General features: G+C 40.8%; 1 protein-coding gene across 2 annotated transcripts; it reads right to left on the bottom strand.

The window, feature by feature from the left end:
- Positions 1–7,455: 7,455 nt before the first annotated feature.
- Positions 7,456–120,612, bottom strand: LOC126480726 (NF-X1-type zinc finger protein NFXL1). 2 transcript variants are annotated; one of them, XM_050103994.1, is made up of 14 exons: positions 119,962–120,612; positions 113,333–113,472; positions 93,307–93,434; positions 82,421–82,599; positions 75,608–75,870; positions 55,225–55,455; positions 49,214–49,345; positions 48,805–49,016; positions 46,000–46,234; positions 44,023–44,115; positions 39,773–39,940; positions 35,159–35,395; positions 26,360–26,557; positions 7,456–7,998 (listed from the first exon to the last, which is right to left on the bottom strand). In XM_050103994.1, exons 1-14 carry the CDS (start codon positions 120,206–120,208, stop codon positions 7,774–7,776), a joined length of 2,688 nt encoding a protein of 895 aa, XP_049959951.1. In that variant the 5' UTR covers positions 120,209–120,612; the 3' UTR covers positions 7,456–7,773. The 2 variants fall into 2 exon arrangements, with proteins under 2 accessions (XP_049959951.1, XP_049959952.1); XM_050103995.1 differs by lacking the exon at positions 44,023–44,115.
- Between the last annotated feature and the right edge of the window lie 2,917 nt (positions 120,613–123,529).

Raw genomic sequence — 123,529 nt, 5'->3', positions numbered from 1 at the left:
AGTGTTCATTGGAGGTGAGGGTATCATCTGGAGTGCCCCAGGGAAGTGTGGTAGGTCCGCTGTTGTTTTCTATCTACATAAATGATCTTTTGGATAGGGTGGATAGCAATGTGCGGCTGTTTGCTGATGATGCTGTGGTGTACGGGAAGGTGTTGTCGTTGAGTGACTGTTGGAGGATACGAGATGACTTGGACAGGATTTGTGATTGGTGTAAAGAATGGCAGCTAACTCTAAATATAGAATAAATGTAAATTAATGCAGATGACTAGGAAAAAGAATCCTGTAATGTTTGAATACCCCATTAGTAGCGTAGTGCTTGGCACAGTCACGTCGATTAAATATTTGGGCGTAACATTGCAGAGCGATATGAAGTGGGACAAGCGTGTAATGGCAGTTGTGGGGAAGGTGGATAGTCGTCTTCGGTTCATTGGTAGAATTTTGGGAAGATGTGGTTCATCTGTAAAGGAGACAGCTTAAAAAACACTAATACGACCTATTCTTGAGTACTGCTCGAGTGTTTGGGATCCCTATCAGATTGGATTGAGGGAGGATATAGAAGGAATTCAGAGGCGGGCTGCTAGATTTGTTACTGGTAGGTTTGATCGTCACGCGAGTGTTATGGAAATGCTTCAGGAACTCGGGTGGGAGTCTCTAGAGGATAGGAGGCATTCTTTTTGCGAATCGCTACTGAGGAAATTTAGAGAACCAGCATTTGAGGCTGACTGCAGTACAATTTTACTGCCGCCAACTTTCATTTCGCAGAAAGACCACAAAGATAAGATAAGAGAGATTAGGGCTCGTACAGAGGCATATAGGCAGTCATTTTTCCCTCGTTCTGTTTGGGAGTGGAACAGGGAGAGAAGATGCTAGTTGTGGTATGAGGTACCCTCCGCCACACACCGTATGGTGGATTGCGAAGTATGTATGTAGATGTAGATGTACAGTTTTGTGAATAACATCTTCACGATTTACTCTGAAGTCAGTGAAGTGCCTTCAAGCCAAGGTACCACCACCACAAGACCCTCGCTGGTCACTTCTGCCGGAGGTAAAGCTTAGACAGCCATGCTTTCAAGACCCACTTTGCAGGTTGCTCTATCACGAGTGACACAACACAATCTGGAATTGTTGTCAGCCACCTGGAGCCGAGCACGGCTGTCCAAGTCCAGGATGTTACTTCACCTCCCCCAACGAGAGCTACACTAACCTAAGTGAACGCTTCGTATCCAGCTTTGCACCTTCAGAGCTGCAGTGGCATTTAAGTTGTTATCTTCTGAGCAGTACGACGACACGCATGCCTCCCGGTTGCTGGATTTCATCCGAGCACTCACCAAACTGCACGTACTCCCCCCCCCCCCAAAGGCCTGCTCCTAAACTGCTTGCTCATGTGCCTTCCTGCCCTAATTCAGGCTGCCCTGGCCTCCCATGCCCATTTATCATTAGGTGACACAACGGTCTTCAAATTCTGAACTCCTTCCTTGCCGCGGCTGCACTGTGGAACGCCGGCTACCACCTTGCAGCTCTGGGGCCTATTGACCCACCTGTCCAAAAGCCACCTGCCACAAATACCCTCTGCCCCAAATGCAGGCCCCCGATCTGTGCCAGATTCTGATGCACCTGAGCTCCGAGATGACAGCACTTAAGGCCAGCGTTGCCCGCCTATACCTCACACACCTGCCACCAGGGGCTGACTGCCCTGAATCACATGATGCTGACCCAGGAAAATACGGCCACCCCTGTCGGCATGGTTCTGACCGCCCCCTGACAACAACAACCACTGCAAAGTAGCCACAGCTTGTTGGTACCACTAGAGGTTTGGTGAGAACATGACCAACTGCAGATCTCTGTGCTCCTGGTTCCCAAACCCCGGAAGCTGCTGGCAGTAGGCATGTTCAGTAGCAGTACTACTTCATAGCACCTCTTCGTACAGGATTTGAATGACAATAGTCCTTGTGTCCACTATCTTGTCGATATGCTCCAGCTTTTCCCCCCGAAACTACTCCTAAATCTCAGCCCTCCCCCCTCCCCTCTTCATCACCACCACCACCAACTCAGTCATCCCTACTTATGTGGTGCATACTTGCTCGCTCGATGCAGGATTCCAGTGAAAACCGCAGGACCTTCAGGTCGCGGACATTACTGACCCCATTCTGAGCACAGACTTCCTCGGTCATTACAACCTACTGGCTGATGTAGTGAAGTGTTCTGTAGTTGACGGCACCTCTGGTAGGACCATCCGCTGCAGCTTCTGCCCCGCAATGTTTTTCACCATGAAACAGCTAACGGTATCAGGCCCATATGCTCAGCTCCTTGCAAATTTCCCCCTCCTCGTCCAGCCACCCAGTGCGCCTGAAACGTTCAGCATGACACTGTGCGTTACATCCCCACTACCCCTGGCTCCCCAGTTATCTGCCATGTGCACCCCCTTCTCCGTCACAAGTACAAAATCCCAGCAGGCCATTTGGAAGAATAACATGTGAAGGCAGCTTTAAGTGTGCAGTGAAGTCACACCACCACGCCGTTAGCTGCAGGGTGTTAGCCGGTTGCATGGTGGAAATTGGAGCTGCAGGTGACTGTCAGAGATGAGAAAAGGGCCAAGGTGAATTGGCACCTGCAATCTGCGGTGATGTCATGTGGCCATCCGAAGTGGGACACCCAGGTCCAAACAAAGGCTGCAGCTACAGTTTCAGCCAAAATGTCAGAGATAGGGGTGGCCTCTGGCCAGTGAGAAAATCTGTCAATAATTGTCAGCAAATGTCAGGAGTACGAAGGGCTGTTAGACGCAAGCATAGTTCACCTTTCCAAAAATGGCTGGGGTTCAGCTCTTCACTTCACCCCCCATAAAGGACAGTTCTTGGCACCCTTCTAGTGATTACCATAAACTCAATGCCCGCCCCATCCCTGACTGGTATCCTGTTCCACTCCTCCGCACCTACAACGATGCCATCTTGGGAGCTACTACCTTCAATAAAATAGATTGCACTAAAATCTACACACAAATCCCAGAGGACATTGAGAGAACAGCCATAATCACACCTTTCAGCCTGTTCGAGAGTGCATTCATGACATTCGGCCTCCCCAATGCCACATAAACACAGCAGCGGTTTTTGGACAACATCCACCATCCACTGTGATGTTTTGCCGGTCTAGATGATATATTCATCTGCTCCAGGAATCCTACTATACACTGCCAACATTATGTGAAATTTTATCTCGCCTACAGGAAGCAGGAGTGATCCTAAACATGGCAAAATGCATTTTTGGAGCAAGCGAGGTCAAATACCTTGGACACAGTCTCTGCTGTCAGCTCTCACCCCCTCCCTGAGACAGTACAGGCATAACAGACTTTCCACACCATACTACCTTCAAAGACCTCCAGCATTTCATTGGAAAGGTCAACTTTTTCCATCACCATCGTAAGGACGCCGCTGCCACACAAGAGCCCCCTACTACAGCATTCTGTGGAAAACAAAGGCAACAAGCTGGTCCCTTGGACTCAGGCCCTGATGAAGAGCTTCAAAAGAAAAACAGCATGGGACCTCGCCAATGCAGCCGTTTCAAGCCCATCCCCACCATCTTGCCCCCCTCGCTATAGAGGCGGAAGTGACCCAGATGGCTATCAGGGCCTTCCTACAACAATACGTGGAAAATGTCTGGCTATCACTCACCTTCTTTTTATCCAAGCTCTCTGATGCACAACGCTGCTTGGGTGCATACGACTGTGAGCTGCTCGTATTCCATGAAGCCGTCTGCTATTTCCGATCTTTAGTTGAGAGATGTGTCTTTATGATTTTGACAGACCACCGCCTCCTCGCCTCTGGATTTTGCAGGAAAGACATAGACCAGATCTCACCTCAACAGTTTAGGCCACATGAGTACATCTCACAGTTCACTATCGCCACCTGGCATGTTGCTGGCATTGATATTGTGGCAGATTGCCTCAGCTGCTCCTGCGCCATGTGGGTGACTACAGTGCCCTGGCCACTGCTCAAGAGGGTGTCCGGACCTACCCCATGCCATTCAGAATACAGACTCTGGCTTCAACCTCCATACCTGACTCCAAGAAGTGGTGTGACATCCTCATGGATCTTTCACAACCTGTCTGTTCCAACAGTCGCCTCCCCCACATCCTCACTCCTGCCTTCCGAAAACCAGCATTTGACCATGTCTATGGCCTCGCACACCCAGGCACCCTCATGAAACAATGCTTCGTCTGGCTGGGCCCAGATTACAGTAACTGCGCCCAGTCTTGTGTTCCATGCCAACACACCAAGTTCAGACAGTATGTTCACTCCCATGCGGCCTCCTTTTCCACACTACACCTGTTCACCTCGATACTGGTGGCCGTCTACCTTCTCCGATGGATATCAATATTTGCTAACAATTATCGACAGATTTACTAGCTGGCCGGAGGCCACTCCTACCCTGATGTTTCAGCCGAAACTGTGGCTGCAGCCTTTGTTCGGACCTGGGTGTCCTACTTCAGATAGCCACATGACATCACTGTAGATTGCAGGCGCCAATTCACCTTGGCCCTCTTCTCATCTCCGACAGTCACCTGAGGTTCCAATTTCCACCATGCCACCAGTTACCACCCTGCAGTTAATGGCATGGTGGAGTGACTTCACTGCACACTTAAAGCTACCCTCATGTTATTCTTCCAAATGGCCTGCTGCCCTACTACTGGTACTTCTAGGCTTGCAGATCGCACACAAAACCTACCTGCGAACTTCTGTCACTGAGATGGTAAGTGGATGGGCACTCACCATTTCTGGCGATTTTTTGGTAGTGACCATTCTCCCTCCTGGAAGCACCATCCCAGGTTTCATGCAGCAGCTCCATGGCTTCACAGCCCAGCCATGAACTCACAGCATGCACACACGTCATGCTTCAGGTGGATGCATACCAGCTGCCACTCCACCCTCAGTATTTGGGCCCACACTTTGTGTTGCGACGCGGGGACAAGACATTTTCCACTGATCTGTACACAGCTGTAATAACTGTCTCCTATGTCCTAGAGCCCCCTCCAGCCAACAAGCACAGCACAATCGGGGTGGAGTTGCCCCACCTGCCACCGGCCCCAGTTCTAGCACCACCAACTTGTCCTCCCCAATACGAGGCATGCCAACACCAACCCAAATGCTGTTCTTGATGTTTCACCAGCCGACGCCGCCCCTGATGCCGTGTCCAACACACCGCCAGCCGACACTGCCTCTGGTCGTCTGCCAACCGACTATATGACTGGGACCGTGATATCGCCATCCCACTACCCTTTCCACAACCTCCAGTCGATGCAGACAGCACCATGTCCCCACACATGCTGGCTATTCCCAACGCTAGTGCCTGCACCACTAGAACAGTGATGCTATTTCACAAGCTCCCAATGCCACACACAGGGAGCTGCCCATGCCCCTCCTCTCACCAGAAACTACAGCACAAGCACAGCAGCGACAACCTGTGGATGTCCTCCAGCCAGCATCCTGTCAGCTCCAAACACTCTCTCTGCAGTTGGCACCAGTCTTTTCCTCTCAAAAGGAAGGACTTGTGTGGCTACTCCTTCCATCGCCTCCACTTGAAGCAGCAGATGACATGCTGCACAGTCTGAAATCCAACGATCAGCAACATGCCTACCAGCCGAGGTACCATTGCATCTTCCCAGCACTGTCGCTGGTCACTTTTGCTGGATGTAGAGCTTTTGTGGCCATGCTTTCCAGACGCCACGCATGCCAAACCATCGCTTGGCTAGTCTCTTCTTCTATTTCGATGAGGAAACATCTCCTGTCCATGCTCTCGGCAGCTCGCATTGTCATCTGCTGCGCTTCGCCGGGGTATGTGCAAACGGCAGAATTCTTACCCCGCGTCAATATCAGTGTTTTGTTGTGGTTTGTTTATCAAGAGGAGTGCTACCGTGTTTTCCACACTGCCTTCCCAAGCCGCATCCCCTCAAGGTGCTTCCATTGACTGCGGGTGTACAAAGCCTGATCCTGGCTTTGGAGTACTGCATGCAGCACTGTCCATTCTGCTGCAGCAATTTCCTCTCCAATCTCTCTCTTGAACTGAGTTATGGTGCTTGGATTAATCTTGGTACACAGCAATCTTCAGATGTTCCCATAAAAGAAGTTACATACTCAAAGATCTGGGGACCAGGGTGACCAAGTGTTGCTAGCATTCCTACGAATTACACCATACTGAAACTTCTTACTGTCTGGTACAACTCTGAGATATAGATAGGTCTTGATCACACAATTCTTTATTAATAAAGAACCGTGCAATCAAGACCTTTCTGTATTTCAAAGTTGTGCCAAATCTGAGTGATCACCTGCCTCTACCATGGATGGGATCTTACAGTCTGGAAGTATGCAAGTTAGCTCCATCTTGTTTAAACGATGTGTTGTGAATGTAAAGATTTGGAAATGTGTTAGTCTTGCAGCCAGAAATGTCTCTAACATGGTGGCATAAACGTTCAGACAGAACAACCTATAACCCTACGACAAGACATTGCACACCATATGGTAACATTGGTACTGTGTAATCGGCACAAAGATGAAGCTGAAGAGGATTTCTTTGAGCCCGGTAACAGAAGTTCTGTTTATTTACATAACCACTGAAGTGAAAATGGTCTTCATCTGACATCCAAAGATTGTGAATGAAGTTTGCATCCTCATCAACTTTAGCCATTAATTGTTCACCAATTTGTAGGCCCAGGATAGTCATTCGGATTCAGTTATTGCACAGTCTGGTGTTTGTATACATATTAAAATAAGAATGCTTGACAAGGAGCTGCAATGAGGAGGCAAGTTTTTGCATTAACTGACAAAGACTCATTTCAATGACATCTTGTTTTGTATCACAGTTGTCAGGTACCTTCAGACCATACTGCCCCACCAGACTTCTTCCTCAAAGCTAAAATAGTCTAATCAAAATTCTGAACCCATGTTGTGATTGCATGTACAGACAAAACTTGACTGCTATGTGGGATCTGATAGCAGCACTGAAACACTCGACACACAGCTGTCAGTCAGTTGTCCTTTCAGTAAGATGCACATACGGTGACAGTATGCCCTGCACCATCCCCATTGCTCTATGGTAACTAAGTACCCAATACTTGTACACGGTTTGAGGCCTTTTTCTGTTACTGTTGCAGGACTCCCAACATCAACTTTCTTGTTTCTTTGTGTCACCCTGTATATCTCCTAAATGGATCAGCAATAAATTATGATCAAGAGTAAAGCTAATTGACTTGCAAATTCTAAATAATACTAATTTTTAATGATTTCATTACTGTCTAGCTGTTAACAAGCACACTTGTTTGTTTTAGCTTACACTGCTTGCGAGTGGAACATGAAGGCATAATTATTTTGCTTTGTCCACAGCTAGTTATGAGACGGATGTTCTCAGGGAAGGATGAGGTTACAGTTGTTTCAACATATCAAAAAGCTCCTCAATTTTACAGTATATTCTTTTATTTATTGAGCATGACACCAAATCTCATTCATTCTTTTCCACTATCTGCACACATAGGAACTCTGATTAAAATTATCTGTGCTTGTGTATACAACAGTCTGTGACAGACATGAACAGCCTTTATTGTCACAGTGGGTAACAATATACCAAATTGTAGTACAACTACAAATAAACCACATATGCCATAGCATCAAACCAAAATAACATTTGATGCACACACCAATTGTTTCCTACAACTGTATTATCACAATTCAGGAACATAATCCATTAATGTGAAATGCTGCATAGACCTGACAACTCTCATGAGAGTTGTTATACCTGTGTAACCAAATAGAAGCTTACAATAACACCTACTATTCCACAGAGTGCAATAAACCAATAGCGAGACAGGAGAGACTGTGACTGGTCACCACCCTCTTGCTGGCGACGATCACGATGTTTTTTCCGCCCTTGAAATTTCTTTTGGAACCTTTCAAGTTCTTCCTGATTTTTACGATCCTCTTCCTTTTGCTTTTGCAGTTCCTCCAATTCACGAGCCTAAAGGACAACACACATCCATCATAACAAGAGCCATGCAGTAAGAACATGTAATGTAACATAGCTTTAGCCAAAAGACATATTGCACATTAAAGTCTATGTCCAAATGGAATTATTAATGTTTCTGTAATGTTCGGTGCCAAGAACATCCCTAGGACCTGACAAAATGAGGGTAAGTGTAACTGGTGTTAGTTTTGCACTTAATGTCAAAATAATTTTTTATTTTGACATTTCATGAAAAATAGCTCTGGAACATTTGCTTCTAGTCAGCATCCATGGGTATGCCCTCGTCCAGTACCATTAACAATCTTTAACAAGGTGAAATCAGTTTCCTAAAGCAGTATGATGGATTTATCAAAAATACTCGTCTCTCTCACGCTCTCTAATTTGAAGATTCCAAGCACTGTTAAATAAAAAAAATTTCAAATTAATGAATCGGATCACTTGTAACAGAGTCCATAGCATTTTAGTATCGTAACCATGAGGTTGCTGGTTTGATTCCCACTAGAAGCAGATTTTTTTTTATGTTTTATTTGTATTCATATATACTATGAAACTGAAATTTTAATCAACAAATATTGACTTGAATCTCAATTTTTAATCAAAGTAAAATTTTCATAAACATCATATTTTAGTTTCCTGTATCTAACACAAACATAATACTCAAAGGTATTTTACTTAATTACAAATACTTAATTTTTCATATGGTTAATACTTAAAACGGAAAATGTTATTTTGATTAAAAACCATGATTCACAGCAATATTTGTTCATTAACATTCCAATTTGATGACAAATATGAATTCAAATAAAAATTTAAAATGCCTTTAGTGGGAAACAAGACACCTCAAATATGAGTCTAGAATGCTACACATTAAGCTATGAACAATCCGATGTTATGAATTGAAATGTTTTGCATTTAATTATGCTTGCAAAACATAAAAGTTGATTATTACAAGTGTTTTTGAGAACTGTATTGAACTCCTGTAAACTGATGTCTGTGCACTAATCTGCAAGGTGCAAATTCTGCAGTGAAAATTTAAAAATTTTAGCCACGATTGAAGTGCTGTAATTCAGTTGTTAACTGTAGAAAAAGTGCAAAACTTGGCAGGATTGTAAACTATTCAATTTTGTTCACATTCTATAACTTTATGTCATTTGGCTCATTAGTCTCGCCTCAGGTGGCACTCAAAGTTGTCAACAAATTTTATGGTGACAAAATCGCTCCTTAGTTGAAGTTCTTTTTATGCAGATGCTTTACAAACATCTTCTTTTGTGATCTTATTGTCTAGTAGTTTGTCTGTAAAACCTGTATGTTTTATCACTTTTGGCTTCATAGTTTTGACAAATTGGGGTGAAGTTGCCAGAAAACAAATTTGTTGCCGAAGTAAGTGAATTTTGAATCCAAGTACCTCACAAGGAAACATCACAAACTTGACCTTATACTTTAATGACTTAAATCATGAGAAACTGCACGACTTACATACTTTTTCACACTTAACACAACATGTTTCAAGAATTTATTCTCATTTTCAAGTGATTTCTTTACAACTGCATTTGAGAATGACGATGAATTCTCAAGTGTGTTGTGCTAAGCATGACAAAATATGTAACTGGTGCAGTTTTTCATTATTTAAATCATGAATGACACAGTTATAGGCTTTCTGAAAACATCGGTTATGATGAATGAAATTAAATATTTTACAGAGGAAAAAGCACAATTGCCAGAGATCAGCCTCCACAAGCGATCACATGCAAAAATTTGGGCTATAATTGTGACAGTACACAGTCATGACCTTCTGTATGTACATCTTTTGAACTTCACTTCCAGTGGTTGTTCGTTTTTCACTTCACCTCACTGCAGCTGCTGAATGCCCAAGCCCAAAGTACTGTACAGCAGAGTGACAACCAGAGCCCTCCTATTCACCTGATGTTGATGGCAAGAGAAGCAGAGGGAGGTTGCTTATGACGAACATATTTTGAAGCCTTGTTTGAGAATACATTGTTTTACATGAAAATAATACCTAATATATTAACCTGTTGTACATGTGTCTTCAATGTTACTTATATACATGGGTGCATACATGCCTGAAAATCAAAATGAATAAACCTAAGCAACTTAAGAACTATTACGAAATGCAGGAATGATTTTTAATTTGCGATTTAATCATGAAATGAAATTCACTTTATCAGTGTCGGCTTTTCAATTCAAAGAAAATAACACTACACTATTTTTTCAGTGGTGCACTCATTCATTTAATTAATTTAGAGTGCATTTGTGAATCACAATATAAAAGTGTTCAAAGCAACGAGATCTCTGGCAACTACTACAGGATACAAACCACGTGCAATTGACATTATGAAGCTGCACCTCTCACTCACTCTGCTGTCCAGTACTTCACACTTGGGCTTTAGGCAGCTGCAGCAGGGTGGAGCGAGTGACAAAGAGCCAATGTGCATGGAGTTTAAAAGCTGTAAATTCCGATGATCGTAACTGTGTGCTTTCAGAATTATGAGCCAAATTTTCAAGCAGGATTAACTGCTGGTACTGATGCCTTACAAGTGTGCTTTTTTTTCCTTACAATATGAGGTCGAGTTGGTGATGCTTCCTAGTCAGAAGGAACACCTGATCTACACTAGCATCATCTAGCACTTGAAAGAGGATCTTTTTCTCTACAAAATATCAAAATTCCACAAATACTTTTTCCTGGAAGGTCTACAAATATCTCAGAAAGATTCTCAAGTGAATGAATATTTTGAAGTATCACAAAACTTAAGATTTAAAGTAACTGTCAGTCTCAATATAATAAAAAGTCTGTGTAGCCCAAGTTGCTGTCACTATCAGTTAGGAAAAAACTGGCATCCCTGCCAAGGGGGACTCCCAACATCCAGGCAAGTCCAGTGACAGGTAGGGGACTCCTTCAAGGTCCCTAAGCCTTGTGTGGATTTTAAACAAATTTCCAAGCAGATTTTCCCATGCAACATCCCAAGCTGACAAAGTTTAATCAAGAAACAGCATTAGTGCTGCAATGATAAATTTTTCATAAATATTTGTTCTGGAAAACTGTAATGCTGACCCACTGTTGTAGTTGGCACTGGCACTGGTAGATTCATCATTATGTGCTTATCAGGGATTCAAACTGGCCAGTGAAATAATCTCAAAGGGCCACAAGGATGCATGGATTGACCTGTATGTCATCTTCGTCAAATGAGGCTTCACAATATTATGGCAAGGATAGTTGCTTCAGCTGCCAGAGACTTTGGCCGTGTGTGTGTGTGTGTGTGTGTGTGTGTGTGTGTGTGTGTGTGTGTGTGGGGTCTATTTTCGATGAAGGCCTTATTGACCAAAAGCTCACGTTCCGACAGTCTTTTTGTTGTGCCTACCTGTGACTCAGCATCTCCTGAGGCAACATCATCAGTTAGTTTTGATATTTTGGCACCAAGTAACAAGAAGCTCCTTGACAACATTTTCACTTCAATTCAAATGAAATAAGCTAGTTATTTCTCTTGTTTAAGCAACTCCAGAAACCAAGGAAAACCTTTCTTCTTGAGTAGTTCTGGCTGATTCAATTTGGCCATTCTCAACAAAAATGAACTGAATTTTATTCAAGCTTTTCTCACAGAATGCATCTAAGTCAAAAGGTGTGAGGGTTTGGGTTTCCTTTGGGCACTTTAGGCTAGACTGCACAGCCAATCATTTTACAATGCCTCCAATTCCATGACGTGCAGATTTTAAATAACTTTTTACAAAAAGTTTCATTCAGCATTTGCACCAAGATCTTTGAGTAATGGCAGAGACTGGTGAAATTCTTGACATTTTTGTACAGGGCTTCAGACCCATTACTGAAGTGTATGATTTTATGCAAATTTGTCACTTTTTGTTTCAGTAAATCACATTTTGTCAGAAAGAAGTGGACTGTAACTTATATCATGTTTTAGGCTGTCATTAAATATGCAAAAACTTAGGCACTGTATTAATTCATTTTCAGTTAAAATGGTCAACAATTGTACGTAATTTTTATGTTACACATGGGACATCACATACTGGAAAACAGAAGAACCAAAAATAAATATAATCATACATGTGAGAAAACAATAAATGCTTTACATATTTTTTTCAACAGCTTGCATTTGATGAGCACTTCATCAGATTTCTTCACAAAAATGAAGGAGACCAAAAACATCACTACCAATACGCAAACATTTATATTTAATTTTCTGCTGAAATCTGTAGCTCATGTCACTAAAAACTACATTCCCAAGAATTCTCATTTCTGGGAGAAATTTAAAGCAAAATGATAAAATGTAGAACTTTGGTGTCGATTTGATGACAGAAATATTTTCATCTTTATGTCCTTATTTCTCTGAAATGACCTCAGTCATTTGTATGAGGAATTTTACTGGATATTCGTAGGTTTATAAAAATAAAAACATTTGAGGAAATTTGATATTACATAAAGAAATGCAGCTCTTTCAATTGTTATTTAATGCAAGTATGGATCAGGTGTCCCTTATGAGATACATAGGTTCAAAAATCATTTACTTTCGCAGAAAATTTGTTTTCAGGCAAAGAAAATTTGTTTTCAGGCAATTTCACCCCATCTGTAAAAAACTATGAACCCAAAAGCTATGAAACTTGCAGGTTTTATAAACAAGATACTAACCGTTAAGGTTACAAAAGGAGAGGTTCCTAAACCAGCTGCTTAAAGAGATCAAGTTACTTCAACTTGGGAGCAATTTATTACCAACTTTGAGCACAAATGAAAACCGTTCAACTATCTTGCCAAGTTATCTTGACTGAATTACAGCACACCATACACAACTGAAATTTTGGAAATGTCGCTGCGACATTTGCACATGCTTCACTTACGAGGCCACAACTCACAAAGGGCTGCCACAAATCAAAAAGAACTAGTATTAAAATTTGGGAACCGGTAATTTGTAACTATTTCTTTGATGACTTAGTAAATTTGCACACCAAATTTGAACAATATCTGATTTGGTTGAAGGGGGACCTCTTGACCACTTACAAGGAGACAGCACGATCGTGGGGTCGGGGATTTGTCCGAAGTTTTGTGTGGTGAAAGAGGACCCCAACACCTCACGTGGTTAAAATACTAGGACGCACTACTCAGAAAATGCCGAGAAAAATTGATCCAAAGTTTCGTAGGTGCCTTATGAGTATAAAATGTTAGTCCACTGCCGAGCCACCGTCTGGCCTAGATGGTTAGAGCTTGGACTCTTACGCTAGAGGTCTCGGGTTCGATTCCTCCTGCGGCACTTTTTTTTTGTATTCCATCAATCATTCAGAAAGTTTCCCACACCTACATTATCTTTAACACATTAGTCACATTATTGAATAAAAATTATTTTATTTTTTGCCAACAACACAATTCATAGCGGTGGGTTTTCCATTTTTCATTGTAAAGTACATGAGGAGAAACATTGGGTTTTTAATCAGAATAACAAAGTTGATTGAGAAACATTCAATTTTATACATATTGGTGGTTGGTGTGGTCTTCAGTCCTGAGACTGGTTTGATGCAGCTCTCCATGCTACTCTATCTTGTGCAAGCTTTTTCATCTCCCAGTACCTACTGCAACCTACATCCTTCTGAATCTGCTTAGTCTATTCATCTCTTGGTCTCCCTCTACGATTTTTACCCTCCACGCTGCCCTCCAATACTAAATTGGTGATCCCTTGATGCCTCTGAACATGTCCTACCAACCGATCCCTTCTTCTGGTCAAGTTGTGCCACAAACTTCTCTTCTCCCCAATCCTATTCAATACTTCCTCATTAGTTATGTGATCTACCCATCTAATCTTCAGCATTCTTCTGTAGCACCACATTTCGAAAGCTTCTATTCTCTTCTTGTCCAAACTATTTATTGTCCATGTTTCACTTCCATACATGGCTACACTCCATACAAATACTTTCAGAAATGACTTCCTGACACTTAAATCAATACTCGATGTTAACAAATTTCTCTTCTTCAGAAACGCTTTCCTTGCCATTGCCAGTCTACATTTTATATCCTCTCTACTTCGACCATCATCAGTTATTTTGCTCCCTAAATAGCAAAACTCCTTTACTACTTTAAGTGTGCATTTCCTAATCTAATTCTCTCAGCATCACCCGACTTAATTAGACTACATTCCATTATCCTTCTTTTGCTTTTGTTGATGTTCATCTTATATCCTCCTTTCAAGACACTGTCCATTCCATTTAACTGCTCTTCCAAGTCCTTTGCTGTCTCTGACAGAATTACAATGTCATCGGCAAACCTCAAAGTTTTTATTTCTTCTCCATGAATTTTTCTTTTGTTTCCTTTACTGCTTGCTCAATATACAGATTGAACAACATCGGGGAGAGGCTACAACCCTGTCTCACTCCCTTCCCAACCACTGCTTCCCTTTCGTGCCCCTCAACTCTTATAACTGCCATCTGGTTTCTGTACAAATTGTAAATAGCCTTTCGCTCCCTGTATTTTACCCCTGCCACCTTTAGAATTTGAAAGAGAGTATTCCAGTCAACATTGACAAAAGCTTTCTCTAAGTCTACAAATGCTAGAAACGTAGGTTTGCCTTTCCTTAATCTTTCTTCTAAGATAAGTCGTAAGGTCAGTACTGCCTCTTGTGTTCCAGTGTTTCTACGGAATCCAAACTGATCTTCCCCGAGGTTGGCTTCTACTAGTTTTTCCATTCGTCTGTAAAGAATTCGTGTTAGTATTTTGCAGCTGTGACTTATTAAACTGATAGTTCGGTAATTTTCACATCTGTCAACACCTGCTTTCTTTGGGATTGGAATTATTATATTCTTCTTGAAGTCTGAGGGTATTTCACCTGTTTCATACATCTTGCTCACCAGATGGTAGAGTTTTGTCAGGACTGGCTCTCCCAAGGCCGTCAGTAGTTCCAATGGAATGTTGTCTACTCCGGGGGCCTTGTTTCGACTCAGGTCTTTCAGTGCACTGTCAAACTCTTCACACAGTATCATATCTCCCATTTCATCTTCATCTACATCCTCTTCCATTTCCATAATATTGTCCTCAAGTACATCGCCCTTGTATAGACCCTCTATATACTCCTTCCACATAATAATTATAAACAAGACCAGCAGTGGTAATTATCGTAAAAACAAACAAAGCAATAATTTTTGCGACATCTTGCACAACACATAAAAGCGGATTTTTTACAATCACAGGGCGTTTGCAATAAATCTGTACAAAAACATGCCCCATTAACATTTACAAAAATGTTTCGAGTTTCTGATAATTTTGAGGCAAACCAGGCATATTGAATCGTGTCTTGGAATATTGGTGACGATAATTGGTGAATTATAGAATGAATTTTTATACAATCTTCCCACGAATTAATTTCACGATTCTCCTGTAATGATGCGCTGCAATTTTGCAAGCACTTTATGAAATTTTTAACTTACCTTTAAAACTAAACATCACAAGGGTGTACCAAAGAAGTGCATTTTGGAGGTATGACTTTTACAGACCAAGTTGGCATATTTTCGCCATCTTGAAAAATTGCATAATATATCTCTGGATTCATTTGACCTTCCCAAGAGTCAATGAGAAGTAAATATTTATTCTCCCCGACATCAGATTTTAAACATTTCCGGAGAAAATCCATGTATAAAACTGTTGTTAATTTTCTGGACTTCGACGATGTTACGATGAAGTTCGTATAACTATTGGCATAGCCATCTATTAAGTTGTGAATACGAGGTCCGAAATGACCGGTCACTTCTTGTAAGCATATGAAGACATGTGGGAGCAGTTTTCCAGATAATGTTATTGAATACTGGGCGGTGTACGAATGCGTCACTTTATTCAAATCAGACTTTTTCACGAAAACTTTTTTACTCCTTTTTTCAGTGAGAGTCCTGTTGAAAACAGATTGATATTGGCATTCTGAAACAATAGTATTTTTAATATTAAACAATATTCGAATGTGTATGTAAATATCTTTTTCTGTAATTAAATTTAAATCGATATATTTTACATCGGTAAAAACATTTTGTACGCAGAAAACATGTATTTACCTGTTTGGTCAGTATTTATCACATAATCCTCATGGTATTGAGGGATTAAACGGCACATCTGCCGATGAAAGATCTCCGCAGGCGCCTGGATGTCCTCCACTGATGCCACTTCTTTTTTCAAAACCAGTTTCGTGATCTTGCGTTGTGAAATTCTGTGCCTCTGTTTAAATGTCGTGACCCATCGATCAGACGCCTTGAATTTTAAATCGACGAATTGTGAAGCCACAGCCAATGCCCATTGTTGTAAATTTCTTGTCGCCTCAAATTTATCCATTCGCGTACCACCACTTTTAATATCTTTCTCCCATTGTGAAAGATATTCTTTTCTCTTCAATTGGTGGCATCCTTTTTTTTTTTGCAATGTCGTCAAGGACCATGTGGGGTGCGCTTTAGCAATATTCACGACTTTGACTTTGTAGGCAATGGGAATTATGTCACTTTTAAATCTTTTCGGTGATGGTTTATATTCGTCTGGAGATGAATCACTTTGTGGCACTTCGAACTGTTCGTTGTTCTCCTCACATTCTTCGCAATCCTCATGAGCGTGAATTAATTCCTCTTCAGTTACGAATGTTTTTTCACCCAAAAGTTCCAGTGTATTATTATAAAGTCCTCCGGCCATTAGCATAGCATCGCGAGAGATTTCTTCTGAAGATATCGATGCAATTAAACTATTTTCTGTCAACAGCTTTTCATAACACACCACTGCGTCCTTTAATCATAATTTTGATAGATCACTATGAATGGATTCTTCGGGAATTTCTTCTCCTATTCCAGATGAGCCAGCAACTTCTTCAGTCAACATGTTTATCCTCAGATCGGAACAACATGTTGAAATATAAAACAGGCACGTCTGTTCATGACGAAATTGAAAACCAAACTACCGTTTACTTCTCACGGCTCGTGCACAGTCCTATGCGCAGATGACTGTTCTAATCCCAAGGGGACCCTTACGAAGCCCCTTGAAACCTTGAAACCCCATAAAAGGAAATAGAACAACGAGCATGTGAATGAAAAACTTCACGTTCCTGAGCTAAAATAATGTTTTAAAAATAATGTAGGTTTGAGAAACTTTTTGAATAATTGGTAGAATAACAAAAGAAAATGAAACAGAAGAAAAAAAAAGTGCTGGAGGAGGAATCGAACCCGAGACCTCTGGCGTAAGAGTCCGAGCCCTAACAATCTAGGCCAGATGGCGGCTCAGCAGTGGACTAACATTTTATACTCATTATGCACCTAAGAGACTTTGGATCGATTTTTCTCGGGATTTTCCGAGTAGTGCATCCTAATATTTTAACCACGCGAGGTGTTAGGGGTCCTCTTTCACCACACAAAATTTCAGACAAATTGCCGACCCCACGGCCGTGCCGTCCCCTTGTTAATGTGGAGTCATTATGGATGTGGAACACCATGACTGTGATGAATAAGGGTTTCAGAAATACCTGCAATGTTTGAGGCTTCAATTTTATTATACCATAACTGGTTTTAAGTTGCCTATTGACTCACTGTCAGATGCTACACTCTTAATGATTGATAGTAGCATTGTGGGGCTTGTTTAGCTGTGGCAATCTAGAAAAACTGATACAAGCACTGAGTGGATGAGATATCGAGACTTATTTACATGGTAAGAATGACTTTATGGCATTAGTTACACTTTTTAGTGCCCACGGGTTTGATCCCAGTGCATACAAACTCTGGAAAACACAATTTATATTTTATGTTACCCCGCCACATTCAGTGCTTACTTGTTTCTTTTTTTCCTATCTTGCCAAAGCCACACAACCCCCCACAATGCTACAAACAATCATTAAAAGTGTGTACTATCTGATGATAAGTCGCTAAGCAACTTGAAACCAGTCATGGTATAATAAAACTGAACCATCACAAAAGGCAACTGCTTGCAGTTACTTCTAAGAACCTCCACCCACCTATTTGTCACAACTCTTAATTTTACAAGACCTAAGTTTCATTTTCTGCTGTTACTATTTAAAAATGTTATTCATGCCTTCTAACATACTAGAAACAAAAAAATACAACCATTAATGACACGAAATGCATCTAGATCTTACAATATAAAACAAAGAAATTAAATCACATTCTACAACACATATATTACAGGTCTGGATTATACTGCCCCTCTTCAGTTGTCGCAATAGGGGGAGGGGAAAAAAAACCTACATTAATATCTAAAAACTGTAAAAATTTTCTAGTTCTACTTGTGGGATAAATTTACAATATGTCAATCATTGATATCCTTTGATGGAATGTAATTTTTTTCCCAAAAGGCATTAAGGATGAGATGAGACAATGATGGTTAGTATCTCACTACTACAGGTTAAATTTAAAGTTGCTCGCTACACTATATTGACAGTTGGGTAATGATTCATTACAGCAGAAGTCAAGATTCATCCAGTAATTCTCATGATATTTAAGAAAACAAAATCCATTTTCTCATTCAGTAGTAATCTTATATGGCTTTTTTTTTTTTTTTTTAAAAAAGTTGGCGCCTTGAAAGTATTTGTGCTGAGTGTTGCTCTTCAACATCTATGGAATATTTGCAGTTGGTTTCCAAACAATGCTGTGTAAAGGTGGGTTACGTTTTTTGTAATTTAGCCCAATGCACAGAAACCTCCATGTTTTTACGATGTAATACAAGCCACTCCCTTGTCAAGTGATTTTATGAGTATCAGTAATTTATTTGTCCAAGGATCACTTTACAATGTTTATAGGGCAATACACTCCACTTTTATTCAATGAGAGACTGTATGCCTTCGTAGTTGAAAGGAATTTTGCCTGTGCCTCCCTGATGTAGAAAGCCACTAACTGCTTACTGGCTTTATGCATTTCTATTGTCATTACACCCCCAGTTCACAAATTCCAAGATTCTCTCTTATCTCAGACAACACATACACATCAGTGCATGTCTATAGCCACACATATAGAAATGTATCCGTTAAGTTCATCTTCCAATTCTGAGAAATAATTGTGCACACTGAAATCTATAGAAAACTCTACCTATTACATTATTATTATGAGTTTCAAACAGATATACCAATGACCTGCATGTGATTTATCTTGCTAAAAAAGAATACAATTAAACTATATTTCTATGCTGTTATATTCTGTCTGGTTAATGTGATCTGGACTGTCATAGCAACACAAACACTCTGAGTGTTGAAGTTTCTATATCATTTCCTCAAAAGGCATTAAGTTCCAAAACATAGTATTACAATGACATTCGGGCAGCTCAGCAGTGAGTGCTTGTTGAATATTATCAATGAAATATCACTTGAAATGACAATATTGCCAATGGATCGAAAGTGTCATAACAGTAAAGGCTAAAGTTAATCTACCCTGCACTCAAACTGTGCAGTTGAGGCAAAGCAAGTTGTATCCAATCTCATTTGTTATGTTTTTCTGCCTCCCAAGATTTTGTACACTTTTTCCATGTTTTTCTGCCTCCCATGATTTTCTTAATTTTTTCCTAAACTATGATAATTACAATATTATAGTGTGCGTAGTACCCAGTGAGTGCATAGTAATTTACAATTCATAAATAAGCTCATTAATGAGCAATGAATGTCACTGATCATTACATACTGCTTGCTAATGTGGAGGCAATGATCTAATTAGTTAACTAAGAAACTATGTTAATCATGAAGTACTGTTAATTGAAAAGGTTCATACAGTACACCCTTACATATTTAGTGAACGGTAGGAAACATATTTCGGGATATTAACGCCTATCATTCGAAAGTATTTATCTCAAACTTTTCCATAAGGTATCTAAAATTGTCTGAAACTAATTATCTTCTGATTAGTTAACTTTGAAGTTTTAGACCATTGCTAACTAGATTCTGAACTTTGTCATTACAGTTCTGTTGATATATTTTTTATGTTACATTTAGCGTGAAACATTTGCTAACTAACTCATTAATTAGAAAGTTCAGTATTTTGAAGGTCATAAAATATTTTATTTAAGATGGCTGCCATCAATAATGAGTGGTGTGAAACATATTGTTCAGAGGCAAAAATATATATGGACCTAGCACATCTGAGGTCAGGCAGTCTGAGACAGAGAGTAAAGTGAGCAACACCTACATCTTTTGTAATGAGCAATGTGCAATAGTCCAGTAACTAACACTCTGAAATATTCGCATATATTGCGTACAGTTCACTTTCTTCACTAGTAGGTTTAATTCATGACTTCTATGATGGTAATTACCAATTAATTCTGAGTGAGAACTTATTAGAGGAACACTGTGATTACTGATTCCTATGAACAATGACTGGTTAGCAGGGCAGTGTTTATGGACTTACTGATTATTTTTGCACACTATCTTAATTGTTTTGAGTTCCTTAAATGTGCATGAGGTTAGTGATATGGTGAAATCATATGTTAAATTTTTGCCATAAGTGAATCGTTTTGAACCACTGGACTGTACTGTGTGCGCTAGGGAAATTTAACATCTATGAACTAGTGTAGTAGGTAACAATCTGCTTTCCTTTAACTATATGTAAGACCCAAAACTGGCCATATCAGTGACACTTCAACCACCACAATACTGCTATAGACTATAAGTAGAACTAACATGTTTCAGCCAGTTTTGGAGCCAGTGCAGCTACCAAGAACAGACGAAGCTCATGCAGAAAGAAGCAGGTCTGTTCCAGAGCCACATGATTGTTGTCAGTACAGTCAAAGTCTAATGAGTTACGGGAAACTTCAGTTACTGGTGATATAAAACATTTGTTTTGAAAGAAGGGAAGATGGCACCATAAAAGGCCTTTAAAACCTTTGAAAATTACAGTTTTTTAAGAGACGGCCCAAAACATTTGTCAATGTACAACCAATAAGATTCAGATTTTCCGCTTTGCCACGGGAAATGTTTTGAACATCTGCCTGATGGTAACATAAACCATCAGATATAAAGCATAAGGAGTATATGTACATGACCCAAAGAAAGAGAACTCCTTATCCAAGAATGAGCGCAATGAGATCAAGGGCCCAATGCAACCCCTGTCAGATTCTAAATGACTCTGAAGCTGAGTTAGCTCCTCTTTTAACCATAATACACCATGGACTGCTCAAACAAAAAAGCTAGTATGAATTTTAAAAAATAGAATGATACACTTTTTTAATGGCATCAGAAAGTGCTTGGTAAGACAAATACAGTGCTATAATCTTTGTTAACATTGTGGCTGAAACTCTTCACAAAAGAATCTGCAAAATACTCTAAAATTGAAAAGCAAGTCAGCCCGAAAGTGCTATTGCATTGCAAACATGCTCATGCCAGGCTCCGTCATTGTATCAAGCCTTTCGACTGTTTACTTGGCTGCACTCTAGAATTAACAGATCATTTCTGCTTCACCATTCCTTGCAAGTAGACATGCATGTGAATGAGAAGTTAGGCATGTTATTTTTACATCGTGAATGTCAAAGAAATGATGTTTAAATGCTATGACAGTGAATGGCTGTCTATCCTGATTATTGCTGTCTGTTGAGCCAGACAGTTGCATGGGTTATTAGGTCAAGAGTGCAGACAGCAACTGACAGAGCATATGAAGAAGCTATTCTGGTGACAATGCTTATCAATCCACATGGTGGCACAAGACATATTGCCAAGAAATGATGGATTAGCCAGAAGAGTGTCACTCATACCCTGCGTGTCACTCATATCCTGCATCGACATAAATCTATCTTTATCATCTGTCACTACGTCAGACACGCACAGGCAATGACTTTGAACACTGTATAAAATTTCGTCAGCTTGTTCTGCAGCACCTGGGAGATCACCCTATGTTTTTCCAACGTGAGCTTTTTATCAACGAAGCAACTTTTACGGACAACGATTATGTAAATTTAGGTATCGTGCACTACTGGGCAGTGGAAAATGCACTCTGCCTTCATGAGGTACAATACCAATGACCATGGAGGCTAAACGTAGTGTGTGTCATTGTACGAAATTCCATGGTGCAACCCCACTGCCTCCCAGGGGTGTTAAACTGAAATACATATGCCCACTTTCTTGTGAACTTTCTACCCATTCTTCTAGAAGAGGCACTACTGGACAAGTGACGATGTATGTGGTTTCCAAACAAAGGCAACTTAGCTTACTCCTCACATGTTGCAACGCAAATGCTAAATGAAACGTTTCCTACCCATTGGACAGGACATAATGCTGCAGAAAACTGGCCGGCAGGTTCCCTGATTTGACTCCTCTTGAAATCTTTCTATGATGAGCACTGAAAGATGCAGTCTATCATGAAGTCCGAACTAAGCCAAAGGATATGTGCACACGCTTAAGTAAAATGTAACACCATATTTTGTTAAGAAAAGTGTTTGTTTAGTGGGTGACATGTCATCAGTCATTCTGGTATAAACTGTTTAGTTTATTTAAATCTATTCCACCTAATTACAATTTCAAGTAGTATTTATAGGCACATTTGTATGACAGCAGTATTTAACCTTTAAGAAGCATTCAGACATCCCCAGGCAAAGACAGGTCAGGTATTATCTTTGTTTTTTGTCTCCCCCCCCCCCCCCCTCCCGCCCAAAATCAAAGAAAGTTAATATTTCTGTTTCGGCTTTTAAATGTAAGCAGCAATGGGGAGGGTTTAAATGGACAATTGCCTGACATAACTGTAGTTGTTTCTGCAAAAACCTGGGAACAAACACATCTGAAATAGTTTTCCTACGCCCCATCTGTTGTGCCAGAAATAGCATATGCTGTAGTTCCATATACAAAAATCATACAGTGAAACTCCTATTTTATGTTTTCATGGGCCCAGACTTAAAAACCACAAAACTGAGGAAAGTGCAGAATCGAGGAAAATGTTTAAATCCCCAAAATATGAGCAGAGGCATATGTAACTGGCATATATAATTAAAAATAGCAATTCTCACCAATATGCTGTATAAAACCTGTGTAAGTGAAGGATATTAAATGTGTATACGATAATCTGTGATAATGAATTTAATCAGTTCTTAAAAAATCACAGATGTGTAACAGTAAGTAAAAACTCCTCAAAAAATTGAAATAGTTAGCTGTGTACAAGTTAATCGAACTATTTTCCAACATGCTACAACCACAAATTGTATGTCAAAATATGCATTTTTGAGACATCATGCCTTTGTGTTCACCCAGAAAAAAGCAAAAACTGATGAACATGGTGACTTAAATCGAAAACTGTGAAGTACAGCGACAGACGTCGGAATTGTGTGTGTGTGTGTGTGTGTGTGTGTGTGTGTGTGTGTGTGTCAATACAGATCCAAAGAAATAATGTTTTAGGCCAGCAACCGCTTATCACCATTGCAAGGTGTAAGTGTATCTTTATATGTCTCAGTGTGTCCTCTGTTGTATCGAGTTGTTGGGCGATTTGTTTTCTCTTGCTGTATTAAGTTTTTCCGGGGAGGGGAGGGGGGAGGATTGGGGGGGAGGGGGATCTGCAGTGGACAAGACAGTCGAGTTGTTACCGTTGCACCAATCTGACGGCTGCTTGTGGAATATATGAAGCCAGCAGCACAAGAACAGCAATACCACAAGATGCTCTGCAGAAAACTGCTGCCATATTTGATAGAATACTGAGAAAGACTGCATTGAAAAGAAAGTAAGGTCTTTTGTCATAGCTTGCTTCGAAATGTGAAATAAATCCTCAAGGCTCTGGAATGAATCTTCTGTTGACAAACAGCTATGACTAACAGCATTGCTTTCCTGAAATTTGTTAACTGTTAGATGATATCCAAGTGAAATTCTGAAAACTAGAACTGTCTTCCATATTCAGTTCTCATACACAGCAAGTTTTTCCCACCAGTTGTTCTATAGTATATTTTCGCTCACTAAAGATGAGGACATTAAGCAAACCAATAAATCCATTTCATGCAACAACTAATTCCATTCCATCAACCATTACCAACTACTATATAAACTCTCCATCAAAATAATGTTGTAGTTTTAAAACCAATTACAAAATTTTTTGATAAACACAACCTTATTCTGTGAAACACAGTGATGCTTAAGGCCTTCAGGTCACAAGTCACAATAAATAAATAAAAAAAGAATGTATGATGATGACATCTTTCATTTTGTTTGCATGAAGCTTCAAGTATCAATAATGCAGCAGCATTTATTACAGTTTCCTTCTCTCTAGACATGACTTGGCAGATAAGATGAAAACAATACAACAAACAGCATTGCAGATGAAGCGAATACACTGAGAAATGTTTGCTGCTAGTGTGGATAGAATCAGAGACAAGAAACAAAGTTGGAAACAGATGGAACATACTGTACAAAATAATGTTTCCAACAGAAACATGTTCCCAGTTGCAGTGTGGACACGAACTCACACTCCTTTTGGCAGTGGTTACATCACTAGTGTGCTTTTGACTATCGACTTTTGCAAGCGCTTGTGAATATCCCCTGTGTGAACTGTGTGCATTTCAATTATCATTTCCATTCATTTAAGGCACCATATCACAAATATGTCACCCTTATCATTAAACGTCAATTAAAGCATCAATGTGTAAGGCTTCAAGAGATTTTATAATAATTAAGGCACTACACAAAATTTAAATGAGTAAGCTGTAGTGTGATGGATAATGTCATGGTTAGCTGAGTTAGAGGTTATTGGTCTGCAACTCACTGTGTGCCAATTCCTCCCCCCAACTGTTATCACATTCATTATGATCGTAATACAGTATGTTCTGCAATATTAAATGATGTTAAACATTTCTGTCTGGTTAGAGAATGATGAATGAAATAAATATTTGCCTGTTTATTTCCGAATGTGTGATTTCCAAGTGTGTAGTTAGGCAGAAACCTAAGAAGACAGCTTACATTCATGCGAGTGAAACGAGCAGCCATAGAATTCATATTGTTCCTCGTCAGAAATACTTCGCTGTTTATTTCTGAATATGTGGAGATTTCCGAGTGTGTGGTTAGGCAAGAACCTAAGAGGACAGTTTAAATTGCTGCAAGTGTAATGATTAGCAATAACATTAATATTCTTCCTTGTCACAAATATTTCACATTTTGCACAACCACAAATATATTCCCCTAAAGAGTTCTTACTACAACTGAGATTCTCCTATAAATAACACATCCATAAACATCAACTTGATGCTACAGCGATCGACAAATCGATAGCCTCGTTCCTGGTTGTCTTCACAGCACCATCACATAATGATTACATCAGTTCCTGCAAAAAGTAAAGAGAAACGTGCTCAACCCATCGTCACTGCACAGTGAAGCTAAATCTTGCGAGTTGTGTCGACAACACTGATCGTGGATTACGTCAGAATTTCCTCTCTCGCATCTCCTTCATCTGCAACAGCCTAAAATATTCCCGTAACTCCACCATGACCCATGGTACAAAACGTCTGTCTTTTGTGCCATTTATAACTCATTCAGTCACATCAAATGTCAATAGGAAGAAAAGGAGATGAGTCAAGCAAGACATTGAGTAAGAATGTAGAACTGAGTAAACATTATTAGGAAGAAACATAAAAACAGGGAATTTTTAGCACTGATCTGGGTTTTTCACACGGGCTACGAATTTATGGTGTAGAATCGCGAAAAATGTAAAATCGAATTTTCACTGTTGCTATGTCGTATAGCAAATGAAGCTTGATCTATGTAATGTAAGCCTGTCTTGCTGCATATAATGACAGAGTCTCGCATGAGAGCTCTGCTGGTTGTGTTTACACTGCAATAGCTGTCTCTTGCCACGTTGCTTCCCAATTTTAGTATGTTCGTGGATTGTTTTGTGAAAGGTTTCAACGTCAATATTAACTAGTGCTATACCTCTGCAACTGTCTTTCCAAGAGCTACTGAATGCAGTTATGGAAAGTATATGGTTCCAAAAAAACCTATACTTGCTTCAATATCTCAGTCGATACAAGAGTGAAGGCTCTTTATCACATACCAAAGTACATGCCCCTTAGCATGCTATCATTTGCCTAAAACGTCATTTCGATATCTGGAGCCTTCCACAAAATAAAAGGAGTGTTCCACCTTACACGGCTTATCCTGAATACCAAATGAATTAGTTTCATGAAATGAGATGGATGGAATCAAAGAAAATAAACTGTAGGAAATGCAATGACTTGAAATGGTATTGAGGCAGTGAATATGTCTTTACTAATGGGAGTTTGTGCCAGGTTGGGGGCTTGAACCTGAATTTCCTGCTTTTCGTGAGTATTCATCTTAACCAATGGGGTATCCAAGCATGCCTCGTTATGCTGCACAGTAAAATAAGAGACAACAAAACTCAAGAAATATACTACTGTAGATGCTGTATATTCAGATACCTTTGCTTCTTCCTCTTTCTTTTTCAAACATACTTCATCACATTCCACTTTTGCCTGTCCATTTCGAACAAGGTCACATGCAAAGTCTCGCTTTATACGCCGGCATGGACATGAAATTTTCACTTTCTTGCGGCACAGTGAAGAATCTGGACAATCACCTGGGTGGCAATCAGCTTGGCAACGGTGTCCACAGGCAAACTGGAACAAAAACATCTAAGAGTTACTCAACAACAATGTTTGTAAGTAAGTTAAAAGCTTGGAAAGAAGTTTCCTATGGTATCTCAGTGGCAATGAAACTATTAGTGATAGAGCACAAGCTGATTTGGAACTAGGGAGGGAGGAAATCAGCTATGGACTTCTCCAAGCAACTATCCTGGCATTAATTCAAAGTGATTAGCAAAAACTGTAGAAAGTGATTAGCAAAAACTGTAGAAAGCATAGGTCAGGATGGGTGAACAGGAGTTTGAATCATACTTCTACAAAATATGAGCTCAAAAATTTCAAAGACTTGATAACTTGTTCAGTAATATCAAAGACAATTGACAGAGGATTTCATTCTTTCTGGAAGACAATGGCTGGTGAGTTGCTCCAAGTGGCCCCAGTACTGTGTGTCATCACATCCCCATCCCCACAAGCAGGAGCGCTAGCTTTGTCCTATCCCTATGTTAGTAAGCCTTATATTTGCCACATTAGATGATTCTGTGGTACAGCAACTGGATATAATTTATAACTGTGCCCAAGTGCCTCAAGATGAAGCTATAATAGGCTTTGAAATCAACTGTAATTAAATGCCAACACAGAGGAATGGAAAACTACTGTGTGTGTGTGTGTGTGTGTGTGTGTGTGTGTGTGTGTGTGTGTGTGCGCGCGCGCGCGCGTGCGTGAATTTTTTCACATCATTTTATGTGGGCATGAGTACCAACCAACTGTCCTCTATCATCAATAAACATTGCCAAACTGCAACCAAAAGTAGAGGTAATCACCCAGTGGTGGAACACGCTGCTGAGCACAACACATTCAGTTTCTGCTTCACAACTCTTGCCACCTGGACCCTTCTGCCCAGCACAGTTTTTGTGAACTAGTAGACGGGAGCTATCCTTGCAACACATCCTTTGTTCTCATAGTCCTCCCAGCCTGTCTCTGATAACCTCATCTTCCCCTTTCTCTTCTGACACCTCCTCCCAATCCACTCCCCCACGTCAGGGTCATTGTGTGCTGCATGAACTCGCCAGCTCTGGCATTCAAAATTTTGTGTACCCATCCCTTCCACTTGCTGCCTCTGCCTCCCGCACTCTTATCTTGCATGCTTGCTGCATCCCTCGGAACTCTCAGCCACCCTCCACAGTCCCTCATCCGACACAATCCTCACTGCAGTGTATCTGCTGAACTACTGTCCTGGCATTGTGTATTCACGTGGCATCAATATATCAATGTGCACACACATCTCTCTCTCTCTCTCTCTCTCTCTCTCTCTCTCTCTCTCTGTGTGTGTGTGTCTGTATGTATGTGTTTTTGTAGCTCAAAAAAAGATCCATCCAAAAGCTAGTGTAGTTGCTATTCTCTTTTGTACATCTGTCAATGGCACCTTGCCGTTACTATCCGATGAGTTGTTATCTTTACTTATATATCAAAATGAGAACTGACTTGAGAAAACTGTCAAACTGCAAGGAGACAGAACTGGTGGCCAGTACTTACTTAACATGTTGTTGGTTTGAACAACTCCTCATTTCCAACCCTAACCATCTTTCCTTCCTGACAGAGAAATTTAATTCCAAATACTGAAACTTCCCCCCACCCCCCTCCCTCCTCCATGCACATGCACACATGCTTGTAATTTTACATTTTCTCAAATGAATTCTCTTTTTGATAACTGTAAAGAGAAAGTACCCTCAACAAAATTAATCTTCGATATTGTGGTGAGTTGTTCTACATGCACACAGTCTGGTGTGCTGGTGGTCACCAGTTCAAATACAATCATCAGCAGATATGTTATTAAGTATTTATCATTTCTAGAAGGTTCTTGAAAATTTTTATATTTGCAAGGTTTGCTTATATGTATTCAATGTTTGTATAAATCGCAGCACTCTCGATCCATGAGACAGTTCGGTTGTGTCTGTAATAAATGTGCTTTCAATGATAAGTGTTGTACTTCACTGATGACCCTATTACATGGTCTGGACTTGATAGTACTATGACATGATATTGGTGGAGATGCCATGGCTCCAATTAGGTAACACAAAAGCTGTCATCTATATGGACAGGTGCCAGAATACACGCAGTATATCATTCGAAACGTCTGTAAATTCAGGAGACCAATGGATTTCAAGCCAGAAGCAGGTCAACTACAAATGAGGCACCCCTCAGTGTTTTCCACAGATGCTGGCCATGACTCCAAGAAATTACTGAAACGATTCATCCAAGTTGACAAATAAAACAGGTGGGATGGCTTGATGTGTTTGGCAAAGGTATATTTTTTACTTGGATGGCACAGCCTATAAGTGGTTCAAGAGCACTGAAGAGAAGCTCAATAGCTGGGAAAAATTCCAGTGGCAAACAACAGCAAGTCTGCTTAGCTGAAGAACAGGGCCCAACATCATGGTTAAATGACACAGCCTTACATACAGAATGTTTTGCTCTATGGAACATTTTGAATCTGAAAATGACAGAATCTGACAAAATCTCTCATTTGATGAAAAGAGTCACAGAAGATATGTTTTAAATTCTTCTGGTAAAGAATGCCACAACAAAGGAAGAATTTATCATGAAGTGGTGCCCCTGCTTTAAAAAATACAAAAGGAAAAGAGTTGGTTCAAAAGACATGTCGACGAAGTCTTGAATGTGATCCCTATGGCAGTTGCAGAAGACCACCATACCCTCACCTCTCTCATTTGTTGGGTAGTAAGGGAAGAAATACAGCTGTTTATGACAGGCAGTGAAGTTGGAGCGAGTACTGAGTCATGGTGATAGCTCCTTATTGATTCTTCCCTGCCTTCCATAGTCGTGTGTTTATAGCATCACATTTCCCTCTATGTGTCAATTCTCCTTGTGAAGCAACATCTCTGGGGGTTCATTGAGGAGGCAATGGAACACGGAGGGAGCCAGTATGATGAAGGCATGTGAACAGCTGGGTATGGTGGACCATATGACTACCAGTGGCAGCTATATTTCTCAGGTGCTCGTTTTGGTCATAGCCTTATCGTTTCTCTTCTGCTGCAATTTTTGAGGGAGATAGCATCCGGTTGTATGATTTCCATTCGTCTTGATGTCTGTTGGCTTACGATTTAGGTGATTCAATGCTGTGTGTGACTGGATATTTAGTGCTGCCCTGACAATATTCAACTTGCCTTTCCCTTCTGCACCTTTCATGTACAGTGGTCTTACTAAAAGAGCGTTTGGCTTAGTCTGGTCTTCGAGGCTTTCTGGAGGGCTGAACTCAATGTGATTACTGATTTAGCCTCTTTCTTTGTTTATGGGTATTTTTTATTAATCGGGTATTTGTGCCTCTGAGTGCCTTTCTAAAGGTGATTTTCTGTGTTATTTTTTGAATGTGCAATTTGTCGTTATAGTGGCTGAAGGCAGTTATTTATCCTTTTATTGTATTGGTGATTACTTTGAAGGTTGCCCTGTTTTATTTAAATATTGGTGGCCATCCGTTTTTAATAAGTGTCTTCTTAATTGAAGTTTAGTCCTTTAGTATTCTATAAACAATTTTGTTGTGTAAGTGGCTCTGAGATTACTTATGGATGGCTACATGAAATTTTGATTGAACTGAAACGTTTAATTAGGCATATGAACACCTGAGGCTGAAGTCTATCAAATTTACTTGTATTTTCTGCTGCTGGTTATTTTAGCAGTTGCCTTTTTTACTATTTTTATTTGTGGGCAAGTGGATTTAAAACCTGTATGTCTAATGTGTATGCAAATTGTGTTATAGACTTCCTTGCTTAAGGTGCTGCGTGAGCAGCTAATGGGCATGAAAAACTGTTCAGTTTCAGTTCTGTGGAGGTAAGCTCATTCCTTCTTGCCTTATTTTAATATATGCTGTCAAAAGGCTTGGTGGCCTGACAATTATTGGCTGTATTTGTCACTGAGCCTCTAATTATAATTGTGAGTAATCAGTTCGTTAAAGCTTGAGCCTGTCTTAAACTCATATGTTCTCTTTTCTTGAATAGAGATCCTTGTTGCGACAGTTAAAGGTAAGTTGCTGCTCTTTGCTATGTTCATGTAAGGGCTTCATTTGTAATTATTAAAACTGCATCTTTGGCACTCACATATTTAGTGCCTTTTGTTAATAGCACTAACTTGCCTCAGCTTGCAGCTGACTTCTCTACGCCTCACAGGTGTGGGAACCTGTTAATGTTATGCACAGCCTTGGTGTTTGTTAACTTGTGTCGTGGCGCAGGGGATTGGCCTAAGCACGATAACTCAGGCCATCTGTTGGAACGAGCAACTTAAGTTCTCTTGTGTATTTTATGCCCTATATTCTCATTCAAAATTGTACCCTTTCCCTCACAACATCTTGTTTGTTAGAGTTTTAGAATTAAGTAATTGTACTGTGCCAGCTTTCTCTCAATGATTGGGAACTCAGGGTTTATTTGAAGGTGTTTCTTTTAATTGGCTATAGCCTGAGCTGCCAATGTACTGCTTTTACCTTGTATCCTGTACAGGCAATTTAGTGTTATTTATTTAAATTTTTTTATAGAAAAAGTGGTGAAATATGGAAAAAATCTGTTTTAGCAGTATATTCGCTTCTTTTTTGGTATAAGTAACTGTTAATGTTATTATGAAATAACTTGTTGTCTTTTAGAAATAACTGACTGATTATAAATTGTAGCAGTTTCTGTGATTAACACAGTTTGGTCGAGTGCGAACTGAATGAGGAAACAGGCCCCCAGGGCCTCATTTTTACCATTTTCTTAATGTGAAGTGCTACTGTTCTTTATTGTGTTTATATCTCTGTTATACATTTTGACATATTTGTCCTTTGGTGGTTGTTTGTTGAAAGGGAGTCTGATCACTACTTTATTTAATATTGTTTGTTGTTATTTGAGTAAATGTAATCAAACAACAAATGACATTATTACTCTGGATTGCCCCCTCATGCTTCCTTATCCTTATGGCAGCCAGTGAAGTTGGATCGAGTATACAAGGCATAGTGGCCATGAATGTCAATCCCATATGTCAGGAGGTAATAAGAGAATGTTGAAAAGGTGTATCAATCTTTAGCAAATGCAACGTAAAGAATGTATTTGGCCAACTCGAGACTTATGCCGTAGCTGTCAAATGACAATCCAGCATCTGACCACTGTAATGCCCTGCAGAAGAGCAGACATTTGGAGGACAACATGCCAGTCTGTTTTCGCCGTGGATACCCTGGACATATCATACACTACTGCAAAGAAAGAAAACGAGTGTTCGACAATTATTATGCTGCAAGAAGTCAACCATCACAGCAGTTCTATTCACACCAGACAACTATAGGCGATTATAGTCTACATGTGGGATGAAGGACTTTGCCATATTCTGGACGAGGTGGCTCCCTCCCATCACGCCTTAGCCATTTACCAAAGACATACAGAGGTACAGCCTGCTCTCGCCTAGCCACCAAATTCAGGAAAACTTATGGATGTGAGGCTGCCACAGATGAAAATCCTCCATGGGTAACAATCATCAAGATGGCAGCAAACCGCATCGACACTCACCCAGTCCAGGTCCATGTCGAATCAGGGGGCTTCTTTTTCTGTTATGTTGAATACTTATCATTGCCAGCTAATGAAGACTGTGTTTCAGGATATGAAAGCAAGTGTGCTTAACAGTTCAAATGCGAAAGACATCCAGCTGACAGGAGCACATATTGCTAGAATAATTGTAAAAGACAGAGCATAGCCCTTCAAATTTGTTTTTTTTAACACAATTTAGCCATTATGATTATTCTCAGATTAGACTTCTCGCCGGCATCACAAGCAGGCATAGCATGTGCAAGGTCAGAGATCCAAATTGATGACATTATTCCAATAAACACGCATAACAAAGATTATTCTGGGCGAATGTCTGCCACTTAAGACATCGTTAACTTGCCGTCATCAACAAGACTAGTCCCAGTCACCAATCAAGATGTTCAGTTAAACTGTGAAGCTTTTGTCAATTGCAAAATGCTACTCAGGCTCACAAAGGATATCCACATGCCAGTGACAATCACATGCATTGTAGGTGGTCAAGATCTTTGGATCACTAGCTGATAGAAGCAGCCACAACTCATCCCTAATTATGTGCGCATAGAAACAGCCAAGCCAGTCCTAGATGGGCAGCTCAAATCTACTGACAAAGAATTGTGCTTCACTGTCAATGTGCGCACAGAGAAGAATCTACATAGGTGTTACGAAGATTATAGCATCTACATTCATTCAGTTGGCCAAACAGCTTTGAAACCTCTATCAGGACCTGAAACGAGATCATGGATGCAGAATGGCAGAAATCAGTTATGATGCTACTGGGGTAAACTTGCTGTGGGTCCCTCGTCACACAGGTATTATTGGTAGTGAACAAGCTGATAGCCTAGCCGGAACAGTGGCAACGACCCCATTTGTTCGACTGCAACCTGTCCTATCACCAAGTTGATGATGAAATCTAAACATGTTGTTGCAGGATGTAAAATTTTCGATCATCTACAGAGACGTGGCAAAACCATATTTAAAGAGAAGTTCTGTGATCCTACACTTGAACAGGAGATAGATTAAATTCATGATAATTTTAATGACTGGTCATGGGAACTTCAAGAAATATCTATAAATAATGACAATGCAGAAGGCAGCTCCTAAATATAGACTACATGGTGAGAGGGATGAAACCACACTCTAATCTTCCAATGTGAAGCACTGGAGTGCATAAGACACAAAAAATTTGTGTCACTAATTGAAAGGGGCAAAGTACTTCTGAACTAAAGACACGCAAACAGGCTACTGACAAATTGAAGTTGATAGAGAAAAGAATGCCTTCATAACTCCCGATGGCCGATAACAGTTCAAACTTATTCTGCGTGGACTATGCAATGTTCCATCACCTTCAAGCACATGATGCTTTGACACATTAAATAGATGATGGATCTTTGCTATCTGGATGGCACTGTCATTATTTTAAAGACTTCTGAAGAACACACAACCTGCCCGACAACCGTGTTGAAATGTGTTGAGACTACAGGCCTCAACCTCAATCTGAACAGTGCCTCTTTGTTGCTCAAGCAATACAAACTTTGGGGCTAGTGATGGAGTCAGTGCTAAACAAGAGAAAATAAGTGCAGCCAAAGATTTTCCAGCTCTTCAACACATTCCTGATGTGAGAAGTTTTTGCAGAATGTGCTCATATTACAGGCTGTTCACAAATTATTTCTGTACCAAGGCATATCCCCTGCAAGAACTACTGCAGGATGACACCAAATTTTTCTGGAAGAGGTGCAAGAAAGATCTTTCCATGTTCTTAATAAGGCACTAACATCTTCTCCAGTCCTAGGTTAACAAGAATGTTGAGACAGAGTTTCACACCGACACTAGTAGGTACGGGATTGGTACATTTCTAGTAAAAATTCGGGAAGATGCTGAAAAGGTAATAGCTTTTGATTCCACAATACTAGTCAAATGTGAGATGAACTACTATACAAACAAGAATGAATGCCTTGCCGCTGTTTGGGCCAACAAGTTCCAACCATATTTATTTGGCAAACCACCACTTTCTATGCTGGCTAACTAGCCTGAAGGATCTGTTGAGTTGACTGGTGAGATGAGCACTGAGGCTTCAGAAATACATCACAGTAGTATACAGAAAGAGATGCAAACATGAGGATGCTAGTCAGCTTTCAAGGAATCCTTTGGTGGAACACAGCAGCATAAACAAAGTCTGTCATCAGTGCATTAAACGACACTGCTGCTGAAAAGAGGGAAGATCCAGTATTGCTGAAAACCATATAGTACTTGAAGGAACAGGAAATAGCCAAAAGTGAATTCCAATTAACATTGTGATCACAATGTGCACATCCTCTAGTGCACTCATACAGACTCTTAAAAAGATCTGGATCCAGGGTGCTGGAGTTGGCTCCAAGGAGACAGTGTGAAACAGTGGGCCACTATTTCTCCTGAAGGGGGAGCAATGCCAAGAGCTAGGCTGCATACCTTGTGGAGTAGTGGTTAGGGTCACTGGCTGGAGTGCTGCATGTCACCAGTTCAAACTACACCACCAGCAAATATTTGTTATTTAGTATTTGAGTGCTGTGTGTCACCAGTTCAAACCACACCACCAGCAAATATTCATTATTTAATATTTATCATTTCTCAGAAGTCCTCAAAATTTCTTCTGTTTATAACATTTGCATATTCTGGAATAACATGTTTGTATAAATAGCAGCAAATCTACCCAGGAGTTCAGTTATCTTCTGGCTATATGTTGGTGTTCATAATAAATACGCTTTCTCTGCTAGGTAGTGCACTTCATGAACAATCTTGTTTGTAGATTGGTAATTGATTGTGGTTACAATGTGACAGGGTGCGGTTTTCAGAAATACTTAGCTGACTCACAGTCAAACTAACTAAATCAGTAAGTGTTACCTCTTGATTGTCCATGGGTTCGTTAAAGACAAAAGGAAATCTGTTCATCACAAAACTGCATTTATATCACAGTTTTTTATTGCCACTGAGTACATGTGTGAATATATAAAAAATAAAAATGAGGGTTTTATATTAAGGAAAAAAGAGGCAGTATTTCATAGAAACTAGATAACATACACCAAGTCTCTCAGGAATAAATACTTACATTTTTTGGACAACGATTTTTGCAGGATTGAAGTATACTTCTGGAATCCTCACTGGCATTGATCCATTCACTGCAGTGTACAAAAAGTTGGTTGAGAGCACAGTGGCATCGGAGGCGTATCATTTGTGGGCAAGGTGCACAGGAGCCAGGATGGCATGGCTTTGGACAGATGTGTGAGCAGCCTTCAGGACGGGGTTTTGAGCATCCAGCTTCACACACTTCACATGTCTCCCCAGCCTATTGAATATCATTAAACAAATGAATAACATAGTATAGTTGTCAGAAGTTGTTTCTTACAATTACTTGTGTTTGGTGATACATAATAATAAACATAACAGTATGGAACAAAACAGTTGTCTAACAAAACAGTTGTCTTCTTGCCTCACCCTAACCTATAGGTCCACTATAAGAGATACAGAACAAATTGTAATATGAATTACAGCAGGGTTCAGCATATTGTTATATGCTGAAAGTTGCGCTAGGTGAAAGAACAGCAGGTTGGGCTATAACAAGAAGCATCACTGTCAGTTTCATTTTTTATCCCAGGTCAGGAGAAAAATACTATAAAACCTAAAAATCAATTGTACTTAATCTAACAGATTGTCAACTTTTACACTCATAAACATTAAGGATGACCAATATTCACCTGCCTGAAGAACTATGCACATTATACAATTTACTTTGTTTGACCCCACAGGAAACAACTTTTGATAATGATGCGTAAGTAGTTTTATCTAATAGTATGCATCACAACTTTTTAAGGAAGACTGAAAACTAAATTGTGCTTCAAATTCAGGCCAATCAGGAACAGCCCCCGCCCCCCCCCCCCTTTTTTTTTTTACACAGTTGGTTTCATGCAGCATTGGTTTCATTACTTTGAGCAATTGCGTGAAGTACAAAGGTGGATCACATAAAAAAGCCCTTTATAACAACAGTTTTCTCCATCTGAACGAACCTCAAAAGGCCAAACGGTTCGGATGGATTGCCATGTCATCCTCAGCTGATAGGCGTCACTGATGCAATATGACAGAGCATGTGGGCAGCACACTGCTCTCCTGGCTATTGTCTGTTTTTATGACGAGAGCAGCTATTTCTCAATTAAGTAGCTCCTCAATTGGTCTCACAAGAGCTGACTGCACCTTGCTTAGCAACATTGCTCAGCAGACCCTGACAGTCACCCAACCAACTGCTAGCCAGGCCCGACAGCACATAACTTTGGTGATCTAATGGGAACCAGTATTACCATTGCAGCAAGGTCATTGGCCTAACAACTGTTTTAGTTAAAAACAATTCTAATTTCTGTTTTGTTATCTTTGTACATGATAAGCCATCTTACTGATACTCTTACTCATCAACCAATTTACGACAGTTTCAAATAAAGTGTGAGGGCATGGCTGAAGTCAATTGCACATGAACTGTTGCACCTCTGTTTTGGCCACAAAGAGCTTTCCATCAATAACTTCCCTGAACAGCCCAATAGTGCATCAGTCACATAATGAGGCAATTGAATTATAGGACTGATGTTCCTCTACCAGCGGATAACTGCTTCTCGGATTTCGCCAAAAAAAGAAAATATGTAACCTCCCTTCTTATACCTTATGAGAAGCATGTTGGAACAGCAACTCATGCAGATTTGTGCTCTTCCTACAGCAACTTCGAAGCCCAACAAGCTGACACTTTTCAGAATACCAACTCATTCCTAGTGACAGCTGAATGCTTCCATAATTGACTTGAGGTTTCCAAGAGATTTCAAACACAACCACGTGCCAATCATTTCTGATACTTTCACATAGAATTTTGACATTTTGAACAGTGCTGTTGATTTTTTTTTAAGGCGCAAAACAATTGAGGTCTTAAGTCTCCACGTCATAACCTTTGAACACCAATAAGTAAGACAAGTTTAAAGTGACTATGTTAAGCCCAATCAATGGAAGGAAAAAGAGCTAAAAACAATGACTCCTCCATATTGCTACAATGGATAAAAAGTAAAATGCAATTGACAGCCCGCACGTCATTCTCTAAATTGGACGATAACATACACTGGAACGTAACGATTAAAAATAGGCCATTGGGTCAGGAAATGGCAGTGTGTCAAAGGTTGATGACAATGAGCATAAAATAGTGGGGGATTACTGTGTTAACGAATGGTGATCGCTATAACGACAGTGCCCAATTTGCAACCTAGCTAAAATGATCTCCTCGTGACAAGAGGATGAGAGGGGGTCAGCCAAGCCATTGGGAGAGGTTTAATTCCCTGGAGCTTGTTCCCATGAAGAGAAGACCAGTGTTGATGCCAAAATGACACCATCTGCAGACATACAGCAACACGATCATCTGAAGGAGTGGAAGAGCTAGCAGGTTGAGGTAGGAGAACTGCAGCCTTGGCAGCAGCATCAGCAGCCTCATTTCCCATCAGACTGACATGACCAGTAACCCACATGAACATCACAGTGGCTCCCTTTACAGTGAGTAAGTGGAAGCTTCCTTGGGCCCATTGCACTAAGGGAGAGACTGTGTAGAGCACAGAGAGGCTCTGAAGGGCAATGAGAGAATCAGAGCATTTGACAAAATTACAAAGCCTGTGTCACTGAATGCACTGGGTGGCCTTATAGAGGATGAGGAGCTCTGCTGAGAAAAATTGTGAAGTGTTTTGGAAGTCCATACCAAAAATGGCTGATGCCAAAGACAAAGGCACACCCGACACCATAGTTGGTCTTTGCTAAGTTGCATGTGAAGGTCAAGAAACTTATAGTGACAGATAGAATCCTAACTAGTGTTCTTGGGAAATGAAAGAAGTCCAAGATTAACACCAGCTGCCGCATGAAGCCAAAGTGCTGAAGGATTTACACCCATTGGGAATGTGGCAGGCAGCGTGAAGTTAAGCTGCCGGAACAGAAGCCAAAAGTGAATTTCAAGAGGTAACAGAGAAGAAGGGCGTCACCCATACTGGTGGTCAAGGGAGTCATCTAAAAAGAGGGCATATGATGGGAGGCCAGCCATGGAAGATAAAGGGCATGCATACCTGCTGAGGAGGATGTCGTGCCAGTATGGCAGTGGTAGTTTGGCAACTTCTGCATAGAGACCTTCAACCAGGCTAGTGTATAAGGCACCAGTGGTCAAACGTACTCCATGATGGTGGATAGTGTTAAGATGGCATAAGCTGGATGGACATGCAGAAGAATAAATGAAACACTCATAGACCAGTTTCAAACGAACAAGGGATCATAGAAACAGAGGAGGTGGTTTGATCTGCTCCACAGGAAGTAACGCTTAGGACACGCAGTGGTGCTGATGCAGGGTTGATGCAAGTGGACCCCCCCCCCCCCCCCCCCAAATATCTCCTCATTATATCTTGAACTCTTTACAGCTAAGCTCCATGCGGGTCCAGGAACTGTTACTTTTTCAGAACTGTGCATGTAAATAGCTATGAATTTTGTTCACGAAATGATGTGTTGTGCAACCCCTCCTCAAGGGAGCACAGAAGCTCACACGTCACACGTCTAGTGGGTGTGCAATTTAATGACGCTCATTTATATTTGATCCACCTTATCAATATGCACAACAACGGCCAATGGCAACTCCTAAAGATAACCAGGGACCACCATCACTCTACAAGGTATACTGCTTTAAACAGAAATTTACCCTTGCAAGTTACAGAGGAGTAAAGGGTGAGCACAAAGACATTTGTAAGGTCAGCCTGTGTTTGCCCTGTTTCTGTTCTTTCAATTACACATTCTTGTACTTGAAACAATGAAAACTCCAGGTTGTAATACCAACAATATAAGGAAAAAGATAAGATTGCTACCCACTGTAAAGATGACATGTTTTGTTGCAGACAGGTACAATACACAAGTAGTTTTGGCCAAAGCTTTCTTCAGAAAAGGAAATACATATACATTCATTCACACAAGCAAGCACACTGAGCACACCTGACCGCCATATCTGGCAGCTTGGACCAGAGACGCTGGAGATGGTGGTCATGTGTGAGAGGTAAGCTTACTTGTGCAAGTGTGTGATTTTGTGTGTGTGTGTGTGTGTGTGTGTGTGTGTGTGTGTGTGTGGGCGCGTGCGCACGTGTGCTTCTTCAGAGGAGGATTTGGCCAGAAGCTAAATGTGTAACCGTCTCTTCATTGTGCCTGTCTCCAACTCAACATGTCTTCTTTACAGTGAGTAGTAACCCATGTTTTTCCTTATATTGTTGACATTCTTGCACTCCACTAAACAGTATTCTGCATTAGCTATTCTGGCTGTATTTAGTCATTTTGCAGAGCTCAGGTGATCTATTCCACAGTTTCACATGGAGGAATAGTATTGGAACATTTATAGGGGGCAGTTGTGTTAAAGTTATGATAAGAATATCCTTGTAAACTTTTTAACAGTAATTTCATTGTAATTTATATAAGTCCCATAATTGCCCATTATCAATGTAATTGCAAAATAATAATTGATCAACAACAGGCCTACAAAAATAGCATAGACACAAAGATTCACAATAAAATGAAATGAGAACATGAATCATTTTAAAGGGAGTACTAGATTACAACAATTAATAAATAGATTTAGATGTGTGTCTAAATCTTTATTTATCAAAGTATTAACATGGGGATTGAATACCTCTGTCTCAGATTTTGCGCCTACAACTTCATGACATGGTAGCGTACATGTATGATTGCCACAAGCCAAGCGACGGCCACATGGACGTTGACATGAAGATGGCTTGGCTAGATAACATGGCCAGTCACTTGTTTCATGACCACCAAGACAAGTTACAGGCATCGGCACCTGTAGGAAAAAAGCATTTTTGACATATATGATGCATGCCCTAATTTTTTTTAATAAGACATAAATAACAACAATATGAGTTCCATTGGGATTTTCCATTGTTTAGCAAATGGATGGAAATGGCTTCTTCATATATATATAAACAAAGATGCTGTAACTTACCAAACGAGAAAGCATTGGTATATTGATAGACACAACAAAAAACACACAAACACACACACAAATTTCAAGCTTTCACAACCCAAGGTTGCGAAAGACTTCTTTCCACTCCCGAGATTGGAATGACTCCTTACCCTCTCCCTTAAAACCCACATCTTTTCATCTTTCCCACTCCTTCCCTCTTTCCTGATGAAGCAACCGTTGGTTGCGAAAGCTTAAATTTTGTGTGAAGCTTTCGCAACTAACGGTTGCTTCGTCAGGAAAGAGGGAAGGAGAGGGAAAGACGAAAGGATGTGGGTTTTAAGGGAGAGGGTAAGGAGTCATTCCAATCCCGTGAGCGGAAAGACTTACCTTAGGGGGGGGGGGGGGGGGGGGAAGGGTGTATGCAGACATTTGTAAAAGCAAAGAGTTTGGGGAGAGATGTCAGTCGAGGCAGAAGTACAGAGGCAAAGATGTTGTTGAATGACAGGTGAGGTATGAGCGGCGGCAACTCGAAATTAGCGGAGGTTGAGGCCTGGTGGGTAACGAGAAGAGAGGATATACTGGAGGGCAAGTTCCCATCTCCGGAGTTCTGACAGGTTGGTGTTGGTGGGAAGTATCCAGATAACCCGGACGGTGTAACACTGTGCCAAGATGTGCTGGCCCTGCACCAAGGCATGTTTAGCCACAGGGTGATCCTTATTACCAACAAACACTGTCTGCCTGTGTCCATTCATGCGAATGGACAGTTTGTTGCTGGTCATTCCCACATACAAAGCTTCACAGTGTAGGCAGGTCAGTTGGTAAATCACGTGGGTGCTTTCACACGTGGCTCTGCCTTTGATCGTGTACACCTTCCGGGTTACAGGACTGGAGTAGGTGGTGGTGGGAGGGTGCATGGGACAGGTTTTACACTGGGGGCGGTTACAAGGGTAGGAGCCAGAGGGTAGGGAAGGTGGTTTGGGGATTTCATAGGGATGAACCAAGAGGTTACGAAGGTTAGGTGGACGGCAGAAAGACACTCTTGGTGGAGTGGGGAGGATTTAATGAAGGATGGATCTCATTTCAGGGCAGGATTTGAGGAAGTCGTATCCCTGCTGGAGAGCCACATTCAGAGTCTGATCCAGTCCCGGAAAGTATCCTGTCACAAGTAGGGCACTTTTGGGGTTCTTCTGTGGGAGATTCTGGGTTTGAGCGGATGAGGAAGTGGCTCTGGTAGTTTGCTTCTGTACCAGGTCGGGAGGGTAGTTGCGGGATGCAAAAGCTGTTTTCAGGTTGTTCGTGTAATGGTTCAGGGATTCCGGACTGGAGCAGATTCGTTTGCCACGAAGACCTAGGCTGTAGGGAAGGGACCGTTTGATGTGGAATGGGTGGCAGCTGTCATAATGGAGGTACTGTTGCTTGTTGGTGGGTTTGACGTGGACGGACGTGTGAAGCTGGCCATTGGACAGATGGAGGTCAACGTGGCAGGGGATTTGGGGTAGGACCAGGTGAATCTGATGGAACCAAAGGAGTTGAGGTTGGAGAGGAAATTCTGGAGTTCTTCTTCACTGTGAGTCCAGATCATGAAGATGTCATCAATAAATCCGTACCAAACTGTGGGTTGGCAGGCCTCGGTAACCAAGAAGGCTTCCTCTAAGGCTGTTCCCTTTAATTGCTGGTATGTCTGGCCTTCGAAAGTGAATAAGTTGTGAGTCAGGATGAAGCTGGCTAAGGTAATGAGGAAAGAGGTTTTAGGTAGGGTGGCAGGTGATCGGCGTGAAAGGAAGTGCTCCATCGCAGCGAGGCCCTGGACATGTGGAATATTTGTGTATAAGGAAGTGGCATCAATTGTTACAAGGATGGTTTCCGGGGGTAACAGATTTGGTAAGGATTCCAGGCGTTCAAGAAAGTGTTTGGTGTCTTTGATGAAGGATGGGAGACTGCATGTAATGGGTTGAAGGTGTTGATCTACGTAGGCAGAGATAAATTCTGTGGGGGCTTATATAAACTGAAAGAGAGGAAACTTAGAACTATGGAATGATCAAAATTGAGGTAAATATGTGCTATAGAAACATGACACTATATAGTTCTGGACAGTATACAAATAATGAAAGGAGTAAAGATAGACAACTATTCACCACATAATTCAGGGTTTGAGTGGTGGACAGGAACATAAAAGACTAAAATTGTCACTAAACTTTTCGACAGTGTCTTTCCACACACATTCATATTACACTCTACCAGTTGACTACATTGTTTCAGTATTACAGCCCGACTGGCTTAAATGCTGGAGCAATGTGCTTAATAAGATATTTCCGTTTTGTTCAGTTTGCTCTGTGGAAGTACTATGCCTGAAAGCTTAGTAATAATTTCACTCTTATTTATGTACCTGTCAAACATTCAGTGCCTTAATGATATAATATGTAGTTAGTTACCTCCACTACTCCTATTATTACTATAAAACAAAATTTTATGAACTAAAACGAGTCCTGTCCAGCAGACATTCATTACATTCACTGATGTCCACGGGATATTTTCCACACAAACTGTTGGCATACAACATAGAGAACAAACAACAGAAATGATGTGATTTCTAAGGTTTTCTTGGTGTGACAAGATTGAGGGTATGTTTTTATGGTTTCTAGCTGAGTTGAGGATTCTGTTTTGATGACTGACCTCATCATCTTTCTCAGGTCCTCTGAGCAGTGCTCAATACCTGGACTCAAAGCAGACTGCTGTGAGACAATGTTTGTGTCACACCCAAATTTATAATCAAGGTCAATTAGACTGATATTATTTTAAGTTTGAACATTTCAACTATGTATCCAATAAGGGATCTCATCATACAGCAACATCAATGCCGGTGTACTCCAAGGTCAGAGCTGGAGTCAGTTTCCTACATTCTTTTCACAGCTGACATATCAGTCACGGGCTGCATTCTGCTGGTACTGTGGCAGGCCTCATTAAGCTTGTGTGCTTAGATGAGACATACCATTTGGATGGAGCAGAAGTAATTGGATGGTGCACAAACATCTGTTAAATTAATCAATTCCAAGATATGACAAATCACATAACCAACCTAACTCCGAAGTGCACCTAGCATTCAACACCAACAAAAGCAATGCCATTATCATCAGCCTTTCGGATAATACAGCCAACCTACAAACCATACACATTCACGGTAATACAGGGCAATGGAGCTCAATTGTGCATTCCCTTGGCATCACACTGAATACTCAGTTAATGTGAAGCCAGTATGTACTAGAACTGCAAGGGAAGGCATCTGTTCCTTCCAAATGCATTTCAGTTTCACTTTGAATAAGTTCCCTTTGTGGCACCTTATAGAGCTCGGTAATCTGTTGTACCATATTTGACCACTAATGCATGGACTATGGTCTGTTGTTTTCAATTTTGTTCTTTGTCTGTAGTAGCAGTCTTTATTTCTTGTATTATAGGCATGCATATCAGAGCACTTTCTTGCTTTGTTTTGATGTGTCACAAAAAATATAATTAATTTGTAACTATACAGTGAGTAGACTGTGAGGTATTTATGATGAACAAAGATTTCCCTGCATGAATCTCTATACCCTAATCCATGGATAATTCTGATTGCTCTTTTCTGTAGGGTTAATATTCTGTTCATATGTATGTCGGCAGCACAACCCCATATCTCTATCCCGTAATTAATCTGTGCAGAAATGGTTCCATAATAAATTGTTTTTAATGTCTGATGTGGAACTACTTTTGATAACTGGCTGATTAGATGTAATGAACTGCTGATTTTATTGCATAAAAATTTGATATGGTTTATCCATCTTAGATTTTCATCTAGGTGAATACCTAGAAATCTGCAGCCTTCTGTGTCCACTAGTTCAATTCCACCTATGTTACTGATAGAGATTTGGTGTGAGTTTGTAAGTTTAATGGCAATAACTGAGATTTACTGATATTAACTTTCAAACCTTGATCTTGGAAATGATGGTTTCATTTGGATACAACAGGCCATACTGCCACAGAATGCGAAATACACACAGTTTTGTAGAAGTCCAGATCATCTGTAAAATTACAAGACAGGCTTTCATCATTACTGACAGGCACAAAATACAATGGATGTCATATTTCCATATGAATCAACCAAATTTTCCAGAGCTTGAACTGGCACAGGACAGATAAGTGACCCTTGGAGCTGAACTTGGCTGTATTATACGCACACTATAGCTTAGCACTTCCTGACCCTGATGATGGGAGTGGGGAATTAGCAGAAGCCAGCCAGCATTTCCTTGTTTTCATTCAGTATCGACCATAGATGGTAAACAATATTATTTACAACAAAAAGAAATTCAGCTGGCCAGCATTGGCCTGTTTCCAGTCAGTATCAACCTCAGACAGCAAACAATACTATTTATAGCAAAAATACTTCAGTGTTGAGCATACAAAATCATTCAGGTGGTTGTTACATCCAGGTATCACATCTACTTTTGTAGAAAAACAAATGTTGTGTGCACAATCCCTCCCCCTCACAAGCATGCACATGCGCTTGCTCTCTCTCTCTCTCTCTCTCTCTCTCTCCCTCGCACACACACACACACACACACACACACACACACACACACACACACAGAGAGAGAGAGAGAGAGAGAGAGAGAGAGAGAGAGAGAGAGAGAGAGAGAGAGAGAAGGGGGGGGGGGTGTTTCTTTTTCAGTCACAGTTCACCACATCTGTGAAGGTTGTCATTTCATGTATAGATGTGCATGAAGTAGGGGTGACAAGTGTTTGCATGTTTACATTTTCCAGAAATGTAATATAACAATGTTTCATGTTCTAGTAAAGTAGGTGTTTATACTTCTTGTGCATAATGCCAGCTAATTGTAAGTTCAAGATATGTATGGTTTTATTTATTGTTTGTAATGTATCTGACATTTTGTATACTATTGTTTGAATAGTGAAAAGACAAAGAAACTAATGAATAAATAAATAAATAAATAAATAAGTGTCAAGTCACAGTGTGCATGTAGCAAATAACTGTCAAACCAAGAATATTACACAGCTAGGTTGAAGTCCAAGCAGGAATACATACAATTTTTTTAAAGAAGTAATTTTCCTGCATGACACTGTATTTATTCAAAATAAACCCTTTATTTCATTTTTGATTAACTAATTTTTCCTCTTTGGGCATTATCAAGCAACATTACACAAAAATTATGCTGTATGCTTTCAGACTGTCATGAGACACAAGCAATGTGGCAAGAATAATATGTACAGCATCACTAATAAGAATGCAACACCACCCTGCGTAAGCATGGGCACCAAAATTACAGATGTGAAGTTCTCTACCTGGAAATGAAAAGAGAACAACCTGTACAAGTGTTTACTCACTGTAACACCATGCACAATGCATTAAAATAGGGCAGAATGTCTTAAATAAAATCATACTGGTGTGGTCAACATCTTAAAATCAAATGGCAAGAATGTCTACAAACTCAGGAACAGAACCTTGTTATCAACTGTTCCATTATTATTAAGGCCTCTATTACATGCAGTTCTTTTCACACTGCTTTGTGCACCATGATGTGATGAAGGCATATAAAGTAACTTTTTGTGTAATGTCACTTGATAATAAGAGACTTCAAATATTACTCATACAATAAAGTGTATGCATCAATTAAAAAATAGCCTCACTCAAGAAAATTCCTTCATTCAAGAAATTTTATGTGACTGTGGAACCAAACATAAAAAAGTACACATCAGACAACAGCTTGCTGAAGAAAAGAAATAGGTCAGTATTCCAAATATTGTGCGCAAAAATTATTTGGCTATTAATCTGAAAGAAGTATTTTTTTACTTCTGTTTTGGTAAGTCATATTACAAAAGTAAATTTCTTTTGCTGTTTTGCTAAATGAGCTTTCTTAGTTTCCTAGATTTTCAACATGTTTACATACCACACAGTCTGGACAAGATAGGTCCCTTAGTTCAAAACGTGGCTCTACTTTTTCCCACGGCCCCGCAGGCTTCTTGTCAGTTTCAATCTTAACTAGGACGGCCGAGTGGCAGGGAGCAGGGCAGAGGTGACCACAGGCCTTGTGCTGACGTTCGCATTTCTGCTTGCACGGAGGACAGTCACCGAAGTGGCACTTGTGTGGTGACTGTACTGGGTGATGACACAGAGATTCCAACCTACACAGAGATAAATCCGTCATCTCACGCAATAAGTATACTTACATTCTTCGATTATATTCTTACAGACACAACCACCACTCATTTGTACTGGTACATCAGAAAGCCAAGTCTCACAAGTTATAATATGAATAGTGGATTATGTAAGCTTGTAGTTTAGCTTCAACAAACAGATCTAAATTTTTGCTTAATTTTCTTAACTTTGTGGCCTCTTTGCGACTGTTAATGTTGTATAATGGCAATTATCATTTGATAAGTCAGATCAAACAGAAGGAAAGGGCATTCCACATCCTGTACGAGCACATGCCTGCATTCTGCAGTGTTTGAACTAACATTCAGCTTGAGGACAGCTTTACTTTTGTTAATGACTCAGTTACACGTTTATAGAGCCATCCCTGTTTGATGAACTTACTGACTCTGGATACATAATGTCGCTAATTATTTTAACTATTGGCAAACAATGTAACGTAATACACTCTTGCAGGTTACCTTACTATATGCCTGCCTGCTGTTAATTATAAACATATGTATTTTATTGTACTAAAATCACACTAAGTGAGAACCTGCAAGTAAACCCTTACTAAAATATCTGATAAGTCAAGACTTATATTCTTTGGCTTGTTTTGACCAACACATTAGTGTGGTTAGTTTTGTATATTTAGATTTAATGTAGCCTGTATCGTTGAAAGTTTGTTTAAGTGCTGATTACTAGTGCAGTGAGAGAGTTAAGGTGAAAAATATATGATGTGTGTAGCATCTGAATAAGGAGTAGATGAAAGCAGACAGTACGGGGCAGTGCCACAAATGTAAGACACACGAATGTGTCCATCTGGAAACAATAAAGCCACACATTAACATGAATCCTAGGAGTAGGTTGTAAAGACAAACTTTTTCTGTGAAGTGTGCCTGGTATACGATAATTTCTGGATGAAAGACACAGCAATGATAGAATTTGTTCCAAGTTGCAGTTTACAGCAGTGTGGACTATAATTTATAGACTAATTTTTTAATACTTGCTCTGAGACACTTCTTTTGTGATGTTTTGAACTTACAACATGGACTGGGTGTAGGTACATTAAACTTTGATAAATATTTCAGTGACCCATGTGCGGGTTTACTGGCACCGAAAATTTGATCAGGCAGGACATTAACTTGAGACTTCTGAATTATTAAACCAATTTTGGGACATTACTAATGTGGTTCCATGCATTTGTGTTAAGTCATTGCATCCACTACTACATATGAAAAAATCAACTGCTCTGTTGAAGATTGGTTCACCATACCTCACCTACAATCAATTTTGCCATACTCTTGCATTTCTACAATTACATCACTATTTAAGTACCTGCAATATCAAATTTCAGGAAAACATTGTGGCCTTCATTGTCAATCCTTCACAGTCAGCAGCCATGGCTAATTTTATTCGTCATACATTATTCCTCGGATCTCTTGGTTAGCAGCTACACAACTGACTGATTACAGGATGTGAAATAATTTTTACCACAGGCTGGCAAATCACACGATTTGATGTTACTTAAATAAAAGAATATCCTACAAACAGCATTAAACAGTACACATACTAAATGCAACTAGTTAGATCAAATATCATCTAGTCCATATCCTCATCCTCAGCACCACTATCAGCCCTTTGGCATCCACCACTCGTCCATATTTTTCCATGCATTACAGTCTTCAGCCATACACACCTATGTTCCTCCTGCATGTTTTCTACTGTAATCATCTGCCTTCCATTTAATCATTTTCCTTGATCCATCTACCATTGATGGTTTGGCTATAATGACCAAATCATCTCAGTGTTATTTTCATTACTGTTACTATTACACATTCCATTCCAAGTCTGTTTCCCCATCCATTAATTATCTTTAATCTATACACTTTGTCTTCAGTTTGTTATAGCTTAAAAGCGACGTTGTCCTCAACCTGCCGAATTGTTTGAACTCCACAAATTTTGTTACACATGATCTTACTGGATGTGGTATGCTTTTGCCTTCCTCCAAATTGTTAACTGACTTAATCAGACAGTTGTAGGGGGGCCTTCAGTTTAATGTGAACCCCCAAACAACAGTACAATTTCTCATTTTTTGCCAAAAACAAAGTGTTACGAGAGCGAAGAAGAAGAAGAAGAAGAAGAAGAAGAAGAAGAAGAAGAAAGAAAGAAAGGCACTCCAGTAACAGCATGGCAGCTGGAAACTAAACCCCCACCTTTGGATTTGTAGTCTGACATTTATCAACCCAACCATAGAACACAAATATTCCACACATATAGCATGAACTTCAAATGTACCTATAGCAACCCACATTTTTGTCACCAGTTGGTATTAATCACATTTTACAAAGAAATTGTGAGATGAGGTATGGAGGCATACTGAAAACAAAATCCTGAGATACTATAAGTTAATACTTATTTGAAAATGAAATCTATTTCACAGTTCTGTTTTTCTTATATAAAATGATAAACATTAGTTAAAATGCAATTACTGCCATTATTTCCAAGATAACTGTAACAAGTAAAGAACATAAAGTAACATATTAATTTTTTTTTCAGGCACCTGCATAGTTTGAAGCACCGTGGTGGTTTTGTGTGTTTCTTCCTACCACAAGGGACTGTTACTGTAGTGCTTCCACAACGACATTTTACTTCAGCAGTTAAGGGACAGGGGTAGCACTGCCCCCTATGACAAATGGATGCACATTTATGGTTTCCACACGTCAGTGTACGTCCACAAGGCTTTTCGCAGGGCGGACAGTTACCGTCACAGCACTGCAGAATGAGAAACAATTACATTAAACACATGTTCAACGCATTTGACCTAAAAGACTGAGTTCATATGCACTTTCATATTGGAAGCTTTACAGTAAGGATAAATATAATTTTTCATATTTGATAAAATTTGAGACTGGTAAGTATAAATATTACAATTACTGACAGCTAAAGCTCCAGTAGATCATACACCATACCTTGCGGTTACAAGGATGGCGAAAGCAGTCCTTCACTCTCTTGCATTTTGTGTCACACAGAAATTCCTTTTTACATGGCTGTTCTTTAGTATGCAGTCCACACCGGCAGGATTTAGTAATCACTTCAAGGCACTATAAAAATATTATTACATCAGAAAAATCCTGAAACAGCTCTTATAAAGAAATGTAAATCATCATCTTCCTACACAGCAAACAACATAGGTGAGAGCAAATTTGTGCCAAGCACTCAATCAGATCACCATTTCCCAAATCTCAGATTGAATACCTTCTAGGTCAAAAATTATGTTTTTAATAATGTAGCAATGTAGGTACAACCTAAACCTAAAACACAAACATGTAAAAAAGTGTGTGTAAGGATGAGGTAACTAATTTTTCCAATTTTAGAAATCAGATACTTCACAAATCCCACTATTCAACTCGTGTAAATGGAGAAACATACATGTCACTGATGACAGCACTGTCATCTTCATTAATAAGTGAGGGGGAAAGAACTCCTTCCAATTAATTTTTGAGATGCCTTTGAGTCAAACAGGAAATTATGAAACTTCCTGGCAGATTAAAACTGTGTGCCCGACCGAGACTCGAACTCGGGAGTCTCGGTCGGGCACACAGTTTTAATCTGCCAGGAAGTTTCATATCAGCGCACACTCCGCTGCAGAGTGAAAATCTCATTCTGGAAACATCCCCCAGGCTGTGGCTAAGCCATGTCTCCGCAATATCCTTTTTTTCAGGAGAGCTAGTTCTGCAAGGTTCGCAAGAGAGCTTCTGTAAAGTTTGGAAGGTAGGAGACGAGGTACTGGCAGAAGTAAAGCTGTGGGTACCGGGCGTGAGTCGTGCTTCGGTAGCTCAGTTGGTAGAGCACTTGCCCGCGAAAGGCAAAGGTCCCGAGTTCGAGTCTCAGTCGGGCACACAGTTTTAATCTGCCAGGAAGTTTCATATCAGCGCACACTCCGCTGCAGAGTGAAAATCTCATTCAGGAAATTATGGATTCACTGTACAAAGTTCGCCTGTGGATGTCTTTGAACTGCAAGTTATTGTTCAACTTGGAGAGGGGGAGGGGGAGACAGACTATTTTAGTGAAAATGAGGAAATGATGTTTCTATGTAATGTAACCTCCCAGTATAAAATACAATTATTTAAAGAAAAGGATCTATTCACTCACGATAGACAATTATGTTTCTTGTAGGACAATGTTTGTTTACTGGTGACAGGAAAGAACTAGAGAAAATTTCCCAAAATGCTTTGCATAATGGCAAAGCTTGCTTAAATAATCAACATGACTGTAGCAGCTGTCTGTATGTTTAGTTTAGTCACTTTTTTTAAAAAAATCTCAGATTCCAAGATTTTATTGCTTTAGCAATCTCTACCCAAAATTTTTGAAAAATATTTCTTAACATTGAAATCACACCACAAACTTGACCTGGTGCTTTCCAAAACTGGCATAGCCTTCCCATACACTGGAGCACAAAAATATTGATTTCAGAGACTGCAAGAGAATATATGCTTATTTAATTTCTGTATTCTATCCATATTAAATTACAAATGATAGAATGCAGTGTGACATAGTACTTAGTTTCCTTTGACACACACACACACACACACACACACACACACACACACACACACACACACAAAAAAGAAAGAAAGAAACAGTCATTATGAATGCAGACAAGTTTTCACCAACTTCTTTAAAGCAATAAAAGAAAAATAAAGGCACAAAATATGACAATGTACCATTAACAATTACTTTTCAATTAAATAGAAATCAATGAAATCCAAAACCAAATTAAATTGTTTGCCATGAATTGCTAATGATCTGCAGAATGCAGTTAGTTTAATTTTCTTCATCTCTTCTAAAATGGAGAGTTGAGTCTGCAGCTGTAACCCTTGATATTGCTGTTAAAATTATCCTCACACATAACTGAGTGCTGAAATGTGGTTCAGTGTTGCTTTGGAAACATTTATTAACCCTCTAGATATTCGTAATATACGGCCAAGTCATATTGTGATGTTGCAAAAAAGCGCTGTAAGTGTAGGTGCAGGTGTAGGATGTTGTTGTGGTCTTCAGTCCTGAGACTGGTTTGATGCAGCTCTCCATGCTACTCTATCCTGTGCAAGCTTCTTCATCTCCCAGTACTTACTGCAACCTACGTCCTTCTGAATCTGTTTAGCGTATTCATCTCTTGGTCTCCCTCTATGATTTTTACCCTCCACACTACCCTCCAATGCTAAATTTGTGATCCCTTGATGCCTCAGAACATGTCCTACCAACCAGTCCCTTCTTCTTGTCAAGTTGTGCCACAAACTCGTCTTCTCCCCAATTCTATTCAATACCTCCTCATTAGTTATCTGATCTACCCATCTAATCTTCAGCATTCTCCTGTAGCACCAGGTGTAGGATATGTTCTGCTAATATGCTATCCGAACTGTTACAGACAGCTCACCCATTGATATACAACTCTCACAATTGGTAAAATGTACCAACATTTCTAAATTTTGCTGCGTGAGCTGGAAAACTAAAATCATTCTGTGAGTTTGCTGAGGTACAATACAAAAAAACTTTTAGGTCACAGTAAAACTAGATGGTTATTTCTTCCTCCAGCTGCTGAAAGAATTGCTCATGTCTTTCAACCATTAAATTCCTACTCCTGTCCCTTGACAAGTGTCCTATTCCCCTGAAGAATGTTTTCAAAAATCCACTTCTCTTCATCACCTTTCAGTTCCTTTCAACCTAGTTCAGTATTTTTGCTAAAAGTATTCCGTGCACTGAAAATGACAACACTACTATAATTGAAGTTGCTGACAAAATAAATATGTTGCACAATAAATTAACCCTTTAACTGCTCTGGAAGTGTTAACGTGCACGCCTTTGTACCTGTCCCTGTGTGCTCTGAACGTGTTTACGCCCACCACCAGTCGTCCTACCTGGTAGAAGGACCTGGTAGACAGGTACAAAGGGGTGAGCACTAACACGTCCAGAGCAGCTAAAGGGTTAAAAGCCAGGAAACCTGAGAGATTTTTGACATCTGCAGTAAAACAGCAGCATGAGTACAATCAGGACGACACGCATTTCATTTTTCGTACATCTAATCAGAACACCCGAGAACAGGATCATCAGGAGAATAATAGAAAAATTGTGGAATAGTAAGTGCAACATTAAGTGGATTACAGAAATCAAGGAAGATATGGATGAGTTACAGATTACATTGGAAGACCTAAGAAACAAAACTGACAAAATCAGGAAACTCACAGACAAATAAACCAGATTGCAAACAAGGATCAACAAACAGACAAGAAGAAGGGTGGTTTCCCATAAAGAAAGAAGGACGAGATCCGAGAGAATGAAGAAGTACTGGGCTGGAAGGAAACTGAAAAATTTCTTGTACAAAGTTGGCTAGAGTCGTCCAATGAAAGCCATAAAATGTAAATAAAATAAAATAAAACAGCAGTTACAAGTATGAGAAACTGAGGCATAGTGACACTTTATCAGTTTAACCATATCATGACAGCTTCCTATGATACTTGCATTTGACATATTAGTGAATGGTGTAAAGCAATTCTGAAACCCCTTCAGCCAATGGAGTGAATCAATCTAAATAAAACAATCAGCTGGATTAGTGTTCAAGAAATGTATCGTTTTGAGACATCTAGTGTCATGAACTTCACTGTAGAGGAGAGTGAGCTGTTTTACGAGTACTGTTGCGTAAGAAAACACTCTGAAGGTGCACAATTGAAAACAAAAGATCATTAATGGGCATAGTGGGTGTTGGGAGTCAAAGTCTGTCATAGAGTGTGAGACTAACGACAGTTCTTCGTCTCATGCTCAGGCACGAGTAAAGGTAACAGCACAGTTCACTGAACCCAAAAAAGACAGCTGGGTAGGGCACTGATAAATAGCAGATTTTTTTTTTAAAAAAAGAAAGCTGAACACCTAAACAGCACAAAATTACAGAATGAAAATATTGCGAGCAAGCGAGAGAGAAAAGAGAGAGAGAGAGAGAGAGAGAGAGAGAGAGAGAGAGAGAGAGAGAGAGAGAGAGAGAGAGAGAGGACTTCTAGCTGACTACATTGTTCAAACTATGCAGTCCAACTGGCAGGTACAATGGTATTGACCAGGGCAAGGTAGCCATACTTGCCTGTGTGTTTTTGCTACTTAGCTCTGAAGAAGAATGTTGTCTGAAAGCTCAGCAATGATTTCAGTATTGCTTATGTGCCAGTCAACCATTCAACAACTCACCTACACAATAAGTGGTTACCTATCCCTCTATCATTATTTGAAAATTCTAGCAAATAGATTACATGATATAGCTGATAAGAGTAAAGTAAATTCCCCATATTCAAAAATGTGATGGAATATACCATTATCTTGAAATACACTTTAATGTCCAGAGCAAAATTAATAAGTTCTTGACACAGCAAATTTCAGTGGCAAGTCAGACATGTGGCAGGTGCTGTTAATTTTCCAGTCACACATAATCACTTTACAAACTCCATTCAATTCTAACTAAACAAGGAATCACCGTCTGTAATAAAATATTATTATTGTCTACATCACAACAGATAATACTGATGAATTTAAATTAATATTGGATGTGACAAATTGTGTCAAGCAACAGGAAGTAATGACCATTTGGGTTTAGTAAATTCAACACAGTATTTCATTGACAAAAAACATGTCTTTTACAGAACTGAAACTACTTTATTTTTCTATGCAGTCATCTCCCTTATTTAATCATTTGCCGTACCTTTACACAAGTTTTATAATTCTCATGTTGCTGTCGGCTGCCACAGTCCATACAGTTATCCGTTTACTTCATCACTTTCAAAATGTTTCTGTGCTTCATGAAAAAGTGAAAATCACTAGGAGCAGTCCTGGAGTGTACAGTGCACGATCAAAAGTTTCTAATCCAAACTGATTCAACAAGTCTCTAGTTGCAACAGCACTTAGATGTGAAGAGCACAATATCATGAGAAAGCATTCTGCACCTATGATTTTGGATTTCTTGCTGTGGTTTTCTTATGGTATCACAATACCAATCTGCACAGATTGTAATGCCTTTTGGGATGGAAATCACCAAGAGAATAGCCTTACGAAACCAAGAATCCATTGTCACGAGTTTTCATTTTTACACTGTATTTTCGTGTGTTTTGGGTGATGTGAGATGATGCCATTCGAATGAGTGGCACATGGTCTCTGATATAAAGTTAGACACCCATGTCTCACCAAAAGTAACAATTTGATCAAGAGAAACTGATTTCCACCTGCAAGATACTGCAGCAAAAATGTCAGGCCTGCAGCCAGTCTGTGTGTTCTGTGTAGGTCATTCAGTTGCCAGGAGACATATTGAGCATAAATTTCTCTGTTGACAAAATGTCTGTCCAAAGTTCCACTATACAGGGAATGAAAAATGTATGTATCAGAAATACATAACTCATCTAGGGTTTCATGTCTGTCTTGCAAAATTTCATTCTTCAGTGGATTCTTTGATTCATCTGTGATGAGTGCACATGCACATCTGCTCATTCACTTTTGAACATTTCACACCACTTTATCACGTTTGCTTCATTCACTGCTGTATCACCCCATCCATTAATTTTATAGTAGATTTCTGCAGGTTTCAACTTCTGAGCATTCACAAACTGAATAGCATCTCAGACCTTACAGTTAGTCCCAATTTGTACAACACAGCTAATTTTAAACAATCATGGAATACACAATAATAACTTGTTTCTACTGACACTCGCACAACACTGAGATGAGAGGATGAGGAAACATTAAGACCTCAGACAGAAGCCTGATAAGAAACTGCACATCTGGGATTATGCAATAGGTCATTACTTCCTGAGTGACCCAAATATTAATGTAAAACAAGAACTCTGTTTTGCACTTCTTACCACACTTGACAACTCTTACATAGCATAACTATATCCACGGTACCACATAAACAGAACTACATCATTGACAATTGCTCACCACAGTCAATACGTACTGAACCACATTTGTCCCTATGGCACCGGCGAGGGCAGCGGTGGACCCCGCACTCGAGTGGACGGCCACATGTGTCGCCACAAACGGGTGTTTCTTCTGTGCACGGGAGAACAAATGAAGCCTTACCACAGGGGCAGGTGCGAGGCCCGGACAGGGGACAGTCACCACATGGTCCAGCATGACACACTTGTTCACAAGAGTGGTACCCACATGAAAGATTTTTACCACATACCTGCAAAATATTTGAAGAATGCTATAAATGTAGTATAAATAAATGAAAATATTTTTTACTTAGTCTTATTTCCATTTACAGCACATAACATATAGTACTGCATTTGGAAAGTACAACAAATTTATGGTAGTAACACATACATACTTCATTTAAATGTGGTTCCCAAAAGTATTTTTCATCAAGTAATTTCCCAATTCTGCTTGTGATTACTCATGTAATTAATCTAATGTAGACTTTGGAAATATGATTCTAGCTGTTGGATTTCATTTTGCACAATCAATTTTTGCTCCAGTATAAACACTCAAATGTTTTCTAAATATGCTTGGGCTGGCAGGTTCCACCTTTCTTTTGACAGTGTTGGTTAGTATGACTTTTGAACAGAGAAGAAGAAATATTAGAGTGAGCATGAAGTTATCCCTCTCCTTTATGTAACTGAAGCGAAATATCCACCATGCTGACTAAACTGGGAATGGGGACTACTGAATTCCAAAGGCAGTTCATGTAAATAAACTGACGAATGAAAAACTGATTTTTCATCAGGCTAGCAAAACTGATATAGGCCTTTAACAAGTATACACAATAGCAAAAAATGTTTCCCAAAATTTGGTTTTCACTTTCTGAAAATTGAGCCACATGGAAAGGTAGCAATGGAGCACGGCTGGTGTAAGTTACGAGCTCTTAAAAATTTGTAAGTTTTGGTATTTCTGATACAAGAATAGTGATGATAGTAATGGGAAACTTGTGTTTCAGTCTGCTGGGTCTCTTGAATGAAATTACTTGCTGACTGCCATACCTCTCACACTGACAGGAATGTGATTCAGATCACCTCCTGGTGATAAGGTCACCTAAACATGTTGGGCAGACATTCAACAGGACGGTCCCTTCCAACCTGAGACCTAAATTACCCCCCCCCCCCCCCCCACTTTCCTGCCTTCTTTGACCAAACCTCTTTCCTCCCTAACAACAGAACAAAACAAGCTTGGAAATTTTCACCTCCTAATCAGACATACTGTCTCCTTGTAATTTAAAAGTATCTTCCCAATTATTTAAATAACATTTCTGGTTTGTGTGAAAAGAAATGTTAAAGATTAGATTGCTTTGGAACATATAAAAGATGGATTTCAGGTACAAGGGCCAATGGGATTCACACATAATAGCAGACTACTACAGTCTTAAGCACGCGGCATTGCCCTGACAATTCTCTATTTCTGAAGTATTATAAATGTAGTGTGCTTTGATGTCAACTGACTGTGTAGTTTGTACCTTGAACTTATGTTTTTTTTTAACAAATAGGTTTTCAGGTTACGTACTTTTCTCTCTCATTTTTAATACGCTTTTATCATGCATATGGATGATTATTAAGGCACTACATTACTTTTTAAAAAATTGTTTCTTTTTTACATCTGCATTTACATCCATATTCTCTAGGCCACCACGTGACTATCACTTTGCTTCTCCCTCTTCCAGTTCCATTTATAAATTGTGTTTGGGAATAATAACTGTCAATATACCACCATATAACCTCTAATTTCTCTGATTTTCTCATTGTGGTCATTCTGCGAGGGATATGTGAGAGGGAGTAACATGCTGCTCAACTCTTCTTGGAAAATATGCTCTCAGAATATCAATAGCAAACCTCTCTTGTAGCATACGCTGCTAGAGTTTGTTGAGCACCTCCACAATGCTCTTGCACTTGCTGTACAAAATCCTGGGTGATACGAACTGCTCTTCATTGGATCTTCTCTCTCCTATGAATCCAGTCTGGTAAGGGTCCCAGACTGATGAGTAATACTCAAGATTTGACCTCTCAAGAGTTTTATAAACAACTTATTTCATGGATCAGTTATATTTTTTTTTAATTTTACATGTCTAATTCCATAGGATCAAATTAGGAGCAAATCTCCATGGTCATAGAACAAGTCAGTACATGAAATTAACATAATTTAAGATAAAATGTAGACAAATACTATGCAAATGACAATGTGGAAGTATATATTACCATAATCAACAATATAACACAGGAAATAGCTTAATTTTTACAGAAATTTTTTGCAAGACTAGTTGATACTATTCAGAACCAAATGTTATAAGCGTTCATAAATTCAGCCAGGCACACACGTGAAATGTCAATTCTGGTCTACTGTGATCAAAACATTTATTTGGAACAAACCACAGAAACTTATAAAGACTTGCTAAATAGTCGTCGTAATCTAAACATGAATTGAAACAAGCACAGATACAATTGTTACAGAAGTCCAAGCTCAAACAGTTGGTTGGTTGGCTAAAAGAGGAGTGGGGGGGGGGGGGGGGGGGGGGATAGGGGGGGGGGGAGGGGGGGAGGGAGGGGGGGGGGAGGGAAGGGACCAAATTACGAGGCCATCGGTCCCTTGTTCCCGGGGTAAAATAATTAGACAACGGAAAGAAGAAAAGAAAGGAGACATACAGCACAATAACACGAGAAAGGAAGAACCAGAAGAACGACAGAAGGACAACCAACACTAATATGGACAAAACAGTAAAAGAAAACCACAGAGAGAAGCAGGAAACAGGTAGAAGGGGTAAAAACACGAGAGCAGATAACCGTGGCTGGCCAACCACGAGAATAAAAAGGAAAAGCCAGCCACTCTGCGACACATTAAAACATCCACCCTAAAAGCATTAGAGTGCAGAACACAAAGGGACAAAGGATATGCACTGAAACTTATACAGCATGATAAAACCCACCGTCATGTATAAAATGTAAAACTAAATAAGCCGATGAGGTGTTGTCAGCTAAAATTAATGGCAACGAGTCCGTGAAAACACTGCAGCCATCGGGTAAGGAATGCTGTTCAATATGTCCTCCATGGACATATGCAAAGCCCATGTGAGTATCAGCCATCACGCCGTTGATGTAAACCACTTTGTGGCCTCGGTACATGTCAAGAATCGAGAGGAAGAGGCAGCAGAGAGCCGCGGGGTTAACGAGTCCTTAGGACCATGTGAAAGGTCCATGCAAAGTCATGGTCTAGGTGTACACCATGAAGGTGTACGTGAATGGACCTCAAGTATAGGCGGTAAAGGCAACAACGCCAGTTCGGAAAGATCAATCGCGAACTGTAATTGGAAGCCCTGACCTGGGCCACGGGAGATGAATCGCCGTGGGTAGGAAAAGGAGACGGTGATTTGGATGCGCAGGAGAACTATGAAAGTGTGCAACGTAACAGGCCAGCAGTTGTGCATGCCTAACCTGCAGTGGAGGGACTCCAGCCTCCACAAGGATGTTGGTCACCGGACTCATCCTAAAAGCTCCCGTTGCTAGGCGAACGCCACAGTGGTGCACTGGGTTGAGTAAATGCAATGCTGAGGGTGCCGCCAAACCATAAACAAGACTCCCATAGTCAAGGCAGGACTGAACAAGGGTTCTGTAGAACTGCAGTAGCATAGAGCGATCTGCACCCTAGTTGGTGTTGCTCAGGCAGCAGAGCGCATTGAGGTGCTGCCAGCACTTCCACTTCAGCTGATGAAAGTGAGGAAGCAAAGTCAATTGGGTGTCGAAAACCAGTCCTAAGAATCGATATGTCTCCACTACAGTGTGTGGATGGGCATAAAGGTAAAGTTTTGGTTCTGGATGAACGGTATGACGCCAACAGAAGTGCATAACACACGACTTTGTGGCTGAAAACTGGAAACCATGGGCTAGAGCCCATTACTGCACCTTGTTGATGGCTCCCTGTAGGCACCACTCAGCAACAACAGTACTGGTGGAGCATTACAAAATGCAGAAATCATCTGCATACTAAGAGGGTGAGACAGATGGCCCTACAGCTGCTGCTAGACCATTAATGGTGACTAAAAATAGAAAGACACTCAATAAAGAGCCCTGCGGGGCCCCATTCTCATGGATATGGAGGGGGGGAGGGGGGGGGGGGGGAACTACGGGAGGCAACAACTTAGACGTGGAAAGTATGAAGCAACACGAAATTTTGGATAAAAATCGGGAGTGGGCCTCGGAGACCCCACTCGTATAATGTGGCAAGGATATGATGTCCCCAGGTGGTGTCACGCTTTGCATAAAAAAAAAAAAAAAAGAAAGACGGCAACCAGGTGTTGGCGTCTGGAAAAGGCTGTTCGGATGGCAGACTTGAGGGACCCAAGATTATCAATGGTAGAGCGACCCTGGCGGAAGCCGCCCTGACATGGAGCCAGTAGGCCACATGACTCCAGGACCCAACCCAACTGCCGACACACCTTATTCTGACAGACACAGCTTCAAGATGGGTTTGAAGGGGCACAGTTTTACTACAGACTGAGTTTAGGACATAAACGCAAACTCCACGGGGCACTCAATTATAGTCACTACGATTCCCGTAGTATCCCTTATAGCCACAAAGGGCAGGGGTCCGCATTGCCGGGAACTAGGTTTCCTGGAGGGCAATGCAGAAAGCAGGTGTAAAGCTTAACAGCTGCCATAGCTCAAGCCAGGCAGTGGAAAAATCTGCCGCAATTCCACTGGAGGGTGACGTCATCGGGAGACTGGGAAGGCATGGAGATTCAATGAGGCAGTTTACGCGGCAAGATCTAGGTCCTCAGCGGACGCCAGAATCTCCAGCTTATCTGCAGACACAGAGCTTGTAGGTAGCGGTGGTGTGGGTGCCTCCGCAATCCCCTTGGTCTTGAGGACCTTCTTTTTGGATTTCTCTCGCTGCGCCTTGGGTTTCCCTGGCTGGGAGGACTTCACTGATTCAGTCTCTGGGACTGAGGATGAGCGTGAACCAACTGCTTTTGGGCTCTTCAGCCACTGGCGAGTGTCATCTTTCCCGCTAGCAGAACCCTGGGAAGGGAGTGGCCCAAGGGACCCCTTCCTAGTGAGAGGAGCCGAAGAAGACTTACGCTTCTCCGATTCAGAAGTGGGAACTGACATCCCCGATGGTCGGGGGGGGGGGGGGGGGGGTTGCTACCAAAATAGGTGGTGCGGGAGCAACAGGGGGGGAAGTGCCCTCACCATCACGGGGACAGGTGTAGTCTTCTGGTTATGAGAGGCGACATGAATGCGAGGAACTGATGGGGTGACAACTGTTCTCATAGCAGCGGCGTAAGGGGAGGCCATAGTCACAGCATGTAGGTGCTCAAATTTCCTCTTAGCCTCAGTGAAGGTCAGTCGGTCCAGTGTCTTATATTCCATGATTTTCCTCTCTTTCTGTAAAATCCTGCAGTCTGGCGAGCAAGGTGAATGATGCTTTCCGCAGTTGACTCACATAGGAGGCGGGGCACATGGAGTACTGGGATGTGATGGACGTCCAAAATCTCGACATGTGATGCTGGAAGTACAGCAGGAAGACATATGGCCAAATTTCCGGCACTTAAAGCACGCATCAGCAGACCATCACCTTGATCATCTTGGGCAATGTGTCACCCTCGAAGGCCAAGATGAAGGCACCAGTGGCAACCTGATTATCCCTCAGACCCCGATGGACATGCAGGATGAAATGAACACCTTGCTGCTCTGAATTGACGTGCAGCTCGTTGTCAGACTGCAAAAGAAGGTCTCTGTGGAATACAATACCCTGCACCATATTTAAGCTCTTGTGGTGCGTGATGGTAACAGAAACATACCCCAACTTGTCACAAGCTAGTAATGCCCATGACTGGGTAGAGGAAGCTGTTTTTATCAAGACTAACCCAGAGCGCACTTTGGACAAGCCCTCCACCTCCCCAAACTTGTCCTCCAAATGCTCCACAAAAAACTGAGGTTTCATGGACATGAAAGATTCCCCATCAACTCTCATACATACGATGTACCAGGGCAAGTAAGCTTCACTGCCATCCTTAGCCTGGCATTCCTCCCATGGTGTGACCAGAGAGGGGAATGATTTGAGGTCCTATTTCTTAGCATTGCAGATAGACTTTACCAGCTTAGAGACTGCTGGCGGCAGGCCACCAGCTAGAGATGACATATTATGCTTCATGGCATGTCATCTGCCCTGATGCCACCCACTCTCACCTGGAGGCCTCCCCACAGGCACCACCGAGCCTCAGCAAGGGCCACCTGGCACGATCACCATTGCCGGGAGTCCAGATGCCCCAGGGAGATGGGCATCTACTCCATGGCGTAAGTGGGGAGCTAACAGTGCAAGCATCAGCAGAGTGATTCCTGTATTGTCAGGGGGCTACAACCAACAGGGTACAAGGTGGCCCCACCACAACAAACTGGCTACCGTGCTGGATATGAGGTGCAAAGAATTCCATGGACCTCATCAGCACAGAAAACGACAGTGCTTAGTGGGTGGAGCATAATGCACCCACGAAGGTGTCCTCGCTCGAGAGATGGAGGACGAACAGGACTGCAAAGCCATGTCAGTAATGTGGGCTAAAGATGATAATATTCTTCTCGGGTGTGCAGCTGGATCATAACGTCATCTTGACACAATATTTCAGCGGTCCAACTGGCCGCCATCTTCAGGTGAGAGTGCTGGTACACGATCTTGCCGGAACTAGCTTCTCAGCGCAAGCGGAGGCCCCTATATAGGCCGCAGAAGGCCCACAACGTGTGCACGAGAAGGTGCTGTAACTGCCCTCTAGCGCAAGTAAACATACTGCGCCGCCAGTGGTGTAAACAGGCGAAGTTGAGATATCGCTGCCAAAAATTAAAAGTTATTCCAACGATCGAAACACAGACCGTTGCTTTTTAATGTCTGATAACACCAGGTTCCAAGTAACCCTTGTCTCTATTAATAAGATGATCAGATAAACAAATCTCTATGGATTCTTTTAAAACACAGTCCCAATAGTGAGATGCAGGGGCAACCATTTGTGTCTTGTCATACAGCATTCTATGTCCCTCGGTGAGACAGTGCTCTGCCACTGCAGATTTCTCAGGCTGAAGCAACCGTGTGTGCCGCTGGTGCTCAACACATCGGTCCTGAATGGTCTGGAGAGACCATGTACCAGCACTCTCACCTGAAGGTGGCAACCAGTTGGACCGCTGAAATATTGTGTCAAGATTACGTTATGATCTGGCTGCACACCTGAGAAGAATATTATCAATTATTATGGAGGCTGCAGCTGGTTACGTTGTGCATGTGTTTGTAGTAATTCAGGTAACATGAAGGCTGGCTTACTCCTATTGATTGGGACAGTGCTAGTTTGCTGTTAACCAAAATCTCTATGGTTCTTTCATCTCTGTGAATAACATGATGAGAGCCTGTGTGCAGAGGTATCAGTGGCGGTTTCACTCCATCTGTTCGTAGCATAATGTGTGTGCTTGATTGCAACTCATGGTGCACATAGGTGTGTGAAATTCAATGCCTTAACACTCACTGAGGACAGATGCGAGTCATCTGTTCTCTCTCAAGTGAGAAATGAGTTCTGCTTGATTGTGTCATTATCCTGACTGCACTTGGATCAAGAACTTGTCATAAAAGAGCTCAGCCAACAAGGATTCCAGATCAGGTTTGTAAGTGCTTTGCGGACTGAGCAAGGCCAGGAATACAGTTGTTGTCCAATTTTAATTGTAACAATCTTAATACAATTGGGTACGTCTATTATCGTGGAAATTTTCAACTCAAGAAGTCGACCCTAATTCCCCTGGTATCACAGGTTTATTCACATTGGGTGGATCATGTTGGGGTCACCACTGTCTCAAGACTAGATGACAGACTTCCGAACCGAATGTTATAAGCACTTATAAACTCAGCCATGAAAAGACACAAAATATCAATTTATTTAGAACAGACCACAGAAACTTGTACAGACTCATTAAATAGTCATGTTGAGCTGTAACCTGTGCATGAATTGAATCAAGGGCAGGTACAATCGCAACGGAAGTCCAAGTTCAAACAATAACTAACTAAAGTTCTATACTAGGAATCAACAGTCATGGAGCATCACACTGCGTCAGAGAGATTACAGTGTTCCTGGCAGCCAGCACGTGAACTCGTTTGATAGCTACAACAAACATTTCAGCTGACAGCTGGTTGATGATGTGTGTCGACATATGCCGCTACAGAGTAATCCAGTTTAGACTTGATTGTGCATGGATTACTGCTAAAATTCTTTACTTCCTGTGGTAGCCTAGTGAAAATTGATGCAGCGGAATACTGCACACCTTTCTGCACAAGAGTTTTTTTTTAAATATATTTCCCTAAGATTCTTCCAATGAATCTCAAACTGGCATCTGCTTTTCCTACTACAATTTCATTTATGTGCTCATTCAACTTTAGGTCTCTCTGGACAGTTATTCTTATGTATTTTATGGTTTCGCCATTTCCAGTGATTCATAGTAAAAGAGGACTGGAAAGCAATAGATCTCTTTCCCTATTTATGCACATTAAATTATATTTATGCATGTTAATTATATTTAATCATGTTCATGGTCAACTGCCAGCCCCAATAACTGGCCCTCTGCAGGTCCTCATCCATTTCACTACCACCTTCAGGTGTTGCAATCCTTCTATAGACAACACATCATCTGTGATTATCATCATGAGATTACTCACATTATCCACAAGATCATTTATGTATACTGTAAATAGAAACAATCCTATAACACTCCACAGGAGTGGTCTAGAAATCACCTTTAAGTCTGGCAAATTCACACTGTTAAAAACAATGTGTCCAAATTCTATATGCTTGAAAGTCCTGAATCCTGTCACAATTTCTGCCCGATACTTGTAAGTTAATATTTCGTTCGCTACACGACACGTGGAACTGTATCGAATGCCTTCTGCAAGGCGAAGAACACGACAGCAACATGGGCACCACTGTCTATGCTGCTCTGGCTCACATGGATGAACAGAACAAGCTGAGCTTTGAATAATCTCCCTTTCTAGAATCAATGCTGTTTATTATACAGGAGATTTTCGTACTCCACAGATGCCATAATGCCTAAGCATAGACGTTTCATAATTCTACCAGACTGATGTCAGCAATACAGGCCTATAATTATGTGCTTCTGCCAAATGACCTTTCTTGAAACAGAGACCTAAGCTTTTTTTTGTGATCACTCGGTACCCTTTACTGCTTCTACAACCTATGATAATATGCTGCTAGAATCCAGTGTCGTCAGCCAACAGCAACATCTCTAAAATTCCATCTTCACTGACAATAGGTTCCTCTTACTTCTTTCAGGTATTTCCCAGGTTTCTGCTCCATATGTATGCAGTAGTTTCAAGCATCCCAATCTTTGTTTATGATCTAATTTGTGTGTTATGTGAAACTTCGTTTAACTGTTTGCTTGCTTGTCTATGCAGTTCTTGATTTTGATTTAACTTGATCCATCACTGTTAATCATGACTCCCAAATATTTATAAGAGTCCACATAACTTACCACCCCAAAATCTAATCTCAAGTCATGACTCATTCATACTTAAATATAGTATTTTCTCTAAATTAATGGGTAACCCTCATTTCTCGTATTCACTGTGCAATTTTCTAAGCATGTAGTTTGTATCACACTCAGCCCTGCATACATGACGTAATGATCAGCAAAATGCAAACTGAAGAGCCTGTCATCATTTAACCACAAACCCATATGACAGGACTGTTTCTATAACCTTAAGACAAAATTTAAGTATATTTTAAATAATGTAATCATTATCATACACCCATGTCACAACCCTTTGGTCACTGGAACCTCTCCAAATGTTTTTGTACTACTGTAATTCCACAAGTTGTTTCATTATTTGAAGATCTAAAAACTTGAACTTATAAATGACTCACTCCATTCTCTATCACTGCAGTCCACAATTTATAGAGGTGAATGTTGTTATATGTTTTCTTATGACCAAATATAATCACATAGGCCTCTAATTTCTAGCTAGTCTTTTTTCCACATGCTGTAATAGGCAAACATATTGTCCGCTCATTATGATCTGGTATGGAACCCATTCTGTTCTTCGTTATTCACAATCTGTGATTTGATTCTCAGCTTCATAATTTCTGCATAAAATCTAGCAACTGAATTTGTCACACTTATTCCTCTATATCTGGGGCCCCTTTGCATACACTTTTTTTTAATATTTGTTGAGTATGTACATTGTTTCCCATTCCTCTGGCAATTGTTCCCTCCCTTCCCCCCTTAGGTCATCAATTCCAGAAGCTTATCTAGACCAGTTTTGAAGAATTCAATGGACCTGAAGCTTGTCCACTCTTCACAGTCATTATCACTTTTTCTTACTTCTGCAGGCATTATTATTTCATTCTATTAATAAAATGTATCCAGGATAAACAACTCATGGTTACTTTTTTACAAAAAATTCCTTACTACTTCTTCTAGTCCTCCAATGGAATTACAGCAACTGGAAACTTTTTTTATTTTCTTATATTGCACAGATTTCAGAGTTCTCACTGTTTTGCTCACCTCGAATACACTGATAAGTGTGTGTGTGTGTGTGTGTGTGTGTGTGTGTGTGTGTGTGTGTGTGTTTTATCCCATACTACATTCTTTGCACACCTGACTGCTTTCTTTTTTTACCTTTCTTCTCAACTTCACATTCTTTTTCCTATTTTATTTGTTCTTTTACATTAACCATGTATTGTATTCTCTCGTCTTTTCCTGTGCCAATTTATCAATATTGTCATTCCACCATTCATTTCTATTTTGAATTCCTGATTTGTCCTGCATTCATTACCCCTAAAGCTTCCTTAGCTGCTTCCACTACACATCTAAGGGTGTCTTGATTTGTAACAATACTGTGAAAAGGGTAGCTGCTACTCACCATATAGTAGAGACTTTTCTAATACTGTTATATTCCATCATGGATCTTCTATTGTTTAATATCTTGATGTATATTATTCCCAGAAGAATACATTATATTATTCATTTTCATATTCAATTTAAGCCTATATAGGAATACAGCTGATTCATCCTCTTGAGTTTTTAAGATTCTCCAAACTTTTTGCATACATCTTCATCACTGCATTCTACCAGATTTATAGAAGATTTTACTATTAGGGAAAATATTTTAGTTATCAGAAGTTAATGGTCAGTAACACATTGTGCATCTCTGTACACTCAAATGTCATGAAATTTTAAAAAGGTTTTCTGTCTATTTATAATGTAATCAATTAAAGATTTTCTTTGGAGTGTAGCCTATGTCCATGTAAATTGATGAATATATTTAAAATAACCATTTTGAATCCCCAGTGAATACTGCTGACATATGGCTATAAGTCCTTCGCCATTATCATTCACATCCTTTTCTCCATATGGCCCCACAACTGATCTGTTAACCTAGACCGAACATGGCTATCAAAACTTCCTAAAAGAATTCTCTCTTTGCTGCTTTTGATATACGACTTCATTTTTCAACACAGTCACCAACAAGTTGGAACATTTCACAAATCATTCAATTCCTCTTCAGCCTCGGAGCCATTTGAGAACTACTGTGCAAACGTCCTCATTGCTGGAAAATCTCTTCAGCCCCATACATTCTTTCATTTTGCCTGAGACAACAAAATTGCTTGGTGGAATATCTTTAACTCCTGATCAGCACTACCCATATCCGTGCAGCCTTGATCACTCTGCTGGCACCATTTCATCATGGCTGGACATGACACTGCATTTGGTCCACATACCGCCACAATTTCCAGGGGAATCTGAGTGCAACTGAGATGTTATTACCACAAGAATTGAACTGTCTCCGTACTTCAACTCTGGAGTATACTTGCAGTGGCCACACCACTTCAATCACACCCTGTAATACACCTGTTACCCATATCACAGCAGAACTGTCTGCAAGGAGCCCACAACACTGTATTCTCTTCTGACAATGTGCCACTCTTGTTGCACAATGGTCCTAGCATGGGATGACATGCAGGTCTCTGCCATTTCTCACAGTCCATGTCAGCACATACTGGTCTAATGCACATTGCACAATGCTTTTTAGGAATGAGTACAGTGGACTATGGTACATGACAAACATACTGTATCTAAAGGAACTGGATGTGACGGGATCATTATTTTTGAAATCAGTAGTTCAAAGACACCCAAACTGGTCTAATGTTTAGAGTATTTAATGTTTACTGGCCAGTAGAGTTGAACCAAATGCAGTGCTATGTTATCCATATGTAGACAATTAAGTCTCAGAAACAGAATATTTCTATAACATTATGTTAGCAATAAAGGAAGTGAGCAGCAATTTTCCTAGCAGAATCACAGTTTTTGCTGCAAGTCTTACAGAAAGATAGCTAAAAATCAAGAGAGAGTTGAACAAACTGTTCTCAGCAAAAACAAGTCTACTGAAACAGTTGTCTTAAATGTAGAAGAGAAGTTCTGGCAAAAACGTAAATGATTAAGGAGAAAAGAAGACCACTCAGAGAATAGAAGCAGCATTGAGTCATTGACAGGCACACACAAGAGAGAAAGGAAACTTGATAGCTTTTGGAATAGCTCCTTTGTTGAGGTAGAATACCGTGCTAACTAAAAGACAATGACAGGATTGCATTTTACATGTGGACTAGGATGGGGTGGAGATAGGGTGGGGTGGGGTTGGTAGAGTGGGAGAGAGGGTGCAGGCAACAACAGGGGTTCAGGGTGGGTAGCTAGTGGCTTGGAAACAGGCAGCAAATTTGTTGACTTGGAATGCGAGAGGGAGGGGTGGCAGGTGCACAGTCTAGGCATGTGATGGTTCACTGCTCCAGTCCAGCATGATATTCAGTGATGAGGGCAGCACTCCCTTTACAGCTTAATCCTGGGGGTGGTGGGAGGATTAGAAGTGTGTGGGAGACGGTACAGGAAATCTGTTTCCAGACTGGGTTGGGGGGGTATGAGGGTGAGAGGGGGGAGGTATGAGGGTGGGGTGGGGGGTGTAGTGACTGTCTGTGAAGGTCATGGTGAATAGTGAGACCTTCACCATACTGAGTAAGGGAGTTCTCGTCACTGCAGACACACTGTTCACTGGTGGCCAGACTGTAGCGAGCAATTTTTTGGTGTGAAAGGGATGACAGTTGTCGAAATGCAGATACTGCTGGTCGTTAGTGGGTTTAATATAGACATGTGTGGATGGAGCCATCAGAGTGGTGGAAGTTAATATCCAGGAATGTAGCATGTTGGATTGAGGAGGGCAGGTGAAGTGGACGGAGGAGAAGTTGAGGTTCTGGAGGAATGAGGACAGGGTGTCTTGGTCCTGTGCCCAGATCATGAAGATTTTATCACTGAAACTGAACCAGATGAGGAGTTTGGGTTTTGGGAGAATAGGAAGGTTTCCTCTAGATGGCCCATATAAAGGTTGGCATAAGACAGTGCCATGCATGTGCTCATGGCTGTACTGTGGATTTACTTACATATATTTCCCTTATAGGAGAAGTAGCTAGGAGCTACTCGCATGTGTCATGATACAGTTTGTAAGGTTTATGAGGAAAGAGGTAGTGGGTCTAGAGTCTGGAGGAACTGGAAGAGGTAGTGTTTGATAGTAGCTAGGCTGGGGGCATAGGGGATGTTGGTGTACAGGGAGGTGGCAACAACAGCAACAAGTAGGTATCCTGGAGGTGAATCGATGGGGATTGTAGAGTGTCGGTGAGATGCTAGGTTTTGGGCAATACTCCAGTTCAACAAAGAATTTATTTCAAAAGCTAGCAAGTTTTCTTTTTCTTTTGTGTGTGCCTGTCGATGACTCGACGCTTCTGCTATTCACTGAGTTGTCTCCTTTACTCATGAAACTGTTGTCTTTGATTTCTTGAAATCAGGCCTGAGTGCTACAGACCAAACTGAATTAAACTATGGACTGTTTCAAGGCCTATCTACAGCATTTGATCCGATCACTTACAATCGGCTGCTTTGTAAATTGTGCAAGTATGGTACCTATGGAGTTGCCTACAATTGGTTTAAATCATATCTTTGGGGCAGGCAATGCATGGCAGAAATATTACACAAAAATAAAAGTTAATTTTCAGGATACAGGGAACTTTGTTATGGTGTACCTCAAAGTTCTGTGTAAGGCCTCTGTTATTTTTGGTTATTACAAATGAGTTACAATATCACTTGTCAATAGCAGGGCCAATGTTGTCTGCAAATCATACTTTGCTTTTTTAAAATTAAAGTACACAATGAAGTAGATTCACACAAAATCTCTCTGTGAAAAGTGAATCAGCAGAAAGATGGTTCTGAGGTAGCTGCATGGAGGTAAATGAGAAGAAAACAGACTGGATGAGCTTCAGAGACATAATAACATAAGTATATAATCCAAGAATACGGGATTGTAGTACTGAACAAACACCTTACAAAACATTTCTAGGAGTTTGATTAGATGACAGTTTAACGCAGGAGAAACAAGCTGAACTACTGATTGAGGAAATACTGTCATGTTTTAAGAATACTTCATGATTACTGTGACACTAATATGGCACCATGTGCATACTATGCAAATGTGGACAGCCTCTTCTGATATGGTGTGATGTTCAACAGAAATGTGTTTCACAAATCGATCATTTAAAATTAAAAAACAAATGACAAGGATAATCAGAAAAATTACCAATGGGGAATCATTCAAGAACATTTTTAAAGAATTTAAAATATTGACTCTTTTGGTATCATATATATATATATGAGTGTATGTTATCTTCAATCATATTCAGAACTTTTAGCATTAAACAGTCAAGATCAAAACTGTGAAGTTAGATGTAAGAATAATTTTCATAGAGTAGAACATAGCAAGGTCCTGTATTAGCTAACTATCCTATAAACTCACAACAAACTTCAATCAGTGCAGATTACGAATGCCGTCTCACTACAGCTAGACAATTTACTAGAAACAAATGAAACTTTGGGCCTGAACAGGACTTAAACCTTGATTTCCCAATTTATGTGAGCTATCACCTTAACTGCTTCGGCTATGCAAGCATGCTCTGCTTCACCTAGTGCTTACACAATTATGTGCTTCTCGCACAGGGAGAGACTTATTTAGTTTTTTCATCAGATTGCCTTGAGTTTGGCATGAAGTACATCAGTGCAGTGTCCGTATTTGATAGTGTCTGTAAAGTTTGATGCAATGTTCCTTCAGATATGTGTGCACATCCAAAGGAACAGACACTGCCGATGATCCGTTGCCATATTAAATCATGAAATGTATTTGTAAATTGTGAACTGGGAAATATTTAAGTTTAGGTCTGCCTGTGAAGCGGACTAGGCTAGCCAAAGCAGTCACAGCAACTGCTTCTATAAAGCAGGAAATCCCAGTTTGAGTCCTCGTCCTGTACAAATTTTCATGTTTCCAGTAAATTGTGTAGCTGTTGTGGTACCATATTCACAATCTGTGAATACATTTCATGATTTATTAGGGCTATAAATCATCAGCAGTGTCTATTCCTTTGGAGGACATGCATGCAAGTCTAAAGAAACATTGCACCGAACTTTACAGACCCTCTCAAGTACAGACACTGCACTAATGTATTCAATGGATTGCTTGCAGAAACAAAGAACATAAAACATTAGGTAAATTATTTTTAATCTACAAATGTAGAAAAATAATATGCATACAATATTTACAGAATGATCACTGAAGTTGCTTTGTAAAGAAAAGCAGATGTGTCTGGTGTAAAACACTTAAACTGCAGTATGTTTAAGATGGAGAACTGTTCTTGTACGCAATTAAGACAAAAATTTGCTTCCATGTTATATTATAAGAGAGTAAAATTAAGGAACTGAAAGGAATGCTGATGTCAGATATGAGAAAAAATTGCCTCGGAGGTGCAAGCTTAAGGGATGGGACAGTCTGCAGGTCAGCAGGCAGACAGGAGTTGCAACGGCTCACCTGTGGTGAGCCACACCTGACTCCCACCAACCTGATGCAGTAACAAAATAAATAATAACTTCTAGCTGAGTGGAGAGGAGGCCTATAATACTATGAGTAGAAACACTAAGATGTAATGAACACAAGTAGACCCAACAATAGTATAACAAGGTGAGAGAAATTAACAGCTTCGCATGTGGGTGCAGCTCAGAGTCCCCTGGCACTCAGCATGTTGTAAGGGGCATTCCTCCCACAATTGCCCCATCTCCCGTCCCAAATAGTCGGTGTTGAAGACGGTAATAGAATCCACTCTCATGGAGCAAGCATATAAGCATATTCAATTATTCTTTCATCATCGGCTTGTACTGACAAGGAAGCCTTGCAGTCATTGGTGTGCTGTACGAAGGGGTACTCCTAAGAAAGTAAAGCAGCGTACCGCAGAAAAAGAACTAACCATATCATGAAAATAATTGAAAATAGAGTTATAGAGGTACGACCAGAGCTGCTGGTGGGGGATGCAGGGCCCAGAACCCCCTTGGCTCACCATGCAACAGGAGGTGCTCCATGCTCAACCCCACTCCGAAAGCAGTTAAAAATGTTACATTTGAGAATAAATACTTTCTTGGAAGAAACAAAGACTGTCTGCACATCAACCACCAATACTAGAGGTAAATACTCCAAACAACCATACTTGGCTTGGAGAGAGAGAAGGAGGTGATATTCCACCATGATGTGAGCTACTGTCTATACGGGTCTGTAACCACACTGTGCAGGTGGCTCACTATGTTAGATAAAATTATGTGTTAATGTGGTACGATCGATGTGGAGGTGACATAGGACAGTTGATTCCATCCAGTAGGAATGGAAGAAGGAATTCCATACAGCTATAGTTGATTAGAGGAGGCAGTAGCCCATCAGATGACATTCCATTTTGAAGTGAGTACAGGCCTATCTATTTCTGAAAATCTGCACTCAGGATTCCTTGACTTGTGCCATAAGGTGGTGGGTTTTCGGGTTCCTCTGGATAGGTCAGGAGTCCACTACACACAGCAGGCAGCTACACGGGTAGCAGGGCTTGTGTGGCATGGACTGAGCAGTTTTTTAGATTAGATGGCCTCAGGCAAGTACAGAAAGGGCAACAGCCTTAAAGGGTGCGGGGCAAAGTCAGGACATGCGGGGACCAAGCAGCAAACGGTATTGTAATTGTACACTGTTGAAGCTGCGTTGGTAAAGTACCGGAACTTCAAGTGCTGATAGATAGCACCGAAGCTGAAATCGTTATAGGTACGGAAAGCTGGCTGAAGCCAGAGATAAATTCTGCCAAAATTTTTACAAAGGCACAGACGGTGTTTAGAAAGAATAGATTGCATGCAACCGGTGGTGGCATGTTTGTCGCCGTTAGTAGTAGTTTATCCGGTAGTGAAATAGAAGCGGATAGTTCCTGTGAATTATTATGGGTGGAGGTTATACTCAACAACCGAGCTACGTTAATAATTGGCTCCTTTTACCGACCTCCTGACTCAGCAGCATCAGTGGCAGAACAACTGAAAGAAAGTCTGGAATACATTTCACATAAATTTCCTCAGCATGTTATAGTCTTAGGTGGAGATTTCAATTTACGGAAGATTCCAAATGATTGGAAAAGAGCACAGGTAGTTCCAGTTTTCAAGAAGGGTCGTCAAGCAGATGCACAAAACTATAGGCCTATATCTCTAACATTGATCTGTTGTAGAATTTTAGAACAGGTTTTTTTGCTCGTGTATCATGTCATTTCTGGAAACCCAGAATCTACTCTGTAGGAATCAACATGGATTCCGGAAACAGCAATCGTGTGAGACCCAACTCGCTTTATTTGTTCATGAGACCCAGAAAATATTAGATACAGGCTCCCAGGTAGATGCCATTTTCCTTGACTTCCGGAAGGCATTTGATACAGTTCCGCACTGTCGCCTGATAAACAAAGTAAGGGCCTACGGAATATCAGACCAGCTGTGTGGCTGGATTGAAGAGATTTAGCAAACAGAACACAGCATGTTGTTCTCAATGGAGAGACATCTACAGAGGTTGAAGTAACCTCTGGCGTGCCACAGGGGAGTGTTATGGGACCATTGCTTTTCACAATATATATAAATGACCTAGTAGATAGTGTCGGAAGTTCCATGCGGCTTTTCGCGGGTGATGCTGTAGTATACAGAGAAGTTGCAGCATTAGAAAATTGCGGCGAAATGCAGGAAGATCTGCAGCTGATAGGCACTTGGTGCAGGGAGTGGCAACTGACCCTTAACATAGACAAATGTAATGTATTGTGAATACATAGAAAGAAGGATTCTTTATTGTATGATAGCGGAACAAACACTGGTAGTAGTTACTTCTGTAAAATATCTGGAAGTATGCGTACGGAATGATTTGAAGTGGAACGATCATATAAAATTAATTGTTGGTAAGGCAGGTGCCATGTTGAGATTCATTGGGAGAGTCCTTAGAAAATGTAGTCCATCAACAAAGGAGGTGGCTTACAAAACACTCGTTCGGCCTATACTTGAGTATTTCTCATCAGTGTGGGATCCGTACCAGCTCAGGTTGACAGAGGAGATATAGAAGATCCAAAGAAGGGTGGCGCGTTTTGTCACAGGGTTATTTGGTAAGCATGATAGCATTACGGAGATGTTTAGCAAACTCAAGTGGCAGACTCTGCAAGAGAGGCGCTCTGCATCGCGGTGTAGCTTGTTGTCCAGGTTTTGAGAGGGTGCGTTTCTGGATGAGGTATTGAATATATTGCTTCCCCCTACTTATACCTCCCGCGGAGATCACGAATGTAAAATTAGAGAGATTCGAGCGCGCACAGAGGCTTTCCGGCACTTGTTCTTCCCATGAACCATACACGACTGGAACAAGGAAGGGAGGTAATAACAGTGGCACATAAAGTGCCCTCTGCCACACACCATTGGGTTGCTTGCAGAGTATAGATTTAGATGTAGATGTAGGATTGTCAAAGTGAAAGTTGGGTGAAATGGTCCCTTGGATTCCCATGTCAAGTGCGACCCAAAATAAGAAAATTCAGCAGGTAGTACAGCAGAGCAATCACTGTAAATGACAGGAGCACACGGATACACCAGAACCACCAAAAGTAGCAGATGATGAAGGGTCTTGGTGGTGACAAACATTAGGTCCTTGAAGTAGATTGGTCCTAATTCATGATTTACGTACCAACCAGGGAGGAGTACACAGGACCAGACAGGGAGCACACTGTAAGGAGATAGGCAGCGGTCGTGATGTGTTTTCAAACTGGGAAAACGACTCAAGGGTGGGGGTCAGCATGTCTTCATGTGTATAGCCTCAGTCTTAGTATGACACATTATATACTGAAATACTCCTTTCGTTTGTATTTCGCAGATTCTGTTGCATGGTGCAAAATCCCACTTGCAACTGCAACTGGAAGTCTGATGCCAAAACAAAGAAAATATTGTTACAAGTAATTCACAAAAAGCTTTTTCTTACTTCAACCTGTATGGTAAAGAGCTCGATGTGCTGACAAATGAGATCTGAACAGAAGTCTCAGAACATTCTCAAATTTGACAGATGCATACGATGAATATTTTCTCAAGAAAACATAGAAGTCTTTCAAAGCAAAAAATTAAATACTCTAATGGGCAGGGAGAATTATTTTACAATCAAATTAATTTTGGAAACATATGGCACATAATCATTATTCTATCACTCCACCTGGAAACATGATTTATGTGCAATATACTTCGTGCACAGCAGGGCACGTGCACTCACATTATGCCGGTTATGAAACATTTACGATAGTTTGCTTTTAGAACAGAAAGAAAAATCTAGAACTCAACATAGCGAAATTCTGTGAGTCAATGTGCAGGCAACTGCATTATCCTAGAAACAACACAAGGACAAAATATAAATGTGAAGGACAAATGTAGTTTCAGTGTATTAAGCTTGACTTAACAAACAGATCTATGCTATGCATAGACAGCTGCCCTTCAGTATCATTCACACTGAACTAAAAAGCAGAATGATTTCATGGAATAAACAGAAAATCAACATGCAAATTGTGTTTACTGACCAGCTGTTATTAGTTGTAGCAACACTGCATGATGAAGGATGAATTGGTTTGAGGCAGTGGAAACAGATATACATGACCTCAAGCTGCTTAGTATAACAAGGAAACAGAGGGAAGGAGATTAAGATTTTAACATCTTGTTGACAATGAGGTGATTTGAGACAGATCACAAGCTGACACTGGTGAAGAATGGGGAAGGGAACCGGGCCTGTGTTTTTCAGTGGAACCATCTCACAATTTGCCTCATGTGATTTAGAGAAACCACAAAAAATCTAAACCTGAATGTGAGTACAGTGTCTCACCACTGAGAACCTGTGCCTAGTTCCCTGACACCAACTAGACTAAGTATAACTATGTTACCACAAACCTTGTCACAGTGCCACACTGGATCAGCACACTGCCGTATCTGTGAGGCTGCCCCACACACGCAGTGCTGCTTGCTCGTGCGAGGACAGGGAGAGCAGTCCCCAGGGTGACACTGCTCTGGGCACTCATGCCGCCCGCAGCTTAACTTGCGTCCACACACACTGCCGCATGACCATTCCTTTTTGCAGCAACGCTGTGGCCGGGGTGGTTGTTTCCCGCAATAACAGGTGCTGCGTACCATTTTGGGACAAGGTGGACACGGTCCTGCAAATAATTTAACAAATATTTGAAGTTTCTCAGACACAAATTATATACCAATAATGGAAATGGCAATTGCTAGAATTATTACAATATGTAATATACAATATAAAAAGTGAGTTACTGGATAAGAGTAACGCTGGTAATCTTGCTAAAAAAATATATAAAACTCCCAAAAGAAGCAGTCAAGGTAACAAATGGGTAAAGAAGTAGATATTGAGTATTTTAAAACAAACAGATTTTAAGCAAGTGTACTGCAGTTTGTAAACAACTATCCTGACCTTCTTGCTAGGGAAATGTTGAGTCAAAGAATATTAAATCTTTCATTATATATTTAACAGAAGTTTTATTCAAAGAATTTTTCCTGCCTTAAAAGGAATATGATGCGAAGTGTGAAGCCCATATGTTAGTACACATGAAAAATCATCCCAAAAATGCCAACTATATAATTTTGCCATTGTCTTGTATGATTTGTTTGATTGCACACTGCTTTTGGAAGTCATTCTATTGTGCTTTTTCTTCAGTTAATCCTCAAATCAACCACTTAGTTTCCTAAATCAAAAAAGATAATTTAATTGAGAAAGCCAAAATTTATTACAAGGATATAATGGCTCGACAGAGCTTACCTTCAGGAGATGCAATTCCAAGTATAAACACGAATAAAAAGTTTTTATACAATTTTTCAATCTAATTTCACTCAAAGTAATACTATAAGTGCTTTCATTCTGAAGGTAGGTAGCATAATTTGATATGTTCCTAAAACTGTTTAACCCCTCATAAATGGTCAGCTCAGGATAGCAAGTGTCCCAATTCGTTAATGTGCCAATTACTCTTACCCAAGTTCCATGTAATGAAATCTGTCATACCAACATGCAGCTTCAATACGCAAAATTCTTAGCATGTTTTATAATTTAAAATTATTTAATTAATGGACTCCAGGAAAGTGTGCTACATATTTCTGGTGAAATTATTTGTCACATTAAAGGCCTTACCACTAGCTCACTACACTGACATAGACAGATTTCTTCTTCTTCTTCTTCTTCTTCTTCTTCTTCACTGCCTCATCAAGGACAACATGGTTAACTTGTTTTTTAGAGCAATTTCACTTAAGTATCTAGCGATTTGGTCCATATGAAGGTGTCGATACAGGAAAGTACTAACCTTCAGTTCGTAATGATTAGTCTGATAATCTAATCTGTTGTGTTTTTGTTGCACCACATGCCAGTAACAAGTACAATATTTATCCAAGTATAAGACAATCCTGAATATATGATGATATCGCATTTTCTAGGAGGCTCTTTAAGAAAAAATTATTTTTTAACAAATCTGACTAATCAAAATTACTAACTTTTATAGATGTAAGGTATTTGCCTAAAAGTTAACAATGCATTATTTGTGCCATTTATTTATTGTCTACATTCTGATAATATAAGGAGAAATAAAATCAACAAAAAGAAACGGTTTATAGTAATTTTTATCTTCACTTCATCTTTGTTTACTGTTGTCTGTCGTATCACAATTTTTAATCATCGTCGTCATCGTAACAACAGGAGAACTGTGAAACTTATATTTTCATTGTCACAAATATTTGGCTATATGTTGTGGTTTCTGAGGTAGTGGTTTTTTCTGAACACACAGTGGATTTCGCTTCCATATTGGCATAACAATGTTACAATTTCTTTTGATTCCAAAAATATCATCTGCCAGCCACTATATCACTGGCTTTGTAGAATCTGCAGCTGACACACTGCCTATCGTTCCCGTCATACCTCACAGTGAGTGTTGATAGCACTGCTGCACGAAATGCTTAAGTACACCATTGGCCCCAATTGAAACTTTTTAACATCTCCTACAGAAATGTATGCTGCTGTTGAATATTTGTCCAATTTTAAATTCAATTCAGAGTACAAATGGATTCAGGCAAACTGCAGTTTAAACATTTTAGGCGTTCATAAAAAGCCAAGGTACACTGTTTACATTCTCATGGTTAACAGCACAATAAAATTTGCTGCCCGCTCACCAGTCCCCTCACAGCACTCATCATAATACTCAACCAAGATGGCGCCACTGTTCCACCTCCAAACCTTCCACAATGCTGGGCCTGAGCAATAGTGAAACACACACGACAATACCTTCTAGGGTACACATCACGCACAACAACAGCAACTAATACCTAAATAAAAGATTGCAATCACAATTCGGTCCAATTCTGAAACTTTCACACATACCACAATTTAGGAACGTCCGCTGGTACAATCTCCACAATGGGCCTGTCCACTGCAGTTTATTCTTGCGATGACAACTGCAGTCGGTTTAATGTGATTTATTACGTTTGTTACAAGTTTTACTCCTGATTAATTTTCTTTCTTGTTTCATCTGAATATCACCATCTTGATCTTAAGCTGGTTAAAAGCTGGTGACATTTTCCCCCAGTATTCTAATACAGTTCGTGACAGTGGCCAAATTACCATTTGCAACTCACCTGGGAAATCATTACAGTGTTTTGTAACCAAAGAAATTGGTTCAGAATGCAGTAATGATTTTCGCACAAGATTTTTGCCTATGAATGTTAACCTTTACTTAAAAAGCAGCATAAATACTCTTACGAGAATTTTTACTGCACATTTAACTACAATAAATGTTTGTAAGTTGACAGGATTTAATGCTATTTGCTGCTTTGTTTCGCAAATTGTCAATTTTTAAACAGAGCATTCGAGTGTTATAGTTGTTACCTAATACCTTCTCGAATATCCCTTGCACTAGTGCACAAGTTAATTGTCCCATGATCATTTGAGTACGGTTGCTACTATAATGAGAACTTCATCGTATTGGGAAATCTCGAGCATATTCAAATGAATGCACTGCTAATTTGCTACAGACTATCCATCGGGATTCTTCAAAATAAATTTGTAAGAAACCTCAATAGCCAAAGCATCATTTGTAAATGTAAGACAACCTCTATACTAACTTACTAAATAATGTAAAAACATTGACCTCAGCAGCAATAGATTAATCCACAAATATAATATGACTACGCATTTCTGGAATGACGAATCTGGGAAAAAAACCATGTCTTATAATTGGGTAAATATGGTAATCCCCAATGTGCTGCTAAAAATCACTACCAACTATTTAAACTGCTTTATCTTATAATATTTATTTTCTTGTCTCTGAATTTAACCAAATATAAAACATGCAATAACGCAAAATACATTGTTGTGGGTTATCACTTTCTTCCACCAACTCCTTCATGTATGTAAAAGATAAAGAATTTTTTGTATTTTGTGCTGCACATTTGTTAGGCATTGTCTGAGCAACAACTGCAACCATCACTGCAGCAGCTGGAACTGTTTTTTATTTCCATGATTAGTTGCAACCTTGGATCACCATCTTGTTGTGATCATGAGACATTCCTCTTCCTGCCATGCTATCCCACATTACCTACCTTACTGTTTACAGGAAACAGTCTGGCTGTGTACTTGGTCCTATGTGGGCATGGTTTATTGACATCAAAACTGAGACTACATGGTGGCTTATCCCATGTAGTATAATTCATAACTGATTCTTCGTAATTCAGTCAAGCACTTATACCACCTCATTATTAACCAAGAAAGCAACTAGTTATGAAAATCAAATTCAGTTTCAGTAACAGTTCCATTGGTTGTAATTGTAACAAATAAAAGGAATACAAAAGCCACATAAACATGACTGAGGACATTCCAAGCTTTGGATGAATCCTTCTTCAGAGTAAGTTACACACACACACACACACACACACACACACACACACACCTATATGAATACATTGTCCTTGCCAACTACATTGAGCAGCACTGCAACTCGACTAAGGTTGGTCCATAGCTGTGTTGGGTGGAGCAGGTGAGGATAGAAAGTGGGTAGGGAGCTGGAGGGAGAAGTAGGGAAGCATGGTTGTCGGCCGGGAGGGAGAGGCAGCAGCTGCAAGAGATAGGAACGTGGCACCAGGGAGCTAGTTGTCGCCGCAGGCAAGGGTAGTTATGCAGAAGGCACAATGATGTGAATGAGCATACTAGGAGGGGTAAATATAACGGAAGAATAGGGACTCTGTGGAGAAGGGGGTGTGAAGGCATCACAGGTAAAGTTAGCATCTTAGGGCGGGGATGGATGTGGGTGTGGGGTGAGAGATAGAGGAGGATTAAGAGATCAAAGGATGTGTTACATGGACAACTCCCATCTAATAGTTCAGAGAAGCTGGTGTGAGGAAGGATCCAGACAACACTGGTTATAAAGCAGCTGCCTGAAGTCCAGATGTGGAAGAACTAGATGCGTAACCTTTTCAATTCACCAATCCAGTACATCCTATTCTAGTCCTGTCACAAGCTTATCCCCTCGTATCAGAGACAAGGCCCTCTATGATGCAGTCATATCCTATACCAGACCTGCTGCAATTTCTGCACAGCATTTATGTGGGCATGACAACCAAACAGAAGTTGACTCAGATAATAGATCACTGCCGAACTGTTGCCAAGATCATTGGTGTGGTGACAACCCAGTGGCAGATCCCAATTTCAATGGCTACTTCACAACCTGTGCTATCTGGTCCCTTCCTAACAACATCAGCTGCTCTGAATTACATACCTTGCAACACTACACTCATTCCAGTAGTCCCACCTAGCTTCATTCTCCGCTAGCCCTTGCCCCACACCCACTTCTATCCCTGCCCAAAAACCCTAAACTCAAATACTCTGTTCCATCTCTCCCTTCCAGTTTACGCTGTTACACTGCCCATGTCTTCCCATGCCTGCAGCCATAATGAGCACACCAGTTACACATTCCCATCCTTTGCACCTTCTGCCTCTCCCTCCCAGCTGTCAGCCACCCTTTTCCCAACCCTCCTCCCACTCTCTGTCCTGCCCCCCCCCCCCCCCCAACGTCTAGTTGATGTGACAAACCATCTCAGCCCAGTTGAGTTGCTGTGCTGCCATAATGTTGATGTACAGAGGTGTGTGTGTGTGTGTGTGTGTGTGTGTGTGTGTGTGTGTGTGTGTGTGTGTGTGTGTGTGTGAAAATTTATTGAGTTGTTACCTTTACTCGTTGAACTATCTATGTTTAGGCTTAATTAAACACAAATAAGTGGTATTCTACACTGGAATGTTTGTGGGTATGAGTGCCATAAGCTCTTTTTGTGAAAAAAGTATTTTATCGTTGCACAAAACTTCATTTTTTGTCAACAAAATAATTTAGTGAATTCAGATAACGGTGAAACAATAACATACTACTTGTCACAGACGATGTTTTAGGAGGCTTCTGAGCCAGACTCTAGCCATTTATTAAATTTCTAAAGTGTAAACATACTGTTCCCACATGTGTGATACATTGTTGTGAAATGAATTTAAGACTATGCACATTTGTTCATTAAAGGTGACACCAAGAATACATATATCTGTATATTCTTTACCTGACGTGCCAGCATCTACTTTCGAGTAAAAAAATAAATTATTTTATTTTTTACTCCCTTAAAAACAGAAGGAGAGGGTAGAGGGTACCGATCAAACGTATTTCCCTGCTTCAGTTGCTATCTGTCTTTCCTCTTTTTCTTCCTCTTCTTCCAGAGTGTCATTCCATTTGTAAATGCTCACAATCATCACTCATCAGTTCCTTATACGAGGAGAGACACCTAATTATTTCTGTACTTTCTGAAATTACATACAGCCTACCTACCAAGCATTTCTAGTTACTGTTTGCACAACTACAGAAGCACTACAGTTTTCTCTACAAGTCAATTTAAAACTAAGTAAGTTATGCTTTTTCAGGACCTGCAACTTACATCCACTGGAACATGCTTACTGTATTCAACCTTTTGCCTCACTCCACAATTTTTGCCCTCTGCACTTCCCTCCAATACCACATTAATGATTCTTTTGATGCCACAGGGTGTGTTCTATAGCCAATCCCTTCTTTTAGTTCAGTGGTAAATAAACACTCTTCTGTTTATTTTGATCCAGTACCTCTTCGTCAGCACCTCAATCTACTCATCTCATCTCCAGCATTTTTCTGTAGCACCAGATTTCAAAAGCTTCTATTCTCTTCTTGTTTGTAGTGTATATCTTGAATGTTTCACTTTCATATACGGCTCTACTTCAGACAAATACTTTCAGAAGAGACTTACTAACAATCAAATTTATATTCAACATTACCATTTTAATTTTGCTGTTGTAATTAACTGTGAAGGAATATCATCTACTTCACATGCCTTATTTTGACATAAGTCTGTCAATGTTTTGTCATATCCTTCCCACAGTACTGTACTGCTCATGAAAACATCCACTATCTCTTCTCTTTCCGCAATCCTCTCGTCACGTTTCTTTCTTTTATACAGGCCTAAACTCTGAAGGACTCATGTGAAATTGATACATTAAATAAAACTTCAACATTTTACAGAAAATGTTTAACTATTTAAATTAAAAAATATTTTATATGAGTACCAAAAGTAAATGACTGTCACTGTTATGAGTGACATAGTCAGATAACAGTGTACAAAAACAGAAACATGTTTATATACTTCAATCTTACTCACCAGGATGACAAAGCAACAAGCAGTCATGCCCACAAAGAGGCTCAAGGGGTCGTCCACAAGTTTCCCCACAAGAATGTGGAAGGAGCCATGGATGAAACGGAGGATCCAGAGTGCGCCCACAAAAACAGTAATACTTTTGCGGTATTGCTTTTTCTTCATACTCATGTCGGCATTTTGGACTGAAAGGAAAGAGACAAGTATTCATCTAGAGTTGTTTGTAAAGGAAGCTAGAAAATTGATTAGTCTGAAAGATTGTAGCGTATTCTCATTTGGGCTCATCGTACCTACCATCATGAAGCTGGTGTTCCCTTAAAGGGATCTACGAGTGTCTTAAAGTAGTCATGTGACAGTTTCATATTTCAACAGCAGTTGATGTGTGAAATCTTATGGGACTTAACTGCTAAGGTCATCAGTCCCTAAGCTTACACACTACTTAACCTAAATTATCCTAAGGACAAACACACACACACCCATGCCCGAGGGAGGACTCGAAACTCCGTCGTGACTAGCCGCACAGTCCATGACTGCAGCGCCTTAAACCACTCGGCTAATTTCGCGCGGCTCAACAGCAATTGATTAAGCAATGCGTATACATGTTCAGAAGTACATCAGATAGAAAGAAATTTAACTATTTGTGGGCTCAGGGCAAATGAAAATTGAAATCTCAAGTACAATATTTTACAACCCAATTAAGCTCATCACTGTATGAGAGATGTGAAAAATTAGGAACACACATGTCCAACACAAACAGATCTTCAAATAGCTCCAAAGTGTACTATTGACCTTACAGATGCACAGTTCAGTTGATCACGCTATGAGCCACACTATCTAGGTGTGTGTGTGTGTGTGTGTGTGAGAGAGAGAGAGAGAGAGAGAGAGAGAGAGAGAGAGAGAGAGAGAGAATATTTAACCAGAAAGGCAAGTGGTGCATCAACGAAAAACTGACGATACATAGATCTGTTGCAAGTATGTACTTGCCTTTCCTCATTTTGGTTTATTAACAGATCTGAAAATTTCCATTACTATAGCAAAAGTTAATCTTTCCATAAAAATCCAGGTTGCAACACAAAAACTTCAGGAATGAGATCACAGAGTCCAACAAATTTGAGCAGGTAACCTTTGATGAATCACCTTGTTTTCCTGATGACAATGTACTGTTTTGCATCCAATGCACATAAAACTACAGTGACTGATGGCAGAACTAAGTAGCCTATGTTTCACTGTAGGTCTGAAAAATACGTTAGATTAAACTAAAATAATGTATAATGAGCACAGTGAAAATAAAATAGTACAAATTAACAACAAAGTCTTAGAATTAGTTGTTATAGCATTTTAATACAACAACTATATGGACAACAAAAGAAATAAATGGCCTGGCGTTCTCTTCGTAAACTAAACAGTTTCCAAATGGAAGATTACAATGTTTCTGAAAAGGAAAATTCTGCAATCAGTGTGTACTGCCTATTTTGAATTAACAGGAGTGACATATGGACTTGTAATTTGAGAATCACTCAAACACTGAGGGTTGCAATGAAGAAGAGCATCTTAGGAGTGATTCGAGAAAAAAGAGAACTAGTAAAAGGATCAGGGGACAGACTGGTGTGGAAAATATACGAGGGGAATACCACAATTAATGCAACACATTTTTCTTTCACAGCCAATTTCAATTGAAAAAATGTGGAATTTGTTGTAGGACATCGCAGAATATTGCCACTTCACCCCCTTCAGTTTCATGAATTTCTGATAGGTGGTGGTGGTGGTATATGAAGCCTTTAAAATGGCATCTATAATGGATGTGAGTTCCAAGCAGAGAGCTATCATTGAGTTTCTTTTAGCAGAAAACCAGAGCATTGCAGACATTCGTAGGTGCTTGCAGAAAGTCTACAGAGATCTGGCAATGAACAAACGCATGCTGAGACATTGGTAGAGGAAGTCTGTCATCATCGCAGAATGGTCATGCAAACCTGCCCAATTTCCCGCTCACCAACCAGCCACACACAGCTGTAATCATTGCAATGTTGGAACATGCAGACACTCTTATTTGAGGTGATCGACGGATTACAATCGCCTTACTGCACAATTGTACATCTCTGTTGGTAGTGCTGACATTCTCATCCACCAGTTAGGGTACTCAAAAGAGTGTGCCCACTGGGTTCCTCGTTATCTAATAGAAGACCATAAAGAGCAAATATAGACTATCTGTGAGAAATTGTTTGCATGTTCTGAGGCTGATCATCATCTCAAACATCATCACAATGTTTCACCACTTCAAACCAGATACAAAATGGTAATCCATAGAGTGGCACCACACCACCTCTCCTCTGAAGAAAAAGTCCAAAGCTGCACCCTCAACCGATAAACTCATGGTGATGGTCTTCTGGGACTCTGAAGGAATTTTTCTGTTTGACTTCCTCTCTCATGGTGCAACTATCAACTTGGAAGTGTATTGTGCTACCCTTAGGAAATTAAAAAAATGACTTCAACGTGTTTATCGTCATAAAAATGCAAACTTCTCTTTCTCCATGACAACGTAATGCCTCATACAAGTCTGTGCACCTGAAAGCAGCTCATAAAACTGCACTGGACTGTTCTTCACCATCCACTCTACTGCCCAGATCTCAGGCGTTCCAAATTCGATCTGTTTGGCCCAAAGAAGGATGCATTCCACAGGAAGCAGTACATGGATTATAGGGAAGTTATTGATGCAGCAAAATGTTGGCTCCAACATCAACCACACAGTCATACAGGCCCTCCCAGTAAGGTGGTGTAAGGCTGTTGCACTGAACAGAGATTATGTTGAAAACTAGGATTTTGTAGCCAGACGAGTGGGGCATGATGTGGTGTATTGGAATTCTGGATAAAACCAATCTGTTTTCAGAAAATAAATGTGTTGCATTACTTATCGAACACCCTTCGTAATTACAGCAGTATAATGGAGGTGGACCAAGGAAGACCTTTGCTGGATTTCAAGACATACAGAAAGATCAAAACGATGACCTAATGTGAGGTGGTTGGATGATACAAGGGAACATTCAAGAGTGACATGGATAGCCAAAACCATAACCCATGTAGACATCTGGTGGAGGCCTATATCTGGCAATGGATGTTAAATCACTGGGGGTGATGAATCTCAGCTTAGAAAATCATATTCATAATTTTTACCTTAAGTGGCAGCCAATCAATGTGGAACATGTCAAAGGCAGTATTCATGAAAATTTGGATACAGTAATTTACTGAGGCGCCTGAAATTATTCAAGATGATGCGTCAGGGTTTTCTTCAATAATGTCAATTTTGTAGCAATGTTGGACACAGATAGTTTGATTATTTCACGGAAAAGTAATTTAGAAGTAAAGGTAACAACTCACTGAATAGTAGAGGTGTTCAGTCATCTACCTATACAGAAACAAGACTGAAACCTTCACTAGCTTTCAAACGAATCTTTTTTGTAGCTAGAGTAAGGTTGGCTGATGGCTAGGAGGAAGGCACCAGGTGTACAAAATAAGAATGTGGGAGGTAGAGCCAGAAGGTACAAAGGACAAGAATGTGACTCTCAGGCACCAGAAGCAGTGAGTTTATGCAATAAATGATGACAGTGATGCGGGGGAGTGGACTGAAAAGGGGTGACAAAACAGAGGACGGGGTGACTGTGGGGAAGAAGGTGTGGGTGCAGTGGGTTAGTGGTGATTGAGGCCAGGGTAATTTTGGTACTGAATGCCCTGCTAGAACAAACAACTCCCGTATACGTAGTTCGGAAAAGATGGTATTGGAGGGAAGGGTCAAGATGGCACAGGTTATGAAGCACCCCCAAAAATGAAGCATTATGTGCTCAGCAACGAGTTCCGCCAGTGGATGGTTGACTCTGCTTTTGCCCATAGTTTGATGGTGGCCATTCATTCCGGTGGTCTGGTGGATCGTGGTCTCACCCACAGAAAATGTGCATAAATTGCAGCAGAGCTGCTTTCACAGGTGGCCCTGCCTTTGATGGAAAAGGATAAGCCTAGGACAGGACAAAACCTGGATGTGCTGGGTGGGTAAATTGGACAGGTATTGCAGCTGTACCTTCCACAGTGATATGATCCCTATGCAAGGGCTAGGGAGTGGTATTGTCTTAGGGATAGTCCAGGATATTGATGGTCATTTCCCCCATCGAAGACCCAAAGTGCAAGATCTGTCTGGTTCACCAACCCAGCACATCCTCCTCCAGCCTCCATCAAGGGTCTATCCTATCACACTCAAGGCACGTCCACCTGTGAAAGCAGCCAGATCATATACCAGCTGTGTTGCCATATCTGCACAGCATTTTATGTGGGCACAAACGCCAAATGTGCAATCAAATGAATGGCCACCACCTGACTGTGGTCAAAAGCAAAGTTGACCATCCAGTGGCAGAGCAAGATGCTCAGCTCAAAATGATTGCTTTGAATGGCCGCTTCACAGCCTATGCAATCTGGATTCTTGCCCCAGCACCAGCCTTTATAAACTACACACAGGGTGGTTACAATTAAACTTTTGCTACTTGAGAGAGGCCCCATGAAACACAAGTGATTGTAGAACAATGAAAGACTGTGGAAACATTTGTAAGGTCACGCGGAAGAGAAAAAAACCCACTGAAAGAAACACATTTTAATTCCCACATGAGAGGGTAACATTTGATAATTGTGTTCCATATTTACATTCCAGGTCACAAATGTTGCTCACTGTGATGACCATCTGTATCAATGATAGCACCACAGATTGCTCTACTGCTGCCCAAAACATCTCAGGTGGGATGTTGGCTACCTCTCTCACTATGCTCATCTTCAACCTCCAACGTGTGTTAGTCTCCCATTGATAAACACTGTCCTTCAGGTACCGCCACTGCCAGAAATTACAAGGGTTCAAACATGGTGATCTAGTGGGCCACGCAGTTCGGAACGAATGATCAATCAACTGGTCTTCTCCAAATGTGTTATGGAATATCCAAGTGACCTGATGAATAATGTGAGGTGGAGCTCCATCATGTAGCAAAGCTGTTGAGTCTAAAGCTCCTCTCTCCTGTAGAGTGGGGATCATATGTTGGCAGGGTGCATGTCTGCATGTCCTTGGTCATTGGGGTTTGAGTTCTTCAAAGAAAAATGGGGCAATTATGAACTGTGTCATGAAGCCACACCACACAGTGATGCGTTTATTATGCAGGGGAACTTCTCAAATGTTCGTTGGCAGTTAATTTGAACATTTGAACGCCATTCTTCAACTACTGATGTGGAAAGAGGAACTCTCCATATGCCTTTAACCAATTGATATCTAAGAAGAGCAGCAGCACTACTGCTTGATGAGACAGCTTTGCAAGTAAATCCCTGCTCATGTTGTACAGACTCATATTGAGTGTCTGCAACTGTAACACAAGCTGATGTTTGTGTTTCAACCCTACATCGCCACACCCATACCAGTGCCTAAAGCAAGTCATGACACTAACACTACTAACAACACGAATCCTGCAGCATACAGTCTGAACATCATTTCTATAATGTGAAAACATTTGTAATGACAAGTGGAAGAGAAATAATGAATAAAGCAACACATTTTAATTTCTAAACAAGAGGGTAACATTTGTTAACTGCATACCATGTTTTTTGTCTACACTGGTTCAAGTAGTGAAAGTTTAATTGTAACCACCCCGTACATGACAGTTGTTTTTGTAAAATTTGCAACACATCATTGAACACCGTAAACATCTGGCCTCCATCACAGGTAACCTCCGCACCCTTACCTTCTTCCCCAAAGTCTCTCTTCCACTGTTCTGTCAACCCTTCCCATTCCATTCCCCCATGTCATTACCATCGTGCCTCATACAAACTCACCAGTTCCCGTGCCTGTGTGCCACATTCCTATCCTTGCATCTACAGGCTCTCCCTCCTGCAGTCCTATCTTGTGTCCCTGCTCCCATCCTCTGGTGCATCGGCCACCCTTTCACAATCCTCCCCCTTCTCCTCCTGGCCACTTTTCGTCTACATCTCAAATACATGGACCAAAACAAGAAAAAATGTAGAGTAAACGTGGGCTCTAAAGTGTGTACCTGAGGAGCTATGATCACTTGCCCATCTTTGCTACTGTGAACCACATCACATGTATTGAACAAGTGCTCACAGCTCTTAAGGTACGCATTTTAGAGCCCATGTTTACCAGACATTTTTTCTTGTTTTGGTCCATGCTATCACATCTGAAAGTTGTCTACCCTAAAACCTTAGCAACAACGGTACCAGTACATGTATTTCACTGTCAGAGGTATCAGAATGGTTTTCACTTATAATTGTTTCCGGTACAGGGACCCTTAACTCGTATTGATACATTCATCCTTCTCCATCAGCCTTGAAAGTTTTATCATCATCACCATGGAATCATCCTGTATATACATACATACATACATACATACACATGGGTGATGACCAAAAGATATCTTGAAGGCGAAGCTCTGTCTTGGGTAAATCTAAATTTAAGTCAGTGGAAACATATCAAAGTTTCGAAAAAAGTTTTTTTAAACAAATTTTGGTCAGAAGCTGAACAAGGGAGAATTAAAAGTGAATTTCTGAATGGACAAAATTATACGAATAGGGACGGTACATCGGTGTGGAAGCAGTTAAATTTTTAGGACATGTTATATCTGAAAAAGGAATTGCACCTGATAAAGAAAAACTTGATGATATTGCTAATTTTCCTACTCTGCATAACAAAAAACAGCTTAAATCATTTTTTGAATTGACTGGATTTAATAGAAAATTTTGTAGCAGCTATGCTTTGAATGCTCCATGCTCGCGCGAACGTTTGAAGGAGGATACCGTTTGGGATTGGAATCAGGAGTGTCAAGATGCTTTCAATGAGATCAAACAACAGTTGTGTCAGAGTCAGATATTGTTCAGACCAGATTTGTCTCTTCCTTTTAGTATTATGATAGACAGTAGTGATGTTGGATTGCGTGCTCATTTATTTCAGGAGGTTGAAGTTGATGGTGTTTTTGAACATAGATCTCTTGCATTTGCTAGCAGAATATTGCAGAAACATGAAAAGACGTACACTTTAACTGAGAAAAAACTTTTGGCTATACATTGGGTGTTCAACAAATCTGAAAATTACTTACTACAGCACAAAGTCATCATCTATACTGATCATAAAGCATTATGTTATCTTCAGGTGTGTAATCTGTACCATAACAAAATTACTCATTGGGCCTTATTTTTACAACAGTTTAATTATGAAATCAAATACATTAAGGGCACAGACAATGTAGTCGCTGATGCTTTGTCTCGGCTACCTTTGGGAGGTGAATTATCTAAAAACTCTGGAGAAGGAGAAAAAGAATTTAAAATTATGTACTTGAAAGGTGTAAAAGAGGAAAAAGAGATTTTGAAAATTTGCAAAGACATCTGTAGGTATCAAAATCATGATCAAAACTGGAAGTTGGTTAAGAGCATGCTGGGTAAGAAAGTAGGAGAAAAGACAGAACAGTATTATAAGGTACACAAGGGTATTTTATTCAGGAGACATTAGACTTACACAGAGGATTGGAAACTATGCTGGCCAGAACAATGCATTGATACTTTAATTACTTATCCAGATGAGAGTTTTTGTCATTGTGGATCAACCAAATGCACACAAAAGATTCAAGAAAACATCTGTTTTTATAACATAGGAAGAGGAGTCAATAAGAAGATTGCCAGCTGTGACAGATGTCAAAGAGTGAAGGTAAGTAACCAAACAAGTAGGAGCCAAATACAAAATATATTACCTAATAGTAACCTAGATCTCGTGTCTGTTGATGTTTATGGAGCCTTACGTAAGTCTAAGAATGGATTCTGTTATGTTTTTGTGGTGGTTGACGTATTTTCGAAGTTCATAAAGCTGTTTCCTCTTAAGAAAGGTACCAGTAAAGAAATTATCTCTGTAAGTTTGAAAACACACATTTTCATCATGTGGGTAACCTAAAACAATTTTATCTGATAATGGTTCTCAGTTTACATGACAAGCTTGGAAAGATTTTTTTTACCATGCAAAAATAAGGCATATTCTAACCTCGGTGTACCATTCTTTGAGTAACCCTGCAGAAAGACATATGGGAGAGATTGGAAGACTGTTTAGAACATATTGTAGTAAGAATTGTATCAGTTGGATAGAATATGTCAGTGATTTTGAGGGTATTATGAACAGCTTACAACATTCTTCACCAGGTTTTTCATCATCTGAAATCATTGTTCCATAAAAACACGGGAGAACTGCCGGATATCAGTAACGTCCTGCCATGATATTTCGGCGCAGTCTTCTGGCCATCTTGAGGTGAGTACCACTGATGGCCAGAAGACTCTGCGCCTAAATTTCGTGGCAGGACGTTACTGATATCCGGCAGTTCTCCCGTGTTTTTATGGAACAATCAGTATGCTGGGAAAGCTTTAAACATCACATCTGAAATCATGTTTAATCGCACACCAGCTAATTTTATTTCTGAAAATATTGAGTTTCCACCATGTAAAATTCTGTCACCACAAGAGAGGGAAAAGTGTGTTAGGCAGATTATGAAAATATGGGGGGATAGGAGAAAGCAGAGACATGATGGTAAAGGTAGATTTTCTAGTCTGAAGTGGGAGATCTATGTTGGTGAAAGCCAAAGAGAAGTCTAAAATGTTGACATCTGAGGTAAAGAAATTTTTCAATGTTTACATTGGACCATTTCCAAATCCTCATAAATACAGACTTGGGTGTCAAGAAAGTTTGTAAACTCTTTGGAATATTGTTAGTACCACAGAATGTAAGTAGTGATGGGAATGCCTCTGATGGAATCAGTGTGTCTCACTAATAATGTAATTTTTGGTGTGATAGAAGTGAAAATTCTAAAGTCGGCGTGATTTAGAAGAATGGGATAAAATAAAAGATATTCATAGCAACAGGCAAATCTTCATTAGTGATTTCAGTTCAACAAGAACCCACAATGTTATAAAAACCACAGCCTCAAGAATGTACCCGTAAACACAACAAGAATTAGAGCCAACAAGAAGAAAAGAAAATCAAGATAAGTAAAAAGTTCTTCTTTTGTATGTCTTACGCCTCTTGAAGCTTTTAAAAATAATGAAGAGACTACAAGAATTTTAATAGTGAAGTGTGTGAGGGTAAGATTACATGCTGTAAGCTTAAGAATGTGTGTACCGACAGGCTGTTCCCCAGTTTGCATCTGATATGCCCAACATCACTGGCTTTTGAAGGATCATGCACTGCTGGTAGCGTTCTTTTAAAAGCACGGTGACTGTGTGCCAGTACCCCTGTAGAAGTTCCAGACACTCAAGGGTATGAAAAATGGCACTGGTCTGATGTCTGCTAAGGGTCTGGAGAAAAGACTGCAAAATTTGAAAAGACAGGTTATTTTGAAGTGTAATGTGGCACAGGGAGGAAAGCAGTTGATCTGACGTCTGTCCAATATGAGGCCACAGCATTGCAGGGGGGGGGGGGGTCGAGCTGTGGCGAACAAACATACAGTGCAAGTGGAACTGCCCAAACATTGGACATGCTTGCGAGCACGTTGCATAAAATCCTACAAGACATTGTGCACTGCTATCCATACAAAATCACACAAACATGAGCTGCTCCCCGCCCCCCCCCCCCTCCCTCCCCCCATGTACTAGCAAGAATTTCTTGCTCACATTGAAGTGGAAAATGAATGGCCATGAAACATCTTGTGGACAGACGAGGCTGATTTCCATCTCCAAGGACATGTGAATACACAGAATTTCAGAATAATGACAATGAAAAACTGGCACACACATCAACCGGTATCCCTCCATTCTGTGAAGGTGACTGTGTGGTGCTTGTTGACAACACCATTTATCATAAGGCTGCATTTTTTTTGAGGAGATTAGTCCTGCGGGTCATGTTACCTGTGCCATCACTGGTAAATGGCATGGGAGTCTTTTGTGCACCAACGTCATTCCAACCCTTCAGCAATTTGGATGTGAGGATAGGATCACTTTTATGCAAGATGGTGCTCCTCCACACATTGCACAGCCAGTGAAGGAGCTGCTGCAGATGCATTTCAGAAATTCTAGAATTATCAGTCACCATTTCCCTATGTCCTGGCCATCCAGATCAACTGATGTGTTTAGCACTCTAATTATGAATGTAACTGAATTGAAGGCCCATACGCACAATGCATTCTGAATGTGACCCCAGGACACATTGATCTGTTGTGGAACATGCTGTTTCTCCATTTCAACTTGTGGCAGAAAACGGTGGACAGCATATTGAATGTGTCTTGTGCCCGTCTCATGACAATTAGAAACTGACATCCTTTGGCTTTTTATGCAGTTTTTGGTGTCATGATAATAAAAAATTGATTTTTCCTGTCTGATTTGGTACAACTTTGCCTTGGTGGATGGGATTATCTAACTAACAGTGCCACAACTGTCTACTGCTGAACGTGTGCAGTCAGGCACACTGAACAGTATGCATGGTGTATTGTGCAACTCAAACCATAGAAGCCATATTGCGATTCATCTGTCATTTGTAGCCAACCCCATTTACGGTAAGAAGCGTAAGTCCTCCCCCCTCCCCTCACACTCGTTAAAAAGGCAGAGACATCTCACTTTTACAACCACACAGTCTGTGTACAGGAAGAGAGGTAATACAGGAGACATAAGAGGAGGACAAAAAAACTGTGTGTTCTCATCTGTATTCCGGGAAAAGGAAGAGCTGGTTCTGCAAATTGCATTTCAATTTTTTAATTTTATGTTACATATAACTGAATGACACTGGTGCAAATTTGTAAATGGTGATGCAGATAGGGAGATTACTCATAATTAACTATGCTTAAAGTAAATTCAGTGGGTAATTAGTAACAATTTAAGACAACTATCAATGAATTGCATACCAGGTGAATTCGTATTTCAAGTGGCGAGTGTCTTCTTCTGCTTGTTTCTGATGCATGATACTGTCTTTTGCCCACCGCTGGATGCAAATTAAGTGGAAGAAACAATAACATTTTATGCAGCTCCATATCTGTAAAAGAAATTAAAAAATATTGCCACATGCCTCCTCTCATTATATGTTCTTCACACAAAGTGCATAGTGACTATAAGAACCAAGCAGTAGTTCTGAAACGATTATGGAGTATGATACTCAAAGAACCATTTTACTTAAAAAAGTAAGAAAAAATTATTTCTTTGTTTATTGGAAATATCTTCTCTTTCTGTAAATGGGACAACACTATTATTGGTAGAAAAAATGAATATATGTATATTTTCTTTTTTCCAGGCAAACAGGATTTCTGGCCAGAACTTCTCTTTAGGAAGCAAAATTTCAAGTACACGTACGTGTGTGTGTGTGTGTGTGTGTGTGTGTGTGTGTGTGTGTGTGTACATGTTTATCCATATGAGTACCTTCTATCCACACAAGTACACATTTTGTTTGTTTCTATTTATCTCTTTGCTTAGACAAGAACTACAGTTTAACTGCAAAGCACACATCTGACTTTTATGTTCTACTCTATGGTTTAGCAATATTATGAAAAGGATAGTTGCCACTCATCATATAGTGGAGATCCTGAGTCGCCTATCTGCGACTCAGTATCTCCACTATATGTAGAGTATCAACTGTCCTTTTATAATATTGTTACATTCCATCCTGGATTTCCCATTGTTTGTCTATGGTTTAGCATTGTATAAGAAGTGTACTAAGAAAATTGAGTAATACACACACATTCATGTCACATTTTCAAATGTACTGCCTCTAAACTCAAGGTATCTATTCATGAATACCAATTATCAAATAATTTTTCCAGATGTCTTCAGCGAACTGAAAACTTCCACTGTTCTATACCAAAGTTTTTTATCCTAAAAAAAATCTTATTTTTAGTAATCAGTCCTTACAGAAATGAAGCACTGTAAAATCATGGCAAAATTGTGGCTATAAGAAGCCAGCATGCAAACTCTACCGCCTACAACATTGAATAATACAATCAAATTCAGACCAAAGTGCTCAAATGTTGTGATGAAGAGAATTGTTTGTTATATCACACACTTGAGTACAAGATTACAATGTCTCAACAGTGGAGTCAGCATTGTTCCACATACACTTAAAATGATAGTTCCTTGAAGGACAAACTACACTCATGCAACAAACATGTTACAGCCCCGAAAGGAATGGTCCCATATATATACAACAGCATCAGTGGTCATGTAAATTATTAGAGTTGAAAGGTTTTGTTGTGAGTGTAGAATGATCACCTCATCACATGAGTGTTGTCACCACAAGATCATGTCAGGCCTGATAGCATATATAATGGACATACACTTCATCACACAGCAACATAACCTGTTCATGTCTCTACCTGCCCATTGAACACAAGCAACAGACAACGTCTCATTTCATCTCAAATCGTCGGTTGAAGACTACCAGAAGTCAGTCTACAGAACTATCATACAATGAGTAGGCACTTTTAACTTCGCTTCACTTGTGGCTATATTTGCAGTGATGCAATGTATGGGAAGCATGAACTGCTGAGGGTGGCAATGGTTCATTTAGAATGATTAATTTCAGTTCCCCACTATCTCGGATAACTATCATCTTCAATCAAAGCTGCATCAAAGGAAGAGGATGTATCCCACCAAAGTTTTGGAGATACACGCCAGTGTTATCTCTAGCAGGTTCAGATTCAAGGGACGTGGTCATGGGGGTAATATACAAACCCTCTCTCCCCCAAAGTCTTTTCACTACCAAGTCTTTACATTTTTACACAGGTTTATTTCCACATGTGTCAAATAGCTTTCGGAGAATAAAATTCCACAAAACTAAGCCAAAAAAATTCTACAGAACTGGAGGCTACATTTGATACAAGATACTTTTCAGTTGCCCCCCCCCCCCCCCCCCTTTTTTTTTTTTTTTTTTTTTAGGGCGCAAAACTTCTATGGTCATTAGTGCCCGGTCCGTAACTTAGGAAACAGTAAAAAACCGAAATTGAAAACCAGCAGCAATGAGAACGAAAGTCATAAAATTGGAGAAACTAAAAGCAGAAGGAAGGCTTAAAAATCCACTACAGAAAGGGGTTGGTTGTCCCCAAAAAAAGCTTCAAATGACTGACGTCATTTCACTGGCACTAATAAACTTGAGAACGCGGTCGGCTGAGCGCGTGTCATCTGCTAAAATTGACGATATATCAGGCGATAGCTGTAGACGGGAGCGTAACGGATTAAAATAGGGGCACTCAATTAAAAGGTGCCTTACCGTCCACAGCTGAGAGCAGTGGGGACAAAGTGGGGGAGGATCGCCGCTTAAAAGATGTCGATGACTAAAAAGACAGTGCTCTATCCGGAGTCTAGTTAAAATTTCCTCCTCCCGACGACGCGTTCGGGAGGAAGAGGTCCAAGCACAAGGAAGAGCTTTCATGTCCCGCAATTTATTATGGGTAAGTGTCGACCAATGCGTGTGCCATAAATGAACAACACGTCGACATAGAATGCTCCGTAGATCGATGAAGGGAATCGATTGAATAGCTGGCCGAGGAAGAGAGACTGCAGCCTTGGCTGCAATATCGGCCGCCTCATTTCCACAGATACCAACGTGTCCCGGGAGCCAGAGGAACGCCACCGAGACGCCCCCCAGGTGGAGCAAGCGAAGACAGTCCTGAATCCGGTGGACCAGAGGGTGCACAGGATAAAGAGCATGGAGACTGAGGAGAGAGCTGAGAGAATCTGAGCAGATAACGTACTGTATCCGCTGATGGTGGCGGATGTAGTGGACAGCCTGGAGAACAGCGTAAAGCTCCGCAGTATAAACCGAACACTGGTCGGGAAGCCGAAATTGATTTGGGGTGTCGCCAACAATATAGGCACTCCCTACACCTAACGATGTTTTCGAGCTGTCGGTGTAAATAAATGTGGCGTCCGTCATTTGTGCACATAGAGCAGCAAATGCCCGATGATAAACAAGTGAAGGGGTACCATCCTTGGGAAATCGACAAAGGTCACGGAGCAGGCAGATCCGGGGACGGAGCCAAGGCGGTGCTGTACCCCAAGTTGTCAAGAAGGTTTTAGGAAAGCGGAAGGAAAGAGAATGGAGCAGTTGACGGAAGCGGACTCCCGGTGGTAGTAGGGAGGAGGGGCGGCCTGCATACCCTACATCAAAGGAGGCATCGAAAAAAAGGTCATGGGCTGGATTAGCAGGTATGGAAGACAGATGGCTAGCATAACGACTCAGAAGGACTGCTCGCCGATTGTACAGCGGAGGTTCAGCAGTCTCAGCATAAAGGCTTTCCACAGGGCTGGTGTAAAAAGCTCCAGACACTAAACGTAATCCACGGTGGTGGTTAGAGTCGAGGCGCCGAAGAATAGACGGCCGAGCAGAGGAGTAGACTATGCTTCCATAGTCCAATTTCGAGCGCACTAAGGCGCGATGAGGCGGAGAAGGACCACTCGGTCTGCTCCCCAGGAGGTACTATTCAGGACACGGAGGGTGTTAAGGGATCGCAGACAGAGAGCCGAAAGATAGGAAACGTGGGAGGACCAGCACAGTTTTCTGTCAAACATAAGACCCAAGAATTTAGCGACGTTTGAAAACGGAAGGTTGACAGTACCTAGATGTAAGGAGGGCGGAAGAAACTCCTTACGCCGCCAAAAATTAACACAAATGGTCTTACTGGGAGAAAAACGGAAGCCGGTTTCGATGCTCCAAGAGTGGAGGCGATTGAGACATCCTTGAAGACATCGTTCAAGAAGGCTGGTCCGTTGAGAGCTGTAGTAGATTGCAAAATCGTCCACAAAGAGGGAGCCCGAGACATCAGGAAGGAGACAATCCATAATTGGATTGATGGCAATGGCAAACAGTGCAACACTCAGCACGGAGCCCTGGGGTACCCCGTTTTCTTGGGAGAAAGTACGGGAGAGAGTAGTGTTCACCTGCAACCTAAATGTGCGCTCTGCCATAAATTCGCGAAGAAAAAGGGACAGCCGACCTCGAAAGCCCCAAGAGAACAGTGTGCGGAGGATGCCTGTCCTCCAACAGGTATCGTATGCTCTCTCCATATCAAAAAATATTGCTACTGTTTGGCGTTTCCGGAGAAAATTGTTCATGATATAAGTGGAGAGAGCAACAAGATGGTCAACTGCAGAACGATGCTTTCGGAATCCGCATTGGGCAGGTGTTAAAAGACTGCGGGATTCCAGCCACCACGCTAAACGGTAATTCACCATACGCTCCAAAACCTTACAGACACTACTCGTGAGAGAAATGGGGCAATAGCTAGAGGGGAGATGTTTGTCCTTTCCAGGTTTTGGAACAGGAACGACGATAGCTTCCTGCCATCGTCTGGGAAAAAGTACTGTCGGTCCAAATTCGATTATAAAGGCGAAGGAGGTAACGCAGACTATGGGTTGATAAATGCAGCAACATTTGGACGTGGATACCGTCCGGTCCTGGGGCGGAGGAGCGAGAAGAAGAGAGTGCATGTTGGAGTTCCTGCATGGAGAAAACAGTATTGTAGCTTTCGCGATTTTGAGAGGAGAAAGCAAGAGGTCGCACTTCCGCTGCACGTTTCTTCGGGAGAAACGCTGGCGGGTAATTTGAAGAGCTCGAAATCTCAGCAAAGTGCTTACCCAACGAGTTAGAAATTGTGACGGGGTCCACTAATGTGTCATGCGCGACAGTGAGCCCAGAGACCGGGGAGAAACTAGGCGCGCCTGAGAACCGTCGAAGCCGACTCCAAACTTCCGAGGAGGGAGTGAAGGTGTTAAATGAGCTAATAAGGAATTTCCAGCTTGCCTTCTTGCTATCGCGGATGACACGACGGCATCGCGCTCGGAACTGCTTATAGCGGATACAGATGGCCAAAGTAGGATGGTGGCGGAAAACGCGGAGAGCACGTCGCCGCTCACGTATTGCATCACGGCATGCCTCGTTCCACCAAGGAACTGGGGGGCGCCGGGGCAATTCGGAGGTGCGTGGTATTGAATGTTCCGCAGCTGTAATGCTGGGAAAGTGACGGTCATCGAATGTCGCTAGAGACGAAAAAAGTGTCCAATCGGCTTGGGCAAACTTTCAGCGTCGCGGGCGCATGTAGGGCAGTTGACGCTGCAGTCTAAGGACACTTGGAAAGTGGTCACTCGAGTGTGTATCATCAAGGGCGAACCATTCGAAGCGCCGAGCTAGCGGAACAGTACCGACCGCAAGATCCAAATGAGATAAATTTGTCGTGGAGGCAGACAAAAATGTAGGGACCCCAGTGTTGAGGCAAACTAGATCTGCTTGGTGGAAGACGTCTAGCAATAGTGAGCCACGTGGACAAGGATGTGGAGATCCCCAAAGCGGGTGGTGGGCATTGAAGTCCCCAACCAGCAAATATGGGGGTGGAAGCTGACCAAGAAGATGAAGGAGATCAGCCATTGGTGTGGACGATGGAATGTATACAGTACAAAGAGAGAACGTGTACCCGGAAAGGGAAAGACGGACGGCGACAGCTTGGAAGGAAGTGTTTAAATGGATTGGGTGATAATGGAGAGTTTCATGGAGAAGAATCATGAGTCCTCCATGTGCTGGAGTGCCTTCAACAGAGGGGAGATCATATCAGACGGACTGAAAATGAGGGAGAACAAAGCGGTCATGGGGACGCAGCTTTGTTTCCTGAAGACAGAAGATGACCGGCGAGTAGGATTGTAAGAGGATCGACAATTCATCCTGATTGGCTCGAATACCGTGGATATTCCAGTGGATAATAGACATAGGGTGAACAGAAAATGGAGGAATGTGACCAAGGTCGCTGTCAACTCAACGACTGCTCAGAGCTTGCGACCGACAGCATGGAATGGCATTCAGCCGAAGGCAGAAGATCCTGATCCATAGGTTGGTCAGGAGCAGCTCCTGCCACCAGCGATCGGCCGGTTGATTGGCCGCCAGCAGTGCGCCTCGGCAACACAGAAGACGGCCGTGGGCGATTTCCGCCAGGTGGTGCTGTAGATGGGACACGCCTTGGCGTAGAAGGAGAGGAACTGGGTTTCTTTGTAGCCTTCTTGGAAGTATGATGTTTAGAGGAAGGAGGAACCGATGGTTGGGAAGTTGCCGTACGTAAAAACTCTTCACGAGTATGCTCTTTTTTCGAAGTCTTGGTGTCTGACTTTTGGGCTCGAGATTTAGCAGAACTCGACGAAGGGTGAGCCAGAGAGTGGGCAGGTGAAAGTGGTGAGGTTGAACGGGCGATATTTGCGCTGGCCGATCTGACGATCGTGGCACTAAAGGTGAGGTCGCAAGTCTGCGTGGCCGCCTCCTTTGTTGGCCGAGGAGAAGCAAGGACAGTGCTGTATTTTCCTTTCTGAGGCACGGTGGGCTGTCGGCTGGCGAATAATTTTCGAGCAGCAAAGGTCAACACTTTTTCCTTTACTCTAATTTCCTGGATGAGCTTTTCGTCCTTAAAAACGGGACAATCTCGAGAGGAAGCAGCGTGGTCACCCATACAGTTGATGCAGCGAGGGGATGGAGGTGGACAAGCACCCTCATGGGCATCCTTGCCACATGTAACACATTTGGCCGGATTGGAACAGGACTGGCTGGTGTGATTGAACCGCTGACACCGATAGCAACGCGTAGGGTTTGGGACGTAAGGGCGAACGAAAATTATCTCATATCCTGCATTGATTTTCGATGGGAGTTGAACTTTGTCAAGTGTCAAGAAGACAGTGCGGGTTGGAATGATGTTCGTGTCAACCATTTTCATAACGCTATGAACAGCCGTTACGCCCTGGTCAGACAGGAAGTGCTGAATTTCTTCGTCAGACAATCCATCGAGGGAGCGTGTATAAACGACTCCACGCGAGGAATTTAAAGTACGGTGCGGTTCCACCCAGACAGGGAAGGTGTGTAGTAGTGAGGTACGCAGCAATTTTTGTGCCTGGAGGGCACTGACTGTTTCTAACAACAGGGTGCCATTCCGTAATCTGGAACAAGACTTTACAGGACCTGCAATTGCGTCGACACCTTTCTGAATAATGAAAGGGTTGACCGTGGAGAAGTCGTGACCTTCGTCAGACCGAGAAACAACAAGGAACTGTGGCAACGACGGAAGAACTGACTGTGGCTGAGACTCAGTGAACTTACGTTTGTGAGCAGACATAGTGGAAGGTGAGGAAACCATTGCGGAAGAATCCCCCATGATTACCGGCGTCTCCGATGGCGCGCTCCTCCCTTGTGGGGGCCCACTCTGAGGGCACTCCCGCCTTAGGTGATTGTTCACACCTCAGGTCACACCTCCCGACAAACCGACGGAGGGACCAATCGGCACTTTCGGAAGGTATCAGCTCGGGTAATCACCCCTCCCTGGGCCTGGCCGTTACCAGGGGGTACGTACGTGTCCTACCTGTCTATCCGGGGCGGGGAATTATGCGTTACCCCGTCACCGGCTAAGCATGGAAGTGCGTGGGTCGGCCTTCAGACACGTACGGGGAGGAAGAAAGAGAAAGGGAAAGGAAAGAAGAGAGGTCTCAAACGCCGCAGCGGAGAAAATGGTAAAGAGAAGAGGTAAGGAAAAGAGAAGGACAAAGGAAGGATGAAGACATACAAGCAAGGAAGGCGAAGAATACAGTACATTTACAAGCGTCCGTCTCCGGACGTAGGCACAAACCTTACTCCCAGATGGGGAGAAAGGGAAGGAAAGAGCCAGAGGTGAGGTGGGGGGGGGGGGGGGGGGGGGGGGGCGAAGATGGGGGATGGGGAAGGATGCGGAAAGGGAAGGTATGCAGCCCGGAAAGGAAGGAAGGCCACATTAGCTCGGGGTCCCGTGCTCGCTACGCACGTATCCACAAAAGAGTTGTGGATCCCCTGGGGGGTTTCAGTTGCTTGTCTATGGCTTGGATGTGTGGTTGCAGAACATACTGCAGATAGAAAATGGTACCCATTCACCAGCTGATTGTATCTGCTGCAGAAAACAACAAATTCAAAATATTTTGAGACTCAGAGACTCCAGGTAGAACCAGCAAACCACAGGAAGCTGAGTAAAGCAGACAAATGTGGAAGACCCACCACTTGGCAGGAATAGAGGCAGAAGGGGGATGGGGGGTTCCACCCACTTAACACGTTCACATAGTCGTCGTCTGCAGACCTCTGTTCACAATTGTATTAGTAAGTGAGACACTAATAACAGTGATTGCACACATCGATTACACAGGATATCCCAGGAGGAATGGTCAATACTCTAGGATGACAGAATCAATCATCGAAAATGCATACCTTAAGAGGTATGAGCAGTTAATCTGCAATACTGTGAAACAAAGCTCTTCTACTGCAAGTGCTTTGCTTTCCATATTTCCAGAAGGGTAGTATGGACTAAAACAAGGAAAAAAGGTAAAACAAACATGGACTCCAAAGTGCATACATTAAGAGCTATGAGCACTTGTTGATCTTCACTATTATGGAACACATCTATTCCACTGAAAAAGTGTTCATAGCTCCTAAGGTGTGCATTTTGGAGCCCTTGTTTACTAGACTTTTTTGCTTCAAACGATTGTTTCTATCATATCCCTGAAGATTGACCATTCCTTCTGGAATACCATTTATATTGTGTAAATTATTATATAAAAGTTGTTAGACATTTATGCTACTACAGTTCTTAAATCAACTGCACAACACACAAACTGTTTTAAATTTTCAGACAAATGCTTTTAAAATTGTGTATTTTTCTGAACTGCAATTGCTTACAGTCATGCTTCAGTGATGTGCTAAACACTAATGTAAAGAAAGTACACTGTCTGACAAAGTGAAGCACCCACAATTATAGGAGAAAATGAAATGAAATGTCACAGGTAACAGGATATGTGATGTTATTTTTGTGATTACAAAATGGACTCAAGTTTACAATCAAGTTGGCACTATTATCCCACTTACCAGTACAACATTCTACGCCCTCTGGTGTGGATGCATGCACTGATTTGGTTGGAAATGGTGTCAGATTCATCACATCCTCTCCCGAGACAAGATGGCCCACAACTGTTGTACCTTGACCTTGATATCCTAGATACTGACACTGGGACAAAATTGGCACCCGAGCTGGTCCCTATCAGGGACAGATATGGGGATCTAGCTGGCCATGGGAGTACCTAAACATCATACATGCAGTTCATAGACAAACATGCCACATGTGGAGGAGCAGTGTTCTTTGAGAAATGGCATGACAATACCGTGGAATGAGAGGTAACACATGAGGACACAGGATGTCCATGACATTCTGTTGTGCTGTTAGTCCCTCAATCACTACCAACCATGACCTGAAGTCATATCCAGGGGCTCCCCAACTATGACGCCACATGTGACACCACTGTGCCCTCTCCGAAGGAAGAATGGGACGACTCCCTAGGTTACTGCCATACTGGCTGTCTGGGGTAGCGCAGAACCACAATTCATCGTTGACACCATTCATCAGCAGCAGTCCTTGCTCCCCGATAACAGCACCACTCCAAATGCAGCTATTTGTGTTGTAGTGTTAACAGCAGCTTATGCAGAGGGCGATCCCTAGTCTGGCTGTTGCTACTCTCCAGTAAATGGTATAGGATGACATAGAATTTGCAAGAGTCCATTATTTTGGATGACAGGCACAGATGTGAACACGATACAATGTGCTTGGTGTACAATATGGTGATGTCTCCCATTTGGTGGTCAGACTTGCTCAAACAGAAACATAATGACGAGTATGCCTGCCCTCATATTACCATGCAGTCCAAAATAGGGTCACTGTCACGTCTGAATTCCCCACAAATTTGGATACTGCACTATTCAACTTGCAGGCCAAATGGAGACTCAAAATAAGGCCCCTTTCAAACTCTACTGAGTGCTGATAACGCTGTCTCACATGACCACTCAGTATCTCTTTTGTCTTTCACAGTGATCACTCAACATCTGACACTGTTTAAGCCTTGTCTACACCCTACCAGGCCTGGCAACAACACTAAACATGGGCAATACTATTGTAATCTGGTGGCCATTCTGTGCTTCATAGAAAATTGCAACTCTCATTTACATACCCACTGATGGTGTGTATGTTTACAAAAGGAGATTAAATCCGACCATGTTTCTGGGTGCTTCACTTTTTTTTATCACACATTGTACTATCATTATAGTAAAATATTTTATTATTATTATTATTATTATTATTATTATTAGTTCTGGGTCTCTGTTGGGATTTAAATATCTCCTCCAGAAGCACGTTCCTAAATTTGCATCCAACCTCTAGTGCCATGGCATGAGGATGTATCTAATATTACCTCAGGTACCGATTCAGGGAACTCCGTCGGCACAATAGTGTAATGCCAACACCTTCCCAAATTGGTTTCACAACCTGAGGCCAGGTGATTTGGCAGGACGCTTAACACATTCTTCTTCTGTAGTAGAAAAGGTGCTTAGCTGGTATGACGAAACCCTCCGATCCGGCACTGAAGCAAGCACGGTTATCTCAACACATGTTGTCTCGACTCATACATGATGGGAAGTAGTGCCGTTTTGTATGCAAGATTAAATGTTGGGCATTCAGACCTAGCAGTATCTGCCATTGATCACTGCCTACACTGAGAAGTACTCCATGCTGGCTGGTGACCTGATGTGGGTCATCCAGCCTTCATTACACCTAGTTGCTACCTCATGTAGTTGCTGGTCTATGTACCACGCCTAGAGTCTTGATGCTGCTGGGAGCTGAACAGGTGCCTTCCAAATGGAGTCTACTGCTGGCTGGCATCAACCAACTCCAGGGTGCCTCCAAGTGATCCTTGGTTCACAGTCCGCAGTGATGCAGAGACTAACTGCATCTGATTTGTTGCAGAGGTGCCACTTGACCTGTACGCACACACTCTGCTGGTGTAGACTTGCAAACATGGGCTACTGACAATGCATTTTTCACCAAGATCCTGGGATCAGGGCACATGCGCCTTATTTCTACATTGCCACTTGGTGCCATTGGCTGTGCACATCAGCACCTGACACTGTTGGTAGCGCAACCACTGCTGGGCCAGCTGTGCTGCATCTGCATCTAACATAATGTCACTGGGACATGGTTACCACATAAGGCCACTGTGCTGCAGGGCCTCGCTGAGCAAAGCTACTAAAGCTATCACCACACAAACCATTTTTTTAGTGCTGTGACTAACATTGCCAAGCCGAGTCATAAAATGACATTGGGATGCTGTTTACATCAGCTGTATGAAGGCTTCTGAATAAATAATGTTGTTGTTATCACTGCATTTATAATTCCACAGCAGCCAAGGAACTGGTTCTTCATATGTGCCGCCCAGCCAACCATCCTACACATTACTGTGACCTATTCTGGGGTGAATAATGCTTGGATCATCCTGCCTCGTAGTAACTGGTATCAGAAGGGATCAGTAGATTTGGGGGACATTGTGAACCAATGTATGACATCATCAGCACTTTGGGGTGGGTACAAACACACTGTTTTGCTCTGACTGTCAACCTTTGAATAATGTGCAATGGCGAGTAAGTTAGGTTGGAGGACTGGGTATATGGTGAAATTTATGAAGATTAATGAGGGCATAGATATATATGAGGGGGAATCATTGGGAAGATTAAGCCAGCAGGCATCTGGTCAGGTGCAAGCAATGTAATTTACAAGGTCTTAGTGCCTCCTGTATGCACTCATAGCCTTAACATTCTTTACACGTTGAAGATATGGATAATAAGCCACACAATGTGACAAATGCACATGGTTAGCAGTTAGGTGGAAGAATTAAGTTAGTGCTGAAATTAGGTATCCTTGTGTATGAGGTAAAGGGTTTATAATGAGTGAATCAAAGGTATTGACGATTACCGCACAGGAAGCAGTTCAGTCTTTTCTTTACTCGATCAGGTAGCCGAATTGAAAGACTTGCGTAAGCAGGTGGATGCAGCGGGGAAAAAAGCAGGGCCTCTTCTATTTTGTCTGTAGCTGTTCTAGATGCAGCTACCACTAGCCTAGTTAATCATTTTTCAAACAATGCAGGGGAGGATGTATTGGCATTTGTTGATAACCTGCTGCAAAGCTGGGCTATAGAACAGACTAGCAGTTGTTGCAAATGGCCAAATTATGTTTAACGGAGGAAGGACTGAGAAACGCTCAGTCACTTGATGTGCTGGGAAGAGGTCGAGTACAGCAGTATAGAAGACAGAACGGCTGTAGATACTACTAACATACCACAGTTTAAGAGATGTGGGAAAGTTGGACATTAAGAACAGGACTATATGCGAAGTAAGGGACATAACAGGAATGGATGAAATACAAATAAACAACCATTAAACGACAATGGGAGCCCTAGGTTCACTGAGTGGCATTCCCAGTAAATTTTAATGCTACAGAAACCTATGCAAAGGTGGAATGATGTTTTATTGGTATAGTGGACAGTTCAGAACACAAGTTTTTATTAGACACAGGTGCACATGTGTATGGTAAGTCTGGGCCTCATGGGAATGAGGTGGTTAAACCTTCCACAGTACAGTTTATGTAGAGTTCATGGTAATGATGTGCATTCACTGTCTTCAGTGAACATAAGTTTTCAGGTGGAGCAAAAAATTCTTGGAAAATTCTAAGTTTAGCATTGTATAGCTGATGGTTACTGTGGGCTCCTAGGGTTGGATTTCATGTATAAGTATCATGCTAAAATTGACCTTGGACAATGCATGGTAGAACTTGGGGCACACCATTACATCAGGAGAAAACTTTTGTCAGTAACACACTGCCACAAGGTTTGTCTCTTGTGGAGGACAAACCGAATAAGCTGCTTGCAAATGCACCAAGGATCAATTCATATGATCAAGTATCACAAAGTGCAGGGAAACTGCTGTCGGTGATTGTGGGAGAAGTAAATACATTGTGTGGTTGAGACACTGGGAGAAAATGGAGATTTAAATAAAATGTGGCATTTTGTGCACAGGAGTACTGTACATATACAGGAAATAGACACTGAGTGAGTAATGTCCATCAATCTTGATAATTTTGGGATAAAATACATGGATCTGCCCAAGCATTTTCCACTATAGACCTATGGAGTGGCTATCACTAGCTAGAAGTAGCACCAGAGGACAGGCCAAAAGCTGTGTTGAATGTTTCTTGGGGTCACTACCTATACCAGTGTATGTTGTTCTAATTGAAGAATGCACCAGCCACATTTCAACATTTGGTGGAGGGAGTATTGAGGGGATTAAAACCAAAATAATCTGTGGTGTATCTATATGATATCACTGTGTTTGTCAAAGGTATGGAAGAGCATGTGCAACAGCTGAGGGAGGTTAAGGGATTACACACAGCACATCTTCCTTTTAGTGTAGAGAAGTGTCATTTTGTACAGTAAGAAGTAAATTATTTGGGGCATGTAATGAGCCAAGGTGGGGTATGAACAGATATGAGATTGATGTACGATGTAGAGTTGTGTAACACCTCAGACAGGCAAAGAATTGTAGTCATTTTTCGGTTCAGCAAATTATTATAGGAAACTTGCCCTGGGGTTTATTAGTTCTCATGCATGCACTTATTAAAGAAGGGTTGAAAGTTTAGCTGGACATCAAAATTCTAGAGTGCATTTGGAATTTGAAAAATTGAAGAAACTGTTGACAAATAGCCCACTATTGGTCTATCTAGATCACGAAAAGGAGTTTGTGTTATTGTGTGATGCTAGTAACCGTGCAGTGGGCTGTGTTCTAAATCAGGAAGTAAGGGGCATCCAGTCACTTATGAGTCCCGACAATTACACAAAGCAGAGAGAAACTATTCTAAGACAGAAAAGGAGATGCTGAACCTCATATGGGGCATGCTATACTTCTGCTGCAATTGTGTGGGAAAATATTTAAAGTGACAATATATCATGTGGCACTTTATGTGGCTTTTGGCATTAACCCCACATGTGAGTGTGTCTGTGTACAAAGTACACCAATCACAAATAGTATTGTTTTGTTCCATTGTTGATTGTTAGCCTCTACATATTCCTTCATTACTGCTTTAGTTAATGTAGTACTAAGTTGTGTTGTCATACATCCAAATGAGCGGCAGTAATATAAAATAAACAACGATCTAGGTGAGAAAAAAATTGGAATTTGCCCCACATTCGGAGCTAGCAGCACAATCCCACAATTAGGCCATTATTTATACAATAACTAGTAATCAGATAATTAGTTGGCAGGGATCTGATGCAATCACACTGTTTAACCCTTGGAATGGGTCATTACTGTAGGTAACAACTGTATGAGGCAACCGGGTGTTATAATGAAAGGTTTATTTCATTACTGTTTAATTAAACAATGCTTTAGCTAATAAACTATAAGTTTATTTTATTATTGTTTAGTTAAGCTAAGATTAAACTGTGATTCTGCTCATACAGGTTTACCTTGGTAACATAATGACAACTATTCTTAACATGTGTACAAACTGCGGTGCACACATACTTGTGTTATAAAAAACAGCGCGCCTGCTTAAGAGTAAAAGAATTTGACTAGTTGACTTACACAATGGGCAGTGAAGTTAAGTAAATTTGATTTCAAAGTAGTCCATTTGCCTAGTAAAAGACATGGCAATGTGGATAGTCTCAGCAGAACAAATGGTGTATTACAGACAGTAGGTCATACTATTGCAGAGTGGCACAGAGCACAAGCTGCTGACGAGGACAGCAAAATATTTGGAACACAACCACAGTTTGTCGTACACAACACTGTATTATGCAGAATGACAAACCCTGGGGCTTGTGTTGTGGTTTCTGTGAGAAGTAGCATGGAAGAAAGCAGAATAAGTATGGAAGAAAGCACATGATCATGCAATATTTGGTCTTGGAGGACATAGAACCACAAAGCAAAGTGTAGCCAAGTATTACTTGTGGCTTATGCGTAGACAAGACATAGAGCAGCATATAAAAAACTGTGTGCCATGCACACAGTGAGTGGAGTTAAGTCATCAATGCATTCTATTACAGGTTACTGTAAGATCTTCCGAAGTGATTGGGATGGATATTTTGGGACCTTTTAACTAGACACCAGTAGAGAACCACTATTGTATGATCATAACAAGAAGAGGTGCAGATACGGAAAGGTGTCCGGCAAGGTTGCGCACTATCCTCTGTTATCTTTAACGTATACATTGAAGAGGTGCTCAAAAAAGGAAGGGAAAATTCACAGACAGGTGTAGTAATTCATGGCCAACGAATAGATACGATAAGATATGCCGATGATATAGCTGTCCTGGCTGAAAGTGAAGAAGATCTTGTAGTCCTACTGAATAGAATGGATAAAGTTATGGGTGAAGAATATAATATGAGAATTAATAAAGCAAAAACAAAAGTAATGGCATGCGACAAAGAAGATCAAGTGAAAGTCCATGTTCATGTAGGCAATGAACTGCTTGAACAAGTTGATAAATTTACTTATCTGGGCAGTAATATTACCAGGGATGGAAGGAGCAAGGCAGAAGTGAGAAGTAGAATAGCTCAAGCAAAGGCTGCTTTTAACAAGAAGAAAAACATAGTAACATCTAAGAGCATCAGCCTTGAAACCAGGAAAAGATTTTTGAAATCATATGTGTGGAGTGTGGCACGCTATGGGTGTGAAACATGGACTCTCAGGACAGAGGAACAGCAGAAGCTAAATTCTTTTGAAATGTGGTGCTATAGACGCATGCTCAAAATAAAATGGATCGACAAGGTCACAAATGAAGTGGTTCTGGAAAGAGCAAGTGAGAAGAGAAGCTTCTGGAGTTTCATTGTTAAAAGAAGAGTGCAATTTATAGGCCATCTATTAAGACATAAATGACTCCTGAACACAATCATAGAGGGATATGTCGAGGGAAAAAGACCAAGAGGAAGACCACGACTGAGGTACATGGATCAAATCGTGAAAGATGTGGGATGTAACACCTATAAAGAAATGAAGAGAAAAGCTGAAAGATGCACAGAATGGAGACAACCTGCCATTGTAGCTGTTGCAAACCAATCCTTGGATTGGCCACTACAGAAGAAAACAATCATTATTAACATTATGTGAGAATGGTCATTGTCTCAAATCAGCAAGCTGACAGAGTAGCACATGCAATGATGAATAATTGGTTGTTAAAGTCTGATGTTCTGGAAATGATAATCACAGATCAGGACACCAACTTTATGTCAGAACTGATTATGCAGTTGCGCCATTTAGCAGTAGTGACCTTTTCGGCATATTTGCAAACTAAGGAAAAGTCCATTAAATCAGCAGGCCATTCGAAAAATGGAATGTGTGCATCAAAAAATACGGAAAAGGCTGGGCCTTTATGCGAATAGCCAAGATAATGACTGGAATACTTTATTTCAGTACATGGTCACAGCTTATAATTCTAAAATCCATGTAAGTACAGGTCTACAGCCATATTAAGCAGTGTGTGGTCAATAAATGCCATCACCATTTGAAGTAATCAAACCTATGGTGGGGAAATATTGGGAGCCCATGAGGAATTTCATGAAGATGTTGAGAAAGGTATGAAGTGAACGTAAAAAGCTAATACCAAGGCCTTTGAACGTCAAGAAGAGATTGGGCAATCCAATGATAAAGCGCCGGAGTATCATAGAGGTCACTGGGTAATGCTGATATGTCCATAGATCCCACAGGGGAAAATGAAGAAATTCGTCACCAGGTATCGTGGTCCATACCAGGTAATTAAGATAACCTCACCAGTTAATGTTCCAGACAGCTTAAAAATTGTGTGCAATGGTCATAAATGCCAGACATGTAAGTCCTTTTCGATGCATGTCACATTCATTACCACCAAAGCCAGCGACACACTCAAAGATGACCATGCGTAAAACTTTATTTTGTTTTCTATACATTGCACATAGCCTATGGCTCAGAGGAAAAAATAAATTCACCTTCTTATTACAGCTTAATTTGTTACACTTGTGACTATATGACCCCTGTGTTTAAAAATTCACAACACGTATAAATGAGTTACCACCTATAACAGTTCTAATTAAAACGTGGGTAGAACTCGGAAAAATCAAGGCATGTGTTTTGTCATGGGTGTGTAGCATGACCTGAATGGACAAAACGCCACATATGGCAATTTTTTCACATCCTATGCATTGAGTCAATGTCTTCTTGCTGAACCGAGAGAACTCTTAGTCACTCTCTGTTTTGAAGACAGAAATAAGCCAGCATGAAATATAAATAGTGGCCACTGTTAGAAGAATACGAGCAGGATATTCTTCAACACCAAGTTCCATCAGCAGAAATCAAAGTTCCAAATATGACAGATGCAAATTCTGTCCGTGGCAACAAAACCCTTATAGAGTTTGAGATGTAGCAAATATGTATGTGAAGCTCACATTACACACACTGCCCAAATTGTTGACCATAATAAGTTTGAATGTAGCTGAGGCAGCTAAGAATTTAGAAAATGGAGCAACTGAGCTTTCCCTTTTATTAGCTATTTCTGTTTTATTCTGTTCTGTTCAGAATAAGAGGACAAAAGTATTTTTTTTTTTTTTTTTTACATCACTTACATGATTGTTAACTTCTAAAACTGTAATATTTATTTTATGGCAAATAATGCCCTAATAATTTTTAGTACAGCAAGCTGAGAACTTCACGAGTTACTGTCATTGTAATTTTTGAGTTAACTGACAATTTTAAATCTTGCTGCTCTTCAAACTATATAAAAACTCAACTGATCTATGTCTCTTTCTGATAAAGTGCAGCATGATAAAAATATCTGTGTTTTTGTATATGACCATCTGGTCTAACTTCCATATGTTGTTGCAAACAGAACCTAAAATTAAAATAACTTCATGATTTATCAGTATTATGCCCTTTAATACCAACTGGGTCATTATGACCTCAAAGGGTATATTTGTACAGCATTTTAAGGAAAGGGGCAGGGTTTTAAATAGTTACATTCTAGCTGCAAGGCTAAGTTTTTAGAAACTAGTAACATGGTTTCTCCTTACTGCAGACAGCAGTTCTTTCTCACATTTTGTTTTCTTTCAGTACAACCAATGATAATACATTTATCAAGTTATTCTTTCATATCTATGATGCACATCCATAAAGTAAGTTTCCCGGTGTAGGGCGGGAAAGGGGGGTGGGAGGAGGTCATGAACAGAAACAAAACACAATTTAGTTGAAAGATTTATTGTAACACATAGCGGAAGTATGAGCTATTTTTCATTTCACCACTGGAATTCAGATATTTGTCACACTGTGGGACCAACTTTTATAGCCATGCATTATAGATGTCTGCCACATGGGACTGGAAGCACTGAATGACAATCATGTCTGCCACTCTGTAAATATGAAAATGCTGACTCCAACCCGACAGGAATTTCTCGAGGTTCCAGAAAGGATGGAAATCGCTGTGAGCAAGGCCTGGGCTGTAGCATGAATGATCAAACACCTCCCAACTGAACATTTGCAGGAGCACTGTTGACCACCGAGTTGTGTGTGGCAGAGTATTATTGTGCAGCAAGAGAACACTGGCATTAAGCATCTTGGTGCGGCTTGTTGTAAATGTCATGTCACAATCGCCACATTGTTTCACAGTAATGTTCACAGCATTCTTTGTCTCACCTCTTGCCAAGAATATGAGGACAGCTCTGTACTTATCCCAGAACAATGAACACAGCACTTCCCATACCTACACGGTCTACTTTAATACCACCTTTCATGAGAGGCACTGTGATGTCATAGCATCGAATGCTGCTTGGTTTCTGGGGTATTGTGTGCAAACCACTTCTCGCCAACTGTGGTGTTTCGGTCCACAAACTCATTGCCATCATCATGGTACCACAGCAGAAAAGTGAAAGCCGCCCCCAAGCACTTTGCTTTGTGTTCTGGAATCGGTTGCTTTGGAACTCACCTCGCACACAGTTTCCAGAACAACATGAGCTTTGTGACAATTTCACATGATAAGGAGCAGCGCACCTGTGGGAACTGACTGCCGAGTTCTGTTACGGTGAAACGACGATTCTCATACAAGCTCCACAAGGTCACCCTTAATGATGGGTGACCTCCCGTTAAGCTCCTAATCATCAACATTTTGGCAATTTCGTGCAATGTCTCTGCACCAGCGACACACCATCTCCTTGCTCATTACATTAGGTCCACAGACCTCACACAGATGATGAATTTCAGTTCACACACTTCATCAACAACTGCACTTCACACACTGCGGAAACTGGAACACGAGTCTCCAATATCAACTGCCACTACAAAGCTACTGTGAGACATCGGGAAATTTCGTTAGCACATGTGTCATGCCATTTTATTACTCTATCATGTACATACCATTGCTTCATGCAACATCAGTTTGTCAGCTACAGGAAATTTACTCCACGGATGTGCCTCATATTTAGCTCTCATAGAATACTTACCAGCCTTCGTCCAGAATAGCCAATAAAAGAATAGAAAATTACATAACTGTAATTAAGCTTTTGTCATGCCAATTTATGATGGCATCAATGGTAACTACTTTATCTCAGATGTTGCTTGCTTGGTTTTATAAACGTAGTTCAACACACAATATAGTATTCCAGGGTCAAGAGGAATATTTGATAATAGCCACCAGTGACAAAGTTATCTACTGCTATGTCACCTTTCAGTATGTATTTCCACAGTTTGGTTGTTAGTTGGCAAAGCCAACGAATTTGAAAGCAGAAAACTTGATTGTAGCAATACTGATCTGTAACTTAGCGCGATGTCTATTTTAGGGTGGAAGGTGACAGCTCGGTTGTGAGTTGGTGAAACCAACAAATGTTAAAGCAAAAAAACTTGGTTGTGGTGACAGACTAATTTGTAGTTTAGCTCGTTTGAAAAATTTACCACTAATATCAATAGTCGCCATATTGTTAATGTTAACTGTGTGTTTCTGTCACTGGTCAAAGCCAATGATTACTATCGAATATTCCTCTCTATTCGTACCCCATACAACTGACAGTACTCACAGCATCATTTCTTTTCACAGATGCTATACAGATCAGACACGTTGCAGCACCAGACTGGAAAACCTCCTCCAGAAACCGCTGTGTACGCCCAAGCTCATCACTTCTACCCCCTAACTGAGAGTACGACTTCAACACAGACTCTGCAAAGATTTAACAAACATTAATGTTATGTGTAATAAATGAATTAATTGATATTCTTGAATTACACATTCATACATACATTTGCTCAGTATCATATGTAACATCAGAAAGAGCCTATCAGAAAATTCGATACTGACTGGCACAGATGATGCTTAACAAATGACATGAACTGCAATAATTGTATTCATTATGAAAGAAAACGGAGTGATCGACATAATAGTTTACCATATCTGCTGGTTTTAATGAGTGCACTGTAGTTCATGATACTGTCATTTTTCTCGACCAGTAATATCACTGTCAACACAATGTTTTTAAAACTCATGGAAACAGCCAGATCTGTGGTGTAGCCCTAAGATCTAAGTAAACTATAAGGCGATAGCTTCACTGTGAGCAAAGCCAAAGAATGTGTCATGAAAACAAGTTGCTGCGGTTCTAGTCCAAACTGGTTTGATGCAGCTCACCACATAAGTCTAACCTGTGCTTCTTCATAACTACTTTAGCCTACATACACTTGACCTGCTTATTGCTGTCAGTCTTAGGTCTGCCTCTACAATTGCAGCAGTCTGCCCCCTCGCTTCAGCAGTTCAGTGATCCAGGAAGCTAGGTCGGAAATACAGAAGCGTCCGATCTTACCCGTCGGCTTTGACCCATGACGTCACAAATATGGCAGAAACGACCATAAACGACAATTCCAATATGGCGGATATAAAAACATCGCATACGTATCATAAACACTGAAATACACAGGTTTCACAAAAAGCCTAATGACTCTAACGGGACAAGCGTGGGAAATTGGGGGTTTTTGGGTGGGGAGAAACTAAATATACACAAATTAATGATATCAATATAATGGAAGGAAACATTCCACACAAAACCACGCAAAACGACGAAAAAAAATCAACATCACGAAACTGACCAAATACCAAAAAACATATTATTATCCAGAATCAGACACTTCCCTTGACCTACATAGATCTACAGTAACTCCCGATCCCATAAATTAGGATCGAACACTTACCTTGACCTATATAGCTCAACAGAACCTCCCGATCACATCCCCCGATACAAAACTCAAAAAACACTTCCCTTAAACCTACATACATCTACAACAGCTCCCGATCCCATAAATTAGGATCGAACACTTCCCTTGACCTATATAGCTCAACAAAATCTCCCGATCCCATCCACCAATACAAAAATAAAAAAAAACCACAAACCATAGCAAACAAACATTTCCCTTAAACCTACATACATCTACAGCAGCTCACGATCCCATAAATTGGGATCGAACACTTCCCTTGACCTATATAGCTCAACAGAATCTCCCGATCCCATCCCCCAATACAAAACTCAAAAAACACCACTAACCAAAGCAAACAAACACTTCCCTTAACCTACATACAACTACAGCAGCTCCCGATCCCATAAATTGTGATCGAACACTTCCCTTGACCTATATCACTCACTAATACAAATTCCGCTTCAAAACCACGAACACAGCACTCACCACTGAGCAACAGCAAACTGACCCCAACAAACCAAACAAACGTAAACCATGAACACACCACCAGAGGGCACGACAAACACCCCCACGACATCTACAAACACCCCACAATCACAAACCAAACTCCGCGCCGTAATGACGTCACACACCACAACACGCTTACGTCACGGGTCAAAGCAGACGAGTAAGATCGGAGGTTTCTGTTGACCCGCTAGGTCAGTTGCAATAGCCGCCATAAGACTGCACTGGCAGACACGACCCAGCACAATGTCGTCACTACTACCTAGCTTCTGATCTTGCCAAATGCCAATGCGGAATGTGTTCATGCCACTGTGTAGGCTGTTAGTGGCCGATCGTGCAAGGTGATGGATTCTACACGTTGTGCCCTCCTGCAACCCATAAATATAGTCGTCAACATGCCCAAATGTCTTATTGGCGCTTATCTGACAGAGTAGGTTTGAAGTACACAACACTTTGGACACCTTGGCGCCTATAGTTTGACACTGTCAGACTTGCCATAGATGTGAACTGTACTGGAAGTCAGCTGAGTCACAGATGCAGATGACATTACAGCAATTGCTACCATCACTCAAATGCTTGCAGTATCTCCCTCTGCTCAGGAACCACTGACAAAAAGACCCCATACCACCTACCCGTATCTTGTTAGGCAGGCCATCCTTACAACCCTCTGCTCATCTACTCCATGATTGTAACACAAGATGTACCTCCCATTCTTTCTTCCATTACCAAAATAACTATTCTTTCATGCCTCATGTGTCTCATCAACCTACACCTACTTACAGAAAAATTGTGTCATAAAGCTCTTTTCCCCAAAATTTGATTCAGTATCTCTTCATCAGTTACTGGATCCGATTTGAATACATAAGTATGCTTTTATGAACATAAGACAAGGTCAGGCATGGCCTTGATGAAGAAACCATTCCAACATTTGCCTGAAATGATTTAGCAAAACCACGGAATACCTAAATCAAGGTGGCCAGGCAAAGCAAACTCCATCCTCCCAAATATGAGGTCAGTGCCTTAATAAATGCACTGATTCATTTGGTTGGTTGCTACTGTACAATGGTCTTTGATTTAGGGACTAAGCACAATTTGTGACAGAAAATTTATATTTAAAAAACCATAGTTTTACACTGCACGCCTTATGGATATCTGCTGGTGACCCTAGAACCATGGACACCCATCTCATCCTCATCATTCTTTTTTAAAACGGCATTTCAAAAACTTCTACTATCCTCTTGGAAATAAACTATTTTTACTTAATGTCATAGAGACAATTAGGTCAGGCCCGAACATCATAGTTTGGTAGTGAATTGGCAAAGACAACAAATGTATCATAAGAATAACATGTTTTGCAATATGCATTCCTCAAGTTATATTTACATCCCAAAGGAAAACAATTTTCATGCTGTGGTCAGACATTTTCAGGATTTTAAAAGGTTTGAAAGCATTAACAATATCTTCCCCCATATAACCAAAGGGGAGGGGTGTCCTAATGTTTTGATATTTGGAATATGCGCAACAATATGACATCATAGTTGCCAAAGTGAGGCCATAGGAAGTGCCCAATTGCACCCGTCTATTTTGACTTGCAACACAATACTGTTGTGGTGTGTGACGTCACTATGGCACGTGTGGCTTTTTTTCGTGTTGTCATATTTGATGGTGTCCTCTTGTGGTGGATGCTTACGTGTTGAGTTTAACATGTGGTATTGCGTTAATTTGAGTCTCGGTTATCACTTTGGTAACATGGGTTTATTTGAGTCTGAGTAGTCAGTGCAGTAACGTGGATTTGGAAGTTTTTGATTTGTTTTCAGTGAGCTGTTATGGCTTTTTTTCCTTTTGTTTGTGAGCTTGGTGCTTTCGTTGGTTGTGTTTCATCTGTTTTATAATTATGGTATTTCCATTATATTTTAATTGATGTAGTGAATTTTTTTTTTTTTTGAGTTGTCGGGGTTTTGGTTTCACTGGTATTTTGAGAGTTATGTAAATGTGTGACTTCTGTGGTTGTGTTGTCCTTCTATTTGTGGTTTGCCAGTAGGTATAAAGAGCTGCGTTTGAGCAAATATAGATCAAGGGAAATGTCTGAGTCCACTTTTTGGAGTTGTAGGTATTTGTTGGTTTTTTTATACCAAGGGCTTCATTTGAGCTATATCAGTAGAGTGAAGTGCACAATTCCTGTTGGTGTTGTGGCTGTAGCACTATGTCGTAAGTAGGGATTTAAAAAAAATATAATATTCGTTTTGGGATGGTGTGGAATTTTGTACTGTTATGTATTTAGCTTGTCACCCATCGTAAGCCCCCAATTTCCCGCAGCTGTCCTCTTAGTTTCATTTTATTGTTGGAGTAATAAGTTCTGGGTCGACAGAAGCGTCCGAGGCTTTGACCCGTGACGTACGGGTGTTGTTGTGTGTGACGTCATGAAGGCGCTGAGTTTGGCGTGTTTGTAGATGTCGTCGTGTTGTGGTTGGTTGTGCTCTCTGGTGGTTTGTTCAGGGTGTTCGTTTGTGTGGTGTAATGGGCTCAGTTTGCTTTTGCTCATTATCCAGAATTGTTCGAGTGTCAGCTGTGTTTGTAGTGGAATTCATTTCAGTGAGTTAACGATTTTGTGTGACGGTTAATTTAGTGTTGTTCGCTGTAGATCGTGTGGTAATTTTAGTAAAATTAATTGGTTGTTGTTTTTGTTCAGGAATGGATATGACGGATAAAAATAACAGTGTGCTGGTCAAGGGAAGGGTTCGATCCCAATGTGTGGCTGCGTATGTTGATATTGGTATCGGGAGATGTTTTTGTCCTATATAGGCCAAGGGGAAGTGTTTTATCCTAATTTATGGGATCGGGAGCTGCTGTTGAGCTATATAGGTCAAGGGAAGTGTCCGATTCCAGATGATATTGTGTTTAGTGGTATTTGGGGAGTTTTGTGATGTCGGTTTTTTTCATCGTTTTGTGTGGTTTTGTATGGGGGTGGGTGTCTAAATTTGTTTATATTTAGTTTGCCCCCACCCAAAACACCCCATTTCCCACACTTGTCCCGTTAGTGTCATTAGGCTTTTTGTGGAAAGTGTGTATGTTTGTTTTTTGATGCATTTTCGTCCTCATAATGTGTACGTAAAGACTTTATATGCGCCATATTGGAATCGTGGTGTATGGTCGTTTCTGCCATATTTGTGACGTCATGGGTCAAAGCAGACGAGCGGGATCGGACACTTCCGTATTTCCGAAGTTCTCATGTAATTTTTATTTTTGTTCGCATTTCTTGCATGTGTATGTAGTTACAGCATCTTTTCCATTTTGTATACACTGGAAGTAAGCATTTACACCATACTGATGACATGTGTCAAAGCAGACAGGTGGAATCGGACGCTTCCCTAATGCTCCAAAGTGACTACACAGAGTTGACGAATAGTTGCTTGTTGATAGTGTCACTGGCCAAAGCTGATGTATTGCATAATGTTCTTCAATGCTTCCGTTTTATCTTCAGCAGATAGTAAATTGTGGTGATGGTTCTGATTCAAGTTTAGTGAATTTATTTCCTTTTATGTAGGAACTAAATCACAGCTTGTGGAAACTTAAGCACAATACAAATAGAATAAACAATATTTCATAGTAAATCAATAACTTGCCACTTGTGACTTGCTCTATGGTATTGAATTATGTTGCATGATGATCAGGGTTCATAAGAAACTGATTTTATGTATACAAACTGAAGCGGCAAGTGAAAACTTGTACCAAAAAGCCGGGAATAGAACCCAGGTCTCCTGCTTACTAAGCAGGTTTGTTAGCCAGATTGTCGCACCTTGGTGTCAAGGTGGCTTATTGGCTGACACACTTGCCTAGAAAGCAGAAGACCCAGGTTCGAGTCCCAGTAATGTCTCTGAAATTGTGACTTTCATTTGTTACAGCAGATCTCTCTCTCTCTCTCTCTCTCTCTCTCTCTCTCTCTCTCTCTCTCTCTCTCTGTGTGTGTGTGTGTGTGTGTGTGTGTGAGAGAGAGAGAGAGAGAGAGAGAGAGAGAGAGAATTACCCTCTTAGTTTCAATGCTAGACAAGAAATGACCTTTACTATTTTTATTCAAAGTTAATTTAGCTCACTGGACCTGGCCCTCCCCTCCACTCCCCCCCCCCCCCCCCCCCCCCCCCCCCCGAAATCGTTGTGGTGACAGACTGATCTATAATGCAGCTCGATGTCTAGGTTATGTTAGGAGAAAATCTGTTTTTGGTAACAAATTGATCAGTAGCAAGGCCTAATCTTTATGTCTGTGCTGTAATGGAAAATGCGAGAGGGTGGGGGTCCAATACTGTACCAAAATGATACTAAATGCTTCATAAATAGCAAGGCTAAATTTTAATGCACACTGAAAATTTTCCCTGTTGGCAACTCCTCCTATCCCACTAAAGAATTAGTTTTTAGAAACTTGTCTATTTAATGCAAAAGAGTCACATACATACTTGGGTTATTAAACTATTCTTTTTCTGTTATGTTATATTATTAAGTACTGCATATGTAATTAAATACCAACTGAGTTAGTGTTCTGTAACTGAAATGTTCCATATGATTATGATATGCCACCTATCATTCAAGATGACCTAAGGAACATAAACTAAACACACTAAAATTGTTTTAAAGTACAAGGAAATATGACACTAGCCACATTACTGAGTGCAACAACTGAATTTCACATACTGCACGTACCTGTACCCTATGATCAGTAGCCTTGTTGTTGTAGGGCTATATATAGCGGTACAGACTTAGTATTATGGAATTTCATGTTGTAAAGTGGTTAATGATGTGAAAATAGTATCCTAGCATCTGCACAGTATAAGTTAACAATGCAATTACTGACTTAATGACAAAAATGCAGACAGTTAATAAAATTATTTACAAGTGGATATAGGGCGTGTGACTTAATGACAAAGCTTACAAGTATGGAAAGCGGTACACAACATTACATTTCTCTCATTACCAAGAATATTGTCATTTTCCAAATCATCTTCTTCTGAAGACGATTCATAGCCTGTACTTATGTGTTTCTGAAGAGACGCCTGTTGCTTCAATTGAGCTTCTTTAAATCTTTCTTCAGCTGTCGGCATTTGCAATGGTACACTCCTGGTGTTTTGATTTTTATTTTCCGTCTTGCGACCCCTAGCATTAGAACCTCTTCCGCCACCCCGGTTCCAAGGGTTGCCTCTTCCGCCTCGCCGGCTTTCCATGTCTGTTATCAATAGACACACCAGGTGAAAGAAACCGAAACGATCTTATCAAACGCAGTAAATGTTTCGTAATATCCGACACTTCGCGAACTGTGTCGGAAAACAAAAGGCAATGCGTGGATCATTAATGTCATTCTTTAGGGAAAAAAAGGAGACAACATTAACGCCCGATACACGTCAAGTTCTCAAACAGCATATTGTGCCTACTCCTCATCATTAAACCCTGTAAATACAACTACAAAAGATAATAGTACACTCATAAACACACGGATGTACCAGAAAAAATACCGACTGAGCAACTACTGCTTAGTTACTCCAATTAATGAAAGGAAAAAAAATCACGATTTTTAATCATCACGCGAGCTTTCAAACTCAACGTCACCGCTTCTCAACAACGTAAACCTTTCGCCGCCAGCGATTCTATAAACTCAGATATCACCCTTCTAAAAATGTAACATCTTCGTGGGTACTTTGAACCGAGTTTCCACATGCAACTAAAGTGGCGCCATTTCAAGTGGTAAGAAGACAGATTCAATTGACAGACTAAAATGTTCCAACAAACCACTATACGTATACCTTGTTTAGCAAAACAATAATTAACTTATGTTTACCTTACCAAATGCAAAATTTATTATATTTTTGTCGTACGCTTCTATGACGTGCCATTCTGAAGTTCATTGTTGATTAACAACGCTACGACGCAAACCGTAAATACGTTGTGCCTCAGGGTTCCGTACTGGGACCAATCTTGTTCTTGCTATTTGTAAATGACCTGGACCCATCCAGCCCTAACTATAAGTACGTTAAATATGCCGATGATACAAATATACTTATCGAAGGAAAGACCCCAGAAGAGCTACAAAATAAAATAAAAAAGAGCACTACACATGTATCAGAATGGTTCACAATGAACAACTTAATAATAAACACAGATAAAACAAACACTATGCATCTACTCACAGCGCAGAATAAACAGCCTTTAACTGCAACCATAGAACTGCTAGGCAAAAGACTTGAAATTGTAAATAGCACCAAATTTTTGGGAGTTTGGATCCAAGATGACCTAAGATGGCAGAAACACACACAACACCTATGTAGTAGATTAAATACCATTTGTTATAGTACAAAAATTCTTACTGGATGTACATCAATGCAAGCCATAAAAAATGTGTAATATGCCCAAGCAGAATCACAACTAAGATATGTGTTAATCTGCTGGGGATATTCACCATCCAGCAAAAGCTGTTTTATTACACAAAAAATAATTATAAGAGTAATGGAAGGTTCAGCAACTCGATCTTCATGTAAACCTTCATTTAAAAAGCTTCATATTCTTCCATTACCATGCCTATATATCCCAGAAACAATAACGTTTAGAAGGAAAATCGTAGATGAAAATAGCAAGATTGCTCCAAAAAACCAAAATACCCATTCATACAACACAAGGAATAATCAAGATTTACATATGCAGTTTTCACATACAACACTAAAACAAAAAGGACCCTTGCAAGCAGGAAAAAAACTGTATAACAAACTACCTAAGGAAATTAAGGCAATAACTGGCATGCATAAATTCAAAACTGCAGTGAGTGACTACTTGCTACATAATTACTACTATAGTGCTGATGAATTTTTATCTACAATGTAAATATGTGAAAAATTTAAATAGTTTATAGAATGAAGGCCAAAATAAGAAATGTGTACATGTAGTTTTATCTGTGTATTATATGTGGTCTATTACATATATGTGTGTGTCTGTATAATCTAGGCCAAAAGTATGAAATGTGTGCGTGTAAAATTTATTTGTGTATTTGTGAAATGTTATTCCCATATGTTAGAGTCATATTGCTATATACTGAAAACCATACAACAGTTTTTTCTATTAAACTTTATTGCAAATTATTTGACTTGTCCTATATCATTATGTACCCCTGTACAGTGTATGATTCACAGGACCAATAAATATACAATACAACACAATACAAGAAAAATAGAGATACGACAATGTGGAGCATATGTAAAAACATATGGCCAGCAATAATTTGAAGTTGCTAACCCCCTTTCAGTTCAGTTTGTCAGATAGTGTCCACGCTCACTGATTGCCACACAAGATCTGTTGACAAACAGTAAAACAATCGTCACAGTTTAAAATTCTGGATAACTCATGGTAGCCCTGCTCAAGTGTGAAGCATACATAAAAACATGTGACCAACAATAATCTGAAACCGCTGCCCTATTTCAATTTAGTTTTCCTGCCAGTACCCACGCTCACTATCATACGAGATCTGTTGATACACAATAAGTAAAGCATCACAGTTTAAAATTCTGGCTAACTCTTGGGAGTCCTTAACGTCGTTTATGAACCCTACTTTCATCAGAATATTGTCTACCTTATAGCCCTTACTTTCATCAAAATATTGTCGACCTGATAGCATCATATTTGATTCCCTGGCCTGTACCTATACTTCCTTCTCAAGGTGTTAACAAAAAGTGTGTTCGCAATGCCCAATTCATTGCCACCAAATATTCCTATTAATCTTCCTCCCTTTTAAAGTCTCCTGCAGTGAAAAATTCACATATTTTTTTTGTTTCTTATGATACCTGTATCTATGACTGCAGTCCAGTCTGCCATTATGGTTAATCATCCCCCTAGACATATTTTATGGGCTCATTAATATTATCATACACTTCTTCAGTTTCAGTGGTATCCACATCTGTTATATGATTAAAGTGTCCTTTGAATAGCCATTCAGTTTTACTGTCAATGTCATTTCCATTTGATGCAGGTACGGTACTGTAACTCTTTATTCTAGCAATTCATTATTATTCCTGTACCTTATATACCATTATCAGTTCCAGTGTGAATGATACTGTGATCCCCTTTCCAAAAGTCTCCGTCTTCTGGCCATCACATTTTGCTGAATTCTAGAATATGTCTGCTTCACTTCTGTTTCTACCATTAAAGTTTCTAGTTCCCAACATTGCCTTAGCATTCTTACAGCAACATTCTCATTCTAATTAGCATTTTCTTTTTTGTCTGATGGTTCCCCCTGAGTAGTCACTGCTATGAGATCCAAATGGAGGACTATTTTGCTTCTGGAATATTTTATCCATGAGGAAGCTATCATGATGTTTTAGCAATGAACTGAATCTACTGGAAATATTATGTGATGATTTTCCATTGCCTTCAGCATCACAGTACTGCAGCTATTAAAATTCAACCCAACTTCACTTCGAGGTAGCAGCACAGTTTCTGTACCAATTTCCTCCATTTCTGCAAACCAGGAAACTGTCTGTAGCCCCCTTGTCTCTAAATCTGGC

This window comes from Schistocerca serialis, chromosome 5 (genome assembly GCF_023864345.2).
Source record: "Schistocerca serialis cubense isolate TAMUIC-IGC-003099 chromosome 5, iqSchSeri2.2, whole genome shotgun sequence".
NCBI lineage: Eukaryota > Metazoa > Arthropoda > Insecta > Orthoptera > Acrididae > Schistocerca > Schistocerca serialis.
This window is presented reverse-complemented; position numbering and strand designations above follow the sequence as displayed.

What these genes read in the sequence shown, in the direction of transcription:
- LOC126480726 (XM_050103994.1), bottom strand. Translation starts at nt 120,208, where the DNA reads ATGGAAAGCCGGCGAGGCGGAAGAGGCAACCCTTGGAACCGGGGTGGC. An exon ending in GCCATCCTTGTAACCGCAAG is followed by an intron (nt 49,017 to 49,213) that starts GTATGGTGTATG and finishes CTCATTCTGCAG; the next exon opens with TGCTGTGACGGTAACTGTCC. An exon ending in GCGCAAAATCTGAGACAGAG is followed by an intron (nt 35,396 to 39,772) that starts GTATTCAATCCC and finishes GATATTCAATAG; the next exon opens with GCTGGGGAGACATGTGAAGT.